Genomic DNA, 112,071 nt, shown 5'->3' on the forward strand with positions numbered 1-112,071 from the left:
TTAAACTCCACGCAATTACACAACGTTCAACGATATTTGTTTGTAACGAATTTAACTAAAATATTATAATTTGTTTGAAACTAATTGATTCAACGATATCAAGTTTTCCTCATTGAGTTTTTTTTTTATTTTATATTTACCGCCGACAACTATAATGAGGCAAGATTTGATTTCTACATGTAAATATTTATTTGTTTGGTAAAAGTATGAATTTACTTGATATAATTTAGCATATATTGATATCGGTATATACCAAAAATTACGGTATATACCATATTTTCGATATATAACTAAAATTACGGTATATACCGTATTTTCGGTATACCTCAATATATGAAAATTCATACCGTTACCGTACCGAAATAAATCGGTAAGGTATCATACCTTACCGAAAATTGCGGTATACCAAAAATCCGGTATTTTCAGTATTTTTTCGATACGATAAGGACGGTGAAAGTAACTTCTTTTTCTAAGTTGTCGTGTTCACGGTGCGCACAGAAGGAAATAAACAGGTTCCCTTGGTCCATCAAATACACTAGATCACGCGGTCTAGGAACTTGTTGGTCGTAGGAAGTCCCGGTCGTCGGACACACAGAGCACTCTTTCAAAAATCCTCAACCACTTTACTAAACCTAGTATAGGGAAGTAGGGATCGATCCCACAGAGAAGGATGCGTAATAATCACGTTCAAGGATTTGGACTCGTTTTTGGGGTTGGCTGCTGCCACGCATTTTTTTTGGGTTGAGGAAAAGAAAAATAAACTTAACTTGGGAATTTTAAAACCACTACGCTAGCAGCTAGACCTAGACGAAGCAACAAAGAAACTATGCAAGGAAAATTAACCGAACAATCACTAGATCTAAGAAAACTACTCTAATTACCTAGACCTAGGAAACAAACTGACTGTGGGACCATGACTGAAAAAGCAGAGTACGGACAAAAAGCTGGCAGAATTTTAAAACTGACTCGGGTACTAACTAACAGCGACATCATCTTCTTCAACCAAATTGCGTAAAAACTCATAAGAAAATCAACATGAACGAAATCAGGGCAGAGCAAACTAAATCTAAATCAAATTGATGCATAAAAACGAAGAACTAAACGGATCTACAGATGCTAGACGAAGTAAAACAGAAAACAAGCAGAAAACTCAAATCCATCCAACAATTTCCACTTTCTCACTTCGGATCCAACCTCAGACGCTAAATCCACTCCGGATCCAAGCGTCCGACACAAACTCCAACCAACAGAAACACTTCATCACTTCAGATTTCAACAACAACTTCCAATCAGTCAACAAACCACAGATCTATCACCAAACTCCCAGATCGAGTACCACAACATCAAAATAAAACAGAGATCGACATAAAACTTGTTAAAATTAATTCTCAGCAGCAAGATCTACGTAAATCAACTTGAAATATCACAAATAAACGCAAAACAACAGAAGCGAAAAGATAACAAGTAACATCAACAGCCAAGTCGACTCCCAAAAGTGAAGTTCGACCACAAAAGTGCAAAAATAACTGAAATTTAAAGAGATTGTATCTTCGCCCACACGCGGACGGTGTTGCACTCAAACTTTCTAAAGAAATGAACCCTTTCGTGACCCAAACTACCCCAGATCTCCCATTCCCAAGTGTGTGTTATGTGCGTGAGCTAAAAGAGAGTGAAAAAAAAGTAATGATTTGTGCGTTGCATGCTCTTCTATTTATAGGCGTTGGAGTGGGGCCCATCGAGGTATAGATAGACTTTGTTGCCCTCAGCTACTGACTCCCTCCGTCACGCCTTCTTTTCCTTTGAATTCTGCTCACTTCACTTCATTCCTTTGCTAGACCGTTTCCTTCAGCATTCCCTCGATCTAGCGATTTTATCACACACCTGGCTTAGGAAACATGTTAGACCCAGCAAATTGTAACGCTTTTCACCAGATAACCGATGCATGAAATTAGCCTTATCAAACTGCTCACACTTAAACCATACTTGTCCTCAAGTATAAAGACAAGAAAAGAAAAAGAATAAGGCGAATTTCAAGCAAGGTTATCTCCTGACCGACTCCTAGACCTAGACACAATTAAAAACTTAAAAAGTTTAAGAAAAACATACAAACACATAAACACATATACATGAGCTAGCTTCAACTTTTAGGCATCCGTCCCCACAAGATTAAGGTCAATTCAATAGGTTACACTCCTTCAAATAGGCCATTTCCCTTCCTTTACCTAGCCAATCTGTCAGCTTGTCAAGATAGCCTTTTACTTACCCGATTGTTGGATTCACTCGATCACTCATTCCTCACCAGGGATGTTAGGATCGATTCTCTCTTAAGTTAATGCTACACCACTGAAGCGTCGGGTTATGAGAGTTCTTCCTTTTCCTGGGTCAGGCTATTTATGTTCTTACCCCTTAGGCAACTTCCCCCTGGACTTCGTCCAGCTTATTCCTCCTTATGTATATATTTTTATATTTTCTCCTCCTTTTGTATATATATTTTTTCTCTTTTTTTTTCTCTGGACTTCGTCCAGCTTATTCCTCCATTTCTCCTCTCTTCTGGACTTCGCCCAGCTTATACCTTCATAACCCAATTTCCCATTTTTTCTCCTTCACAAGTCTTTTCCCTAAGCATTCAGTGGTGACCCTTAAACATGTGTTAGCTCGAAGTCATTTAAGGCTTATAACTCACTATTATAGTAGGGCTTCACAACTAAGTAAGTAGAGGTGAGAGTACTAGAGCTCTAACGAGTGCAGTGCAGGTGCGGTATGATATCACGCGATCTAACAGGTTCAAAGGATTCGACTAGACTTCTAAGGCTAGAAAACCGTGGAACTATCAGAAAGGGGTCGTTGGATGCACTCTATTCCCTCAAAACCTCAACCCACTATACTACAACTAGTACATAGAAGTAAAGGATCGATCCCACGAGGATGAAGGTGCTACGAAACTGCATTTGAGGATGTTTTGGAAAAAAGGGTTTGGCTGCTGTCACGCAAATTATGCGTTGAGTACTAAAACTACTGGGTCTGAGAGACTTAAACTACTTTACTCTACCTACTGGGTCTAAGAAACAAGAACGTACGGAACATGCATGACTTTAAGAAATGAAATATTTGAGAATTAAAACAAAACAACTGGAGTTAAGTAACTAGGCAGACTTTCCTAATTTAGACAAACAAAGGAAAAACAAATAGTGGGGACCAATTTCCTTAAACGACCAGGGTCTGGAAAAGCAGCTGAAAAGCAGAAGTACATGCAGAAAAGTAAAAGGTCTTGCAGAAAGGTGCTAACATAAAGCAGATCCGATTCTAACTACCACCAAACATCATCTTCTTCAGGAATCAAATGAGTATAACAGAGAAAACAGAGCATTTAACATCATGAAAACAGAGTAAACTTCGGATCCAAACTAAAAACGAGAAATTAAAGTCGCGACTAACAGACCTACGCTACTGGACCTAAGAAATGGAGAAACAGAACGTAAATAGCCATGATCATGCAGAAACGTAAACAGAAACACCAGATCTGCCAAACTCCAACTCAAATCCAACATAACTCAACAAATCCAAACAACTCCATACAAAAATCCACAGCCTCCAGCAACTAATAAACAAATCTCAGCTCCGAATATTCCAACAATAATTCAACAACGCAAAATAAAAACAACCGAACAAGCTCGACCGAACAAAATCCAACAAAAGCAAAGGTAAACTTCCATAAATGCAGAGATAGGTTCAAATCCAGTAGATCCAAGTCAACAACTAAGAGTTACGAAACTAAAACGAACGAGTGCTTAAAACCGAAAACAAACTAAACAAAGCAAAATAAATATTGTTTCTTCGCCTTCACAAGGCGGTGTTACACAACAGCAAAATAACGACGATGAACCACCACGGTAGCCGGAATCACCCCATCTCCAAGTGCGCAGAAAGTGAAAATGAGAATTTTTAAAGTGTGGAACTAAGGAAATGGAACTAGAGCCTTCAAAAGTGAGCGAGGAGCCTCCTCTGTTCTTCAAGGTTTAGCTCTTTATATAGATGAGGCTCTGATCCCTAGGGCATCCCTCTGGTAATTTGACGCTTTTGCCCTTGAATAAGACTCTTAAAAAGGAATCTGCTCATCTATTCTTTTCCTGCCGCCAGCTTCTAATTCTCCCAGGTCCGGGCGACGACTTCTGATTTTCACTTCAATTCCATCTCTTTTGCATTTGCCTGGTCAGGTAACAGCAACTCCTGGGTCCGGCAGATTTACTACGCACCTGAACTTATATAACGCACATTAGCGCCCCAAATGCACAGATTTTTACCCTAAACCGATGCATGAAACGAGCCTTATCAAGAGGCATCCTCCATCGTTCTCGCTTCACTCAGATTAACTAGGCTTGTTACAAGAAAAAGCTTCTAAGTTGAAATGCCTCCTATTTTCAATTACTTTCACTAGGGGAATCATGCCGTATTATATTCACTGGCTCATGCGACAACACTTAGACCTACAGACTCTTAACATGCAGACAAAATAATGCATTGACTCCTCTCCCCCTCCCACTTCACTCAAGCTTGTCCCCAAGCCATCGTCGTGAAGGGGGAAACAGAGAGATCAATGCACAACAACAAAACAGGTTACAAAAATAGAAACTTCTCACACTTAGACCAAGCATTGGGCTAAGTGGGAGAAAACACAATAAAACAGAAAATACAGACTTCTCACACTTAGACCAAGCATTGGGCTAAGTGTGAGATAAGCACAATAAAACAGAAAATACAGACTTCTCACACTTAGACCACGCAATGGGCTAAGTGGGAGAAGACACAAACAATTATAAAACACACATAGGTATCAGAAATAATAAAAAAAAAACTAAAAAGAATGAAAATTAAAAGTTACTTGGTCATGGGATGGTGATTCACTTCTGGGGCTGGCTCCCTCGAGAGCCAGACTGGGGTGGGATTCCGGGTCGGGTCATTCTTACTTTCTTCTTTGCTGGCAGCTCCAGCTCTTCCTCCTCCTGTGCTGCTTGTTCGGGTACTGGCTTCATCACTATAGACTTTGATTTAGATGGGGCTGGAACTTGTTTGGGAATGGGCGGGGAGATCAACTGCTTGAGCGATTGCTGCGGTTGCCTGACGGAGGGACTGCTCTGAATGGGCTGCTTGACTTCACTGCTGGACCCAGGAGTTACCTTCGACTGGGTCAAGGGGAGCGTCTGCTGCAGCCACTTCAACATTTTCATCAAAAGCTCCACCGCTTCCGTTATTCGCTCATTTTGTTTGGCGCACTTCACCGCCAAATCTGCAATGTTGCCCCTCAGGGTTTTCACTTCCTCCCGATTCTCATTCAATTCATTCCTGATCCCACCAAGTTCCTTTATCATTTCCCTTCTCATTGACTGCATTTCCTTCTTCACATCCTGGACTTCCTTGCGTAGCTCTTCAATCTCTTCACTTGGCATGGCTTCCTCGGCTTCCTCAGGCTCTGCTTTCACCTTATCTCCCAAAAAGTAGAAGAGAGTCTTAGTGCCGTGAGTCTGCAACAACCCCTTGTTGAAAAAATAATCAACACTGAACACTTCTGGGGGTTCGCACATGACTACCAACGGAGCGGCCTTAGCAATCTTCATCTCTATGTTTCGTTGGAGGTAGGCGCCGATGAGGTGGCAGGTATACATTTGACGCGCAGGGTTGCTCGTCATTTGGTGGCATGCCTGAGCCAGCCAATAGCCGAGGTGCACCTTCACGCCTTTCGCCATGCACCATGTGAAGTAGAGGTCGGTAGTTGTGAGAGCTGAATTAGAGGTACCCATCAAGTTGTAACTGACAAACGTCTGAGCAAAGCGGAGAATTCGGTCTTCAATGTGGGAGGCTTTGGAGTAGCTGGATTTAAACGTTCCCGCCTTGGGGTGCGTGATCAGTTCCCATGTCGTTTGCACCTTGAAACTGGGTGTGTTATTCGGCACTCCAACCATCCTATCATTCCACGCCTCCTCTTCATCCTCGGCTTGGGTAAACAACCCCATCCGCAGAGACCATTCCCGAATACTCATCTCATACTCTTCATTAAAAAGCCTGAACGTTATAGAATCCGCGTCGAGATTAGTGGTGTTCTTCAAACGAAAGGTGAAGAAAAACTCCCTTGCTAGGTCCACGGGCACCCTCTCCTGGCTGTGCTGTAATAACCACTCAAATCTTATCGAATAGATACAAGCGCGGAATTCCTTGTCACATGCAATCATTTTAAGCTCCCTCGAGCTGTACTGCTTCCCAGATTTGGCCATCTTCCCAGCGCTACATCTTTCCTTGTACACTGCGATCCTCTTTTGGTCGTCGAACTGCCTCATCTCTTCTAACAACTCTTTAGTCAGCCAGACTTCCGGACGTCCTGGAATCGGCTCCTCTTCAGAGTCATAGATGGGTTCAGGGATGGGCTCATCTTGTTCCTCGACAGAGGGTTCCTCGGTTATAGGGGAAAGGGTCTCCTCGACCTCCTTGACGGAGGGAGCTTTCCTAGACCGGGTAGATGAGGTCGCCGCCGTCTTTCCTTTCCTTGGCCAGGCGGTGCTCCTCTGCCTCTGTAGCATTAGGAACTAAGTCATCGACTTCATCGAGGAGGCTCCTCCTGGTGCACCTCCTTTCTGCCCTCTCATCAATCTTAGGTTCATCTTCATCCTGGTCACCCACCAGGTCCACAATCAATTTCAGCCCTCCCTCGGGCTCCGGTACTCCAGTCGTGAGTAGATCTGCTTCTTCCAATAGCTTTTCCGGGGTTTCCCCTTCGCGTTCCACTATCGGGGTCGCCCCCTCAATATAGATGGGGTTCTCCCCCCAGACACCGCTTGGGGTTGCCCCCTCTTCCACGAACTCAGGGGTCGCACCCCTGAAATCAATTGGCGTCTCATCCCCAGTTTCCAAAGGGGTTTCCCCCTCAGCAACATTCTTCACAATAGGGGTTTCCCCCTCAATCACACTATCCACAATAGGGGTTACCCCCTCCACAACTTCATCTAAAACAGGGGTTTCCCCCTCACAAACTTCATTAGAAACAGGGGTTTCCCCCTCACAAACCTCCTTACCTTCAAAATTAGGGTTCTTATCTTCTTGCCTTTCTGTCTCCGCCATGGTTTCATCGTTCGTCGGTCCGTCACCCCCGGCCGTTCGTGTACTGCCTCCTCTTCCTCCGCCTCCTGTGAAGCGGTTTCTGCATGTTGAGATGTAGAATCTTGTTGCCTTTCATCACGAAGATTTGCAGGTTGTGCAGCCGAGTCTTCCGGAGTTGTCAGTGGTGGTGCGACCGGTGCAGACGTCATCAGGCTAGCGGCGAACAGGGCATACACTTCTTTTGCTTTTTCGACGCTCCCCAATTTCTGCGTCAATTCCGCCAACAAGGCTGGGTCGTACACCGTGCTTTGTGAACTTCCGGTACGTTGGGTTGAATCCATCAGTGCAGATCTGAAAATGAGAGAAAACTGGTCGAATTTGGTTAGGGTTTATTTTCTAGAGAGAGAGAGCAAAAGTAGAGAGAAGGGAGAGTAAATTTCAGATATCCGTCGATTTGGGATTATTGGAGAGAGAAAGAGACGACGGTTGTTTTTCTGATGAAAGGATGGTGCAGTTGCAGGCATGATGTAAGCGACCGTACAACTTCCATAATTATCGGCAGATTTGAAATTCAAATTTTTCTCTGTCCCTCCTTGACCTCTTCCTTCAAGTTTCCCTTGACTTCTTCCTTAAGATTCTCCTCCAGACGACTCCCTACACCATGACCCTACATAAAAAAAAATTGAAGGTTCCAGACTCCTAGGTCAAGGTTAGAGTATAAGAGTATTCCCGAGATTCCCTGGTTCAGTTCGTATTTTTCAAAATTGTTAACCTACTACTTGACCCAGGAATTCATCGGGAATATCTCCTCGTCCGTCTAGGCGATAGTAGGGAGTGCATGTAGTGGAACTTCGTCCACCACACACAATTCGGAATTATCCCTATAGATTTTCACTCTATGACCATTGACAAGGAAAGGAACAAAGTTCGGGGCACTTCCCTGGATCTCCACTGCTCCGTTTGCTCGGATGCCGACGATGGTATATGGGCCGATCCATTTAGAATTCAATTTTCCTGGCATTAGCTTGAGCCGGGACTGGAAAAGGAGCACCTTCTGTCCCACATGAAGTTCATTGACCCGGAGATTCTTATCATGCCATAACTTCGTTCTTTCTTTGTACCACATGGCAGACTCAAATGACTCCAGCCGAAGTTCCTCCAATTCTTGCAATTGTAACTTCCTCTCATCTTCGCAAGCTATCGGCTTCATATTCAGTTCTTTCACTGCCCAGTACGCCTTGTGCTCAATACCAACAGGTAAGTGACACATCTTGCCAAACACAAGCCTGTAAGGCGACATTCCAATAGGCGTTTTAAAAGCAGTTCTGTAAGCCCACAATGCGTCACCGAGCCTCTTGCTCCAGTCCTTCCTTGACGGATTAACTGTTTTCTCCAATATCGCCTTGATCTCGCGATTAGAAATCTCTGCCTGGCCATTAGACTGGGGATGGTACGGAGTTGACACTCTATGGTGAACACCATATTTCTTCATCAAAGCCTCGATGGTGCGATTACAGAAATGAGTTCCTTGATCCGAGACGATGGCCCGAGGAACTCCATATCTCTTGAAAATATTAGCCTTCAAAAATTTTGCCACCTCCTTCGATTCGCATGTTGTGGTGACCTTAGCTTCTATCCACTTAGACACATAGTCCACTGCAACCAATATATATGTGTTCCCACAAGATGATGGGAACAGTCCCATAAAGCCCATTCCCCACACATCAAAAATTTCGCACACGATCACCGGAACCTGAGGCATCTCGTCCCTTATTGAAATTCCCCACGTCTGCTGGCACCTCTCGCAACATTGGCAGAAATCAAAGGCATCTCTATTTAGCGTCGGCCAATAAAAACCGCTGTCCAAGACTTTCCTCGCTGTCTTCCTTGGTCCAAAGTGGCCTCCACATGCTAAGGTGTGGCAATGAATTAACACATCTCTTTGTTCCCATTCGGGAATGCAGCGTCTAATCACTTGATCTGAGCACATTTTCCACAGGTAAGGATCATCCCAAAAGTAATATTTAGCTTCACTTCTAATCTTCATCCTCTGGGCCCGGGAAACTTCGTCTGAACCTGGCATCTCTCCCGTGACCAAGTAGTTGGCTAAATCAGCAAACCACGGCTCTACCTTTAGTGTGCGCTTCCCCTTATCCGATTCTCCTAGACCGGTTAAAGCCAAAACTTCTTCCCAATTAAGTGGTTTAGGAAATTTCTCCAGAAGGTACAAATGCTCCTCGGGGAAGGCATCGGGTATGGCCTCTTCTGTTTCCCCCTGATGTATTCTGCTCAAGTGATCGGCCACTCTATTCTCCGTTCCTTTCTTGTCTCTTACTTCCCAATCAAACTCCTGCAAGAGTAACACCCAACGGATCAATCTCGGCTTAGACTCTTTCTTAGCCAGCAAGTACTTAATCGCCGCGTGATCCGTGAAGACTATAACCCTCGACCCAAGGAGATAGGGTCGGAATTTTTCAAACGAGTATACGACAACCAACATTTCCTTCTCCGTGGTGTCATAATTCTTCTGAGTCTGGTTCAGCGTCTTGGAAGCATAGAAGATCACATAGCTTTTTCCATCAATTTTCTGTCCTAGGACAGCTCCCACAGCAAAATCACTCGCATCACACATTATCTCGAAAGGATGGTTCCAGTCTGGTGCCCTGATAATTGGTGTTGATACTAACCTGTCCTTAAGCAACTGGAACGCCCTTTCGCATCCTTCGTCAAAGACGAATTCCACATCATTATGTAACAACTGAGTGAGTAGTTGCGCGATTTTTGCAAAATCCTTGATAAACCTCCTATAGAACCCTGCATGACCTAGGAAGCCTCTCACCTCTTTTTGATTCGTAGGGTATGGTAATTTTGATATCACATCCACCTTTGTTTTGTCTACTTGAATACCTCTCTCAGAAACCACGTGGCCCAGGACAATGCCTTCAGTCACCATGAAATGGCATTTCTCGAAATTCAACACTAAATGTTTCTCTTGGCATCTCTGTAACACTAGATCAAGGCTGGCTAAACAAGTATCAAATGAGTTCCCATATACGGTGAAATCGTCCATGAATATCTCAATGTATACTTCCAACAGATCTGAGAAAATGCTCATCATACACCGTTGGAAAGTTCCAGGTGCATTGCACAATCCAAACGGCATTCTTCGGTATGCATAGGTACCAAAGGGGCACGTGAATGTGGTTTTCCCTTGGTCCTCTGGATTAACGTATATTTGGAAATAACCGTTGTATCCGTCAAGGAAACAAAAGTACTGTTTGCCAGCCAGTCTTTCTAGCATCTGATCAATAAAAGGTAGGGGAAAATGATCCTTCTTTGTGGCCTCGTTCAACTTCTTGTAGTCGATGCACATCCTCCACCCTGTCACTAATCTGGTGGGTACCAGCTCATTTTTTTCATTCTTAACAACCTGTATTCCAGATTTTTTTGGTACCATATGTACAGGACTGACCCACTCGCTGTCGGGAATGGAGTAAATAATCCCTAGAGCAAGCAATTTTAACACCTCCTTTAGGACCTCCTCTCGCATGTTCGGGTTCAGTTTCCGTTGTGCATCTCGATGAGCCTTCGCACCTTCTTCCAAACGAATGTGGTGCATACAAAGATCCGGACTTATTCCCACCAAATCTGAGAGAGTCCATCCTATTGCTTTCTTGTTTCTTTTTATGACTTCCAATAACTCCTTCTCTTGCTCCTTGGTCAGGTTGCTGTTGACTATTACCGGAAATGTCTCATCCTCCTCCAAGTAAGCGTACTTGAGGCCTGGTGGAAGTGTCTTCAGCTCCTTTTTTGTTCCATTCGTCTCCTGGGGTAAGGGATTTTTGTCCGCAATTTCTGGTAATGCCTCCTCCCAGACCCAGGAGATTTTTCTAGATTAGCCACGTGAGCTAATCCCTTAGATTTAGCTGACTCGGGACTTCTGCAGAATTCCATAATGGCCTCCGTGAGTTCTTCATCTGTCAATTCTGCTGTGTTCATTGCCGCACACCATCCTACAACATCTCTGTCAATCGAATGACTCAGCTCCGAGTTGTCGATTTGTTCCTGTATCAATTCCGTCTCAAGATACTCTTGGACCAAGGGGTTAATAACATCAATAGCATAGAGATTCTCAACATCTAAAGGCCTTTTCATCCCCTCATCTATGCTAAAGGTATACTTCTCCCCGTTATAGTCCAAGCAAATTGTTCCATCAAAGACATCGATAATGGTCTTAGCGGTACGCAAAAATGGTCTCCCTAAAAGTACCCCACTGGACTCAGCAGACTCATTATCATTCATCTTGATCACATAAAAATCAGCAGGATATAGGAAATCATGCACTTTGACTATAACATTTTCCAACACTCCTTCAGGGCAGATGCAAGTTCTATCTGCTAACTGGATCACCACCTTGGTAGCAATCATCCTCACTCCAGTCAATTTCTTATAAATCGAAAGCGGTAAAACATTTATGGACGCCCCTAGATCACACATAGCATGCTCGACCTTGATATCCCCTAGAGAGATGGGTAATGTGAACATACCTGGGTCGGTGCATTTTGAGGGCATCCTTCTCTTTTGTATCACGGCAGACACATTCTCCCCGATCACAATCTTCCCATCTGGCTTGGTCTTCCCTGCAATGAACTCTTTGATGAACTTGCTGAAGGCAGGCATTTTTAAGGCTTGCAAGAATGGCAGGTTGATCTCCAACTTGCTAAAAATCTTCATGAGATCCTCTGTATCATCCTTTTTCTTCTTCGCTTCCCCGCGATATGGAAATGGTTTGGGTCGCTTTATTGCATTGGTGGAAGTCCCAGCCTGGTTTTCTTCAACTCCCCTGTTTCCTTCCTTGCTCACTTCTTCAGGTTCTGGGTCTAGGAAGAATGGGTCTCTTGGTCGAGGTAGGGATCCCCCTAAATCTCCCTTTTGGAGGTCTTCCTGAACAAGGATTTCCCTGGGTCTAGCGCCTTCCTCTTGATGCAGCTGACTCTGTTTTCCTTCACTAGCCTGCATAGGCACTTCCTCCTCAATTTCCAACATCGGCCCTTCATAACCCCGCTCAGATCTCAAGGTGATTTGACTAATGTTTGCTCGGTCTGGCGGTTTGACGGTGGCAAGGAGTTTCCCTCCATTTCCTCGCATCTCATTCAAGGAGACTGCAATCTGGGACAGTTGCTTTGCCATCATATCCATGGCGGCTTTATGTTCAGACTGAGCATCTTGTAACTTGTGCACCATGTCATTGTTGGAGTGTAGGTTACTCTGCATGAACTGCTGTGAATTCACTAGATCATGGACCATGTCATCCAAACTCCTCTGTGGTCTGGAGTTGAATTGACCAGAATTCGGTCCTTGACCTTGATTCTGACGATAGTTACCTTGATGACTGTTGTATTGGTTGTTAGATCCTTGATTTCCCTGATGGTTGTTGTACTGGCTACCAGACCCTTGATTCCCTTGATGATTTGGTTGGGAATTCTGGTAGTTCCCTTGGTTATTCCTCTGATGAGGTGGCACATAGGGGCTCCCTGGATTGTTATGATTCCTATTTCCCCAATTAGTATGGTCCTGATTCCTGTACCCCAGCTGCAATTGCCCCTCTTGACCTTTTCCTGACCAGTTGGACTGCCTCTCCGGAGGGTGTACATAATTCGTGAGCTGAAGTGGGGGTGGCTGGCCTTGATCATGGTCGGTCCACCTAAAGTTTGGGTGAGTCCTCCATGGGGCATCCCTCTGTCTTCCTTGGTTCCAACTTCCATCGGGATTCCAACTTCCCATCGAATGTGCTTGAGCTTGGCACTCTCCTTCTCAGGGCTGGCTGTAATACGGTTGCAGTTGCCTTTCCTCTTGACCAGGGGGTTTCTCAATCTCCACTGGAGCATGCGGATTGTATTTCTCAATTGCATTCAGCAAGGCTTTTTCCAGTTTATCGATCCTATCTTCCACCTTCTTGTCTTCCTGTTCCATTACTGCATTGGTTGATCCTCTCCTCAATATACTTCGTGGGTTATCATAGGCCTTCTTCACCTCGATCAGCCTTCCCAAAGTTTCCCGAGCTTCACTTGCTTTATTCTTTGTAAAATTTCCCCCGCTCGAGGAGTTCATCAAGTCCTTTGATTCAAGGTTTGCACCTTCGTAGAACAGATAATAAGTCTCCGCTTCTATCATCCTGTGGTTCGGACAAGCATCCAGCAACCCCTTAAAATGGGACCAATAAGAACTCAGAGACTCATCGTATTCCTGCTTGCACTCCTGCTCCTTCTTCAAGGCATTCGTCTTGTTGGACGGAAAAAAGTAATCCAAAAACTCTAGTTTAAAGTCCTTCCACGTGTTGATCGAGTCCGGTGAGAGCCTTAGCAGCCAAGTGTTCGCTTCCCCTTTGAGAGCAAACGGGATTGCTCGAAGACGGTAATCCTCCTCTGTTGCCTCGTTGGGTCGCTTTTGAATGCTGCATAGTTTACTGAACTCGTTCAAAAATTCATAGGGGCATTCGTTCCTCCGTCCAGAGAAAGTGGGTAAAACTCCGAGTACATTCGTTTTGATATCGATCGCCCTCCTTCGTGGGTTCGAGACTATAGCATGAGCGCGTTCACCGTCGAGATGTGCGGTGAGCGACCCTATTTCCGGATCGGGATCTAGCAGATGAGCCATATTCGGGTCCTCCTCCTCCTCGGTCTCGGAATGCTCTGTTTCTGTTGACGACCCGGGGTTCTCCTCTGTCGACGAATTCCACTCCTTATCACTTTCTGACTCGAACGGGAATGAATCCTCCGTCCTCAATCCTGATCTGGTGGTGATGGTAGATGTAGATTCCATGACTCGCCACTTGTATTGGCCACTCCCAGACCCAGATGAGCTTGCCCAACTTCCAGAATGGAAGCCTGCTTTCATAAACTGTCAAGGAGAAAGAAAATAACAGAAATTAAAATATTTACACCAAATCCTTAAACGCAATAACAATAAACGCCATCCATCCCCGGCAACGGCGCCATTTGAAAGTAACTTCTTTTTCTAAGCTGTCGTGCTCACGGTGCGCACAGAAGGAAATAAACAGGTTCCCTTGGTCCAGCAAATACCTAGATCACGTGGTCTAGGAACTTGTTGGTCGTAGGAAGTCCCGGTCGTCGGACACACAGAGCACTCTTTCAAAAATCCTCAACCTCTTTACTAAACCTAGTATAGGGAAGTAGGGATCGATCCCACAGAGAAGGATGCGTAATAATCACGTTTAAGGATTTGGACTTGTTTTTGGGGTTAGCTGCTGCCACGCATTTTTTTTGGGTTGAGGAAAAGAAAAATAAACTTAACTTGGGAATTTTAAAACCACTACGCTAGCAGCTAGACCTAGACGAAGCAACAAAGAAACTATGCAAGGAAAATTAACCGAACAATCACTAGATCTAAGAAAACTACTCTAATTACCTAGACCTAGGAAACAAACTGACTGTGGGACCATGACTGAAAAAGCAGAGTACGGACAAAAAGCTGGCAGAATTTTAAAACTGACTCGGGTACTAACTAACAGCGACATCATCTTCTTCAACCAAATTGCGTAAAAACTCATAAGAAAATCAACATGAACGAAATCAGGGCAGAGCAAACTAAATCTAAATCAAATTGATGCATAAAAACGAAGAACTAAACGGATCTACAGATGCTAGACGAAGTAAAACAGAAAACAAGCAGAAAACTCAAATCCATCCAACAATTTCCACTTTCTCACTTCGGATCCAACCTCAGACGCTAAATCCACTCCGGATCCAAGCGTCCGACACAAACTCCAACCAACAGAAACACTTCATCACTTCAGATTTCAACAACAACTTCCAATCAGTCAACAAACCACAGATCTATCACCAAACTCCCAGATCGAGTACCACAACATCAAAATAAAACAGAGATCGACATAAAACTTGTTAAAATTAATTCTCAGCAGCAAGATCTACGTAAATCAACTTGAAATATCACAAATAAACGCAAAACAACAGAAGCGAAAAGATAACAAGTAACATCAACAGCCAAGTCGACTCCCAAAAGTGAAGTTCGACCACAAAAGTGCAAAAATAACTGAAATTTAAAGAGATTGTATCTTCGCCCACACGCGGACGGTGTTGCACTCAAACTTTCTAAAGAAATGAACCCTTTCGTGACCCAAACTACCCCAGATCTCCCATTCCCAAGTGTGTGTTATGTGCGTGAGCTAAAAGAGAGTGAAAAAAAAGTAATGATTTGTGCGTTGCATGCTCTTCTATTTATAGGCGTTGGAGTGGGGCCCATCGAGGTATAGATAGACTTTGTTGCCCTCAGCTACTGACTCCCTCCGTCACGCCTTCTTTTCCTTTGAATTCTGCTCACTTCACTTCATTCCTTTGCTAGACCGTTTCCTTCAGCATTCCCTCGATCTAGCGATTTTATCACACACCTGGCTTAGGAAACATGTTAGACCCAGCAAATTGTAACGCTTTTCACCAGATAACCGATGCATGAAATTAGCCTTATCAGACGGTATTTCGGCATTTTTACCCAGCCCTAGTCCCAACTAAGTTGAGTCATATTCCTTTTTTGACTAAAAACAAAATATTCAAACACTCTTAGTTTATTTCATCACTTACTTTACTCTCTATTTATCTTTTCTACTTTATCATATCTCCTACTTTTCAACAATATTTCTTAATTTTTATATCCGAAAGTTTTGTCTCAATTTAGTTGGGAGTTGAGACGGAGGGAATAGTAAGTATAATTTAAATGGCACAAGATTATGACGAGGTGCCATCATTAAAAACTTGTTATAATTATATAGAGTATTATCTATTTTTGTCTAGTGCTATGAATGTAAACCAAAATATTTCTTCACGAGATGAATATATATACTAGCTACTTTTCAGAGTTGGTCGCAATTAATAGTCTAGTTTGTATTAATTTCGTCAAACTTAAAATTGCAAGTAATTCATACATCCAAATCCAACTACATTGCCTCCATAGAAATTATGCAAACATTTGAATTAGAATAATGACAATTGTGTAGTAAACTAGTAAACCAAATGAATATTATAGCTAAATCCAAGAATACAAGAAGACTATATCTGATAGACAGATTTATTCAAATACAAACATATAAGCAAAGACAACACTTTGGTGATCAAGCCATGAAGGGGCAGCCTGCGGAGGCAGTCCCCGAAGGCTTGTCCTTGATGAGGCCCGCGAGCAGCTCGCCCCGGTCATGGAAGAACTCAACCTTCACCACCTTGGATTCTTCATTCAACTGTTTGCAAATTGTAATAAAAATTTTAGACATCACAACAACACAAAAATAAAAGTATAGACAAAATAATAAGATGAGTCATAACCTCATATAAGCCTATTCCAAAGATCTCAATCAACTCCCCAGTTGGAGGGGAGTCTTTGTAAGAGCCCTCCATGTAACCCCAATGCCTATACTTGAATGCAATCTGAGGCGGCCCCGAGTAAACCTGGAGGATTTCAAGGGCGAATCCCCGGGGGAAAACTTCCTTGAATGCCGTCTGGGATGAGTCATATGTCTCCTCATCGGGGTCGTAGAACCTCAACTTTGGTGGCAGTGACGTCTGAAGGAACACATTGTAGCTTCCCCCAATCTTACCTATATCCTCCAACTTGAAAAACTTCTTCCCTGCAATTTACCATCATTATTGTACCACACAACTTTGGAACATCATTTCTCACTAGCAAAAATCAGTTTTGAGAAAACAGATATGATGTGATCATCTACTCAAAACGTTGAATAATTCTACTAAGAAGTAAACAACCAACCATGCACCACAAAAATTGCACAAAACCAATTTTCTAGCATGAAGAAAAAAAGAAAAATGTATGTACCATTGATGCCAAGGACAAAACTTTTGGCATCAACCGTCTTGTATTCATCTGGATTGGCCTTATGCACCAACTCCATTTCCCAAGTCTTCACAAGATTTTGAACATACTCCTCCAAAGATCCAGCTGGCCATACCTGACAAATGAAGATATTAAGTCAATCTTGAATGCAAGAAAAAATAGTGCTATATATATATACATACCTTGGTCCTGCCTTCTTCGAAGAGCTTGTCGACGATGGTGTAATCGGGAGGTCCAGCGTTCCACTGAGTGGTCTTGAGCTCCTCTGGGGTCAAGTAGGATCGGTATTTGTTGCCACCTGCTTCTGAAGTTGCCATGTTTTGATGTGATCAGATATGTTTTGGTGAAGGGATGCAAAAGGGAAGCATGGCTATTATATAGTAGTAGTATGGAAGAATCATTTCATCGTTGGATGAACTTGGAAAATTCAAGTTCAATCCAATTGGAGGAGTCAATTCCAAATTATGTCTATTCATCGCACGGCTCTTGAAAGATTTTGCCGCCACCAATACCATGATGTCATTTCTTCAGATAAAGCAATTGTTTCTGCCAAAATTATTACTACTAGTAGTTATCAAAAGTATTTCAGTTTCCACTATCTTTCCATCACATGTGTTAAATATGCATGTAGCAAAATAAGACATTACTAGTACTCCTATTTTTATAAACGGAGTGATTGTAGGTCAATAAAAATAGTAATATCACTAAGATTCCCAATCCATCTACTATTTATAAATGTTAATTTTATAATGGTTGTTCACCTAACAACACAAGTCTAAATTTTCAAGCAAGAGAGTTTTTTTTTTTTTTTTTAATTATTAACATTGATAAGTTTCAACTTTCAAGTTATTGCTATGCATATTATTGGTTTTAATGTCCGTTTCTTTAAAACTTAGTATTAGTTAAATTGGATTAAAATTTTGATTAACTTGAGTGAATAAGTATAAGTTAATATATAAAATACTTTATTTTTATGGAAACAAGTATCACCCATTCTCTTTTATTTAAACTTATTTTATACTGTAAAATAATTTTATAAATTCATAAAAATATCATTGTATGAAATCTGAAATCATAAATATATAAAATAAAAAGTAATTATTAAAAAATATAAAATTAAACAAAGAAAAAAAAAATAACACATATCGAATGTGAAACAATATTATTATTTCAAGTTCTAAACTCATATAACCAAAAAGTTTATAAACTAAAAATTGCACACAAATCACGTATCATTTAAATCACTTTTAGATCTATACTACAAAAGATCAATTACGAACACATATCAATAAAAATAATGTATAAATATATATTAGAAGATAGCCAAATCGATCAAAATCATCAAAAAAAAATACAGCAAAATAGCATGAAATATACAACCGATATGCATGCATTTAGCCAGGAAAAAAAAAACTAGTTGCATACCCTAATAGTATTCCCGCATCGCCTACTTCCCTTGTAGCTGCTACCGCCCATACCACGTCCAGGAAATACAAATGAATAAGATCTGTCACCAACCTAATATTCATATAGAGCGCTACATGAAAAAAATTATACATTCAACACTTCACAATAGTACACGAAGAAAAGGAAAAAAGATCACATAATTAAGCTCGACACTTCAAAACATAAATCACTTCCACCATAAAGACATGCAAAGAGAACAACATAAACAACACGAAGAAGAATTTGAAAAGGTCGTGTTCATGCACGGCCGCAACAAAGAGGGCCACCCCGTCTGCTACAAAGTACGAAATTATTTGTTCTTTCTCTAGCATCTCTAGTACTCAAAACTATATTTGGGAGACATATTTAAGAGTTAGAAAACCAATTAGATTTTATTTTCAAGTCTTGTTTTTCTTTGATTATATGTTATTGTGCAATATTACCACTAACTATACCACTAATCCACTAGCTATGGAAATTAAATAACCAACTAACAAAAGCCATATTTCGGAGAGGCGGCTTAAGTTTGTGGGGTAAGCATTAGTAATACAATTTCTTAATAAGATGACAATTACACATATTATAATTAGGAATATTAAATATTTCAAATTGATTACAAATTAAATCGCGACAGTTTCATTTTATTGAAGGCATAACAAATTAATCCATATATTGGCTTTTCATATCTATACGTCTATTCCTATAATTCGCAAATTATATATTTTTAATTTATTTAATATCTATTTTAAATGGCCATTTCCCTAAATACTCTTAAAATTTCTCTTATTTTCCTAAATACTCCCAAAATTCCTCTTTTATATATTGTATTTTTATATATTGTATAGATGTATTGAATTTTCAAAGTCGACGTTATACTCCCAAATTCTATTTGTATATTGTATTTTTATATATTGTATTTTTATATATTGTATAGATGTATTGAATTTTCAAAGTCGACGTTATACTCCCAAATTCTATTTGTACATATTACCTATTACCAAATAGTACAATTTTCAAAAATGCTTTCTTTTTTTTCTAACTTAATTACTCCTAGCTAGTAGAGATCGATGTGAATAGTGTCAGTCTATAGAATATATTTCTATAAAATTTTAATGATAGGTTGGACCTAAATAAGATGTAGATTAATCGAGTGTGTGCGAACTGATCAATCCTTTTATACATAAACATATACATTTGATATCATGATATCCGGGTCAGCTACATATTTTAAAGAGTGAATTACATTAAAATGTCTGAATTTTCCAATTTGAATAAAAATAGTCCACGTATTTTTAAAATATCATGAATAGTCTAAGAACTTAAGGGGTAATCGGTACTTTTTCACTCTTTGGCCTATTTTTCCATTGAAAATGCCACTAAAGGCATGAAGAGCAGTTTTAAACTTTCATAAAATTGGGATACTGGATATTGGGTATAAAAATAAAAAAATTTATCTCTCTCTACTTCTCAGTATTGAGTAAGACTATTTCACGTCAAATCCTCTTTCTATCTCATTTTCTAACAATTATAAAAAGTAAAAAATATTAAAATAAAAAGTATTACTCCCTCTAATACAAGAAAGTTGAGTCACTTCTCTACATTATTCTCTCTTTTATTTTACAATATATCCACTTTAACTGTTTATTATGATTTTCTTCAAAACGTGTGCGAAAAATAAGAGACTAAATTTTCGAAGGACGGAAGGAGTACTATGAAATTCTTAAATATAGTATATTAATTAGTATAAAAAATAAAATTATAGTAGTAAATTTATTTATGAAAATGACTTAGTATCTAAAATTTTTGATTGTGATTCTATTATTTTTTAATATTAAAAGTTATAAATTTATTATTTAGAGTGAACTACAAAAATGGTCCCTGGACTATGGGTTTATCTCGCCCATAGTCCCTGGACTTTAAAAATATCGTAAGTAGTCCCTGGACTAAGGGTTTATCTCGAAATTGGTCATTTTGGCTTTTTTCGGTACGAAAATACCCTTTGATATTATTTTGAGGGGTTTGGGCAATTTGGTCTTTTTACACTTTTAACATTTTAAATCTGATATTATTTTAGTTATGTACTAACTTTGATATTATTTCAAAATTATCATTCTTCTTCCATTTTGTTATCCTTCACTGAATTTGTTTTTTTTTATTTCAATATTAGATTTAATTTTATAAAATTAAATTTAATATTTAGATTTTTAAATATTAATAAAATTTTTTAATGAAAACTATTAATTCATGGACACTATAAATATTGATTAAAACTATTAATTTTTGTTATTTAATATAATATTCAATTGAATTGTCGTACCAAAAAAAAGCCAAAAGGACCAATTTCGAGATAAACCCTTAGTCCAGGGACTACTGTTGATATTTTTAAAGTCCAGGGATTATGGGCGAGATAAACCCATAGTCCAGGGACCATTTTTGTAGTCCACTCTATTATTTAAATGACTTGTAACTAAACGAGATAGTTAAAAATAAAATACATATACTCAATCTTAATTTTAAAAAAATAATCATATAAAAATAATAAAGAAAGTAAACAAAAGTGAAAGAGAGAGAAAGATGATTGTTTTTCAATTAAATTTATAATTTTAATTATATTTAAGAATTTTATAGTACTTTTTATTTTAATTTTTACTTTCTAAAATTTTCACAGAAAGAGAAAGAAATAGAATTTGACATAAACTGATCGAAAAAGTAAAGTGAAAAATAATATTATTTCAGGTGTTCAAACTATAGAAAAATGTCTTACTCAACATTAGAGATAGAGAAAACATCATTCCTAGTATCCAGTAATTCAATTTTATTAAAGTCCAAAAATGTCAACTCTGTCTTGGGAGCATTTTCGGTGAAAAATCCCATTAATTCAAACTATCCACAATATTTCAGAATATCGTAGATTATTTTTATTCAAACTTAATAATTAAACTATTATTTATATAGTTCACACTATATTTTAAATTGTGACATCCATACTCAAAGATTATTCAAAATCTGTCACCCTAATAAGAAAAACATTCTAAGTCGATAACAGTTAGTTGGCTGAAGAATCACATTGCAAATTTTCAATCTCGAAGTCACTATCCTAAACATTACGCACCCAACTATTCAATCCTATCTTTAATTGGACTAGATGATTATTTTAAGATTATTGGATGAATTAATTCAACATATGTGAACTCAATTTCAAGTTTTTAACCAATTGGAGTAGTATTTTATTTCAAAAGATAGATTCATGTATTTTAATCCCCATTGACCAAGCCGAAAATATCATTCAATAAAAGATGATTAATCGTAGAGTAACAACTAGCTTAGATTGTTGGACCTATGAGTATTCATCTTAACAAAGCCCAAAGCCCAAAGCCCTAAGTAACAAATAGTAAGAAAAATAAATACAACTACAATCAAAATATTTTTTTAAAATAGCCTTTAATCACATTATGATCTTATAGAATTTGGAATTAAATTAATTCAGGATAAGAAAACTTTTGCATCTTTTTCGTACTATTATTTTTCTTATTATATCCCTTACAATTATGAATTGACCAAATTATATCATTTAATATACTTATAAAATATACAAATACATATATACTGAAAAAGAGAAAAGTAAGAAAATAATACATTAGATAATTAAATACTTACAATATGAGAGACTTCATCCTTTTCAGTTACTATTTCAATTATATACTCCCTCCATCCCGCTTTAGGAGTCCCGGTTGAGTCGGGCACATGTTTTAAGAAAAAAGTGTTTGAGTGTCAAATAAATAAATATTGTAGTGGATGAGTATACAATAAATAAATGTTATAGTGGATGTTGGAACCCACTTTTAACACTTTTTTATTAGTTAGTAGTGGATGTTGGGATCCACTTTTAACACTTTATAGGCATTTTTTATTAATTTATCTCAACCGTGACTCCAAAAGCAGGACGCCCAAAATTGATCAACCGGGACTCCTAAAGCGGGACGGAGGGAGTATTTTTTATTATGATTGCTCAATTAATGAAAAAAACAAAAAAAATAGAAATCAAAATAAAAACTTAAGGATTTTTCCAAACTTTCAAAATTGGGTAAAATCTCTTTTTCAAGTTCAAAGGAATCACAATTTGATCAAACATATATTTTTATAATTTGCAATACTATTATTTAAATATTCATATAGATGATAATAGAACTAATCTGACAAAATATCACATTTAAGAATATTAAAATCTTTTGATTTGTCATTTCAAAAAAATATAAAAAGTAATATAGGGAAATGATCAATTGCTAACTCATCTCTTAATTGTTAACTACAACTAATTTTACACCATAAGATTTTAGAAATCTTATGGTCTACAATATGTGTAATTTTGTTTTTTATTTTTTAATATTAAAAAGATAATAGCAACCGCCAAATTTAGGGTTTAGAAATCCAAATCAATGCAGTGTATGAAATACATCAACATAATAACAAAATTTCATATTGACATTTACAAGCATAAGATTTGACATATTATGTAAGATGTATTGACATAAATCTGTTCGTTAAATATATGAAAAACCAAAAAAACAATTTTTTTCAAATTTTGACATCGGAACATATGTATGTAGTATATCGTTAGAATCCTTATAAAATTATCTTTAATTTGATATATATTATATGAATTTAAAATTTTAGGATTTCTTTTAAAAGTTAGTTATAACTAACTTGACATTAATATCCTATTGACTTTTATTGGAATTAATCTTAGTCTTATTGATGTTATTTTTTTTATCGTATGACATTTCGTAATTAATAATCTAGACCTTTAATTTAAATATCTAATGACTATTATTGAATTGTAGTTAGCAATTAAGCATTGAGTTAGCACTATAACACTCACCAAGCACTATATATGTCAATTTTTAATCGATTTCAATTTCAGGATAGGAGAAGAATAAGTGAATAACATTGCAAATTAACATCCAATTACACATTTTCATTCAAATTAACATCCAATTACACATTCTCTATTTTACGGGACTAGAATAATTTGAAGTTTTTACACCAGTTCCATTTTTAATCAAAAATAGATACGCAAATCAATTGAGATATCCAACTGCGACTTTACCAATTAACAATCCGAAAACACAATTTAATAATAGCTCATAAAATAAGTATTTCTACGAATGAATAACCAAAACAGCCAGAAAATAAAATACTAGTATAATAAAATTACATTTTTAAAAAGGCCTCAGAATTGCAGAATATCATCACGGGAAATCTCAGTCCCGAAAGATGGTGTTCTTTGAAATCTGATTTCATCACAGGCAATCAATAAATCAAATTTAATAAAAATGAAAAAGAATGTTTTTCTCATGGCCAGTCCCAAGAGGTAATGGCGGCAACCCGCTCCACAAGGCGACAGGATATGACAACGCTCAGCTCCGGAAATCTCCGGCGAGGCCAGAGATCTCGACAGAGCCAAAGCTTGATGTAGCGACGAATTATACTGAGTTATACGAACATGGAGAATTATTCGCCCCAATTTTCAATAAAACGTCGCAAAATCAAATTCGAATTAAACGCAAACCGATTGGAGAAGAAGGAACCATCAGAGACCAAAATTAATCCACAGAAGCTTTGAGCTGATGTACGGTCCGCATCATGGTTTGAACTTCCTTTTAAAAGAAGATCGCATCATTTGGCTCCAAATCACTAATAAAACACGAAATAGATCTGAAAACTAATTTGAAATGAAAATAGAGGAACGAATTTATGACTCAGAAATTGTATGGGTTGAGAAATTATCATCACTAGATCAGAGTGGTGCATGACATTCTCGAAATTTCAATCACGGTCGAATGGAAAAACAAAAGGCTGTAATCAAAACGATTTCTACATTTCTACATGGTGGGAGAAGAGGGGAATTATGAGATATAAATAGTTGTAGAAGAAACCCTAAATGTATAGTTGATCCACTTAATGTTGGGCCTTTTGGGCCCATGGTTTTGTTGTGACATTTCACGTTATGATTATTCAAAATCATAATTTTAGTTAATTTATATGTTTAATATTAAGTGAATTGAATTATAATTTAAATAAAATTTGTAATTATCTTAAGACTATTTTTCCGATGATTATATGGTGATTAGTTAATGAAACGACACTCATGTGACATTGATGTGAAATACTTCCTCCGTCCCCAAAAAATATGAACTGCAGTACAATAGCATGTTATCGGTGGCTAGTGTGTATAAGTATATGTGAACACATATGTGGGAGAGTGTGGATAAGACGTGGGCATTAGCTATAGTTATAGAGGGTCACAACTCACAAGGAATAGGATAGTTCATAACTTCATATGGTTGGTATTACGAGAATAACTAATGTAGAGAGGTTTCGAAAGTATTGTTCAAATGATGTTTGCATGGCTTGTGGGGATGTTCACAACACTTGAATCGCATTCTTAATTATGGGGTTCTTAAATGTTATTAAAGTGTGATAATCTATTGTCCTTTGTTATTAAAGTGTGATAATCTATTGTCCTTCAAGGTTGTTTGAGAATTTGACCTGCTATGATGATGGTTGTGTAAGAATTTTTACAATCACTTTGACATATGGTTGTTTGAGACTTTAACCAAACTATGACATACAATTGTTTGAGAATGTTTACAATTATTTTGACATTTGGTTGTTTGAGAATTGAGAATCAGACTAGTTATAATATTGTTGGTAAATTATCTTGGAGCACTATTTTTCAGTATTGTTTGTTGGAGGTTACGGAAAAACATGAATCAATTGATTTTTAATGGAGAACATGTGTATGCGTGTAGCATATACTTGCGCAATGTAGAGTTTGGGAAATAGTGGCCCTCGCAAATGAACAGGGCGGACGCAAAAAAATGTTATTGTAGGGGCTATATATTCTAAATTTTGTACTTTCTCCATACCCCAATAATTGTCCACTTTGGTTCCGACACTGGTTTTAAGTTAATTGAAAAAGTTAATGGAATATGAGTACTACTTTTATATATTAGTTTTATAATAAAATGTGAGTAGAGGGAGTTAGTAGAATGTGGGGCCTACTCACTTTTCCTGTATTTGTTGTTTTGGCGGCGGTTTTTGTACTTCATTTTACACAAAAATATCAACAAAATCATAATGTTATATACTACAATAATAATTAAAAAAAGATTAGTAGACGACATGCTGATTGTAGACCATGATGCCAGCAAGATTGATGAGCTGAAGAAAGAACTAAGCGAGTCTTTTGCGATGAAAGACTTGGGCGCGACTAATCAAATCCTTGGAACGAAGATCTCCAGGGATAGAAAGAGCAAGAAGCTCTGTTATCTCAAAAACAATATGTTGAGAGAGTTCTTGAAAGATTCAGTATGAGCAAGTCGAAGCCAGTCACCACTCCACTTGTGGATCATATGAAGCTCAGCTCTGCGCAATGCCCAACAAGTGAGACAAAAAAGGAAGAGTTGCGGAAGGTATCATATGCTTCTACAGTGGGCAGTCTAATGTATGCTATGATATGCACAAACCAGATATAGCTCACGCAGTTGGTGTGGTTAGTAGACTTCTCTCTAACCGGGGAAAAGAGCATTGGACTACAGTGAAATGGATATTTCGGTACCTGCGAGGTACTTCTAGACTTTGTCTGAAGTTTAGCGACAGTCATATCCTACTAGATGGATATACGGATGCAGACATGGCTGGTGACGTAGATTCCAGGAAGTCCACGTCCGGATTCCTGATAAGACTTGCAAGGGGAGCTATCTCGTGGCAATCGAAACTTCAAAAATGTGTGGCATTATCCACCATGGAGGCAGAGTACATAGCTATGACAGAAGCTTGTAAAGATCTGTTGTGGTTGAAGAAGTTTTTGCGAGAGTTGAACTTGAAGCAAGAGAAGTATGTGCTTTACTGCGACAGTCAAAGCGCAATTCACTTGAGTAAGAATTCGAGTTTTCACTCAAGAACGAAGCATATTGATGTGAGGTATCATTGGATACGAGAAGCACTTGACGGAAATCTCTTGTAGCTGGAGAAGGTGCACACCGATGAGAACGGTGCCGATATGCTTACCAAGTCCTTACCCCGAGATAAGCTTGAAATCTGCAGGCAAGAAGCAGATCTCGTTGAATCCCCACATGAGATGGAGGGAGAGAATTGTTGAGTATTTCCACCCCTTATGGAGACCACCATCTTTGACCATAAAAGATTGGTGAAGACTGATACGCTCAGATTTTGCATTGTTTTAAGGCCATTATTTGGTTCATTTTTTATGTCAAAGTCACTCTACATGTCCATTAATTGCATATTTTATACATTTTGGTATTTTGACGTGTTTTGTGAGAAATGTGCATATTTGAGCCGAAAAAAGTAGTCAAAACGCAAAGTCTGGAAATCTGGAGTTCAGACGGCGACCGGCGACCGCCGGCGCCCGACGTCCAGTGAAGTGTAGCGGCCCGCCTCGGAAATTTATGCTTGGAAAAGAGTCTCGTCCGGCGACTGCCGGAAGATGTGCGGCGGCCCGCCGTGAAAGACGGCAAATCCGATTTGACCTAGATTCTGCTCCAAGATTTACCATATTTTGAAGATCTTTTCCTTCTATGATGAGGAATGACTTTCCCCTATAAATAGGACCTCAAGCTTCATCAAAAGAGAGCTTCTTTTTGCAACATAAATTCCCAGAGATTAAAAGCTAGAGTACGTCATTGTGCAGGAAGTTGAAGAAGGATTCCAAGAGCATCAAGAACGACAAGGATTCAACCTACGGGTTTTATTTACTTTAGTTTTATGTTCCAATTGTTTTCCCTTCAATCTATGTGTTTAGCTTAATCCATTATGTGTAACTAAACTCATAGGATTCTAGGGATGTGTTAGTAACGACTTTGGTTATACAATTCCAGTTTTTTTATTTAATATCCGTTTTGTTTTTACTTTGTTTCTTCCCTAAGTTAATCTTTATGCTTCATGATTGAGTGACACAATCGTGAATGATTTAATATAACTTGTTTTATAACTGTGAGAGAGTTCTAGCGAGTTATGTCCACTTAGTAGACGCTACAGTTAGCTTCCTTTAAAACGACACTGTTAATTGAGAGTGAGGACTTTTCAAGGGTCTTAGGAGCTTCTTGGAGTTACGTGTTAGGAAGCTAGGTGACTCGTTCTATCAAAGTAATAACTGTGCTGGGGTATTGTAGTTTGGAATTTGTATAACCATAACTGTGAACGCACATTCCTGGAATTCTCCTTATCTCTATCGTTTATCTCTGTGTTCTATCTGCATCTAGTTGTTATTTCCTTTTCAATTGTTTTCAGTTCTATCTGCATCTTGTAATTGAGTTTTAGTAAAAGATAGATACTTTGTGTTTGTTTTCCCTGTGTTCAATACCCGCTACTGACCTTTAGCTATACTATTCCTACTCCGTATACTTGCAGGTATTTATAGTGCTAAAAAATAATGCATCAAAGACATTGCAATGGTTTGTAAATGGCAGTATTTACACATAAGTCCACAAATGGTATCCTCCTTCAACAATTGCGGCTATAGGGACAACTATAGTGGCAGTTGTAGGAGAAGAAAATTGCAGCTCAATTGCTCTATAAATAGAGCTCACTTCTATCGGTGAAGAGTGTGCAAGAGTTGCAAATCACAGCAACTAGTGAGAGAGAGAGGAGAGAGTTTTGGTGAATGCATTTTGGGAGAAGAAAAAGTGAGGAAATTGTAGCTCATTCCTCTTGTGTATTTCAAGTTATTCAACTTGAGATTTATGTTTCCCCTATAAAGTGTAGGGAGAATTTTATAAGCCTACTATATACATAGTGGAAGATTTAGACTTCAGTCTCGTGGTTTCTCTCGATTTGGGTTTTCCACGTAAAATTCTCGTTTCATGTTTTTATTTTGCACCAAATTTATTTTCTTGATTTGGTCCCATTATTTAATCTAGCAAGAGGAAAAAGAATTATCCTGGTTTCGTTGTGCAAGTATCAATTTATTTTTTATACTCTTTGATAATTATCGTCACTTTTCTCAACATATATTCCATTTGTCTAACAATATAAGTCTTACTTTATTTCACTGCATATTTTGAGAAACGTATGTTGAAAAAATTAAAGTTAAATAAGGTTTATATTGACAAATGAGATTAAAATGGCAAAATGAGACATTCTTCATTTTTAAATTAGAAAAATTAAAATGGCAAAATGAAAGTATTTTTAAATTTGAGGAATAGCTAGCTAGCTCCTCAAAAGAACTTGAGGAATATACATCGGTTTGCTGTCATGTTTTTTATTCTTGCTTGTTTGTTTTATTTCTTCGTTCGAAACAAAATTGGCTAAATATTGAACAACAGAAGCAGTTATTTTTATAAATTACAAATTAACTATCATGAAATAAAAAGAAAAAGGTTCATGGATTCTTTTCATCGTGTGATATTGGCGTGGCAGTCTCTAAATGGGCTTCCTCCAAAACCTGTTGGGATTTAAGATGGGCCTCTCTATTTCTACCCCACAAAAAACAGTAAAGCCCAATCACTAGTAATCCACAGCCCAGTACACTGCAATGCATATAAAAATATTTTAAAATAAAAATATAAATCAAAATGAAAATATGTACTCTTATTCGTGATAATTTTCGCCAGACAATTAATTAATTTTATAATGAAATGACCTATATGAATTTCTCTTTCAAAAATAGAATGGAATATTTTATTTTAGACACTTCAAAGTACTAGCAAAAATGGATAATTTTATCGTCATAAAATAAGACTACTAATCATAGTAGAAGAGTTTCGTTATGAAAAGTGCACGAACCTTCCCCAGTGAAGAGTTTCGTTAAGGAAAAAAGCAGAGAAGACGGCCGCAATGATGAGCGCCAACGGGCCGAAAATGGCGGTAAAAACGGGCCCTTTCTTCTCTATGACCCAAGCTTGCAACCAATAACTCATCCCCGTCACTATCACACCCTACAAAAGTTCACATTCAATCAATCAATCGAAGATCGATGATATCACAAGAGATGAAGAACAACGTACACAATAGGCGACGGATAAAAGATTGATATCCCAGCGAAGCTTCCACGACGATCCGCGCCTCTCTACGGCGGCAGCGTACACCGTTGCCGAGAGGCAGCTGAGGCCGCACTGGAGAATGGTGAGCCTTAATTTGCCAGGATATTGTGTGAGGAGTGGGGCCTGCATAGTGATCCACATGGCGTAGAAGAGTTGGCCGGCGATGGCGAGGAGAGCGCCCTTGATCCATTCGTGTTTTGAGTGAGGCTTTTCGTCGAACGAGTGGTGGGCGTTTGAGGAAGCGTGGTAGACAGAGGGGCCTTTGTAGAAGGTGAATGAAATGGCTCCGGAAAGCCCAATTATGGTTCCGATTACCTTGGCTACTCCATGCCATTTTCTTATGTCTAGGCTTTCAATCCTATAATTTTTTTGGAGGGAAAAAATTTGAATAATGGAGTATTAATAAATAATGCAACATAATTGGATTTGGGAGTAGTAATATTAATACTCCTAGGTAGTGTTCGTTTTCTAGATAAAATAATACTAATATATAATCTAGAATTGAATTGTGAGATTATTTTAGTCATAGGAGTTAGCTATGACTAATTATTTCATTATTATCTATCTAGAATTGAGTTGGGAGACTAAATCTTATGAACCAAACACATTATTAATTTAATTTTGGGATATAATTTTGCAAACCGAACATAGAACTATTATATAAAAGTAGATGTGATAAATGTACATAATTGTACGTACATAATTGAACTTTTTTTAACATTTTACATTGAAAATCAATTTATAAATATTAGTGGATTTAAAATAAATTTCATACTAATCATTTTGCTACACTTCGAAAAAAATTTAAAATTTTAACTTAAATATTGTATTTTTAAGAAAATTTTTATTTTTTACTAAATATTGTATAATTAATTCAAGTGAAGCTCGAAATCATATTACAATTTGACAAAAAAAATTCTATATCACTTCTTTCTTATTGTTATATATAATACAGTTAATTTTAATTAAATTCAATTAAATTTTTAAAAATTTAAAGATATTATGTAAATGTAGAACTTATGTACATTTATCTTTTCTCTTCATGTTTTATTTATTTTTGACATATTTTTCACTTTATTAAAATTGGCACCAAGTTAAATCATGATTTAGTAAGGAGTGTAAAAAATTATTTATGAAACACAATAAAACAAGAGATCCCAATCAATTAAAGAGTAGGTCCATGAGTCTTGCAGTGTAATTTCTTTATTATACTAATATTCAATGGATATAAAAGATCAGAGAAACAGACAAATCAAAATTAGTTGTAGTGGAAGAAGTGTTTTCTTTTGATTCTTTGATACACTATTGCTTAATACTAGTATTACTTGGGTGAGCTTTAGAATTGAGACAATAGTTATTTATTCTAATTAATTAATCAATTAATTTTGGTTTAATGATTTACATTTTTATTTTTTAGAAATTGTTTAATGATTTACCTTAAACAAACGGCCATGGTAAAGACCAATGCAGGAACAATGCTGAAAATTGCCGTACCAAATGTTGCTGAAATATACTTCAATCCTGCTAAATTCAGATTGAAACTCAAGGCCAACCTGCAATTATATTTCTCTTTTAGAAATATTTTATCCCAATAGAAACATGTACAATAATTTCAATCATACTAATAGATATATATACCCATATGAAGAGACAAAGAAAATCTTGCATAACCCAGTCCATGTAAGTGGAGGAGACCCCTTGCTGCATATCAAATAAATTGTCATTGCAACAATAAAACAAGAAATTGAGGTCACACAAATAGATATTGGTTAAAGTCAAGCGTTTCATTTTTGTCACGAGATTTTATGCAGTGTTTTTTATATGTTATCAGGAGAGTGCTAGAGTCAGTAGCGAAGACAGAAGTTTTACGACAGAGGGCCCATATGTTAATAATTATAGGATTTTTTCGATGTTCATAATGTTAGAAGCTCGATTATTTGATATTTTTAATTTTACTTAAGTATAATGGATGAAGACGATTTTTATGATGTTTAAATGTTACCATAGAATATATCAACGAAAATATAAATTATAGTAATTAATAGAATACAATAATTATTATTTTTTATTTATTATGAGTATAATGATGGAAGAAAATAATTATGAAATAATAAAGAATTAAAATTAGCATCATTAGTGGTGTAAATAAAAAAAATAAAAATTATATTTCAAAAAATATAAAGCAAAGAAAAATAAAATATACACCTGCATAAACAGAAAAAGAATAAAAAATAGTTACATAAATAAAAAGAAGAGAAAAAAAAACTGTATAAAAAATTGTACAAATACAAAGTAGAAAAAATAAAATAGAAAAACCGTCACCTAGGAGAATCGAACTCGAGAGATTTAGACAGGAGATGCAGTTTCCAGCCAACTGGGCCACCAATTTCACATTTAAAAATCTTTTACATAGACAATATATAGTTAAGTGCATGATTGATGGGGGACCATGGCCCTCCCCGGTCCCAACGTGGCTTCGCCACTGAATAAAGTATGAGCGAAAAAAAGTATACAAACTATAATTTACAAGATTTTATGTAATGTTTTTTATAAGTTAACATGAGAGTGAATGAAGTATGAGAGGGAAAAAAAGTGCACGGACTATAATTTACGAGAAATTGACCTGGCGAAGAAGAAGGCGAAGGGGAGTAGGGCGAAAAAGGCGAAGGCTTGTCGATAGGCGACGAAGACGGAAGGCTTCATCCCAGAAGACATGGCTGCCTTAGATAACACCATCATTCCTGCATAGCTGCACTGCAATACTATCACTGCAATGTATGCTTTCTGCTTCTCCATTTTTTGTTGATATAAAGTACAATACAATCATTACAAAATGTGAAGAATATAAAGTACTACAACCAATCAATTTTATTTACAATGTGCATTAAATGATCGATTGCAGTAGTTATTCTTGTGTCATGTTGGGCTGATCTCCTTTATTTGAAGTCAACTATTGAAACTCAATGTAGCTACCCCTGCTTCTACTCCTAGATATATTTCAACTATTTTGGCTATCACTGTTAAAAGGTTTGAGAATAGGTAAGATAAATTCTAAGAACTTACTTCCTCCGTCCCTTAAAATTTGGCACCATTTAACCTGGCACGGGTTTTAAGAAATGTAATAGAAAGTGGGTTGAAAAAGTTGGTGGCATGTGAGTCGTACTTTTATATATTAGCTTTAAAATAAAATGTGAGTGGGAATAAGTTAGTGAAATGTGAGGTCTACTACCAAAAATGGTAAAAGTGAAAGGTGACAAATTTTTAGGGACGGACGAAAAAGGAAATAGGTGACAAATTTTCAGGGACTGAGGGAGTATAAGAAATCTCCAACTATCCAACTATTTACAGTTTTACACTAAATTCAAACTCATTTTAGTGTAAATATTACATTAAATATTTATTTTTTCTGACCATTTACATTACACTCAAAATTAAAAAAATATTCTTCATATTATTCTTTTTTTGCTTATAAAACTTGAAAAACTTTTAGGTTATAGTATTATGCTTTTTTAACTCATAAAATTTTAAAAAAACTTTAGGATTTAGGTTTAGTGTAAAACTAAAGATAAGCCGTTTTTCTAAAAATCAAAAATAAAATTAGGTTTAGAATACTATTGGAGCTAATTAACTATCCAATTTTAAGTTTTATTACTCTTGAGATAGTCTGGGGTTCAGTAAAATGTGACAATTTTAGGATGGCAAAAGAATCACATTACATTCTAAAAAAAAAAAGAAAAAAAAAACATTACAAATTAATGTCCAATAACACGTTCTCTTCGAGACTAGATTAATATCTTAGTATTATTAAAATATGAGATTAACCGATGAATTAAATAAATATTTATAAATGATGTGAATACGGATATTTACAATCATAGAATACAACGATATCGAGGGCCATGGATTGATTGGGGTCCGAGAAGAGGGTGGAGACATGACAAGGAGCCAAGTCAAATTCGGAGGTCTGATTCAAACTGGAATTTCACTATGAAGATAAAGTTAATATGCTCTCATCAGACCACCATTGTTTTCATCGTCGAAAGAGCTTCGCGTGAGTATCTCGCATGCCTCAATCCAAGCCCGGGTGAGGAAGTTATGATCGTTTTAACAAAGTCGTGCAATGCAGAAAAAAAACACGCGGGCGGGTGTTTTGCCAACCCGAAAACACCCGTTCGGGCGTTTTTGCCGAGAGATCAATTTTTGTCTAGAAACTTCGCGCAGGCGGGTGAAATGAGCCGTGGGAAACACCCGGTCGGGTGTTTTGTCCGGAATGTGACTTTTTTACCAAGACTTGTTTTATTTTGCTCCTTTTTAACTCCTAGTATAAATACTCTTGCTAGGGTTCATTTCAAGCAGCTTTGAATGATATTGTAAGAACAAAGACTCAAATTTGAGCACCACCTTCATCTTTGAAGGTTTATCAAAATCCCTTGTGGTTGCATTCAAATCTATTGTCGGGCTTAGGTTGAATGTTAAGGTATGCTTGCTAGTTCTTGTGTTGCTAGTTGGTGGAGCCATTAGATTTTTGTTTGTGAAAGTAGCCATTGGGTTTTCTTTCTTGAGCTTGAATCTAAATCATAACACTTATCATCTTCTTTTCCTTCCACATCTCTTTTCTCATTGTTATATTTCTTGTTTAGATTGTTGCGTATCTTTGCAAGAACAAATCCGGGCACATATGTTTCTTGAATACACAAGATTCACATTAATAAATACTCATTAATTTGGAGTATTTACTTTTTAAAAAAAAGTCTACACTTATCATTTAATGACTATTGTCTTGATTATAACATTCTCTTAAATTTCCTATAAATGTGGTCAACTAACACAATTTATAGTTTAATTTATTTTCTTCCTATAAGGTAAAACTTTCAACTCACTAAGTGAGGAAGTAATATCATTTAATTTAAAGGATAGGTTGGCTCTATAGACCATTAACTAGTTAAATACTCTAAAACACCTTTATGTGTATCATTTAATTTAAAGGATAGGTTAGCTCTATAGACCATTAACCAGTTAAATACTCTAAAACACCTTTATGTGTAACGTTCACAAAATTCATTATCAACTTTATACTATTGTCTTTGTTATATGTACCTTTCTTTTCCCACCAACCAAGATCTACTCATCTCATCTGATACGAAATATATATAAAATAATTATGCAATTAAACCATTATGAGATGGCGAAGCCTGGACTTAGTATATTTGTGTAAACTGTAAAGTGATAATATGACAGATTTTCTCATACTTAACGAGAAGCTAATCTTAGTGTTTTATGACTTGCCAAAAAATTAAATTATTATGCATAAGGAATTAAGTGTTGGATGAGACGCTGAGAGGGACGATTGATTGTTAAATGGCGATTGAGGATGACTCATATCTTTATGTGCACATATGATTGTGATAGTACTCAATTGGGCGATGACATCCTCTTCATAACAAAAAGTATGAAGTTGGTACTTATAGTAAAACAATTTATTTGTAAACGGTTGTTAATTCGAAGGGTGCATGACTAAGTTTTTCTCCCATTGTTTTCATGTCAATTTGACTAGGTTTTTCAAAACTATACTCCCTCCGTCTCAGTTAAGATGTCCCCTTTCATTTTTTGGCACATATTTTGAAAAAATCAAAATAAATAGTTAAAGTAGATAGAAAGTAAAGTAAGAGAGAGAATAATATAGAAGAGACTATTTATTCTCTATCTCTTACTTTACCCTTTCCACACTTTAACTATTTATTACTCTATCTGTCTCATTACATATGAAACGTTTGTTTTTTGACACATGTTTTGAAAAAATAATACTTCCTTTGTCCCTCTGTAGTAGAGGCATTTTTTTTCGGCACGAGATTTAAGAAAAATTGATTTAAATGAGTTAAGTAAAAGAAGAATAAAGTAGAAAGGAAAAAGGTAGAGAGACGAAGAGAATGTAAAGTACTTTTTGCCAAAAAATGAAATGACTCAGCTATAGTGGGACAATCCAAAAAGGAATACGAATCAGTTACAGAGGGACAGAGGGAGTAATAAATAGTTAAAGTGGAGAAAAAATAAAGTAAAAAAGAGAATAATATAAAGGGGACTCTCCTCTACATTATTCTCTGTCTTACTTTATTTTTTCACCACTTTAGTTTTTTATTATAATTTTTCAAAACAAGTGCGCAAAAGCAAACGTTGCATATTTAATGGGACAGAGGAGTATGATTTTTTCGAAACGCATGCAGAAAACGAAGTGAGTCATCTTAAATGAGACTGAGGAAGTAATACAGGAAAGCAACCTATTCTATAATTATGTAGTTACTTGTTTTAGTTATTACTTATTCCATAATTGCTTACTTTGTAAACGATTGTTAGTTCAAAGGACACATGAATTACTTATCTACCCTAAACCCTTAAATACCATACTTTACAAAAATTATAAACTTCATATTCAATTAGTTATTTATAATTTATAATAGTAAAATCCCTCTCTATCCTATATATATTACTCACACTTTTCATTTTAGATTGTTCATTTGGGATTATTTTTTTAGGGTAATTAAATTAGTATTTTAATTATGATAGAGAGATTATTTAATAATGGAATACTTATTAACTCTAATCCATCAATTCAATACCCTAAATTTTACTTAAAATATAAAATAATGCAAGTAGTTTGGAACGAGTTAAAATAGAAAATTGTGAATAATATGAAAAAGTAACTTTCCTAATTCTACCATTAAATATGAAATCGTTCCATCATTAATTAATATATTACTCCTATTAATTTAAATAATATACTATCAATGATTACATATCTAGAGGATTGATATGCTTAGCGCTCCTAGTGAGCGTCAGCTTAAGCGACTACCGCATAATTGCCTTTTTTTTTTTTTTTTTTATTAATTTCTCTCTCCTCTTATCTACATACACGCTCTTCTTCAAACTTCTACTCTAAGGGCATGACTGGTAGAGGGTAAAAACCCATAAAAGGTAGGAAAATGCACTGTGCGACTTCCTTCTACAATGTTTGGTAGCTCTTAAAATTTTCAGACGACCCGGTACAAAAGTGGCGGATCTCCTAGGAATTGAGATTAGTTTCAGAGGTTGAGGCATTTCATTATCAGGGAAAATTTGTGGTATAAGTTTTTCTTTGTTTCTCTGAAAAATTGAAAGCAAGTTTTATACCTAATTTGCCCTCTTTCCTTCTCCAACTACAAGCACAGATCGACATCTCTTCGACCTAAAAACACACATTGCTGGTGGCGATTTCAACCTTCCGATACAGGTAAGTCGGTAGTCTTAACGGCGAAATTATCACCCAAATTTCCATAACCTGAATTTTTGTGTTATCAACTGGTACCCCCTGATTCTCTTCTCATCTCTTGATTCAAAAGAGTTTAGTGAGCTGGAGCGCCTTGATTTCGGCTTATGCTCGGATGGGCTTGTGTGACGACACCTTCTCTGTGTTTCTAAGGTTGGAGAGCTCGAACATGGTGAAGCCTAGTGTAGTGAGTTGGACTGCAGTGACAGGCAGATTTGCTTCTAGTGAGGGGCGAGAGGAGGCGGCTTTGGAGCTCTTTCGACATATGCAGAGTGCTCGAGTTCGGCCTCACTCTTTGACAGTTGCTAGTGTGCTCTCATCTTGTGGTGAATTATCAGCTCTTTTTCTTGGTAGAGAGATTCATAGCCACATGATTAGATTGTGTATGGCTGAAGATTCATAGCCATTGTGCAGAGGAGAAAGGACGACGGAGGGCAAGGGAGTCATTTCTCTTGAAAAAGGAAGGCCATATATGGCATCACAATGTTTAATTTTAGTATCCAGTATAATGACTTAGGGCTACCAAACAATGAATTAAGCCAAAAACGATAGCTACCAAACGCCATTAAAAACAAGATTAACTATCTAAAATTGTTGTAAATCAGTTATCTGGGAAATTGATAAAAGCCCCAGATTGCTACCAATCATGCCCTAAAATTCTGCCTTAAGAGCACTCTCAATGCTCTCCCTAAAAACTCCCTTATTTCTCCCTAACTCCTGCCACATCAGCGCCACATCAGCACCAAAATTTATCCCCAGTTTTTAGCCAACTTTTAGCCAACTGCTCCAATGGTTTCTCCCTTATTTCTCCCTAACTCAACATTTCATTTTTACATCATTACTAATTTAATTGTTTTATTTTTGTATATAATAAAGCTAGCTAATTTATAAGACAAGACAAATAATAGTAATAAAGTTCGTTGTATTAAACATGAGTAAAAAATTACAACGACGAAAATTAAAAAAAAAATAGGGGGGAAATTATTTTAAATTAATTATTAAATTTTAAATTTATAGGGGGGGAAATAAAAAAAAAAAAAAACTATTTTTATCGCCGGATTATCGCCCACAGTGGTCGGCGATAATCCGGCGATAATCCGGCGAATTTTCGGGATTCGGCGTTAATTCTACCGAATTAACGCCGGATTATCGCCGATTCCTCCCCAGCCGGATTTAACGCCGAGTGCATTGGGAGTGCTCTAATATTTACCTCTCTGCAAAAATTAAAAATCTCTCTACTTCTCTACCACAATATCTTCTTCACAATTCTTTCATCACACTACACCAAAATTGAAACATTTAGGAGTTTTTTTTACCGCCAGTGAACAGGATGATAGGGCTGAAGAAAAAAAAGGAAAAGAGCTCCAATTCAATTGCTTTTACGCCAATTGGGAGACACAATTTACTGGGGATATTTATCTCATTGACCAATTTTCTTCTTTCTTTCCCAATTATAAAAGAACGGTGGTGATGGTCTTCTTTCTCTCTCTTGATTTTTCTCGATCTCTCTCATTCTCGGTGATAATCATTGATTGCAACCCGCAACCACTTTCAAATTCCCCAACTTTGTTGAACCCGTGCGTAACTCAGTCATTGACCATCACTGCCTAGAAATTGATGCGGCTACCTACACCTCAACCAGTCCACCCATCACGCCACTTCCAGTGCCTGGAAATTGATGTAGCTAGAGCTTAAGATTTTATGCATTTACTCAAAGGTGGATTGACTATTTGACTCTGTATTTGGTTTGAAGTTAGTGTGTCAGTACGTGAGATTTGTGAGTAGACATATATTTTTTCAATGTTGATAACGAATTTGAATATTTTATACTACTGTTGTATATTTCGGTTGTTGAACAATTCATATTTGTATTGAATAATCATGTGAATTGAGATTGTTAGGATCTGAGTTTTGATAATTCTTGATACTCAACTATTTGAGACAACGCTAAAGTAAAAGCTTGCACTTATTTAGTTAAAAATTCTCTTATTCTTGCTTCCTTCGGCCTAATTCTATCTTGAATTTAGGTTTTGGCTGATCTTGTGAGTGGAGGAGGTGATCCTAGGGAGTGTATTTTCTCTTACGTCCATGCTAAAAAAACAACTCTAGCCGTAGTATTTCCACACAGCAGATAGCCGCTGCAGAAAAATAAAACTTTGGCGAGTAGAAAATTCTGGAAGAGAAGTAGAAAGATTTTTTAATTTTTGCAGAGGTAAATGTTCAGGCAAAATATTAGGAGATAAGAAGCTTGAAGAATGTTAATTTAGGTAAGAGGAGAAAGAAATTAATAAGGGCACATTAGCCATTTTAAGAAATATATGAAACTATGTCAAGACTGTCTTATTTATCAAAGCAACATGATGAAAATCTTGTATTGATATTATTTTACCTTAAGCATGAAAACACTATCTCAAATTAACTACAATTTTATTATATTATATATCCAGGGGTGTGATCAATTTCTAACTTTTGCTAACTCTGTTAACTGATCAACGCATTGCATTAAAAATATCAATATATTATTATTTTGTTGACATTTCATTATATTGTGCTGATATTATGTGTTGATATTTTAATGTTATCGTGTTGACATTTTTAATACACTGCATTGATGAGTTAACAGAGTTAGCAATTTAAAAAGTTAGCAATATAATGCACCCCTCCTCGTATATACTCCATGTAATATGTGATAATGATTAAAATTTTAAACCATACTTGTGTAGTAGATGAAACCGTGCATGATTGCGTTCTTATGCAAACACAATTAAAATTTATTAGTACTTTATTATAATGATGTTCTTAATTTGATGCAATTATAATTTGATTTTTAAGAGTAAACTGATAGATGAAGAGCTAAGTTTAATGTAACTAGGTGACAGAACTTTTAACCACATCCTGAGTACACATTATTGCACGAAGAGTATGTGGCCGACTATTGTTGTCCTAAAAATGATTTAGAAATGAGTAATTGTTAATTTAAAAAATTTAAACTATACACCATTTGGGAATTTAATTTAATCATACTAATAGAGATGAGATTTTATAATGATAAGGTGTCTTAAAGTTCAAACTATTTAGTTGGGAATTTAATTTAATCATTTTAATTGAGATAGATTTTTTTATAGAAGGCGGTGATATTGATATTTTTATATGCATCTATATAGTCTCTCAAACAATAGTAGTATTCGATATTTTTAGTCTATAGGTTTTTGTGGGTTAATTTGTCGGATCCCTAATCCCAGTACATAGAAACCCTCTTTCACTCGCCCCGCCACCGCCGCCTTATCACCGCCGATAGTAGCGCCGCCCCTCACGCGCTCCCGGCTCACTGCCGCGGTAAGTCTCTATTTACGGTTTTATCAGTTAAGTGTAGATATTTCAGATTATTTAGAAGAGCTCGAATTCGCTGGTTGGCTTTATAGTTTTGCGGGTATTATTTGAAACACATTCACTTCAAGATTTCTTTTAGTTTATGTTATTGCTGTTGATTTCTTATTCCTTCGTTAATTTTGTTTGATTCCGAGTAATATTGCGCAATCTAGGGTTTGTGAAATTGCCGATTTTGTATTTATAGTTTGGTAAGTATGTTATTTGCTGTGTGGTTGGGATGTTTGGTTTGTGACGAGTTATTGATTGAAGGTTTTATTGTTGTTGTTGTGATATAGGGAACCTTGTTAACTGTGCAAGATGGCTCATCCAGGTGGTGGTGCCGAAGCCCATGCACGGTTCAAGCAGTATGAGTACAGAGCAAACTCAAGTCTTGTCCTTACGACGGACTCTCGACCTCGTGACACCCATGAGCCAACTGGAGAGCCAGAGTCATTATGGGGTAAGATTGACCCTAAATCCTTTGGTGACCGAGCGTACAGAGATAAACCTCCTGAGCTGGAGGAGAAGCTTAAGAAATCTAAGAAGAAGAAGGAGCGGGAGCCTACACTTGATGCTGCTCCTCCGAGGAGCAAAAAGAGGCGTCTTCAGGAGGAGAGTGTCCTCAATTCCTCGGACGAAGGTGTTTACCAGCCCAAGACGAAGGAAACAAGAGCTGCCTATGAAGCCATGCTCAGTGTTATTCAGCAACAATTGGGTGGACAGCCCCTGAACATTGTCAGTGGTGCTGCTGATGAGATTTTGGCTGTTCTCAAGAATGAGACCTTCAAGAATCCTGAAAAGAAAAAGGAGATTGAGAAGTTGTTGAACCCCATACCTAACTCTACTTTCGACGATCTAGTTTCCCTTGGGAAACGTATTACTGATTACCATGATGGTGGCGATGCTGGTGATACTGCCGTTAATGGAGATGATGGCCTTGACGACGATGTTGGTGTTGCTGTTGAATTTGAGGAGAATGAAGAGGAGCAGGAGGAGAGTGATCTGGATATGGTACCCGAGGATGAAGAGGAGGACGATGATGTAACTGAAGTAGATGGTTCTGGGGCCATGCAGATGGGTGGGATTGATGATGATGAGGAACATGAAGCTATGGAGGGAATGGCATTGAATGTGCAGGATATTGATGCATATTGGCTTCAGAGGAAGATCTCACAGGCTTATGACCAAAATATTGATCCGCAACAGAGTCAAAAACTAGCTGAAGAGGTTCTTAAAATCCTTGCTGAAGGTGATGATAGGGAAGTTGAGACCAAGCTGGTGGTGCATCTACAATTTGATAAGTTTAAACTTATCAAATTTCTATTGTGTAACCGGTTGAAAGTAGTGTGGTGCACCCGCCTTGCAAGGGCTGAAGACCAAGAGAAGAGAAAGGAGATTGAAGAAGAAATGATAGCTTTAGGGCCAGATCATGCTGCCATCCTGGAGCAGTTGCATGCCACTAGAGCGACTGCCAAGGAGAGGCAAAAGAACGTGGAGAAAAGCATTAGGGTGGAGGCTCGCCGACTCAAGGATGAAACTGGTGGAGACGGTGGGCGTGAGCGTCAGGATCTGGTTGACAGAGATGCCGATGGTGGTTGGTTGAAGGGGCAGCGACAACTTCTTGACCTTGACGACCTCGTCTTCCAACAAGGTGGCCTGCTGATGGCCAACAAAAAATGTGAGCTCCCAGTGGGTTCTTTTAGAAATCATAAGAAAGGCTACGAAGAAGTTCATGTGCCAGCTTTGAAGCCCAAGCCATTGGCTGATAATGAAAAGCTTGTGAAGATATCCGATCTGCCCGACTGGGCGCAACCTGCCTTCCGTGGTATGAGCCAGTTGAACCGGGTCCAGAGTAAGGTTTATGATTCTGCACTATTCTCACCAGAAAATATCTTGTTATGTGCTCCTACTGGGGCTGGGAAAACAAATGTTGCTATGCTTACCATACTTCAGCAAATTGGTCTGAATAGGAATAGTGATGGGTCTATTAATCATAGCAATTATAAGATTGTGTATGTTGCACCTATGAAGGCTCTGGTGGCCGAGGTTGTAGGCAACCTTTCTAATCGCCTGGAACCATATGGTGTCAAAGTTAGAGAACTGAGTGGAGATCAGTCACTGACTCGTCAGCAAATTGAGGAAACTCAGATCATAGTGACGACCCCTGAGAAGTGGGATATTATTACTAGGAAATCGGGTGATCGCACTTACACACAGCTTGTAAAACTCTTGATTATTGATGAGATCCACCTTCTTCATGATAATAGAGGTCCTGTGCTTGAAAGTATAATTGCAAGAACTGTTCGTCAAATTGAAACTACCAAAGAGCACATTCGGCTTGTTGGGTTATCTGCTACACTTCCAAATTATGAAGATGTTGCAATATTTTTACGAGTTAAACTAGACAAGGGGCTGTTCCACTTTGATAATAGCTATCGGCCTGTTCCTTTGGCTCAGCAGTATGTCGGGATTACAGTTAAGAAACCACTGCAAAGATTTCAATTGATGAATGATGTTTGCTATGAGAAGGTGATCAATGTCGCTGGAAAGCATCAGGTGTTAATCTTTGTGCACTCGAGGAAAGAGACAACGAAAACTGCTCGCGCAATTCGTGACACTGCCCTTGCTAATGATACTCTGAGTAAATTCTTGAAGGAGGATAGTGCAAGTCGAGAAATTCTCCAGTCTCATACAGAGCTAGTTAAGAGCAGTGATCTTAAGGACCTATTACCTTATGGGTTTGCGATCCATAATGCTGGGATGGTTAGAGCTGATCGCCAAATTGTTGAAGAGCTTTTTGCAGATGGGCATGTCCAGGTCCTGGTCTCCACTGCAACTCTAGCTTGGGGTGTTAATTTGCCTGCTCATACTGTTATTATCAAAGGTACCCAAATCTACAATCCTGAAAAAGGAGCATGGACTGAGTTGAGTCCTCTAGATGTCATGCAGATGCTTGGCCGTGCTGGAAGGCCTCAATATGACACTTATGGTGAAGGAATCATTATAACTGGGCATAGTGAGTTGCAATATTATCTATCATTGATGAATCAACAGCTACCTATTGAAAGCCAGTTTATTTCAAAATTGGCTGATCAGTTGAATGCAGAAATTGTCCTTGGTAGCGTACAGAATGCTAGAGAAGCATGCAAATGGCTCTCATACACTTACCTTTTTGTTCGAATGGTGCGTAATCCTACGCTATATGGTTTGGCAGCTGATGTTCTGAACACAGATGAAACCTTGGAGGAAAGGAGAGCTGATCTGGTAAGCTTTAACATACTCTTTGCTTATCTCTAATATTTTGTTTTGCAATATTTATTGTATGCCCATTTATTTTGAACTTAACAGAAAACTAAAATGCAGATTGCTCCTTTTGTAGAGAGGATAGGATATGATATGATATCCTTGTTTTGCCTTTTCTGATTGCTCCTTTTTTTGGGTGGTAGACAGGAGGTTGAGGCCTTGTACTTTTGTTTCTTTAATTTGAGTTGTAGCAGTTGACAAAGATACTTATCTTAGGAGGTGATGAGTATGAGGTTATAATACTATGTTAGCAAATCAGTCATTTGAATTTGATGACAGTGTAATCATAATTGGGTCCAATAATATGAATGAGGCATACTTCACTTGCCAATTGGTTGTGGTTTTGGTGTTATTTACAGCCCAGCGTCCCTCCACCGTGGACCAAAGAATAAAAATATAGTGTTACCTTGTTGAATTCTGCATGGTTCATTATGATTTACCTCAATAACATTCAGTAGAGGGTTATTTGGTCTGTTGAACTTTTAAGGATGGCTTTTTGAACTGTTTATAATGTTTCCCCCTTTTCAGATTCATTCAGCTGCAACGGTACTGGACAAGAATAATCTGGTGAAGTATGACAGAAAAAGTGGATACTTCCAGGTCACTGACTTGGGTCGCATAGCTAGTTATTACTATATAACCCACGGGACAATTTCAACGTACAATGAGCATTTGAAGCCCACGATGGGTGATATTGAGCTTTGTCGTCTGTTCTCCCTCAGTGAAGAGTTCAAGTATGTCTCTGTGAGACAAGATGAGAAGATGGAGCTGGTCAAGCTTTTAGACCGTGTCCCAATACCAATCAAAGAGAGTCTTGAGGAACCTAGTGCCAAAATTAATGTTCTTCTTCAAGCTTATATTTCCCAGTTGAAGCTTGAAGGACTATCATTGACATCTGATATGGTTTATATCACTCAGGTATACCTCTTTTCATTCTTTACATTTCGTGTGTTTTAAACATGGATGATCATCTTGTGCTTCTGTCAACAACTAGTTCTAACTAACTTTTGATTGCTTTGCAGAGTGCTGGACGTCTGATGCGAGCCCTATTTGAGATAGTTGTGAAAAGGGGATGGGCACAATTGGCAGAGAAGGCCCTAAAGCTGTGTAAAATGATAGGCAAGAGAATGTGGAGCGTGCAGACACCACTTCGTCAGTTCCATGGTATTCCAAACGAAATCTTGATGAAGTTGGAAAAGAAAGATTTGTCCTGGGAAAGGTACTATGATCTTTCTTCGCAGGAGATCGGAGAACTTATCCGTTTCCCTAAAATGGGAAGAACACTTCATAGATGCATTCATCAGTTCCCAAAACTGAACCTGGTTGCACATGTTCAGCCCATTACTCGCTCTATTTTGAAGGTTGAACTAACAATTACACCGGATTTTCAGTGGGATGACAAGATCCATGGCTATGTGGAGCCCTTTTGGATCATTATTGAGGATAATGATGGGGAGCATATTCTTCATCATGAATATTTTATGTTGAAGAAACAGTATATAGATGAGGATCACACACTTAGTTTCACTGTTCCTATACATGAACCACTACCTCCACAATATTTCATCAATGTCGTGTCTGATAGGTGGCTAGGGGCACAGACTGTTCTCCCGGTTTCTTTCAGACACCTCATTTTGCCAGAAAAATATCCTCCTCCAACTGAGTTGCTTGATTTGCAGCCCCTACCTGTTACAGCACTGAGGAATCCAGCTTATGAATCCCTCTATCACCAGTTCAAGCATTTCAATCCCGTCCAAACCCAGGTCTTCACTGTCTTGTATAACTCAGATGACAATGTGCTGGTTGCTGCACCAACTGGCAGTGGGAAGACCATATGTGCCGAGTTTGCTATTCTGAGAAATCATCAAAAGGGACCTGAAAGTACCATGCGGGCTGTCTATATCGCCCCTATTGAAGCTCTCGCAAAGGAAAGGTATCAGGATTGGAAGAAAAAATTTGGAGAGGGTCTTGGAATGAGGGTGGTTGAATTAACTGGGGAGACTGCAACAGACTTGAAACTTCTCGAGAAAGGTCAAATAATCATAAGCACTCCTGAGAAATGGGATGCTTTATCTCGACGGTGGAAACAAAGGAAGCATGTTCAGCAGGTTAGTGTGTTCATTGTTGATGAACTTCATTTGATTGGGGGTCAAGGTGGGCCAATCCTGGAGGTCATCGTCTCTAGGATGAGGTACATTGCTAGTCAGCTGGAGAACAAGATTCGCATTGTTGCCCTATCAAGTTCTCTTGCAAATGCCAAGGATTTGGGAGAATGGATTGGTGCTACATCCCATGGTCTTTTCAATTTCCCTCCAACTGTTAGGCCCGTACCTTTGGAAATTCACATCCAGGGTGTTGACATCACAAATTTTGAAGCAAGGATGCAAGCCATGACAAAACCTACCTATACAGCAATTGTGCAGCATGCTAAGAATGGGAAACCTGCCATTGTATTTGTTCCTACCAGGAAGCACGCCCGTATGACTGCAGTGGACTTGATGACATATTCAAGTGTGGATAGTGAACAAAAACCATTATTCTTATTACAGTCTTCAGAAGAGTTAGATCCTTTTGTTGCCAACATTAAGGAACCTATGTTGAAGGAGACTATTCAGTTTGGTGTGGGTTATTTGCATGAAGGCCTAAGCAGTACAGATCAGGATATAGTGAAGACATTGTTCGAGACAGGTTGCATCCAAGTCTGTGTGATGAGCAGTACAATGTGCTGGGGAGTCCCTCTGTCTGCTCATCTGGTGGTGGTTATGGGAACACAGTACTATGATGGCAGAGAAAATGCCCATAGTGATTATCCAGTCACTGATTTATTGCAGATGATGGGTCATGCCAGTCGACCGCTTGTAGATAATTCTGGAAAATGTGTCATCCTTTGTCATGCACCGCGCAAGGATTATTACAAGAAGTTCCTCTATGAAGCGTTCCCGGTTGAAAGCCATTTGCATCATTATCTACATGATAATCTAAACGCTGAGGTGGTGGTCGGGGTCATCCAAAACAAGCAGGATGCGGTGGACTACCTCACTTGGACATTTATCTACCGAAGGCTGACTCAGAACCCAAACTATTACAATCTCCAAGGTGTTAGTCACAGGCATCTCTCAGATCACCTGTCTGAGCTTGTGGAGAGCACCATCAGTGATCTAGAAGCGAGTAAATGTGTTGAAGTCGAGGATGACTTTTTACTGACTCCTGCAAATCTTGGCCTGATTGCTTCTTATTACTATATTAGTTACACAACAATTGAGCGCTTCAGCTCTTCTCTGACTTCTAAAACAAAGATGAAGGGCCTCTTGGAAATCCTGGCTTCAGCTTCGGAGTATGAGCAGCTTCCAATAAGACCTGGAGAAGAAGAGTTGGTAAGAAGGTTAATCCATCATCAGCGCTTCTCCTTTGAAAATCCCAAGTACACGGATCCAAATGTCAAAGCAAATGCTCTACTGCAAGCTCATTTCTCCAGGCAGACAATTGGAGGAGATTTGTCTACTGACCAGCAGGAGGTGCTTATCTATGCAAGCAGGCTTCTTCAGGCTATGGTTGATGTAATTTCAAGCAATGGGTGGCTCAGCCTGGCCCTCCTTGCCATGGAAGTAAGTCAGATGGTAACTCAGGGAATGTGGGAGCGTGATTCGATGCTTCTCCAACTTCCTTACTTCACCAAGGAATTGGCTAAGCGGTGCCAGGAAAATCCTGGGAAAAATATTGAGACAATCTTCGATCTGTTGGAAATGGAGGATGATGAAAGGCGGGAGCTATTGCAAATCTCTGATACACAACTGATGGACATTGCTCGGTTCTGTAATCGCTTCCCTAACATTGATCTGACCTATGATGTGCTGAACAGTGAGAACGCCACAAGTGGAGAGAAGGTTTATGTACAAGTCAACCTCGAACGAGATCTTGAAGGAAGAACTGAGGTCGGACCTGTTGATGCCCCCAGATATCCTAAAGCAAAAGAAGAGGGTTGGTGGTTGGTGGTTGGTGATACCAAAACTAATCAGTTGCTCGCTATCAAAAGGGTGACTTTCCAGAGGAAGTCCAGGGTGAAACTTGACTTTGATGCACCTGCCGAACCTGGAAAAAAGACATACACACTATATTTTATGTGTGATTCTTATCTAGGTTGTGATCAAGAGTATAACTTCACGGTGGATGTCAAGGAAGCAGGATCTCTTGAAGAAGATGAATAGATGATGGTTCCCCATCCTGTAAGCCCTCAATTCTGTACTAGTTTGTTTTATTTCTGTGTTTCATATAAACTTACAATCCTGTGAAAATCTCGTCTCTTAACTCGTACATCGACCAATCCTAGTCACGCTGCCTGCTTATAGGAAGTCAAAATCTGAGATCAGTTTCATATGTTTCTTAGCGATTATGCTAGTCATTAACAGAATATCAACCTCTCTTGATTCTTTTGTTATGCTCTGCAGACTTGGTTGTAGCGCATCGAACGTTTAGATGGTGATGGAACCACAGCAAGCTGTCGGAAGTCCCTGAAACTCAACTGAGTCTTACCTTCTGCACTTTTTTGTTTGTTTGAACTCGGATAAGCAAAACTTCTATGTATTATTCGGTTCTGCACTTGTTCTGTAACAACTACTAATCTGCTTTTGGCTTAGCTGCTGGAGATATATTATTGTAAACCAAGCTAGGGAATCAATATGCTACTGTTTTAGACTCTTTGTCTAGACATAGTCTCAATATCAGAAGAAATAGAGCAGTTTATTCAGACTCTTTATTCGTCTCCTTCCTCCTTTCGGTTGATAAAGTGCATATAACAATTGTCTTTAGGCTGCGTTCGGTAACACGGAATTGAGGCTGCGGAATTGGAATTGGAGCCTTCGATTCCAATTCTGCCGTTCGGCAATACAAAAATATGTAGAATTGGAATTGAATTATAATTCCACCAATTTCAATTCCATATTTTAAGAAAATAATTCGAAATCAATTCCACATGAAAGCGGGTTAGAATTGAAAAAAGGTGCGGATCCTTACCGGGTCAAAAGCTAAACAGGCCATATAAAAGGTAAAATATTTTGCGCTTTTCATTTTCCCCTTCTCTCTCTTCACGTGCCCTAACTTTCTCTCCACAAATGTGTAGCTTTCTTTTTGCAAATCTGTTGTGCGCTTCATCTCTACGATTATTTGATGGATAATCAGGTATGATCCAAACCTTTTACTATCAATGTGATCTGTTGTGTTACTGCTGTCAGTTTTCCTTTGCTCATCTTTTAATTCTTGCTTTATTTCTGATTTATTTGTTGTGTTTGTATTCTGTAGCTGAAGAGAGTTTATTTGAATGAAAAGAGTTCAACATTCTTTATGATTATGTATGTGAATTGCCAAAGGATTTGAATCTTCTTAACCCTATATCTTTGATCAAAAGTCCTCAGCCTCAAAATTAGTTTTTGGCGTTCTGTACTCTTTCAATCCTACAAATATATTTATTTATAAAAACATTAAAATCATCCAACTAAAAGTTTTCATAGTTTAAGCTTTGATACCATTGTTTTTCTTTTCAGCCCACCTCTGAATTTATCCCTTAACAAGGTATAACTAATCTATTTCTTTACTGTTCATCACTGATATATTATTATTTCAAGTTTAATTTCAACTAATTGTCAAATGGTGGTTAAACATAATATGCTACTCCAGTCCATTGCAAGTGAGCTATGATAGTCCCTTACATTTTTCGAGAGTAAAAGCAAAAGGCATTGTTGTTCTAAGTCAGTCTGAGCTTGAGATCATAGACATGTATTAAGGCCTAATTTTGTAGGATATGTTAAAGCTTTTTTTTGATGAACTTAAAATAAACTCGTGAGTGGGGGTAAATGGAGTTTGGAGACTGCCTACTTTCTTTAACAAGTAGGATCAAGTTGAAATGAATAACAAAATGGCTCATGTAATCTATATCTTACTTTGTATCTCTTGTCTCTTTAGTTATCTATTTAAATATTATATCTATGGTCTCTTTAGTTGTCTATTTATATGTATTTTAAAATTATGGGATTAAAAAAGTCTCATCACTTCAATGCTATGCTGGGATGTACTGTATAATTTTTTGGTGATTAGTTTGAGCCGCCAGCATGCACATTTTTTCAGCTACACTACAAAAGGGTAATAAACATAAAATGGTGCCATTTTTTGGTTGGACAGGAATGAGTAGGAATAGAGGGATATGGGGTGAAATGGTGAACAAATCCATACAAACACTATTCCCACCTTTGCTATAATTCTGAACTCACTTAAACTTAGCAATAATAAGAAGAGTGGTGGTGGCTGTGGCTCCCACATTGTGTTGCTAGTATGGATTTTCTAACCCACATATATTGAACTGAATATCTTTAGTGAACTGATTTATATAGATTAGGATTGCGAGATTTTTTTTTACATGATTTAGAGTAGAACAAATTTAGAAACTGAATTATCTATGAGGTAATGATATGGAATGAGATCATGATTGTCCGATACTAGTATTTGTTTTTATATGTGACGAATACACATTTCACCGATAGGATCACAATAACAGAGAATGAAGAAATTAGTTCGAATTTTAAAACCAAGATTTGCCTACAAATGGAGTTATTTGCTTGGGACACTAGCCTCATATAGATAGATGTTTACTGCTTAATTTCAAGTCTTTCATACCAAATTGGACCGTAGCTTTGTTTATGCACAACTTTACTCAAATTTGACATCTCTATGTTTTGATAATTAGTCACTTATTTGGACTAGTTGAATTTGATACACCATAATATGTGTGTTAAACTTAAAGTGCATGTCTAATAGTACTCATCATTTTTAATGTTGTTTTTCTAGTGGATGTCTTTGGAAAATTTTCAATCAGTTGCTGATCTTTGGTTTTGGTTTTGCAGAAGTATATACTACTCCTATATAGTAAGAGGAGATTCAAAAGTATCTGACCAAGTGATAAATATATGAAGATAGTGATATGGGCATGGACAAAAAGAACTCTGGTTTATTGGAGTGGAGACTCTAAAGATGGAGAAAGTTAGGACTATATTCATGTATAAGTAGATGGAGTATCTTTTATTTAAATTAGTATAGGTTGAGTAAAAATTAATTATCATTGCGTATTATTTTATTAATAGCATTTGTTTTTATGATATAATTGTAATTAATGGAAAATATTGAATTTTAGAGTATGAGAAAAAGAAAAAATGTGATAGTTATGAGTAATTATTTAAAAAATTGAATTTTCTAATTCAACTCCAAATCCTTTATTTTGAGTTATCAAACAAAGGATTTGGAATTAAAATGTCAATTCTATAATTATAACAAACAAAAGATTTGGAATTGAACTTCTAATTCAATTGCATAGAATTCCAATTCTAATTCAATTCTAATTTCGGGTACTGAACGGACCCTATAGTCTTTGAGGACAGAGAAAGTATTATAATTAAAATTTGTGTATTTTTACTTTGCATATTTAACCTCAATGCATATTTGGTCAAACCTGTAGTTTGTAGCCAACTAAATTAGTTTTATAAATTATACTGAGTTATGGAGCTATTAGTTGTGAGGCAATGTGTTGATTTTATTCTACTGAGTAATGAATTGATATTTAGTTACATAAATTTTAATTTTAGCAGTAGAATGTTTATACTAACGATTTTTAGACAAGTATATGATGTATATATTGACATAGTCAAATAGCATTCCAAAAATGAAGTTATATATAATGACATCTTTGTGTATTTAGTATAACTATTTATGGGGGAGTGATCAATTGCTAACTCATCATTTAATTGTTAACTACAACTAATTTAAGGCCATAAGATTTTAGAAAATGTGTGGTCTACAATTTGCCACGTGTAATTTTCGTTTTTATTAATTAAATCGAAAAAGATAAAAAAAAACTCCAAATTAGGATTTTGGATGAAAATGTCAATATAGTGTTCCGAAAATATCAACACAATGCTTTAAGAATGTTAACCCATTGCTTATATTGGCATTCTACTTGTACGAAAAAATTAAAAATTTTTGAATTTTTTTTCAATTTTTGACGTCGGAACATATGCATGTATGATATCGTTGGAATCCTTATGAAATTATCTTTAATTTGATATATGTTATATGAATTTAAAGTTTTGAGTTTTCTTTTAAAAGTTAGTTATAAATAAACATATATTTAATTGACATTAATACCCTTATTGATATTTTTTGGAATTAATCCTATGGTCTTATTGACGTTTTTCGTTGATCGTATTGACATTTAGTGATTAATGATCTAAGCCCTTAATTTGAATATCTAATGGCTATTATTTTAGTTGTAGTTATCAATTATGTTATGAGTTAGCAACATAACACTCCCCACTCTTCAGGGTATACTTAATTTTCTTAATTTTTAGTCCAATTCGTATTATAGAGTATTATAAAATTATTTGTTTTTATTACTATGTGCTTTGAATTCAAATAAATAGCATAACTCCATCTTAATCGAAGGGCGACGATGTCGTTTGGGGATAAACCATTCTTTTGATTTCTTCTCCAACATTCTGAACATACTATCTGGAGAAAACTACCCCTCCAAAATGAAAGCAATCACCCTAAACTGCCATCACTGCGCGCGATTGCGCTCTGCTGTTTCAATAATCCCCCCAGCTACGCGGTTTATTACTTCGTCCTTCCCGTTTAATCCTTCCCCACTTCGGAATATTCCTCAAATTCCCCTCGTTGCATTTGCAAAGAAGAAGAACTCTGGCTCGGAGCCAGTTTTGAGTCCTTCTATTACTGAAGAAGTATTTATGGATGACGACCTAGAAGACGACATTCTGCTTGATGGTATTTATTCATTCTTCGTTTTAATTAATACTAGTATAAGTGATAGTAACCCCTAACTTTTGGCAAAATTATTTCATTATGTAAATGTTATGTTGTGTTGAAAGAATTGCTTGTTACAGTGAATGTTGGAAGATTATGGATTATGGATTTAGAGGGTTTAGGTTGAAGAAAATAGAAATTGGTCTCGATTTTGTTTGTATTTGTGAAACTTATGGAATTAGAAAGAGTTTATATTTGTGTTATATCATATGCATTATTGATTTGACAAATGCTGTTTTCTCTGGCAATGATGCATTACATTATTTACTTCTACTCTTGATCGTGCAGATGAGTTGCTAGATGATGATGGTTATTTTGATGACGAGTATTTTGAAGAAGAGGCTGAACCAACGGTGGGTAACACTTGTTTTCGACTGTATTTCATGATTTATGCAGATGATAAAATCACATGCCTATGCAAACTTTTTTCTTCCTTTTATGGCAATATTCATTCACTGAAGAAGAAGATTTCACATTTTATATGGAGCTCAAACTACTTTTCCGTTTTCCTTTCACGTTGAAGGTAGGGGATGGAGCTGGAGGTGGTGGAATCTCACTTGCTGGAACAGAATGGGATAAAAAAGCCTTCAAAATTGCTGAAGAAGTCTGTCTTTCATTTGACGGGGAACTCGGTATATATGCATTTAGGACGCAGCTAAATGCCACTATTAAAGTTCGCATAGAGAGACTTACTAACAAGTAAGAAATTATTAATCATGTTACACATGTATACATGCATTATGCACCGCAGGTTAAAGTATGTTAATGTTCTCATTTTATTATAGAATGCCTTTTTTATTGCATTGTTCTGTTAAGCATATCAGGTTATGACTTATGACTAGAGTAATGTGCCTCAATCTTTCCCAGACAGGGCTTGTAAAACATATGGACTCTATGATTGAGATCTCTAGCCAGATTAATAGTGCTGAATGCTTTCAACATTGTGAAGTTAGGCTAATTAACTTTGCTCCTCAGAAAAATCTTTTTAGTTAATTGTACTTCTTGGCTTTAAACATCACCAAACATTTCTTGCATATCCCATCCTTTACTACCAACTAATCTTCTTAGCACAGTTCATTTTTTGTTCAATTAATCTGCATTGTGTTTTCTATTTATGTGATGAAAAACTAATGTTCATAAAATTCTTGAGGTTCATGTGTTCTCAGTTCATTCTTGTGTTTTATGTTATCTGTGCACGTGCCTATTTTTATGTCAATATTATTTAAGACCACTGTTCATCGAGGCATCATAAGTTGTCCTGATAAAAATTCACAGGTCTGGCTCTCCCAACATGACAGATATTGAAGATTTCACAACAGCATATAGAATGCGGCTTGATGAAGCCGAAGCTACTGGAGATATTCCTCAAAATATCTCTCTAGAGGTCATTTATCTCATCTTTTCGTTCTTTTTATCGCACATTATATAGATTTCTGATTGATCCTCAATTCCTCATTAAATGAGGCTTTCAAATAAATATATGAGTACATCTTTTTTTACTCGTTCCCTCTAGTCATATTGTGATATTTTACTCTTGTTAGTAGTTATCAAGATTTAGTAGCCAAATTTCTGATCATCTAGTTATGGTCTTCATTAGTATGCATAGTGGTTTAGAAGTTGTGAATCAATGAAAGGTGAAAGCTTGTATCATCCTATCGATACGATCAACAAACAACTTTTCTTTTTGACCTTATCAACAAAATCTAGAATAACTTACCTCTATCACTATCATGATCTTTTCTTTTCAGGTGTCTTCGCCGGGCGTTGAAAGGGTTGTCCGGGTCCCTCAAGATCTCGAACGGTTTAAGGATCGTAACTTATATGTGAAGTACATAGCAGAAGTGACAGATAGTGGTTTGTCACCGGAGGTTGATGGCGTCTTTAGGCTTATTTCTTACGATACAGAAACGAGCTGCTGCACATGGGGTTTAGCAGATGTAAGGGTGAATAGAGAAAAATCTGGGAAGGGAAGGCCACTTAGCAAAAAGCAGAAAGAGTGGAGATTGAACACTCCTTTGGATTCACTACGGTTAATTCGATTATTTTCTGATATGTAAAAAATCACTCCTTTGGATTCACAAATGTACTTGTATGAAAAGTTGCTTTTCGAGATGATTATCAAAGCCATGTTGAACGGCTGCCATAATTAAAACAGTCGTAGGGTAGCGAGATTCCTTGTCGAGTAGGTGCTGACCCGCACAAAAGGCGAATGATATGGGCACTGTCTCGGAGAGAGGTTTTAATAAGACTAGATAGATGGCGAGTTGGGGTAAGTTTTTGGGTTCTTTGAAATCTAAATTTGATGGCTTGGTACCGTGCAACCAACACATATCTTGAATTTTTCCATTTATTGTGTGTTACTACAAAATAATTATGGGATTTTTTGGGCTTCTACATGTCCATTATCCCTTCTTTTGTGATTTAATTGCTACCCAATTTAAGACAATTTCTTATTAAAAAAATGATACTCCGTATTAAATGTTAGTAGTAGAATGGAATACTTTTAAATGAACAGTCCTGATAGTGTTATAAAAACAAAATTTATAAGTATTATTTTTATTGAAAATTTTCTTTTACTTTTTTACACCTATAAATTTGGATTTGGAAAACATCTATATGGCAATATTAGTATAAGATTAATAGATAGCAGTATAATCATTTCAAATTTGGACGAGGTCAATTTATTGTTCTCAATTTTTACTGCATATTAGTCTATTAGGTAATAGCTCTTCACCTGAAAAGATAATAATTGTTATCCAGTTAAAAGAATGAATTTTTAATCCTAAGCTAAAAACAACCATGTAAGTATTTGAATTAAAATTAGTAATGTGTTAAGTAGGTTTTGCTTTTCTGCGTCTAAGACTAATTTATACCAGTATTTTGAAATTATCGCACTAAAAGATTAATCAAACTTATCTTTTCTTTTTTGGATTAATAATTGCTTTCTCAAAGTTTTTTTATATATACAATGGCTTCTTTTAGCGGCAGCACTCAATTGGCCTATTCTTTTGCTTTTTTCTGCATTCTAAGTAGTATAGTATATTTTTTAAGTAATTTGCTTAAACACTTTTTATTAAAATGTCTTACTCATTATAACAACTACGTAGCAGAAAGCTAAAGTATCCAATGATACTCTTTTTAAGCTTGCACAAATCTAATGACTTTTATTACCTTCTTTTAGTATTTTAACCAATTTGGTTTTGGTGGCAATTGATTTAAAATTTAAAATTTGAGATTTACAGTGACAAATCATAAAACTAATAAAGCTCGGTTCTTATTAATTTATGTGTAGGAGAATATAAATCGAATTAAAATCGTGTTGAATATTTGGCGATCACACATCTCTATTTCTCTTGTTTTATACTCATATGCTGTATTAATGTTTAGTGATTAAACTTGAAATAATTGCTAATTTGATATCGATTTTCTTACTTAGTTAGTAACAAAAGTTGCAGGAAATTATTCTTCAATTATCGTGCAAGTACAATTTTACACGTATATTTAATATATTTCCTTTGTCATTTTTAAGAATAATTTTCTATTGTACTACTTGGTATACTAGCTAGTAGGTGCAACTACTTTTTTCCTTCCAAGAAAAAAAAACAACAGGGATAAGAAAAACACAGAGAAAAATTGATGTTAATACTTTTGTCTAAACATTCGAATTAGTAGATCATATGGTCCTGTGCTACAGCCTACATGTGATCGTTACCAAGAAATGAATTAAACTTTCACTCAAAAAGCTAAAACTGAAAATACGTTGATAATAATGTGTTCATTTAACTTTACTATATTTTCTAGTATTTATAAAACTAGGCAGCAGCTACAGCTTTAGCTTTTATGTGCATGCGTGGACCTCACTATTCATGCCCAAGATTCATAATTCGAATAGTAGAATGTGTTGATTTCATATGTTTCTTGTATTTCAAGATGAATTTAAATATGTGGTAATTTTGTTTTATGCTATTCCTAGAATATCACAACCTGTTTGAATTACTACTAGAATATACTCCTAGTATTTAGATGTGAGTAATGAAGAAATCTATAGTGATGGTGAAGATGAATGATGGGAAAACTATTTCAGACTGTAGAGTGTAAACTTAGACAATGTCAATAATTAGCATTTTTTTCACTCTAATTATTTGTACTATATTTATTTATAATTATATAGTCAAATAAATTGAAGTTTGGTCAAATTCTAGTGTTTTTCATAATATTTAAAAACAACCTCTTAAATCATAGCTTTTGACATTTTTTGAATTGTTCCATGAATTTGAATTTGGAAAAAATTGAGCGACGTGGATGTCCGGAACGTATGACATGGATGCCTGGGGTGTATAACGTGGAATAAATAATTATTAAACGACGCCGTTCTACTCCAGATTTACGTCTTTTATACAAAATATGGCCGAGACAAAAGATATGCAAATTAAAAATTATTGAAAATAATTCGTATTGAAGATGTAAATATGGTTCTAGCCGTGCAAATTAGGGTGAGATTCCAGTTAATTAAAAATCATGTTAAAATATTTGGTTCTCGGTGATTAAAGTTAAACAAATGAGATAATTCAAGTTTCTGTTTGATATAGTATTAAGTTGTATTTATGTTTAAATTGTAACCAAACATAATTAACTTTATTGAATAATGATAACCTACTTTCTTTTTTATATAATCAAGATCTGTTATTAACACTAGAAATCATTTTATCTTATTTTATTTCTTCTCTCTTACTTTATTAAATAAAAAGTATATAAATAATTTAATTTTTTTTCTATAATTTACATGATAATTGGATTGATATGACTGTGGAAGATGCACGTGGGCTCTGTTTGGATATATCATAATTAAAAGAAACAAATTTTAGACGAAAAGAAGAAGATACCTTTCCTCTTACACTCTTTTTTGACTGGTCAGCTCTCATAATTATACACACCCATACACGCCCCCTATCTCTCTCTTTCATCGATTGCGTCTCTTTTCAAACGTATTTTATACGCAAATTTTGTATATTCATTTGAATTGGTTAGCCTGAGTTGCACTTTTTTTTTCAAATTAGTGTTTTAGTAATTTTGGTATGATGAATGAGTGATATAGCACGAAAGAGATTAATGTTTAAAATGGTATTATTTAACAATTATTACTAATATTAATCGTATATTACACAATTTGTCCTATAAAAAGAGTTGATTCTTTTTTGCATTTAAGTTCGTCTCATAAATTTAGTGTCATTTATCCTCGTATTGTCCCAAAAGTCTCTATTATTGTACTAATATCTTTGAGAAAAAAATTTACAACTTATTTGAAAATATGTGACACTTTTCTTTTTAATTTTACCTATAAAAAGTATCATATTTAAAAAAAAAGTTCTTTCAAATTAATGTAAATATCCATTTTCTTTCTAATAAAATAACATCATCTAGAATTCCATAATGTGAGTATAATTACAGTTATTATATTGGTTGTTTGACAGACATTGAGTGGATCCTTTTTCTCACACACAATACACAGTGGGTGAGTGAGGAAGCTGCTGTATTCCAACGTCCCACTGCCCTTGTGGCTCAGATCATTCAATTCCAGAATTCTGATTCAATGAGATAACAACAAAAAACCCATTACTCCTGGCAGCAGAAGCCCGTAATTAACTCACGCAACTATGCTTACACCTCTCTGTATCTATATATAGCCATTTTTACCCTCTGAAGAATTTCAGCTCTGCACTTTTGATGAAGACACCCCACCCCAGAATTCACGTGCCCTCTTTCCCAACATAACTCATTACTTATATAGCTCAAAGTTTGCATCTTTATGCAGAGGAAAGGCGGTTTCTTGATTTCATTTTCTGAGATGTGGTGGCTGGCAGCGGCTGTGGTGCTGGGGCTGGTGGCTGGGGGTGGTTATGCCTTCCCGGAGGAGGATCTGGTGGTCAAATTGCCAGGTCAGCCTCCGGTGAAGTTCAGGCAGTATGCAGGCTATGTCGACGTGGATGTCAAAAATGGGAGGAGTTTGTTTTACTATTTTGTGGAAGCTGCGGATGACCCTCATCACAAGCCCTTGACTTTATGGCTCAATGGAGGTACATTTTGCATTTATATCTCTTATTTTATAGTACTACATCTTTGCAATTCTCAAGATTGATATTTGTCATGTTTCCAGGACTCAATATTTTTTTAATTCCCTTATTTTCCACTTCTGTTTTATTGAAATTCTTGAGTTGACGATGATGAATTCAGTTCATGACAAATGGGAACTTTTGAAATTGCTGTCTTTCATTTATAGTGTGAGGAGTTTTTGTTGATGGACTGACTGTGCTTATTCTTGGCTATGAAGTATAAATCACTCACATTAAAGAACTTATTGCAGTGCACTCTGTGTGTGTGTGTTTGATTTTCACCACACAGTAAGTGTGTCTGGTTTTGTGTTCATTCTTGGTGAAAAACACACCAACTGCACTAGATGTAGGAAGAAGGTGTATGTGTGTGTTGTTTTTTGGCAAAAGTTGCGTCTAATGCAGTGGATCGGGTATTCAAGTGTCGTATCCAAAGGGCCATGAAAGATTCTCAAGAAATGCTGTTTTTTTGTTCTCTCTTAATTATATCTATGATCTTGGCCTTATTATGAAGGAATATGTTGGTTACAACTTTCCAAATTAATCACTTACTGAATCTTGGGCTTCTAAATAGAGATGTGAAGTACACTTAAAATTAAAGGAGGCATTAATTCAGTTTCTGAGTTTAGTATCTGTGTTGTTTGTGTTAAGGCCCGGGTTGCTCATCAATGGGAGGAGGTGCGTTCACGGAGTTAGGTCCTTTCTTTCCTAGAGGAGATGGCCGCAGCCTCCGTGTGAACTCAAAATCGTGGAACAAAGGTATGGCTGATTTAGCATTTTAAAAAATGACAAATTCAGTAGACTTTCTAAACTAAACCAACAAATTCTGCTTCTCGTGTTGTATAGCATCGAATCTTCTGTTTGTTGAGTCTCCAGCCGGTGTAGGGTGGTCGTATTCAAATACCAGCTCAGACTACAAGTGTGGCGATGCATCCACAGGTAGCAAGCTGCTTACTTCTCTCCCTACTTCAATCTGAATCATCTTCCTACCATTGAATCTTATGATAAACACTGCGTATTTATGATACTCAATCAATAAGAGTTGCACGAGAAGAGTAGGACGGATAACTTGAGCCAAATTTTATGTTCTATGGCAGCAATGGATATGCACATGTTTATGATGGGATGGTACACAAAGTTTCCTATGTTTCGAACCAGAGATTTATTTCTCACGGGTGAAAGTTATGCCGGTAAGAACTCTATCATACCAAAGGAAAATTCCATATAGAAGTGATGAATTAAGGTAGTATCAATTACTAGTATTTATTCAAGCTTATCTCTGGTTTGTTGGAATAGGGCATTACATCCCGCAGTTAGCTATTGCTCTTCTCGACCACAACGAGCATTCTAAAGACTTCAAGTTCAACATTAAGGGTGTTGCTGTAAGAAGATACACTTCTGTTGGATTTGCATTTTCAAAAATCTTGATAACATGTTAATCTGTTTTCTTTGGCCAGATTGGCAACCCTCTTCTAAGGCTTGATCGTGATGTTCCAGCAACGTACGAATTTTTCTGGTCGCACGGAATGATTTCAGATGAAGTTGGGCTTGCCATTATGAATGACTGTGAGTTCGATGATTATACATTTGCTAGTCCGCACAATGTGTCTAAATCCTGCAACGAGGCCATATCCGAGGCAGTTGAGATTGTTGGTGATTATATTAACAGTTATGATGTTATTCTGGATGTGTGCTATCCATCCATTGTAGAGCAAGAATTGCGACTCAAGAAACTGGTAAAATTTGAATCTTTTTTAAAAATCTATGCCTTAAACAACAAAACGAATAACACTATATGCTGTTGCAGGCTACCAAGATCAGTGTTGGAGTAGACGTCTGCATGACCTACGAGAGGCGCTTCTACTTCAACCTTCCCGAGGTTCAGAAGGCGCTACATGCAAATCGAACCAATCTACCGTATAGTTGGTCTATGTGCAGCAGGTAACTCTACCAATGTCTCCCTTTCTCTACCTTTGCTACACTGATATGCTGACTTTTTTCATTTCCTTAAACTATGCAGCCTTCTGAACTACAACGAGGTAGACGGTAACATTGACATTCTTCCTTTGCTAAAGAGGATCATTCGAAATCACATTCCAGTTTGGATTTTTAGGTAAAACTATTATTCCTCACCTCAACAAGAATGTGTATTTTCACACTCAAGAACTGACAAAAACTTTGCACATGATCCAATTTTTTCAGTGGGGATCAAGATTCGGTTGTGCCTTTACTTGGTTCACGTACATTAGTACGTGAGCTTGCTCATGATCTTGCGTTCAAGATCACAGTACCATATGGAGCATGGTTCCATAAAGGACAGGTGGGAGGTTGGATGACTGAGTATGGAAACTTGCTGACTTTCGCAACGGTTAGAGGTGCTGCTCATATGGTGCCTTATGCACAGCCATCAAGGGCTTTGCATCTCTTCAGCTCATTTGTTCGAGGCAGGCGCCTGCCAAACAACACGCGGCCTTCCATCGATGAATAAATATGCTGTTGATGATCATGATCAAAGTGAGTTTCATGATGTTGCTTTTTTTTTTTGGTGTGTTTTGAATTTGATTCATAGTTATTTATGTTGAGTTTGATTTCTCCCCAAGGCAAAAGGGCCATTTCTTAGTTGTTGTAAAACAAAGGAAAATCATAGTACTAGGAATGATGAATTGATGATGCATTCATTTTTTTGTGGAATGAATGGAAATTATCATTGCTTCGGTTGTTCATTGAAGATCAGTGTTGTAAAATTATGTTTTTTGTACCCATTAAAATTAATTTCTGATTAATATATTTGATCTTTTTCCTACACACGGAGTATATAATTCTTGAAGAATTTAGGAAAGGGAAACGGAATTTAACCCAATGCCAATGAGTGTTTATTTAAGTGAATAGAATTGCACACAACTCAACTAGAAAACAAATACTCTAATTTATTCGTAACAAGGAGATATTAGTCAACTTGCCAGATGTATATTAAAGCTGTACCAAAATAATGATGAATATTTAATACTAATAGATGTGATAGTTAAATAAGATTAGTTGATATTTGTTAATATGTCCTTATAAAGAATGTTCTAGTTGTTGAATATCTAATGGATAGTGAGAATGTGTCATTTAGGAATAAAATCTTTTTCTCTAAAAAAAAAAGGAATAAAATCTTAGTAGTACTCATTTTCTCTCTCATCAATAGTAGAAATTAATCTAACTTACATTTTCTAAAATACTAATTACTAGTATTATTATAAAGTTTGTTTTTAATTCGGGCAATGATTTAATTCGATCATAATTAGAGTGGAAAATATTTACGTAGTGTAGTCACTTTGGGATAACAATCTTTTAGGGACAGTAATATTCAAAATCATACTCCCTCCGTTCTATTTTAGGAGTCCCGATTTACTATTTTTAGGTGTCCCATTTTAGGAGTCTCGGTTGAAATATTCCATAAATGGTATTAGATCCCACATTCCACTAATATTTTTCCACTCACATTTTACTATAAAACTAATATAAAAAAGTATGACGAAGGGAGTCCTAAAGTGGGACGAAGGGAGTACCCGTGCCGAACACATTTTATTATAAAACTAACCTTTTTCCACTAACCTTTTTTACAAACTTTCCTTTACATTTTTTAATATCCGTGTCGAATTCAACCGGGACTCCTAAAGTGAGACGAAAAGAGTACTATACTTTCAAAATAACTATATTGTGAGCATTAATTGATAGCTAATCATTCGGAGATAATATTAGTAGAAAACTAAGTTAATCTTAAACAAAACGACAAAAGAAAAGTAAGTTACTTGGGGGTATTTTACATTTGCTTGGAGTTTTTGTCTTGAAAGATAGATTGTCATTTAAGGAATAATTTTGCATTAATTGAACTAATCAATGAAACTGTTTTAGATAAAATGGCGTCAATATGTCTTGAGTACATTGATTATCTGAAACGCCGTAGTTTTATCGAAATATCATAATACTCCACTACTTAAATTGATCACATTAGTTCTAATTTTATCCATATTAAAACAATTACTATAAAATACTTAATAAAAAGTTATGGTTTTTAATAATTTCAAAAGTTGAATCGGCAATAATAATGCTTTAAGGTAAAATTCAAGTCGAATATATTGAAGTTAATTAAATTAGAGAGCCATTAGCCAATCATAATAAGGGGCGTACCGTTGGGTGCATGTGGTTCAAAGCATCTGATTCTACACCTTTGTACAACCCACCACTTGTAATAGCGGTTGATAAAATCTAAGATCTTCTTCTTCATTCCGACTCCATTTATTAGCTCAGATTTCCATTTCACACCTACTGTCAATCAAATTACCTAATTACCCTCACCCATCACCATATTCTCCAGTCTTGCTTTCATTCCTCAGCTGGGATCCACATTTCACACTTGCAATCCCAGTTTCTGAAACTGTAAGAACTCTTACATGTTTTCTTGATTCTAGCTTATGTTTTGACTTGGGAGAGAGATAAAGTTGATTTCTTGATGATAAAAATTGAATCTTGCGTGCTACTCCTTGTGTTTTAGAGATGAGTGCCGTCATATATAGATTGTACTGGGATTTCTGTAGCTACTTGAGGCCAATGTTGAAAAGGGTTCTCAAATTCAGCAAGATGTTAGCTGGGAATTACAGCAAAAGCTCCATGTTTCAGTCTGTTACTGCCATTTTCATGTTTGGTTCCATTCTATGCTTCATTGTGGTGATGGGATCTAGCTATTTTTACATGTTTCCATCTTCTGAAACTGTAGTTGATACTGGTAGAAGTAGAGATGGTAATAATATTAGCAAGGAATGCAATGTGTTTGATGGGAAATGGGTGGTGGATGATAGTTATCCATTGTATAATGCATCAGATTGCCCTTTTGTAGAGCATGGTTTTGATTGTGTGGGTAATGGGAGGAAAGATAGGGATTATCTGAAGTGGAGGTGGAAGCCTAGGAACTGTGAGATTCCTAGATTTGATGTGGGTGCCGCGTTGAAGTATCTGCGCGGGAAGAGGGTGGTTTTCGTAGGGGATTCGCTGAGTAGGACTCAATGGGAGTCTATGGTGTGTATGCTGATGAGTGGTGTTGAGGATAAGAGGTTTGTGTATGAGGCCAATGGAAATGAGATCACAAAGCAGATTAGGCATTTGAGTGTCAGGTTTGAGACGTTTAGTCTCACTGTCGAGTTCTATCGCTCTGTGTTCCTAGTGCAGCCGGGCGCAGCGCCCAAGCACTCTCCGAAGAGAGTGAAGGCTGTGCTGAAACTGGACCAGATGGATGATATTAGCAGTGAATGGATTGATTCGGATATTCTCATTTTCAATTCGGGGCATTGGTGGACGCGTACAAAACTGTTTGAACTGTAAGTCTATTCGTGTCCCATTGCATTTCCTCTTGATTATTTCAGAACATATGCTCTTGATTCTGTAATTTGATGCCTGCTTTGTGAGTATGTTTTTGTTGTCATTTTGTCACATTAGTACCTCACTCGGTCATTTTGAATCAGCTCCTGCATTGCTTATGGCTTTCATCTGCTTAAGTAAATGTTGTAATTATCATCTTAATAATATACTAGTATGTGAATAAGTAGAGGATTAGTATGCTTCAATAGGTCTATCAAATTTTGCTGATGAGATGGACAAGTTAAGCTATTTACATTATCTAACAGTTTAAACTTAAACCGGTCCTTCATCCGACAACAGTTTGCTCACTGAAAGGTTATTGAAGCAACTAAATCCGAAGAATAAACGCTACATAAGCAGATTGCGTGTTGGTATCTGCCAGAAGATGCGACATAACTAATCATAAGTTTGTTTGGAAACTTTTAGGAAGGCTTCGAACCGAGATTAAAGGTTAAAACGGACTTTGAAGCATTTTTATGCTAGGTTTTGTATCTTTTAGTTAGTTATTTAAAAATTTATTATGAAGTACTTCTAATTTGCATTTTCAGACAGTGGCTGGTATTTTCAGAATGGTGGAAGGACGAAGTTCGGGATGCCAATAAGTAATGGCTTCAAGATCGCATTAGCCACTTGGAAATCTTGGGTAGAGAAGGCGGTGAACCCCAACAAGACTCGGGTTTTTTTCCGGACCTTTGAATCCTCTCATTGGAGGTTTGTCATAACATATCAATATATATACTGTATCTACGCGTATGCTATGTGCTCACTATCGATTTGCTGCTCTAATACGAACAGTAGCGGATCGCGTCAGAATTGCAAAGTAACAAGGCTGCCTACTTTCAAAGCTAAAGGGAAACAGAGGAGTTCAGTATCTGATGCAATAATCAAAACTATGAATAACGTGTCTGTCCCCGTAAAATTGCTGCACGTTACTCAGATGGGCGCCTCTCGGAGTGATGCACATGTGGGTTCATGGAGTGATAATCCATCCGTTCCTGACTGCAGCCATTGGTGCCTCCCTGGGTTGCCAGATGTGTGGAACGAGCTCCTCTTCTCGTTTCTCCTCTCGAAGTAAAGAAATCTATCACAACTTTCTAACACGTGAGTTCCTTTTCTTTTTGATTTTGGCCCCATCGACACTTGCTATCGAGTTCACTACATGTTATTCGTTTCCTTGTTTAGGACATAGTAACATGTTCCTTTATTTTTCTGACCTCAGGTTTTGTATAATACAGATTGCCTTTGTTTCTTGATTGTCTATATTTCAAGTTCTTGTAGTCATGTGTAGAATGTATAACACATAAAACTTTCATAATGTACAATATATATGTTGTGTATTTATATCGTTACATGGTAAGAGTCTGCTTGAGATTGTGATTCATTTGTTTTTTTTTGAAACATATATCTATTTTTATGTTCTTATTGTTTCAATTGATGAACCCTATTTGAATTCCATGGAATCGGAATTCTATGGAATTCACCGTGTGTTGTTGTGACTTGTGTGTATTGTCGTTTGTGCAATGTGGAATGGGTATTGTGTGTGTGCAATGTCTTGCGTTAGTGTGTGTGAAAGGGATGTCCGAATTTACAACTATTTGGAATTCCAAATATCTATTTTGACTATAGAATTCAAATTGTAGAATTGAATTCACTTCCAAACCCAAACATTTTTACGGCACCAATCATTAGATTTGGAATTGAGGCTTAAATTCCAACGTCTACTATGGTAGCAAATAGACCCTTTTAAGGAATTTCCTATTTTGTGGATCAACAATTGGAACATTGGAAGTGTGTTATCCACTTCTTGTTACACAATAAGACAAATCTTGAAATGGGAGGCAAGTTTTTGAATTCTTGAAAGCATTGTAATAAGCAATCATAATTCATTACATAATAGAAGCCAGAATTCATTCCTCATCACCATTCAAAGAACTTGATCTTCTCTCTTAGCTTTCTACAATGGCTGCCTACGAATATTTCCCCTCTCCCCCTTTCCCCTTTGTCCACCCTGTCGCTCCTCCACCACCGCCTCACGTCGTTCCTCCCCCACCTCACGTAGTTCCTCCTCCACCACCGCCTCATGTCGTTCCACCACCACCTCATGTCGTTCCGCCACCACCTCATGTTCATCCACCTCCGTTCCACCCCGTTGCACCACCCCCTCATGTTCCTCCACCATCTCCGGATAATGGTCCGACCGTGGTCATAGTGGTCTTCGCCTCGTTCGGATGTTTCTTCTTTGCTGCCTTCTGCTGCTTCGCGCTTTGGTGCTTTATCAAGAAGAGGAGAGAGAAGAAGACGGTGAATGAGACTGATATCGTACGTACCGATGAACATATACGGGTAAAAGAGGCCATAGTGCAAGGTCCGAATGGGCCGGAGCTCGTCGTCCTGTCTATTGAGGATGACAAGCATATTCAAGAAGAGATCATCAAGAATGAGAAGATGGAAATGAAGCAGTTGCACACAAATGCGAAATCTGGAGAAACTGAGGCTGGAAATTCTTCTACAATTTCTAGTACTCATCAAACTCGTAATCTTTTGTAACACAACCCCTGAAAGAATGTAATAAGATGTGGCTGCTGCTAAAATTTATGGCTGCAATATTAAAATTTGATGTGTAAAAAGTGGTTTTTAATTGTTATGCAATATAATAACTTATGTTTTAATTTTTAATCTACTAAGCATCATCTAAATAAATTCACTAGCCAGACAAACTATATATAGATACTGGATTACTTTCCACGAGAGTATGCATTTTTTGTTTGACACAAATTTTAATGCATAATTGATAAAGTAAGAGAGATATAGAAAGAAGTAATTAAAGTATTGTTAGTGGAAAATGGATTCCACCTTATTAATGAGAATTTTTTTTTCAAAATTAAAAAGTGCATACTTTTGTGGGACGGACAAAAAAGAACGGAAGAATTAACAATTTTTGCTGTTTGTTTCATTTGTGTTTTGTCTACCATTGAATGACGCATGTCGAGTCACGACTCGTTTGCCAGTCTGACACAAAGACTCTTCAGTAGAAGGTAGTGAAAGCCATATATTTCATGTCAAAATATAAAGTAAGCTCATATTTATATAAATTTAATAAATCTTAAAAAATTCTAAAATATAATAGTAGTTTGAAATTCCTACCGTGAGAGAAATAAGTACAGAACTCCACTTTATTTGTTCAAAATTAATCGAGATATTTCTATTCAACACAATATTTAGAAAATAGTGCTATGATATACTAACTAAGCGAGTTAACTTTAGAGAAAAAAATTACTACTGCTACTAGTAGATAATTGAAGCAAGGATAATGATTCATTCAACTTTGGCGCATCAGAATATATAAGTCGATTAATTTTGGATGAAAAGAATAATGATTTTTTTTTTCATCTGAGATTCCTATCTAGGTAAGACATGGAATCATTGGCCACAAATTTCCTCGAGAATCTATGGTTTTGTCCTCATTGTAATTTCATTTGCTATCGTGTCACAAAAGCATTTGTTGTGTCGTACTCCAGCTTAAACCATATTGTAGTGGGACAAATACACGAATTATTTGTATGGTTTATGAATGAAATGTATTGTATTTAGGCGTAACCAAACCGTTTGTTCCCTCATCGACACCCCATATGCTTCTTCCCACTCTCACCACATCGGATTTTCCCCATTTCAAGAAACAATTCACCTTTTCACTCCTACTCCCACTCCCACTCCCACTCCTTTGGGTAGCTCTGTTGCAGCTTCTTGCATTGGTAAGTTCAGGCTCACTTCATCACTTGTGTGTGTGTGTGTGTGTTTACTGATGTCTTAGACCCATCTGTAGAAATGCCAAGATGAAGGGTGACGGGTTCTTGAAGTTTAGAGAGAAGATTGATTTTTTTGTTTGCAACAATGAGAGTATATGTTAAGTATGAAAGTTTTGAGTGATCATAGTTGATTTTGGGTATACGACCGAGTGAATTGGAGTGGTATGTTTTCTCACTTTGAGTGGAGTCTGTGCATCTTCATTCTTCAGTGGTTGATGAGGTTGGTGGTGGTGCGTGATATATAGGCCGTCAGCTTTTGGGTTTCCGTTGCTTTGTTTGTGGTTTCTTTTTCTTGCCTTTGCTGATTCTTGGTTGTTTTGCTTTCTTGTTTTTTGGTCTAGAACTAGTTGTCTTTGTTGGTAGCTTTAGTGTCCGATCAAACACTTTTGGCTTGAACTTTTTCTTAATCGAAAAAAATATCTTCTTGAACTCATAAGCATTTTGCTATACTGGGGTAATATAGAATTCTTCCTTGGATATGTGAAAATCTTGGGATAATTCAAAGGTTTCCCCATTCAATTTTACTACAATATGATGTATAAAATGGATAACAGGGAGTACTACAATATGATATTACTCCTATGCCTCATTTTTACAGAAAATGCATTTTCTCCATCAATGACATCTTTCTTGATTTTGTTTCTGTGAAGAGGGGGATGTGATTTCCTCAACTATATGCTAACCATGGAGGATTTGCTATTGCTAAATTGTAAGTTAAAGCTGCCCATAAGATCTAATCCACGAAGCCTGGGGTTATTTCCACGTGCTCAACTACACTATCGAGGAGTCAGAAGCTATGAACTACACTTAAAGAAGAGTATCTTGTCAGGCCAATCCATCTGTGGCTCTAGGCTCGAACCAGTCTCTGCTGTAAGCTCAGACGGAGCACATTCCATAAGCCGGGTAGAAATCTATACATTTTTCGTCTTAGATATATCTGATTCTTTGCTTCCAATTCTTGCTGAAGTAATGATTGTGATGAACTTAGGAACCACTGCGTGTGAAGAAGCACAAGAACATTGAGGAATGGGACGCGGCCACAGCAAAATTCGCTGGAGCTGCAAATCTACCCTTTCTCTTACTGCAACTGCCTCAGATCATACTCAATTATCGGAATCTGATGGCAGGGAATAACTCCGCACTTTTGGCTGTTCCATGGCTGGTGAGAGATTCATAACGTTCCTTACTATTTTGAGCATAGATTCATCACTTTTGTTTGTAGGGTATGCTTACTGGATTGCTTGGGAATCTCTCTTTGCTCTCGTATTTTATCAAGAAGAAGGAAAGTGAAGCCGTGGCGATCCAGTTGCTAGGAGTCATATCCATATACGTGGTGATCTTGCAACTTGCTATAGCTGAAGCTATGCCTCTTCCTCATTTTGTGGCCACTTCGACTGTGACAGCATTCGGTGTGATTATAAATTCGATGAAACACTTCAATTTGCTTAACAATGGAATCTGGAAATCTTGGGAAGAGTTCATAACCATAGCAGGGCTATCGGCACTTCCACAAGTAAGGAAACTAGTTATGCTACAAATTTGGTCCTTTGTGTGGTCTTAACTATGTTATGGTGCAGGTCATGTGGTCTACTTTCGTCCCAATCGTTCCAAACACTGTATTCCCAGGCTGCATTGCCCTTTTCACTGCATTGCTCGTCGTTTCTATGGTATGCTTAGTCATAGCTCTACAGGATTTGAAGGTCTTCTAACCATCGTCTTACTTTTTAGGCGCGCATGGGGAAACTGTCGAAGAAAGGTGTAAACATTCTCGGATCAGTATCCGGTTGGACAGCCACTCTTCTCTTCATGTGGATGCCTGTTGCACAAATGGTTATATTTCATCTTCCAAGATGCATACATACATGACTTCAATCTAATTATTTTGTGACTGCTTTTTCAGTGGACAAATGTTCTGAATCCCGAAAACATGAAAGGTCTGTCAGCCGTGACAATGTTGCTGGCCATGATTGGCAATGGCCTGCTGATCCCACGAGCACTACTTACTCGGGATTTAATGTGGTATGTTTGTTACACTCGTTATCATCATCAACTGAGCCTCCGGGCGTGACTATAATCCTTCTGCAGGTTCACTGGTTCGACATGGGCGTGTATTTTCTACGGATGGGGTAACCTCGTGTGCTTGTACTGGTAAACTAGTCACACTATGCTATGTGGAAAGCAGTGTTTTTGTATGGTTGAAGTAATGAAATTTGGTGTTGTTTCAGCTTTAATAGTATTAGCTGGGAGTTGTTCTTGGTTTCAACTCTTGGGTTTCTTGGTTGGATAGGTGTGTGTTTTGTCTCATTTGATTTGTATATACATACCCACATATTATTGTCTTGATTTTTGTTGATGATTTAGTTTGTGTTTGGACAGGAATTACTTTGTGGAGAGATGCTAAAGTGCATGGACACCACTCATCCTTCACTTCTTTAAAGCTTCTCATTTTTGGACATTGATGTTTTAACAATGCTGATTAACATATCTACCAAATTATCTGTTTATAGCAAAGCGAATAAGGTAGAAGACACGTGTTGTTGTAAAATCTAGTTGAGTAGAGTGATTACTTACTAAAATAAATCGATAGTCTATTCGGTCTATTTTCTTGTTTTTGTAATAATTTTAGATAGAATGCTTACTTTGTTTTTTTTATGTTTATATTCTTGAGTTGTTGTTTTTTTATTCTAGCTACTCATCTGTTTCACTGTTTGAGTTGAGTTTTTTTTGTAATCACATCAAATCAAATGATGAAATTTGAAAAGCGCCTAAAAACTCGTCAAATATGTTGATTTGTCATGCAATTTAAAAACACTAAGTTAAAAAATCATGAAGTTTAGATATGTTCAAAATAATATTTCAAGAATGAAATAGTAATGAAATATTTTTTTATAGAAAATAAAATAAACAGAATAAAAAGAAATCTGTTCTATAATTATATTTGTACCACATATATGCTAAATCAAGAAAGACCTATGGCTCAGGTCAAATGACACTAGGGAATTATCTAATCCCTTTGATTTTAGAATCATATCACATCATATCATATCATATCATATCATAACATAAATAGAAAGTAATACTAGATCATCCTCAAAAAATCATGAGGACATTTAGCAAAATTTGCCGTGAAAAAGAAGTAGTGATAAAAACATTTGACAAAATATTCTCACGAATTTTTCAATTTTTAGCTATTGATTACGAGTTTTCAACTTAGTTATGGTTTTAGCAAATCAAGGCAATTTGTAAACTTGTTCAACAAGAATATATACAATTAGAATAAAACACAATAAATGCAAATCGACTAAAGTCATCCGATAAATTAACATTATTGTACAATTTCTCAAAATTTTACGAACATAGTAATATTCGCACAAATGTTGGCATTTGCTTGTAGCACAAGAATTTCTTTAAAAATAAAAGATTGTGATCTATAAGAATATGTGTAGTAGAAATACGATCAATATGGCAATTAAGATCAGAATTTACTTTAGGACCAACTTGTTTTCAAATTTATTCAATTTTTATGTCAATAGTTGTACACAAACTATGGACTAGATCACTTTATTTTCAAATTTTATATTCCAACAAAAAATTATATTTTCTGATAAATATAGAAAATAAAGTCTCTATCGATATTCTTATTCGCCCCAAGTTTGCAGAGGTTTGACTAATATGCTAAAACGTCAGTTACGAGTTTATTGTAAAACCATTGAAGCACAAAGGATTTATGGGCAAGTGGTATTACATTTGCATGGACCCCACCACTTCGTCAACTTTTTTTGAGGACAAACCATGTGATCAAATAAAAACGGCAAACTTAATTTATGTAAATGTTATCTATAGCAAAATATTTTTAATAGGAGAAGTTGTAAAGATTAGGAAGCTGCATGAGGCAAGTAGATACTAGTATACTACAAAAGAGGTTCTTGATAGTGGAGGAAGTATCTTAAGGTTTCTTTGTCACTTTTGGTAGTATTGTAAGTAATAAACAAAATTTTTATATACTTAGAAAAGTCATATAATAATGTCATGAGGGCCACGTCAAATCAATGAAATTAACAATAGACCCCACTTTAATTAAATTTAAAAAAATCAGAAGCTAAAACAAACGGCAAAAACCAGACCACTAACCCAACCAATCATATGAAACCAATACATGGATTCGTTTTAGCCTCTTGTATTCATTCTTTTATTTTCAAATATTTAATACTAATATTTAAATAAAGTGGGAAAGATTCATCCTCATTCGTCACACATGCTTAGTGTACTTGTATAAATAGCCGCCAACAGCAACCCAAAAACTCATCTTTCATTTCTACTTTACTAAGCAAAACTACTTCATTCAAGAAATATTAATCTGATATGGCTACTGTGGGTAAAGTCATCAAGTGTAAAGGTATGATCTTTAGTTTAGTTTGCTCTACTTTTGTTCTTCATCCATTGGAAAATAATGAAAAAGATCCGATCTTTGATTTTTTTAGTATCAAGTTTGTGTTTTTTGGATTCAAGAAGCTATAATGAAGTGAAGGGCCTTCGATTTATTCATTATTAACACTTGTTGTGTATGTGTGTGTGTGTGTTTGAAGCTGCTGTTGCATGGGAGGCTGGGAAGCCGCTGGTGATTGAGGAGGTGGAGGTGGCGCCGCCGCAGAAAATGGAGGTCCGGATTAAGATTCTCTACACCTCTCTCTGCCACACCGATGTCTACTTCTGGGAAGCCAAGGTAACTCAGATTCAACCACACTCGCTCTCTATCTATCTATCTATGTATCTCTCTCTCATGGTGTGGAATGATTTATTTCAGTCTCAAGATTCAGTCTTTCCTCGGATTCTGGGACATGAGGCAGCAGGGTATGTCCAATTCCTAATAAAGTTTTGATCTTGATGAATTCTTGAATTTTCTAGCAACTTTTTTAAAATGCTTAATTTGTGGTGTATGAATGTATGTGTGTACAGGGTTGTGGAGAGCGTGGGAGAGGGCGTGACGGAGGTGGCACCGGGCGATCACGTGCTCCCTGTGTTCACCGGAGAATGTGGAGACTGTGCTCACTGCAAATCCGCCGAGAGCAACATGTGCAGCCTTCTCCGAATCAATACCGAGAGGGCAGTCATGATCAATGATCAGAAATCAAGATTTTCCATCAATGGGAAACCTGTTTACCATTTCCTTGGCACATCCACATTCAGTGAGTACACCGTGCTCCACGTTGGGTGTTTGGCCAAGATCAACCCCCAAGCCCCTCTCGACAAAGTCTGTGTCCTCAGCTGTGGCATCTCCACAGGTGCGTGTTTGTGTGTGTTTTTGTTCAATTGGAGAATGTGAAATGAAAGTGATGTTGTATTTGTTGTTGATTTTTAGGGCTTGGTGCTACTTTGAATGTTGCAAAACCCTTCAAGGGCTCTTCTGTTGCTGTTTTTGGGCTTGGTGCAGTTGGACTTGGTGTATGTTTTCTCAGACACAATAACCTTGTTGCTTTCAAGCATGATCACAAGAGATTGGGGTGGTTTTTTACTTTTTTTTGTGTGATGTTTTTTAGGCTGCAGAAGGAGCAAGACTGGCTGGTGCTTCTAGAGTGATTGGTGTGGACTTGAATCCTGCTAGGTTTGAAGAAGGTGTGTAATTTAGCAATTAATTAATCAAATGCATTTGGTCAAAAAATGAAGTGATGTGTCTAATGTTAGTGTATGTTTATGCAGCTAAGAAGTTTGGTGTGACTGAGTTTGTGAACCCTAAAGACTACAACAAGCCAGTCCAAGAGGTTTTTTTTTTCTTTCAAATTAATTACCATGGCCTCTATTTTGATGTTAAATTTAGTTAGTATAGTATTTGATGTTTCAACTTTTTGTTTGTGTAGGTGATTGCTGAGATGACTGATGGAGGCGTGGACCGGAGTGTTGAGTGCACCGGAAACATCAATGCCATGATCTCAGCCTTTGAATGTGTCCATGATGTAAGTTATACATACATACATACATACACACATGTTTTGCAATTGATTTGTAGAATGACAATGTCGATGATGATGATGGTGACGATAGGGATGGGGAGTGGCGGTTCTTGTTGGAGTGCCTCACAAGGAGGCTGTGTTCAAGACTCATCCAGTGAACTTCTTGAATGAGAGGACTCTCAAGGGGACTTTCTTTGGGAACTACAAGCCTCGTTCCGATCTTCCATCTGTTGTGGAGATGTACATGAACAAGGTGAGTAATGATCTAGTCTTATTAGATATACTCCATATTGGATCATTGATTCATGAACAAATTGGTTGGTAATGGTGCAGGAGCTGGAAGTGGACAAGTTCATAACTCACACAGTGCCATTTGCAGAGATCAACAAGGCCTTTGAGCTGATGCTTAAAGGGGAGGGGCTTCGTTGTGTTATTCGAATGGAATGAGACAAGATGATGAGCATGATGATACAACTTCCCCTTGTTTAATTATTGTTGCCTTTGATTTTCAATGTTATTTTCTTCTATCTTGATGGTTGGTTGTATCGTCTGAATAATGATATGAAGTAATATTTCCAGATTAATCCACTTGTTTTTTGTCTATATATCTTCAAGTTTAAATAGAAAGACTCAAAAAGTTTCGATTTTTTATGAGTTTCAATAATTGAAATCATAGAATTAAATTTCAAAATTTGGGGCATGAAACAATATATTTTCTTTTTTAAGGCAGTTTTGGAAAAACACTGTACAATTGATAAAATAAAAGAAAAATAGAAAGAAAAAATGAATCAGATATTATTAATAGTATAAAATAAAGCCCACTCCATTAGAGAGAAAAATTACTATCATCTAATTTTAAGACATACAAAGATAGAGAAAAATTGATCTATTTTATTTGATAGGGGTAACAATTAGTCTCTATGCAAAAATACCAATATCTTTATAACAATAAGTTGGGACTAATCAATGCTACTACCTACTAGTATAACATTTCAAACAGAAAGAAATTATACAAAACTGAATTGGAACGGTACATCCAGATAGTACACAATTTTGTCTTTTATTTCTGGAATTTATTGTGTAAAGCAGATGTTCAAGTGGTAGCATATGACAATGTTGACGAAATGAAATGTGAGAATAATTGTACATAAAACTATTTATACAATTGAGCATTCAACTAAGAGAAATATAGTAGTACTCCACTAGACTAATAGACTATTAGTAAATCATAAATATACAGCAGCTTCAATTAGGTAAATGATTTTACAAGGCAAATGATTTTACAGCAAATTGAACTTGCCAGATTCTCTATTCTTCCTTGTGTAGTAGCGGTTTTTGCATTTCCTGCCCAACTCAGTAGAGGCTTCGATTTCAATGCAACACCTTGTTGCCATCTGCCAAAACATTGACCTCACATGATCACTGGCTTCAGCTTCGTCTTTCACGCTTGAACTAGTTTCGCCAAAGATACCATGTCTAAGATCTTGACGTCCAGTGTGTCGTCAACTTTGACTATTCCATCAGTGCCGTCAATACCAATAAGTTTCCCAGTCGCCCCACGGTGTGCGCCTCCCATGATCTTGATCTTGTCCAACTTCCTTGGTGGCACTACTTCAATTTCGCTGGGAAGGGCAGTCACCACATCACCATTACCGCTTGATCCAAGAGCTATCTTAGACGAGCCATCCTAGAAGATTAGAAAAACGGTACCATAAATAACAGTTATGAATATCATTATGTCCTCCATATGTCGACTATCATTTATTCCGGACATAATAAAATTTAATAATCCAAGGTAACTAATGAAAGAATGGACTACCGGAAGCACTTCTCTTATAACTCCTGGAGTAGTGTCATCACCAGGCCTCCGAACATTGACCAAAATATCAGGCAGGAACCAAGGCCCTTCACTATCTGCACCTGCAATAGAGCAGTCCCATAGATTGTAACAAGATATTAACACAATTGCAAAAACTTCATAAGCGCAAAAAGAAAAAAACAGTTGTGAATGAGAGATATAATAACAGACCTACGACAGGTGACATCATATCCAAGCCACCACTTCCAGGTGTCATCGGCTGCCCACCAGGTGTCCCAGGTAAATATGCAGAACTTGGAGTCATCGGAGGTTGCCCACCAGGAGTGGAGGGCAAGTATGGACTAGGAGCATTTGCTGAAAAACAAACACAATTTCAAGTCAAACCAAATTCCTACACTTGTGTCCCGGGTGTAATATGATGAGAAGAGTGCTGAATCACCATAAGCAGATCCGCTATCTCTCGGTGTGCCTGCCTCATTGTAATTGTTACTTGGGGTATTTGTCCAACCAGAACCAGGTGTGGGTGCTTCATATGCTCGTGAAGGAGGACTTCCTGGCTGATAATATTTAAGAAATTGTTACACAATGAGAAAGTACCAAGTGGACTTGTTAAAATGCACCAAGATATACCTGATATTGTGGACTTGTGCCCCAAGAACCAGGATTTCCATCTTCCCAATTGTCCCTGATATTCAATCATTGTAAATATAATTTCCTTAGAACAAACTCATTGTAAAGACTAAAGCATAAGCCCAAAACTTTCAATCACAGTTTATAGATTTTCAATAAGATGCATTACTAATTAACATCCTCTCTTATTTCTTGATGGGAGCAATAAAACTAGTTTCCTTCCACACTTCACGAACAAATACTTTAATATAGATGCATCTTCTTTCAGGAGAATACCTTGGTGGACTCATTGGTGTATAAGGATTCCATGCTCGGTCACGCATAGGTGTCCTCATACCATCATGGTAAGGAGTTACTGCACAAGAATTAAGGAACGATAGATATCAGCAGATAGCCACACTAAAATGCAATTAGGACCAAAAAAATGAACTATCATAAAACATACCACCAGAGTCCCTCATAGGAGTCATATACGGATGCAGAGGAGTGCGAGAAGGATGCATCGGGGTCTCACTTCCCATACCATATCTGGAAGTTTCCCTGGTGAAGAGAGTAAATCAAAGCTTAAAATCTAAGGACCTAAAAGATTTGAAGACCTACAAAATTCAAAGTTACCCACTCTTACCTGGATGGTGTAACATTGACATTATCCGAAATATGACTACGATCAACTGCAAAGGCCAAGGTTGCCATCAAACACTATGATGCAAAAGAAAAAGGAAATGAAAATGAAAAAAGGTTAGGAAAACCATTTCCCGAAAGGGGGACTTGCCTGCAACGACCTTCATCTGAGATTCTAATTCAATCCGAACAGTGGAACCTTTGACATCTTTAACACGTCCCTTGCAACCTTTATAATGGCCAAGACGAATTTTCACAGTGGCTCCAATTAAAGCATCATGGCCTCTTCCACCTCCTCTTCCTCCAACTGTTCAATCAAAATTATCAACTCATGAGAAGTGTGGAATAAACTTTATCACAAAACTGTGGCCAAAATAAATCAGTGAGCATCAAATGGAAAAGAACACATGAATGATGTGATATGTAGGCGACCACATTAATTTTATCAGCTTTGAACCTTAGAAGTACGGGTACCACAACCACGGGTGATAATCACACCACAGAAAGACCCACATAGACGAGTTCGATAGTCTTTTATGTATGCAAAATTACTTACAATTATTATGACCACCATAACCACCTCTAGGTGGTCTCATGGGAGAGGGAGGAACACGTGGTGGAGTTCTCAGATGCGAAAATTTTGATGTCAAGGAATTGCCCTGCATTAAAGGCATTGTCAATAGATGCAACCAAGCAAATGAGCAAATAGCATGTCAAATGGGTGCTTGATAACTGATAAGATCCATACATTCCTTTCACCATTCGCCCGTGATCCACCAACCATCATACAAGAGTCTGATTTTACGCAAATAAAACCAGCATGCTCAAGGTGATGCCGATCATAAATAAACAGAACTCCTTTGTAGATATGTTCAACTGGACCCTGTTTTCCCTGGATTGTGGCAAAATAGATATGGAGTAAGCAATTGGATAAGAAGGAACCAGGAGACAATAGTTTCCCAAATTTTAGACAGTCAAACATCGTCAAGTAACAACCACTAAAGTTGAAGACAACGCACCCTACACGGACCATCAAGAATTTTAACAACATCTTTCACAGACAGTGTATTCTTGTACCGATCTTTAGCAAAAATCTTCTTGTCAACCTTGTATTTAATCTCTCTTAACCTCGCGAGAGCAACATCAGGTCTCTCTGGAACACCCTTAAGAACCTGAATTGCAGCCGATAATAGTTAGGAACAATGAACTGATAGTTTTCACTAACTTCTTGTTTTGAGACACTCACCTGAAAGGCTTCACTCTCGACTCGTATAATTACACCAAAACTATTGTCACTGCACAAAATTAATTGTCAATGAGCAAAACCTAGAAGGAGAAATCTGAAAAGTTAAAAACTGCGAAAAAATAAATACGAAACTTACTCTAGCACCACAAGATCATGGAGCTCATAATCACCAATCTTAGTTACACCAGACGTTACTTCAGAGCTCTCCACAACATTGTCCGCAAAGACACGTATCTATGTAAAAACAAAACAGGAATGACATCGGCACATGATCAAACAAAAATAAACTTATAATAGAAAGCTAGCTGCATACAAGTTCCTTTGTTGTGTCTGAGACTAAATTCACCACATGACCTTCAACTGAGACAACCATACCAGTTGCACCCTCTGTAGCACCAGACACAACCTTTACATGATTTCCAGGTTCAAAGTACTTGCAAAGGTCTTTGTCGCTAATAGCAAGGGTTTTCTAGAAATCAACAGGTGAAACATGGTAAATTTCTTTGTAATAATTGCCATGATCCACATCCAGAGATGGAATTTAAGATATTGCATGAGTAAAAATATGTTAAATTTACTCACCGGAAGGCCCTTTTCATTTGGTTTAATATGAACAGTATCTTCCTCAACCTTCTCCACCCATCCTTTCAAGTTTCTAAGATCTCCCTTGACAACTATAACCCTATCACCCTTCATAAAATGACCTTTCTTTCTGTTTGCAAAGAGTGTAGACAAACTTGACATGTCCCCATCCCCAGTTTCACCAGGTTGCCTAAATTTTTCGAGTTCATCAAAGGTTGGTTGAACATTCTGAGTGCTGAGTGATTTTAACGAGACATTTTTATACAAGAAACCGTCCTTGAACATCATCCCTTCAATTTTTTCAAAATAATCACCAGTAGCTGGATCCCTTCTACGTTCAACTCGTATATGAAGCTCTCTGGAATTAAGAAGTTAAATGATATTACAGAAGTTTAAATAGAATTGAGGATGAAGTAAATAGAAGAAAGTAACTTAGCAGCTATACCTAGCTTCATCAATATTCATAAACCGTGCAGGGGGAGTAAATGCCTTCTTCTTGGGGACTTCCCTCCCTTCCTGAAAGCAGGCCAATATGTGCTTGTAAACAAAAACTCAAAATGATCATTTGTAAAAGTTACATGCTAATTTGATATTAATATTAATATCAAATCACCAACAATGTGTAAAGGTTTACAAGTTGCAAGAGGTACAAATACTCTCAGATATTTGATACATAACCGAGGAAGTTCTCTGATTTACAAAGAAAAACGGAATAAAGGAAAATCTTAGTCGATTACCATAGTCAGTCCCAGATTAAATCCATACAAATTACTCATACATACCAATTTGTTAGACAGGGCCTGCAAATCAACCCTAGGAATGACTTTCACAGTGGCTCTCTGCCGCACATTGTCCACATCAACAACCTTGCATTTAAGAAACCAAAGCAAAGTCTCACATATATGCTAAGAAACAAAAGAAAAAATGACATATAAAGAAAACAAAGGTTCCAATAACTATATATACCTTCGCAAGATCCCCTTTATAAGTACCGATCTTCAATCTGACCCAGGTATCCCTAGAAATATCAATTGCTTTGCTTTCAACTGACAGAACATCCGTCATCTCCTTGATTGGAACGAGCATTATTTTACCCGTAAATATATTGCGCATACCCTTAATAGCCTGTATTGGATCACGCAAAAAATCTCTCATTTATCACCCAAACTAGATCAGCTTAAACTATGTACAATCATAAAATGAAGACTTGTACAGCGATGACAGAAAGAGAAAGCAACTCAGCAGATATACCTCCTTCACATGAGCCTCTTTATCTGCCTCTATGTATATAAAATTTTTTAGGTGATCAAGTGCTACGGCAGATCTGATTTGCAATTCAGGTCCTCTATCAATGCACTTCTGCATAAGGCAAACAGCCACCTCCCTTTCACGGCCAATCTGCAAAGCACAATAGGTAAATCAAATTAGACAATAAAGAACTCAGATTATCCATTTACACTTCTTTTCTACTAAATCCAGATATAACGGGGCCTCCCATTATCATACCGCACATTTCACCATCCATAATTTGGGATCCCTAACAGAAGGCAGTAGAGCTTGTTGTTCTACATCCGTTGCTTCCTCGTCATATTCAACATTAAGGCTCCGTGCATATCTTTCCTGAATTCTTCTCTCAATCTCCTCAACATCCTCTTGCTCATCCTCACGTGGAAGCAGCGGACGACGGTGCAATCTTCTATCATCCTCGTCAGGTATATCAGCTCCCGGATCAATGAAATCTGTATATGCAGGCAGATACCAAAACATAAAGATAAGTAAGCATGCTAAATGCTTCAGCAAGAAAATTGTAAGAAATAGTAGGATTTCAAATAAACTAGTAGGAAGTGATACCGAGCACAAGTCATCTTTATAAGACTTCCAATTCCAAGTCCAATTTACAAGTGTGATCTCTCAGCACAAAGTGGGAGGACAAATGCTCAGAGGAGCAAAACATAGAGGAAGTTGAGAGATTGTGATGGATACTAGATGCAACACATAGGATAGGACAAACTATATCCAGAAATAACCCAATAGTGTGATCAAATTCTCATTCATAGGAAGTTTTGATAAAGTGAAAAAAAAATTCTCCTCATTACTATATTCCGTTACTCACTTACTCTTCAGTAACAAAAAAAGACAAATAATCTAATATAGCACATAGCTTTATCAAATGCATTGTGCAAGACTAAACGCAACATATCATCATTTAAATCTGAGATCAAATGTCAATCTCATTGGGTTCTAACTACTTGAACATAAATTACCTAACCACTTTAATCCAGGAGCCTATGTTGTTTTATCTCCTAGTCTCCCAGGCAGAAATAACTGTACTTTCTCAATAATGCAACATGTGGTATGCATTCACAGATGTTCATAAATTTCTGATACAGAAGCCAAGAACCCAAAATAAAAACCCATATGCAAATACGAGGAGCTTTTGATGGGAAAGAACCTAAAAATCACAATAAGAAAGGCAAGAACACTAGCCAGGGGATCTACTGGTTTCGTGCAATAAAAGTAGATGCCCTAAATCTAGGAAGAAAAAATAGAAGCACAAATAGAAGTCCAACAATCAAGCAATTCAGCTGTAATTCTTCAAAGCATTCTGCATTCACAAAAACTGCATTCTGAAATCGTTTATACCAATATTTTATAGTGTTTGCAGCTATTAGATGACATCATGACAAGAAACTGGAAGGGCCAAAAATCAAACATTTCAGACTGTGGAGGCTGCATTTTTTCAATTGGTTTGTTCGACCATTCAAATCAAATCAAATCACCATTGCAGACTAGGTTGTATTTGAAACAAATAGTATACGACCTATCCTATCAAAGAATTGACCTACATATCCTAGTCTTAGTTCGTAAAATTGGGGATGGATAAAAACCCTATTTTTACTACTGCTCTTGGCCAAGCTGCATCATGCCATCTCTCCCTAGATTTCCAATGTCCAGGAACAATAGGCAAATTAACTGGATACCAAAATCGAAATCAACAATGAACCCAATTTCTACGCAAATAAATAAAAGGAAGAATCATACTAACCGTCATCCCCTTCCTCTTCCTCCTCTTCCTCATCCGAATCAACCTGCGCCTCCAAATCGAAAAAGTTTGAGGCCCCCTTATGGCGCTTCCCTCCCCCTCCTCCTCCTCTTCTTCTGGCACCGCCTCCACCGCCATAATCCTCATCGTCGTCGTCCTCCTCTTCGTCTTCGTCTTCGTCCGCTTCGTCGTAGATGAAATCCGATGTAGTCCTCTTCCGTTTGACCTTCCCCCCATCATCGTATCCGTCGGCCTCATCGTCCTCTTCGTCTACGCCGTCGTATTCGTCGTCTTCTTCGACGTCGTCCTCGTATTCGTCTCTGCGGCGCGACATCGCGATTGGCAATCAGAATTCTTCCCCAGCGATGATTGAGAGCTTGTGATTGAATTGAATTTGATTTGGGGAGAGTGTGGGTGTGAGATTATATGAGTTTTCGAGAGAGGTTGCTGGAGTGTGAGACACAAAAATAAAAAGCCCTAGAAACAGGCACGGCTTTGAATCGAGAGAAAATTCATGAACTTCGAGTTGATGACTACATAATCAAACTTTTACTTGGACTTCTTTCTTAATTTAATAGTAACAGTAATTTATTTTTGCTATAATAAAAATAATTCAAATAATGTACGTTACGATAACTTGAATTATGCGGAACCAAAAGTGCACAGAGTGGAGTATAATCGATTTTTGAAAAAAATACTCTTAAATTTCTATATAAATGTTTATTGATTAAGTTTTTCCTGTTTTAATAGTTGTTCGCTCCTCTCGCATGAAGAAAAAATAGTTCCCTTGTTGCTTCCCGCCAACCTTTCATCGGACGACCTTCATCTTTGTTTATCGTTGTGGTCATCCCCTATCTCAATCGCTTCATGCGTAGCCATCCCCACCTGCAAATTGCATTGTCGCTGCAAAATCCCGGTTGTGTCTCTCTTTGTATTGCAATTGACCATGATTCATCCAGGCGTCAAAACCCTAATTGTCTTGTTTATATTGCATTATTGCCTCTCGATTCGGATTTAACCTACACCACTGCCTCTTGATATGGATCCACCCTTGGTTACCCAACATCTTGAAGCCCTAGACCATGCTGCATACTCTTGGAAAAGAACTCCCACATAAATTTTCGATAGTAAAGGCATTAAAGAACCTTTCGTTGTTGTTAAAAAGAGGGGCATTAGGGTTTGATGCCTAGGTGACCCCTCCCTGCACAACACTAGGATTGGTATATAATTATGGTATTTTTGGTTAGTTTCCATTTACTAGTTTTTTTCATGTGTCATGCTAGAATCTTCTAAAATATCTATTATTTCCTACGTTCCATAAAATTAAGGATTTTTTTTTTTTAGTCTCATAAAAATAGCTCATTTTTATTTATGGAAAGTTTTCCCCAACTTATTACTCGTATATATCAATTTATTTACAATTTATACCACCAGAGTCCACCATTAAACACTAATAATAATGTGGGTCTGACTATTTTAGCTATTCTTCTCCTCTCCTCTCTTACTATTCTAATTACATATCAATTCATGTGTCGTCCCAAATATTCTTATTTTTATGGGACAGATAGTATTTTAGCCATTTTTTATGTAATTAATTTTTGTAAAAAAACTTGATTAGTTCAATTTGTCCAGTTTGTACTGCGTTGAGTAGCAAGTCATGTTTGATTGATAAATGATAACCGAATTCACCCAATTTAATCAAACATCAACAATAGCTGAAGAAACAACAAAGATCTAATAATTCATCCATAACCCAAAATTAATCAAATCCCAAAAATCACTCCATATTACCGTGCCAAAAAAATATAAAAATGTGATAACGAAATTCCCTTCAATCTATGTATCAAAAATCAAGAAATAGTAGGTGAAAAAAATATGCGAACTGTACTTGATGAAATTTGAGATAATGATACTTGGTGAATTTAGTTTCTCGTTCAAGAAGTTTGAGACATGGAGTATGTTTTAGAAAATATTCTGTTGTACACAACCTTTTAAAACGATTTCCATTTTTTTAATGGCCAAATAAATTTAAATTTTAAAGATTGTGTCATGGAGGACTTGAACCTAAGATTTTTTGGTCTCAGGCATTAACCTCTCTACCTCTTTTAATATTATGTTTGAGTTTATCACTCTAATTTGGAATTCATATTGAGGCTTTAGCAATGGACACCTTCCTACTACGATTTTATATCTCAACCAGAAGATCCACAATACTCAAATCAATATGTGTACAAGTGTTCATTTTCATCCTATCTTTGGGGTTTGTTCTCTTTAGGTTTGATCTTGGGAAATTTTTTAAGAAAAAAAAGCTACAAAACTTACATAATCTTGAATAAATTGTCGTGCAACTACCCTACTGGGAACATGCACCTTAATTCTAAGCCATACATCCGTTTGGTATTATTTCGTACTTAACTTAGGAAATTAATCATTGGGTAGTAAAATTAGCAATTGACAATGAAGCGCAGCTTTGGCAAGACAGTATATATTCCTCTAAGGCTCTAACTAATAGATCGGGGTTCATGTCATCATGGGATAGATGAAAAACCATTGTTGATCCTTTTTTTGTCTTTTTTCAAAAAAAGAGTTAAATTAGCAAATTTAATTATATTGAGTCTCTTGATTTAATTACCTGTTAGCTTACCTTGAAACTAAATTAAATCAAGAGATTTACCCACTTTATTATTAGATTAAAAATAACAGATTAATCAAATGGTTAGGGGATCTATCCCTATCTAGGTATGAAACAATTTAAATTTTAACTAAAAGATTTAATTAAATATGAAGATAGGTTGATTACATATGGAAACAAACCATTTCATGATTTAATTAAAAGCGTCCAAAATCCAAATGTATATTATTTCCACAACCTAAACTAAAATAATTTAATCAAAATTTATGAGCCTATAGCATTAATTGATTGGGCCAGCAAAAAAGACAAGGCCCACTATGTAATTATTACACCAAACATGGGCCAAGGAAAGAAAGAAGGTTCCGTCATCTCGCTCTCACTGCGAAAATTTAATCGAATTCCAAAGGCTTTAGTAGTATTTGAGTTTGGGTTTCACTGCTAAACTTAGCTCTGTCCAAGCCGCCTTTTCAGCGGGCTTGGCCGACGCCGGACCTAGTACACTTGCCAATTTAGCTAGGGGTGCGTAAACGGTTTTCGGTTATTCAGTTAACAGAGAAACGAACCGGAACCGGTCGGTTATCGATTAATAACTGATAATCGAAATTTGCGATTATCGGTTCGGTACCGGTTTTATATTTTGCTCAAAGTTTGTTATCTGTTATAACCCATAACCGAATTAAATTCAATTTTAATTTCAATTATATGTTTATTTATCACTAGAAGAAATTATAATTTACTTTTAATTGTCACAATGGAAGAAATTGTAATTTATATCTAAATTTTGTCAAATCTCGTATTGCAATGTCAAAAAAGTCCATTTTAATTTGTGTCACTATCAATTATAGTATTATACTTATAAATTTATATCTCAAAGTCAATAAATTGCTTAAACATTACTATTTAAAAAAAAGAATAACCCTTCACTTGTTATTGGAGAAAATTTTTTAAATTATAGATCATGTAAATTTTATGTCTAAAGTGCCTAAACAATTTATGTAATACTTGTAAATAGGAGTATAATAATAATAATAATAATAATAATAATAATAATAATAATAATAATAATAATAATAATAATAAAAAATAAATAAATAAATAAATAAAATAAATAAAAGAGTAGATGAAAAGTTAAAAGTTAAAACCATAAACAATTTTAATTTCAATTATATTTTAAGTAATAATAGAAGAACTTGTAATTTACTTTCAAACTTTGTCACAATAGAAGAAATTGTAATTTACTTCTAAATTTTGTCAAAGTCTCATATTGTAATGTCAAAAAAGTCTATTTTAATTTGTATTACTATCAGTTATACTTATAATATCTCAAAGCTTATAAAGTTTCTAAATATTAGTATTTTATAAATAAGATTCTCAAATTCAATAAAGTGGTTAAGCATTACTACTATTTTAAAAATAGGATAACCCTTCACTTATTATTGGAAAAAAAAAATTATATTTTAGATCATTTAAAGTTAAGTCTTTAAAGTGCCTAAACATTTTATGTATTACTTGTAAATAGAAATATAATAATAATAATAATAATAATAATAATAATAATAATAATAATAAGTAGATGAAAAGTTAAAAACCATAAACAATTCTCATTTCAATTCGGTTAGTTCGGTTATAACCGATAACCGACCGGTTCTAACCGAGTCGGTTAATTATGTAACCGAACTTGAGATCGGTTCGGTTCCGGTTAGTTTTTTTATGAAATTTTGAGGTTGGTTAACCGACAAGTCGGTTCGGTTATTAACCACCCATAAATTTAGCCATGGTCGTCATGTGCCGTGCGAATTTCAAGTCACCGTGGAAATTTCAAGTCATCTAACATAAACGTAGTGCAAATCCAATACACATAAATTATTCAATTATTATGGTTTAACCTTATATCGATGGTATGTCGGAATGATTTCTCAATTCGATTTGTAAGCACCATGCGAATTTCAAGTCACGTGAGAATGTTTTTTTTGCAAATTTCAAGTCTTTCTGTGAACGCTTTCTCTGTCCGTTTCGGCACCTTCAAAACATAATTATACAATAATAAATTAAATTATCACAATCATGTTCTACAACTCTATCTTCATGTTGTCAAGCTTGCTAAAACACACTCATTCATTCTTACTGTATGTCTTCTCTTGTGATTTAACATCAGGGTGTTATACATATTCTTCTAAAATTAATACTAATATATATTGTATCACTGCATAAGTTCCATAATAACTCAATTAAAGTTACTGCATTTCGCCCTGATTTCCCCACTTTCCCACGACTTCACTCAATCCGTCTCATCTGCACAGTTGCCTTGGTGAAATCATTGTGACCCTCCAGCCTAAGAATCCACCACCTCTCTTGTCATGTCATTGTCGTAGAGTTGGGCATCTGAGGCCAGCACGGGGAACCTGTCTTGATGTTCTCCATGATTTGATATTGTCGAAACCCCCCCTCCCAATCACCGGATCCAGAGAGATCCTAGCATCGCTGGCCCCGTTCTAAGGGCACATGCGCCTCAACTCTGGTAAAAACCGAGGATTGATCCAAAGGTCCGTGTGTAGCATGTGAGGTTTGTCCTTGATAAGTGTGTGGAAGTAGCTTTAATCATTTTCTCGTCGGGTTCAAACTGGCCAGTCTAACAGCTTGGGCAGTTTGAGTCTTCTTTGCCTTCTTCTTTTACTTTCTTCCATTTCATTTCATTATGCCCTCTTCCTTGCATGTTTTCATTTTCATGCCTTCATTGAGCAATTTTCGAACTTAATGATTCATTGCCTGCCAAAAAGCATCTTTTTCTTGAAAATATTCAACATATAGTGCAAAAAGTGATTAATTTCAAGTGACGAAAACTAGCCTATTAACCACTAAGTAACACAAGGTCTTGAGGTGAAAGACCCTTGGCTACAAATTTTGATATCAGAGTGTCGATTGAGTCGTCGACATCAGGCATATCACTGGCCAGGTTAAGGTTTGAAACCCTTCCGTCTCTTCTTCCGGTTTCAACTTCGTAAACTGGACCTCCAGTCTACACACACAAATGGTAGAATTAGTTTAATTTTGAATAGAAATGATAAATACGGAGTACTAGAGTTAATTAATTACCAAGGCAATGGCATCTGTGGCGGCCATGGAGACAATGGCGGTGCACGAAACAACGCCCGAACACTGGCTCTCGATCTCCAACTTCGCCTTCTCGATCGCCCCAAAACCACCGAGGCCTAGATGGCCGGCAACAAACCTCTCCAAATCAGCTCCGTTGTCAATAAGGATTGAGCCATCACAGCCCTGATCAATTAATGTCCAAATTTACTAATTAGTTAGCACAAACAAAAAAGATAAATAAATGAGAACGAAATTAGGATTAGATAAAATACCTCGACGAAACAGTCGTGGAAATGCAGACGAAGAAGAAGAGCGGGTGTGCGTGGACTAGTGAGAGTGGCTTCTCTCACCACAGATTGGACAATGGATTCTGCGTTGGGGCATGTGTAGGAATAGAATCCTACTTCTAGTGTTGCTACTTGGGAGAGAGAGATGCATAATACTAGCACACAAACGGAGTGGAGAGTGTTACTCATAGCTTTGACGATTGTGTTTGGGTTTGAAGATTTGTGTTGGCTTTGGATGGTGAGCACATGTCTTATATTGAGTAGTAGTAGTCCATGCAGAAATTTACCTTTATCGAAGGAGCTAAGTAATTTCTCATAAATTTCTTTCTCAATTATTACACTTCTATCTTTGTAATTCTAGATAATAAGGATTGAATATGATTTGAATTTAAAAAGAGTATGTTAGATTGTTGTACAAGAAGTTAGGCACAAGAGAACGATTGGAATCCGAAGGGGTTCCAGCTTAGGCCTCCATGCAGAAATAGACCTATTGGCTAGCGTTGAGATTAATGAACAAAGTTCCAATTAGTAACACTTTTACGTATATATGTATTTCCATAGCACCACTAATACTTTTTACTAGGTCAAATAAAATAAGATTATTCTTTGCGAATGAAGATGATTTTGGGATATTTGCGTGTAATGTCATCTCACACTATCCTTTTATAGTACTGAATCTTAGGCTACGTTTGGTAGCTATGTTTCACCTAGATAAGAGAGTAATCTGGGTTTATTTGTGTGTTTGGTAGTTATGTTACCAAACATAGTAGTCCGTGTTTTGTATCCGGCCCGCACAAAGCCCAACCAAAATCCTATGTTTTGATCATATTTGTAACTACCCAAAATCCTATGTTATTTATCATGGAAGCCTAGTTAATTTAGCAAAATACAATTATACCCATCAAAATGTCTAACCCTACACCAAAACTGATGCAGACACTGTTCTTCTTCACAAAAATAGCGATAGAGAGCTCTTCCTAAATTCTATCAATCTGCCTCCCTCCATTTCTTCCGGCGACTCGAAAGCTTCCGGCGACTACAAGCTCCCGACGGCAGGAATTTCTGAATCAAGGTTAGGACTATTTCAACAAGCTCCCGACTACAAGCTCCTAACGGCTGAAATACCTTGAATAGCCCCTCGAATCTCTTGGACTATTTCAACAACTCACTAATTTGTTAGTCTATTTCTCCAATCTGTAATTGTGTGACAAATTGAGATATATTGGACACATTGCAGCTACTGACTGCATTTTGTTTGCATATTTTTGTAAAACTTTGGGCATTTTGAGTTTGTTGAAGTTGAGTACCTCATGCTGAGGTGCTTACCATCTGATTCATCCACAAGTTTTACAGGGCATCAGTGCTTTGTGTGGTTCATGGGATAGATTTTTTCATGGTTGATTTTGCTTGAAAATGAATCAGAAGTTTTCATGGTTGATTTTGCTTGAAAATAAATCAGAAGTTGTGTTTCGCTTTGGCATTGAATACCTTCTAAATTTATAGTTGTTGAACTGTTTTCTGTATTGAGATCTTCTAATTATTTTCTGCACAATTTTGAAAACTGAGATCTGTTCATCGCCTTTAGTTCATCGCCTTTCTGCACAATTAAAATCATTAATTTTAATGAGGATAATTTTGGTAATCATAATTTTAATCATTGCTTGTGACTTATTGTACCAAACACTATAATAAGATAACTCACAATTATCTTAATCTATCAAACAACCAATATACGTAAATTAACTAATCAAAACTATGATAACTATCATAATGGTATTATGTCTAGTCGAAACATGACATAGCTACCAAACAAGCCCTAATTTAATGTTAGAACCTAATTTCATGATTAATTATGAAACAAATGGGTATAATCTATAAAGGAAAGCGAATCTCATTATTTTCGTATCTTATCAATTATTGTACACTTCAGTTGCCATTTTTTCGTTTCTTAGGAATTATTGTAACACTTTCATTTGGTGTTGGGACAATCACATGAAAGATCATCGCAATATCTTTTTATAATATGAAATGATATGAATGTTGTACCATACTCTTTAATTAGTTACTGGGGAAATAGAGTAATAAAGAGACAGAGGCCAAACGTCTAGTCGAATATATATCAACTTCAATTGACCAAAATATTATATTAAACTATTGAGTGAACACTGAAATGAAATGCCTATAAATATATGAGTAGTGATTTAGAGACATAATGTCTCTAAGCCATAATACACTTATGTATTTTTGTTATACATATAATTTAGATTGTGACTAATTTACCCTAACATTAAAGTATTAAATAGATATATACCTAATTAAGGAAAATTTAACCAAATTAATTATTCTTATCTAAATGCATATATGTTAATTGGAGATAAACTTAATCATGCAACTAGAGTAATGAATTTAAAATTTTTTCAATCAAAACCATTCTTGTCGTGTAAATTTTTAAAACAATTAATTAAAAATCAGTAATTTAGATTACCAGTATTAATTAACACACTACATAACTAAATTATTATATTTAATTGTAAAATAATTTGATTACTTAAATAGCATCATATGCTTTTTCAAATAGATTTTACGTTGTGCTATTCTTTCATAACTTATTTTTTTCCTTAAATTTTCTGAAACATTTTGTCAATGTAGTAACAATGAAATCATTCATTTAATAGTATATATGAAAAAAATATGTATCATGAATTAAGAAACTGAAATTTTGGATAAAAAATTAAAATTAAAATCAGAACTGTAAACTTAATGAATAATATATCCTATATTAAATTTTAATTTATAGCATGCTATAGTTATTTGAGCTAAGATAATGGTCCATACAGACATATTTTTAATATTAATTACATATTTTTAAAATATTAATTAGATGAGCTATGACTTATTAGTATGCAATTATTTATTGATCACTGTTAAACATAATCTTTCAAAAATTATAAATTAAAGAAATTATAAGTTTGTAAAATAAAGAATTAAACTTAAAATCATAAACACTAGACTCAATTAGCATTCGTACACCATGTATGAAATTTAATTTATTGCATGTTATAGTTAAATATTTTAATATATTTAAAATATGAAATAAATGATATAAGAACATATGATTTTGTCGAGATTCAACTGTAATGGTCCAAGATTTAAGAATTTAAAGAAATAAAATAAAAAAAATAAAAAATTAGAACTAGAGAATTCTTAAAATCAAAACCATATACTCACTTAATTAGTAGTATTAATATATAATATAGTATTATCAAATTTTAATATGTTGGGTGTTGTATTAAAGTGAGCTAAAAACTTTATTATTTTTTAAAGATTATTGTGAATAAAAAGTGATTAAAAGAATAAGTTTATCAATATTGAAGATTATAGTATTATAATTACAAAGTAATTATTTTTTGTCACATGTTATAGTAACTCTAAGTATTTACAGTTCAAAAATATTAGATAACTAATTATTTATATTTTATAGCGCTAATTATTTGTTAAAAATTATTTAAATTCACATTTATAAAGACTAATTCATTAAGAAGTCTGAAATTATTTGTTTGCTGATAAATCTTATTTTATTTGTAGACAAAATGTACACTAAATATATAAAGCTAATAAAATTAATATTTAAAATTTTAAAGAAATATCTTTAAGTAAATGCATTAAAATGGGCATATATAAAAAAAAGTTATACAATCATGTTTTAAACAATTAGATGATTGCAGCGTGTTATTAAATGCATGCATCATCTATGCATAATCAAAATTTATATCCTTAAATAGGTGTATTTAGTAAACAAATTAATGTAGGGGTAATAAAGTACATATATAAAATATAAATTTAATTAAAAATATAATATAATATATATTTACCATTTTAAGTATTATGGCTTGGAGACATTATGACTCCAAAATATTTTCCTAAATATATATACTTATATTCCCTTAGATCATGTTTGGTTGTCAGGATTCTGTCTGAGAAAGTAATCTGATTCCTTAAATTTTAAATTCATGTGTTTGTTTCAGTTTTTAATCAAACTGGGAAAGTAATCAGAATCCGAGAACAAGGAAAGTTAGGAGTACAACTTTTCAGGATTCTGAATCCTAACTTTTCTTAGGTATTCTTTTTCCCAGTTTTTGGATTGTTACATATTCAAGTAATATAGTATAGTTTATTATTATTATTATTATTATTATTATTATTATTATTATTATTTATTATTATTATTATTATTATTATTATTATTAATTACAATATTTTAAAAGTAATTTAAAATTATAAATCATACTTAATTTCACTATAATAAATAACTATAAATAAATTATCATAATTATAATTATATTTTATAATAATTCATAATAGTAATTAATAATTAAAATATAATTATATAATATAAATAATATAAATTATATAATAAATAATAATTATTATATTTCATAAGTTAATAATTAATCAACAAAGTCATAGTGCATTTATAAAATTTATTCAATTATAATATCCGTAAATATTATAATTATAGTATAATAATTATTATATTTTGTTATTATAATAAATGAGTATAATACTTCATGTAACTATAATTATAATTATATTAGCATATATTATGATGGATAATCCATATTTAAACTATCCATCATGATAATAAATATAATAATATAATTATTATTATTTATAATTAAAAAATTTATGATATTATTCTTTTTTTTAAATAAAATAATAATTATTATATTTTTAGTTTGGTGTTTTAATCAAACATAAATTTAAAATCTTGATATTGTCCAAACACAGGAAAGTAAAGTTACTAGGAATCATATTCTCGGAATTCATTTTTCCAGGAATCATTTTCCTTGCCAACTTTACTTTTCCGCCAACCAAACATCGCCTTAGTGTTATGCTACTTGAGTAGCATATTGTAATACCCCAAAACCCACCTTAGACGGAAAGTTATTTTCCAGTGCTATAAATCGCCGAAATTATAATTTTCGGCGAATAATTCAAAATAATTAACAATATATATTTTGATAATTCAATAAATCATGGAATAGAGAAATATAAGTCTTAAATATGTGTGAGAAAGGATATGTGAACAAAGAATTGAGTTTTAAAGAGTTTTAGTGAACAAAAGTCATCGATTAGAGTTTTTCGATGATTTATTCAGGAATAATTAGAAATATTCTTCAAGTAATAATTTATATGGAATCTAGAAGCTAAAGTAAGTATAATGTAAGCTTGAATTAAAAATGTATGGTATGTGAAGGAATTTTAGAAATCAAAGACAAGTTTTTGATAAATTGCACGTTTAATCGATTAAATTATGCTTTGATTCTAAATTATTACTAAACTAGAATTTAGTTGCAATAAGATGGCATCTATAAATCATAAATGTTGAATCGTATGATATGAAAATAAATTAGCACAAGAAAATGAATTTAGATAGGAAATTAAATAGAATAAATTAGTAGATAAATTTTTTAAAACTTCTAGAATCTTTCCACCTCACTATAACACTTGTCCAACACTTCTTCTTCCTCATTTTTTGATAGCTAAAGTCGTCTCCATAGAGGAGGAGAACGGTGGGTTCTCAAGCTCTTCCTCCCTCTCGATTTCTCATGGTATCGTCATTCTAATCGCGTAAACTCTAATAAATCAAGTAAGTTTTACCTATCCATACTATTTTTATAGCTTGAAAATTGATACATATATATTGTGTTATGATATCAGAAAAATTAGGCCTCTTGAAGTTGGAATGATTAAACCATTTAAATTTCGATATGTTGGTGTTTACGCGACCGTGGGCCTTCGTTCACTATGGTTTGATGTTTGAATTAGAAGTGGGATCACATGGTTATTGATGTGGATAAATATTGAACGTGTGGGTGGCTGAATTGGTGAATTTTGAGGTGAAATAGTTGGTTTTGGATTGAATTGGTTACATTATTTGATGAGTTTTTGAACGCTAGATCAAATCGAAATTGAAACGAATTGTGAGTTTCCTTTATAAATGAAATTCTGACTTCATAAGATCTTCTATTTGTGGATTTTTGTTGGTTAATTTGATAACGATTATGGAATTTATGTTGAAAATTAGGGATAACACGAATTTAACGGAATTTCCGACATCGAAAGGGATTTATCTTAAAAATACCAATATTAAGTTTATATACTTGTGTTATAATGGAGATAATTAGGAATGGATAATCATGGATTTTGAGAAATCTAGTTAATATGTCTATGGTATAAGTTATGTACCAGAATTTGTAACATCTTCATCTGGCGGTAAGGGACGTGATGCACTATTTATTAGCACTAAAATTTCTTGCAAGTATACAAGGTAGATCTAGTATAGCTAAAGGTCAGTACCGACTCAGGGAATAAGATTGCAACTGTCTATTATATACTAAGCGTCATGTACTATTTAGAGACATATGGTTTTTGGGTTTGAATTTATAAACTAGACATAAAGAAATAAATAAATAACAGAAAATATAAAAATAAATAAAATACAAAACAGGCTAAGGAATGCAGAATTTTAGGAACCACAATCAAAAGCTAAAATCCAAAAGACTTCCTTGAATTACGGTCTCTAGAGTTACTAAGCTATCACGTATGTAAAACTATATCTTCTCTCGAAGCATATAATTTGTAGATTGCTACCTAGAACCGAAGTGTCCTTCCTAGAACTAAGGCAACAACTCCTAAAAGCTCCTAAGATAATTTTGCTTCATTCAAAGGTTCAAATCTCTCGATTTTATTGGCAAAGACGTCAATTTCTCCTCTTTTAAATTAGACTACTCACTTCTCAGTTCTTGTAGTAAAATCCGCATGCATTCATAAGATGGGCAGTCAAACAAATGTATAAGCACAAGAGAAATCGAAATAACTACAAGAGCTAACAAGGAAAAACAATTGAATTAATAACTCAAAATCATAGCATATTACCAAAAATTCTACAAAAGATGTTTAATACTCATAGACAAGTAAAACAACAAAAAGTACTAGACATGAAGAAAAACAAAACAAAACACAAGGTTGAATTATGCGGTCTTCAGTCTTCTCTTGCCTGGATCTGCAGAGCTCCGCTCCAATGGAAGATGGAAGAACAATATGTGGAATATGAGATGGAAGAATTATAGGGATGGAGAGGATTGGAGACTCTGAGATGAATATTATGAATTAGGTTATGGGGTATATATAGGCTTGAAAATGATTTATAATTGGTAAAAACGTATCCTCCAAGTAAGAGAAAAGATGGTAATTTCGAATCCTACAATTAATAGGAGAGATTTGATATCACAAGGCAACAATTTCTTTTCTTTCTTCAATTTCCGCCAATTTCCGCCTAATTTTGACTGCACTGCGCAACGTTCGTAAAATGGTCATAACTTTCTCCACAGAACTCCGATTTAGATGTTCAAGGTACCCACGCGAAGCTCTTTCGAAGATGAAGAGAATGGTATGTATTAAGTACTGATTGGACTTCAAAATCGTTGGAAGATGGTCTCGAACAGAGGCTGTTGTACCTTGGCCTTTTTGCACCCTTTTTTCTATCTTTTTCTATCATTTATCAGCAAACACATCAAAATACCAAAATACATAATATATGCAATTTAAGAACATAATTTGCAAGATTGACACTGAAAACGAGCCAAATCTAGGCCTTAAAAACATGCAAATCCTGTATTTATCAATCCCCCAAACTTAAATATTTGTTTGTCCTCAAACAAAACAAGAGAAATATTAAATAAGAAACACGGATGTTAAGGACTAGACTTCATAGTTGCCTCAGTATTTATAACAGAAAAATAAAGAGTTCGACAAGAATACAAATCAAATCAAGCAAAGCTTATTAGTGCACTTTCATTACTAGCTCGTTGATCACCTTGAAGTACATGCGCTCACAAGTGTTTAGAAGCGTGTTTATCACTCACTCTCAAAGTGTATAAGGTGAAGAATATATGCTCTCAGATCATGCAACATGCAAAGTTTACCATAAGCTTGCTCAAAGTCTAATCCCTCCTCTACTTTATGTGATTAAAATAAAAAATCCGAAAGGTCTTTGTTTTAGGTTATAATGTAGGCTCTTTGGTAAGGTGAGGAAATATTTGGCTAAAAAGTGACTAAACCCAACATAGCAAAAGTGATCAGTTTCTACTACATCAAACTCAACACCCAACCAATAATTCAAATCTCAGTAAATTCTATTCGTCCAGATTTCTTCTCACTTCCCAAATTCCTTGATTTTTTTTTTCTTTTCATTCTTCCTCTCTTTTTTTTTCTTTCTCGATTTTTTCTTCTTTTCATTTTTTTTTATACATCCTTTTTTTTTATGCTCAACAAAATTTCAATTTCAAACCACATATGTCTATGCTACTTTCACATTTAAACACACTACTTTCTTTCTACCTTATCTCTCCAACTCTTTTCACAAGATATAAACTAACTTTCCCCAAGAGTGTAAAAATATTCCCCCTTTATTTAGCTTCCAAAGAAAAAGGCTTTAAAGACTCAAAGTGGCTAGCTAGGAAAAATATTTTGAGTAAGGTCAAAAATTTGTATATATAAAGTAGCTAAGAAGGATGGCCTAACGTCCTCTTTTATCATTTAAACACTATGTAGACTTAGGCAGACTGGGAGCAAGTTCTAGAAATAAGTACATGAATGCAGATAAATCACACAAGAAAGAAATTTATGGCTCAAGTCGCACAAGGTATAAGCATGATTCAAGGTAAACAAGCAATTCATTAATTGTGCACCTTTTAACAAAACTCTCAATTCAATGTATCAAGTCAACTCAAACAAAACATAATAGAACTTTTCATCATAGGCAACTCGGTCTGATGTCCCTAAACATGAGTTTTTCTAAGTTTTCTATGTTATGCTCATGACTATATTAACCTCGGGTTTTAAAAAAAAAACAAAGAACAAAACTAACAAAAGTAAGCAAAAACAACTAAACTCACGGTCCACCACTTCATCCCCCCAAACTTATTCAAAACTGCGTTAAGAATATGTTTGAAAAGTCGGTAGGGACGTGAGTAAACTAAGAAAACAAATTAAACTAAAACAAAATTAAATAAAAATGAAAAATAGATGATACCAATGTTGGGTTGCCTCCCAACAAACGCTTGGTTAACGTCTTTAGCTTGACGTTCTTTGAAGCTCACAGATTATCCCACATTTTTTTGGAAATTTTGTTTGGGTTGCCTTTTGTACTCGCAATGTAAGCATAGAATGAAGAAAATTGTAGTAGGATATAACAAGTAACTTTTGGCATTCCCCCAAACTTATATCAAATTAAGGCCTAGAATATGCAAATCAAATCATCTACCTTAACATGATCATTTTTCATCCCCCCAAATCTTCTCTATCCCTCAATTAATTGCAAGAATTTTCAACAATAAACTAAGATCAAACAAAACAATTAAGTTCTAAATATACACAATTCATGCAAGATAAAATAACCTCACAATGTTATGAACATGAACGATGTTTATCAACAACTAAGCCAAAGGGATATTCAAATTTCATCCACAAAGAGAATCTAATTCAAGCACACCAAACATCAGCAAATACAATTACTCGCGAATAAATCACAAGTAATATCATTCTCAATCAAACTTCTACCAAAATATATACCATTCAATGAAATGGTTAAAGGCCAATGCTCAGAAATTATAAGAAGAACGTACCTTGCGTTGGTTGACAGATGAGCACAAGAATCATTGACAAAAACCAAAGAATTTGAGTAGGCGATGTGAATTTGAAGAGTGAGTGTGTGCATTATGTGGAGAAAACAAAATATTATAAAGTTTGTTTACATAAGTTTTTTTTTTTTATACTTCAAAAGAAACAAACAAACAAACAAACGAAATGAAACAGACGGGGAACTTTTTTTTCCTTATAATTTTTTTTTAAAATGAAAAAGAAAAGAATGAAAGTATTAATAACAGAAGTATAAAAATGAAAATCTAAGCAAAAGAAAAGTCAAACTTAAACTACCTAAACTAGAAACAGAAGTATAAAAAACGAAACAGAAGAAACAGAAGTAGTTTTTTTCTTTTCTTTTTTCTTTTCAAAATAAAAATATAATTTAAACTAGAACTAGCTTCAGCTCTACGGAGAGAAACTTCAGCTCTACAACTCTACCGAGGAAAAACAAACTAAATTAGAAAATTAATAAAAAGAAGAGAGCAGTTAACTTGGGGGATTTTATATCTTACCCACGCTCTACGGAGCATATCAAATGTTGTAGCGGATAATTGCATCTTCCATACGAGCGTAGAATATTCCATTGTTGCGCTTCGTGCTCCTTGCAAAACAAATAAAAAAAAGAAAAATCAAAACAAAACTATACAAAATATTACACTCCAAATTAGTATTATCAACCGTTCTACAATATCAGCTTAAAGCAATAATATTCCCCGGCAACGGCGCCAAAAACTTGATGCACTATTTATTAGCACTAAAAATTTTTGCAAGTATACAAGGTAGATCTAGTATAGCTAAAGGTCAGTATCGGGATATCGAACTCAGGGAATAAGATTGCAACTGTCTATCATATACTAAGCGTCATTTACTATTTAGAGACATATGGTTTTTTGAGTTTGAATTTATAAACTAGACATAAAGAAATAAATAAATAACAGAAAATATAAAAATAAATAAAATACAAAACAGGCTAAGGAATGCAGAATTTTAGGAACCACAATCAACAGCTAAAATCCAAAAGACTTCCTTGAATTACGGTCTCTAGAGTTACTAAGCTATCACGTATGTAAAACTATATCTTCTCTCGAAGCATATAATTTGTAGATTGCTACCTAGAACCGAAGTGTCCTTCCTAGAACTAAGGCAACAACTCCTAAAAGCTCCTAAGATAATTTTGCTTCATTCAAAGGCTCAAATCTCTCGATTTTATTGGCAAAGATGTCAATTTCTCCTCTTTCAAATTAGACTACTCACTTCTCAGTTCTTGTAGTAAAATCCGCATGCATTCATAAGATGGTCAGTCAAACAAATGTATAAGCACAAGAGAAATCGAAATAACTACAAGAGCTAACAAGGAAAAACAATTGAATTAATAACTCAAAATCATAGCATATTACCAAAAATTCTACAAAAGATGTTTAATACTCATAGACAAGTAAAACAACAAAAAGTACTAGACATGAAGAAAAACAAAACAAAACACAAGGTTGAATGCGGTCTTCAGTCTTCTCTTGCCTGGATCTGCAGAGCTCCGCTCCAATGGAAGATGGAAGAATAATATGTGGAATATGAGATGGAAGAATTATAGGGATGGAGAGGATTGGAGGCTCTAAGATGAATATTATGAATTAGGTTATGGGGTATATATAGGCTTGAAAATGATTTATAATTGGTAAAAAAATATCCTCCAAGTAAGAGAAAAGATGGTAATTTCGAATCCTACAATTAATAGGAGAGATTTGATATCACAAGGCAACAATTTCTTTTCTTTCTTCAATTTCCGCCAATTTCCGCCTAATTTTGACTACACTGCGCAACGTTCGTAAAATGGTCATAACTTTCTCCACAGAACTCTGATTTAGATGTTCAAGGTATCCACGCGAAGCTCTTTCGAAGATGAAGAGAATGGTATGTATTAAGTACTGATTGGACTTCAAACTCGTTGGCAGATGGTCTCGAACAGAGGCTGTTGTACCTTGGCCTTTTTGCACCATTTTTTCTATCTTTTTCTATCATTTATCAACAAACACGTCAAAATACCAAAATATATAATATATGCAATTTAAGAACATAATTTGCAAGATTGACATTGAAAACGAGCCAAATCTAGGCCTTAAAAACATGCAAATCCCGTGTTTATCAGGACGTTACACATATTTTATTATATCTTCTTTTATATATGGGATATTGGCATCTAATTTCACGAAATTTTTAAAAAGTTGGATTTTTCTCACGAACTTTAAAATTGGCAAATAATATCACGAACTTTACCCTCAGTTTGTTTTTTCCCATGAATAAAAAAGTTCTTGTTATTTTAATAGATTAAAGAACATTTTTGGAGGGTATGCTTCAAGAAAAACTATCTTCAAAGATTGAAAAACTTGAAGCTCTCAAAATTGTTGTCGAGAAATTACGAAAACAAATCCGTATCATAATATTATTTGTGGGAATTTTTTTATTTTCGTGGGAAAAAAACAAACTGGGGGTAACGTTCGTGATATTATTTGTCAATTTTAAAGTTCGTGGGAAAAATTCAACTTTTTGAAAGTTTCGTGATATTAGATGCCAATATCCCTTTATATATTGATCTCATTTAGACTTTAATAAGTATCTCTCTTGTGTCCAAAATAAATAACTTAAGTAACGTTGAATGAATGAAGTAAGATTTATAAATATGAACTTAAAAAACTATCACAATAAAGCCAAATGTGATACGAGATATCTCTATGAATATTCCCTCTGCCCTATTATTTAGTTAGTTATTAATTTAACATATCTTTTCCATATTTTCTCATATATATCCCTATTATAAATAGGGCTATTGTTATTATCATTATTCAATTAGAAATACAATTATCCTATTTTATTTTTACGCATCTATTTCAATCCGGTATCAATCTTGGTTTGATCGACGGACAAAGCTTCCGTGACTAGCTCGTCTACCTTTTATCTCTCCGCCGTAGACCTCTCGTCGTTAAGGGATTGGGTTTAACACTAGTAGGCAGTAATACTCTTAATCATATGATTGAGAATCTTGTGATTAATACAATATTCCATCTTGATGTACGAGATAGAGAAATTGTACGAAGTCTGACGTATGGACTGTATTGGTTGAATGACACGTGCCGTGTCAGCACCTTACTCTTTCTAGAAACCCATCATTCTAAGTTTCTTCCCTATTTTAAAATTCCATTCCACCAATAAATTCAGTCACTCAACTGACATGCACCAGTATATCATCACTCGGAAACACAGCCACCAATATCGATATCGGTGGCGGCGGCAGCGGCAGCCCGATTCACGGCCAAGAAATCCAATAAACGGATAACGAATAAGTAATTATGATTGAATATGAATGCTGTGTAGTATTTCATAAGTAATTATTGGGGAAATTGAATAATACAGAGACTAGAAACCAAACTTAATTTTGTATTTTAGGAATTGAATTGACCTAAAAAGAAAAAATAGCGTAATGATGACGACGCATATTCAGTTTGGTATAAGCAAGTATGAGTTAAATTACAATGTCTGTTTAATTACAGTAAAAGATTATTTATTTCTTTACCTTTTTCTATTTATACTTAATTTGTCTCGTTAAATTAATGGCAAAAATCGAAATTATTATTGCCAACCTCCAGTATTCTGATAAGGCTGTTACCAACTATTATTTCATTTTACTCTACTTTTTTTTAGAAATTAGTATTGTTCCAATCCTACATTTCAACTTAATTATTTTAAGTTGATCTTTTACATTTATCACTTCGTTACAATTTTAACGTAATCATATACTGGTACTTAATACTTATGTACTAATTGATGCGTCGAAATAAATAGTAGTAATTAGAAAATGGTATGTTATAGGAGAAATATATTACTCCCTCCGTCCCACTTTAGCAGTCCCATTGACTTTTCTGCCATCTTTTTGTAAAAATGATAAAAAATAGTTATAGTGGAGAAATGGTAAAAAAGAGAGACAATAATGTAGATAAGACTCTTCTCTATATTATTCTCTCTCTTAATTTACCATTTTTTCCCTTTAACTATTTTTTATCATTTTTACAAAAAGATGGCAGAAAAGTCAATGGGACTGCTAAAGCGGGACGGAGGGAGTATAAAGTTTGATCAAATACTACCGTTTCCACAACTTTCAAATATAGCATGTGCATTGTAAATTAGGTTTTTTTTTTTTTTCCAATTATATCATATTGATTTGAATTTGGAAAAAAGTGATGTATGGTTTGAAATTTACCCATACCATTGCCTTAATTAGTTTTATGGTAAATATGCCTTTAGTTTCTCTATTGTACGTATTCGTTGCACTTTTTTCAGTCGTCTCCACGTCGATGTATTCATTTCCATCAGAAAAAAAAACAAATAAAAAGAAAGCCTATTTGATATGAGTACGTAATTGTTTTAATAGAAGTTAATGCATGGTCATGCGTTTCCTTCGGAGCAGCTGACCTCGTAGACTTTGATGACTCACACTACTCATCTTATGTGCTCGACTTCTGAAATAGATGTGGCTATTATATTACTCCTTGGATATATAATTGACAAATCAAGTTTGCTTACGATTTTCTACATATATTTCAATTATATACGGTTTTCCACGTGTATTGATATTTTTAAATGTGTATATTGATATACTCCATATAAATAGATATATTGACATTGGATGTTATCATATGTACTGTACCTCAGTAACATTATCCTCATTGAATTGAAGTATATAGATATTTTCACTTTTAACTGTCACTACAAAAAAACGCGCGTTTACCTAGCACCGAAGTGCTAGGAATAACCCCAAAGTGCTAGGAAAAATAGAGGTTTCCGAGCACATTTTCGAGCACATAGGGTGCTAGTAATTTGCTCGCTCGGAATTATTTCCGAGCGCCTCTCCGAGCAAAACTCAAATTTTTCCGAGCACTCGAAACGTGCTAGGAAACTTGGTCAACTCCTCTGCTCTTCCTAGCACCAGTGTGTGCTCGAAATAATGCTCTCCTAGCACCAATGTGTGCTCGGAATAATTCTCTTCCTAGCACCAGTGTGTGCTCGAATAATGCGTCTTAGAATCCTACCATAGTTTAGTGCTCGGAGTAATGTGATTCAAGAAACAAAACCTAGCACAATTTGGTGCTTGGAATACTGCATTTCAAAACTCCTAGCACAATTTGATGCTAGAATTGTACATTTCATTCATATTCACGAATTTCATTATTTTTTCATATTTTTTTTATTATTTCAGCTTCATTTTAATTGTTAATTCAATGAAATTAAAATGACATTAAACCAAAACTAGAAATAAAATAAACTAATTGAAAAGCCCAATGGATTACAAGAATTCAATTGTTTCACAAAGTTGATCAATTCAAAATGCAAGTCTAAATCTATATTTCACCAAAATTCTCAAAGTTGATCAATTCAAAATGCAAGTCTAAATCTATATTTAACCAATTTTTCACTGAACAAGCTCCTCATCTCTTCTTTCATCTGCTCTTTCATCTGCTCCTTCATCATTTCCATATTCATATCTTTCGCTTCCTTAATTTTTCTCTCTCTCTCATTCATCTCGGCATGCATTTTCTCCCGCTCTTCTTTAAGTCGTTCTTCAAGTCGTTGCTCGATCAGCTCGTCCATCTTGCTAGGATCGATGCCGGTCGAGCGTACAGATGCATATGCTGATGTAGCTGATGGGAAGTATAATTTTGTTGCACTTCCTGCCCCAGGAATCTGCTTTCTCTTCTTCACCTCCCCATGACGCTCCAAGAAAATGGCATCTAAATCCGGATTCTCAACCCCTTCGGCTCTTAATTCTTCTGCCCTTGTCCTAACATCATCCTTCCAACAAGCAAACACAAATTAGATACTACTATAAGCAGGTGAGCAAACAAACAGTTTCACAACAAACTGACAAGTTTCACTGCAAAACAGTTTCACAACAAACTGACAAGTTTCACAGCAAGTTCCACAAACATTCTGTACACTTATGTATAATGTTCAACAAGACAAGATAATTCAAGGATGCTACGCAAATGGTAATTCTACGGCATAACCAAGTCCAAGGTAATCTTCAGTATTCGTGTTTGCTACGCAGATGGTAATTCTACATCCTAACCAAGTCCAAGATCATCTTCAGTATTAGTGTTTGCTACGCAAATGGTAATTCTATGTCATAACAAGTCCAAGGTAATTTTCTGAGTCCTACATCATAACCAAATCTGAGGTTGTAGCGTCTAAAGGAATTAGTTACCGGAGAGCCTAATATAATCATAACCATATTGGATTGCTGAATTACCCACATTCAAGGCAGAATTCTATGTGTCATGAATAAGTCTTATGATTCTGGCATGAGAATCACACGATGAATAAGTCTTATGATTCTGCCATTTTCAAGGATGCTTTCCCTAAAGCTACTACTAAACAATAGGATAAATGTTAACTCAGAATACCTATTATCATGTAGTTCTAAGAAATTAATCCAAGTCAGAATGTACTGATTATATCTTTCCCTTTCTCTATCATATACTTTTACTCTTTACTCTTTGTAGCTTGATAATTGTGAGATCATACATCTTCTAATGCAGTGGGGTTTTGACGGTATGAACTAACCAAAACAATCCACCAAAAAGTTGGAAAAACAATGAGGAAAGCAGAACATTGCCATGGAATGGAGGCCATCTAAGGTTATTAATACCACTAGCATGCATATAAAAGGAAGAGAAGCTAAAACCTGCATTTATACACTAAGTAGGCTGGTTTCAAGCATATGCACATTACTGAATCATCTGATCTTTTACTGTCAAATTAGTCAAATTAAGATTAAACTTACACGAATCTGTGTTGCGCGTTCAGAAACCAGGCCTTGTGAATCTTTTGTTTTGAATGTGTGAGTCCTACCAAAGATATCTACAAATGGAGGCATTATCCCGTCATTTTCCTCTGTCTGCAAAACTTTAAAAAGGATTAAAAATATAATCAAAAAAGGAAAGAAATCAAACTAGAACAATATAAATTTTACCATTATTTCAACTGTCTCTTCAAATGGAATACAACCATTACAATGTGTTCCAAAGGCCTTCGCACGCCCTTGTCTACGATTTCTCGAGCACCTCTCAGAAACCTTAATATTCTCAGGAAGCTGCCAGGCATCGGTGTATGTCGTCCACTGGGCATCCGTGAAATAGGCCGGTTTCTTCATTGTCTTTCTTTTATAACCAATGTAATCACCGTACCTAGCTTTGCACTGACTGTGAAAAGCTTTCTTGCATTCCACTTGATCATAAGCTTCGCAGTTGGCATCTTTCTGCAAAATAATAAAGTATTAAATAATTTATGATAACTGAGTTATAAATATAAAATGCACAATTTGACCTCAAATTCTTTCCAATAATAGTTAATATATTCCTCCGAAAGCTTTGCCTGGCTGTATCCTCCCGGATCAACTATGTGCTTGAAAGCCTTATTGCATATGTTGGCTACTACACCAGTCGGACGCAATCTGTATATTAATATACAATTAGTAACTTAAAAAATAATATAATGAATGCATAAAATTAAATGAGCACGTACGTTCCATCCCTAAGTTGTACATATATCCGGCCTCTTGCGTCCCTCTTATATCCATCTTTTTTTGACTTTTTAGCATTTTTAGTGGCTGCATCTCTACCTTCTACTTCAACGTTAGCAGCGGTTGAATACTCCTCGTCACTATTCTCGTCCACCAACTCTAAAGAACCAAGTGGCCGTGAGTCATCGGAGTATGTAGTTGAGCGTCCCAATGATGACCCTCTCATTTCTACAATTATATAACTACCACAAACAAGGCAGAAAGGAGCATGTGATTAGTACTTTTCAGTAGGCATGAAGAAAGAAAAACAATATTGTAATATTGGAAAAGGAATTGACACATCAGACAATGCAGCAAAATCCCACCAAAAACACACAACCTCAATACCTCATGACATAGATCAAAAACCACAGCAATAACTACATTTCCACACGGAATCGACCAAATTCACAAAAAGCACATCAATAACTACAGTTTCACACAAGCTAATAAATGTAACATAGAAAAAATTCACAAAGACAGTAAAGTGATGTGTCAAGTGAAGCGACATTACATCAAGCTTCAAAAAAATCATGATGACAATGCAGAAAGGAGCATGTATCTCATTGTCTTTCAGAAGAAATAACTATGCTTTTTGACATTTATGTAAGTTATTAGACTTGTGCTTATATATATGAAGTGGGAAAATTAGTACATTAAGTCTAAGAGATTTCCAGAATACCAGTGAATAATCTGAAAACACCGGATTTCTTTGGCCCTGAAAACACCAGATTTCTTTGAGAGATGCAGTCCACGATCAATAATTATGGGCCTAGCTCTTTGTTGTCTGCAAACAAGACATAAAACTGAATTATATAAGGAGAAATGAACAGTCAAGGGAAATGATATCAGAAAATGAAACTCAGTTAGCTCTTTGGAATGGCAACGGTATGAACAGTAGAGCAATTTCATCACATAAAGCAAGAATCTGAAAAGTAAATATATCACAAAATCCCTCTAGAATATTATCACACAGACATCAAACAGACAAACACTGAGAAAGAGATCAAAGCAAAAACACTATGAATGCCATTATAATCCACAATATTATCACAAAATCCCTCTAGAATCCATAATGAAGAGCACACCAAATATGAAAATTGATTTTTTATCCTTTGCAGAAATCATATTTTAATTTTCAGCAGAAATTTTAAATCTCTGCAGAGACGGTATAGAATTTACTTAATTAGCATCCGTGTTTATATCCTTGAGAACTCACATTATGTGGAGCAGCAGAGAGATATGAGAGGCCAAGTTCTCCAAGGAAGAGATCTTTGTCGTCTCCAACTACTGTTCTAGCACAAGCAATGGCAACCCTCTCAGCAACAGCCCCAACTGCACCTCCACGCATTCCACCATATGCATTCTATGCGTCCAACCAGAATAGTTCAGTCAAGTGGGACAAAATCACAAAAATTAACTCAAAACAATCCACATTCATGAAAAGAAAACAAGCTAGAATGATGAATTTCAAGAAATTAGCTTACAGATAACCAACAAATTACTTACAGAAGCCAGGCTGCCTAATTTATTAGCTGAGAATTCCATATTACATGAGCTGGGCGATGATCATTTCTAAATTCTAAGTAACCATATCTAGCCCATAGTAGCTCTTAACTAGTCAATCACAATCGTGTTAAATACTAGCAACCATCTCGTTTAGCAGATGCGTTAATTACCCAGCCCTTTACTGATGAGGTTAGAAAAACTAATTTATCAGCAAAAATGATGGTAAAATTTACAAGATCAAGTAAATTCATTCCCTCTCCAAAAGCATCAGAGGAAAACTAAAACCTAATATGTACCTAACATTTCATCCGAATTACTAGTTTTTCCCCAATTTCCCAATTAACCTAGAATTTGGAGACCCGCAGAGATAAAGATACAGAAAATCCGAGAATCGATCAATAAACTATACCAATAGAGTATGTTCATTGCACGGAGGATTTGACACAAACTTAGCATCAAAATCAGAAAAAAATTCATGCAGAAGATGGCATCAATCAGCAGCAATAGCAAGTTTTGATTGCAGAAAGGTTCACCAGTGAAGATTCACTTATGTTTAACCAAAATGCATAACTCATGCATGAACTAGCTAGATCTGCAAAAATGAAGTACGCATGCAGCTCATTATCCATAAACAAACACATAAACACAATAAAACAACAAATCAACAACACAAATCTCCAAATTCAACCAAATCGCAGCAAGTAGCAGTACAGAATAAACGAAATCCGATGCGGTTTCTACTAGTTTCTCAGTGATGCAAAATCATTCAAATTGAACCTCGAGTCAATGCCAACGCAACAACCAACGCAGATTGATAGCCACAAACAGCGAGAAGACAGCGTAAATCCAACTGAAAGCGAGGGGGAGAGAGAGAGTACCAAATAATTACAAAGAGTGATGAGTCAATTGAAGCTACATTACAACAAGCTCGTGAATAAAATTGAACTCTATGCTTCAACATCAAAACTCTATGCTTTGAAAGGAATCGACCAAATAATTATAGTTTCACACACGGAATCGACCAAATTCACAAAAACCACAGCAATAATTACAGTTTAACATGGAATCGGCCAAATTCACTAACCTGCAGGTGTGAGAATGGAAGATGTGTGCGAGCGGTGAGGGAGAGCGGCGAGACCGGCGAGATCGGTGAGAGAGAGCGGCGAGACCGGCGAGATCGGTGAGAGAGAGCGGCGAGATCGGTGAGAGAGAGCGGCGAGATCACTGTAAGTGTGAAGTGTTTTGGTTTAGTAGCCCTAATTAATAAATGAGGATCACCATCTCATCCGCTAATTAAGCAATAATTTAGTCAAACAATAATTTAGTCAATAATTATCACATAATTTAGTCAATCATAATTTTAGTCAATAATTATTACCACATTTGGTTATAAATGAATTAATTATGACTAACGAGTTTGTAAATAACACTTAAGTCATTCTACACTTAAATCATTGTTTACCGTTTCATCAATGTCTTCATTTTCTTCCTCATCCTCATCTTCTTCGTCTCTGTCATCTTCATCTTCATCTTCTTCTTCATCTTCTTCTTGATCATTGTCGGCAATTTCTCTCAAAATTGAAATCATTGCACCACTGGGATCACATCGTGGAGGGTCTATGAGTTGAACATCATCAGAAATTTCATGAACTTCTACTTCATCTTGTTGAAAAGCAGCATCTTCATTTTTCTCTTTTGTGGTGGCATAACTAGCATAAAATTTCTTTGCTCGAACTTTGAATACTGCCCGCCAGTTCGCCTTGTCTCTTTTCTTGCTCGGAAAAGGTTCAAAATAAACTTGTGATGCTTGTTTGGCTAAGACGAAGGGATCGTATTTTGGGTACTCCTTCTGAATATCCACTTCAACAATTTTGTACTTTGGATGAACAATTGTACCACCGCGTGGAGCTGGAGCCGGATTATACCATACACAATTGAACAATACAACTTTCTTTATTGGTAATGCCCGATATTCCACTTCCACAATTTCTTTCAAAATGCCGTAGAAGTCATCCTCATCATAGCTGTAATTCGACCCTCTGATGCATACCCCACTATTGACTGTAGATTTACTCTTTCCATAGGAATCTGTGTGAAATTTATATCCATTGACAAAACAAACATTGTAACTTGTAACCTCAGTTAATGGTCCTTGCGACAGATAGTATAGATGACTATCACGAGGCAAGTTATTACGGCCCTGTTTGCCAAACACAATTAGTGAATAAGTATATTTTTCGACAAATAATGTACAAAGAAAAAATATAGAAAACTTACATATTCTTTGAACCATGATGCATAATGATCTTCTAATTGTTGCTCTATCTGAGGAGGTGTTATTCCCGTGCCACCCACGCAATTGTGCAATGAACATACTGTTTTATAAAAAAAACAATTGTTAAATAACATTTAGTTAGTTAAATAAATGAGTATTGAGGAAATCAAACTTACAGCTCGAATTCCTTTGCTTCCTGAGTATTAACTAATATGTAAGTTTGTGCCGCTTTGTATTCCACTTCTGACAAGAATCGTGTTCGTCCATTCCCAACACATCTTGTATCATATGTGAAAATTGGAAGCATATCTTTGGGGTGGATAGAACCTCCGCCATCATCATTACGAGGAACATCTCTACCTCGGCAACGGACATGTGACTCGAAGTAATAAGTGCAGAAATGTGATGCTTCCTCAGTCAAATAGGCATTACATATAGATGCTTCAACTGCAGCTTTGTTCTTGACATTTAACTTCAACTTGCGCATGTACCGCTCAAATGGATACATCCATCGAAAATGCACCGGACCTGCGATTAACGCCTCTTATGGTAAGTGGATTGGAAGATGCTCCATGGAGTCAAAGAAAGACGGGGGAAATATCATCTCAAGCTTGCACAAAGTAACTACAATCGACTCATTATACTTTGTCATATCAATTTCCCTTATCACCGTAGCCGTAAGATCTCTGAAGAAATTGCTCAACTCGGTCAAAGGTTCCCATACTCTGTGTGGAAGTAACTCACGGAGTCCGATTGGTAATAATCGTTGCATAAACACATGACAGTCGTGGCTTTTCATGCCGAACAACTTACGTTTCTTCATATCAATGCACCTTGATAGATTGGAAACATAACCATCCGGAAATTTCAAACTGTGTAGCCACTTGAGCAATAATTCCATACTTTCTTTGTCAAGCGTGTAATCAGCCTTATGATATTTTCCGCCACGTGGCCAAAGCTCGGGTCGTATACCAAGCAATTCCAAATCCCTTCTTGCATTAGCATTGTCTTTTGTCTTGCCTTCTACATTCATAATGGTATTGAAAATATTATCAAAAATATTCTTCTCTATGTGCATGACATCCAAATTGTGGCGAATCACATTTGTTTTCCAATACGGAAGATCCCAAAATATGCTTCGTTTATTCCACCCAAAAATCTTGCTCAACTCAGAGTTTATTTCCGCATCTTCATCAAATACTCTCTTGAATTCAAATTGTTCCAGATGATCAAGTATTTGTTCTCCATTTAAGAATGGAGGAGGACCAGAATGCTCGATTATGTTCTTTCTAAAGTTCTTTCTGTCTCTGCGGAATCGATGATTTCTGTTGAGAAACCTCCTGTGGCAATCAAACCAAGTGGTTTTCCGTCCATGCTTCAAGGAGAAAGCTTGCGAGTCCTCCATACAATATGGACACGCACGGTGTCCAGATGTGCTCCACCCTGACAACATTGAATACGCAGGGAAGTCACTGATAGTCCACATCAACGCTGCGCGTAGCTGAAAGTTCTGTTTTCTTGATATATCATATGCAGGGATTCCTTCTGTCCATAAATCGTTGAGCTCTGCGATCAGGGGTTGTAGAAACACATCAATATTCTGCTTGGGATTCTTCGGACCGGGCACAATCACTGTGAGAAACATGTATGGATCTTTCATGCACATCAATGGAGGCAAGTTGTATGGAGTTAAAATCACTGGCCATAATGAGTACTGTGAACCGGTCTGACCAAATGGTTGAAATCCATCAGTACTAAGTGCTAACCTGACATTTCTTGATTCAGAAGCAAAGAAAGGATGTATCTTGTCGAAGGTTTTCCAGGCTACAGAATCTGCCGGATGAGACATCACTCCTGGAGTCTGGATGTGCTCTGCATGCCATCGCATGGATTGAGCGGTAATTTCGGATGCATACAAACGCCTCAACCTTGGGCCTAAAGGGAAATAGTACATCCGTTTAAGTGGACTTGTGCCATTACCCTTAAATCTGGCTTGACCACAAACTTTTCATTCAGTTCGGTTCTCGTCTTCCCTCCAGTAGATCATGCACCCTCTCTTGCAACAATCTATCTTGAGAACCGGCATATCTAAGGTCTGCATTTGTTTCTTGCACTTATAAAAGCTACTAGGCATACGATTTGGTTTCGGCAAGCGTTCCTCCATAAATTGGCACAATTCGTCAATAGCTCGCTGAGACATTCGATGTTCAGACTTCATAGTCATCAGTCGAGCATTTGTTGACAACTCAGAATAATCACAACCCGCCCACAAATCAGCCTGAGACGCTTCTAATAAATTATAGAACTGCTGCGACTCGTTAGTGGGTGATTCCGGCATGTAAGCAGGCAGGACATATTGTTCGGAATGTTGCGCCTGGAAATGATGAGGCTCGTGACTGGCTGTCTGTCCCCACGCATTGTATACCATATGCTGGTATGGATCCGATGATGGATCGAAATGCATAGATTCAGCCGGTGTTGAACTGGACGACGCTTCTACATCGCAATGAAATCTCCAATCATAGTAATCTGGGGTAAACCCCCTTCTCACAAGGTGCTCTTTCACCGTATCAGGAAAAAAAAATTTGTTATTATCACATTTTGCACATGGACATCTAATTTTTGAACCATCCATTTTAGAGGGAAATGACACAGCAAAATTTATAAACGCATCTAACCCATCGATAAAATCACAATTGAATTCTCCGGTGGGATACTTTCGCTCATACATCCACTGTCGTCCCAAAATTTTATCCATTTCACTATCCTGTAGTATGAAATCAAAACAAATAAAATGATACTTTCAATAAATTAACAAAGAGTTTTAAAAAATATTAGCAAATAAAAATTATAATATTGATCATCAAAATATTACTTGAACAAAAATATTATTTCAAATTATTAAAATTCTCAAGTTTCTTGTCTAGAGAAGTTTGATATAGAATAGTTAGCTAATCTATCATTTTCATGGGTAAGTCCACTATATATTAGTCACTAAATTCAAAAATAAATTAAAGTAACCTATCCATTTTACTATCCCTATAGCATAAAATTAATATAAATTAAAACAGATATAATAATATTCTAATTATTTAACATGAAGTTAGAGAGAATAACTAAAAAATATAAATTATACCTTTAGATAAAAGATAACGAGGCGAGGTGGCAACGGGCAAAGAGACAACTTTGGTTTGAAGAAATAACAAGGTAAGATTGAAACAATGTAGGAAAAGATTGAAGAAATCGAGTTGGAGAGAAAATGGAAGAAGTTAAATGATAGGAGTTAGATCCAGATCTGTGTGGAAATAATATCCTAATTCCGAGCACCTTGCAAGTGCTAGAAAATATTCCGAGCACAATCAATTTGTGCTAGGAATGTTTCGAGCACAGTCATTGTGCTAGGAATGTTCCGAGCACAGTGATAGTGCTAGGCACTTTTTGCCGAGCATGGTCATTA

The 112,071-nt window shown here is 35.9% G+C and overlaps 13 protein-coding genes, 2 long non-coding RNA genes, 2 other non-coding genes and 1 pseudogene across 23 annotated transcripts; 9 read left to right on the forward strand and 9 right to left on the reverse strand.

Annotated features, from left to right (window-relative positions):
• Positions 1-16,042: 16,042 nt before the first annotated feature.
• On the reverse strand, positions 16,043-17,444 carry LOC148933187 (pathogen-related protein-like). Its single transcript, XM_089057809.1, has 4 exons — positions 17,148-17,444; positions 16,948-17,080; positions 16,440-16,741; positions 16,043-16,354 (listed from the first exon to the last, which is right to left on the reverse strand). The coding sequence occupies exons 1-4, from the start codon at positions 17,280-17,282 to the stop codon at positions 16,232-16,234; spliced, it is 693 nt and encodes a 230-aa protein (XP_088913935.1). The 5' UTR covers positions 17,283-17,444; the 3' UTR covers positions 16,043-16,231.
• Positions 17,445-23,636: 6,192 nt separating this feature from the next.
• LOC148933188 (small nucleolar RNA SNORD96 family) lies at positions 23,637-23,721 on the reverse strand. Its single transcript, XR_016134783.1, has one exon. It is a non-coding gene; the product is annotated as a small nucleolar RNA SNORD96 family (small nucleolar RNA).
• Positions 23,722-24,166: 445 nt separating this feature from the next.
• On the reverse strand, positions 24,167-24,250 carry LOC148933189 (small nucleolar RNA Z221/R21b). Its single transcript, XR_016134823.1, has one exon. It is a non-coding gene; the product is annotated as a small nucleolar RNA Z221/R21b (small nucleolar RNA).
• Positions 24,251-28,746: 4,496 nt separating this feature from the next.
• On the reverse strand, positions 28,747-32,279 carry LOC148933190 (WAT1-related protein At1g43650-like). Its single transcript, XM_089057813.1, has 6 exons — positions 32,098-32,279; positions 31,113-31,175; positions 30,911-31,027; positions 29,439-29,832; positions 29,218-29,369; positions 28,747-28,961 (listed from the first exon to the last, which is right to left on the reverse strand). Exons 1-6 carry the CDS (start codon positions 32,268-32,270, stop codon positions 28,814-28,816), a joined length of 1,047 nt encoding a protein of 348 aa, XP_088913939.1. The 5' UTR covers positions 32,271-32,279; the 3' UTR covers positions 28,747-28,813.
• Positions 32,280-36,376: 4,097 nt separating this feature from the next.
• LOC148933191 (uncharacterized) lies at positions 36,377-37,661 on the forward strand. Its single transcript, XR_016129683.1, has 3 exons — positions 36,377-36,589; positions 36,677-36,738; positions 36,848-37,661. It is a non-coding gene; the product is annotated as an uncharacterized LOC148933191 (long non-coding RNA).
• A 2,289-nt stretch (positions 37,662-39,950) lies between these two features.
• Positions 39,951-48,199, forward strand: LOC125221687 (DExH-box ATP-dependent RNA helicase DExH12-like). The gene is made up of 5 exons (XM_048123892.2): positions 39,951-40,110; positions 40,440-43,407; positions 43,975-44,364; positions 44,469-47,669; positions 47,892-48,199. The coding sequence occupies exons 2-4, from the start codon at positions 40,462-40,464 to the stop codon at positions 47,649-47,651; spliced, it is 6,519 nt and encodes a 2,172-aa protein (XP_047979849.1). The 5' UTR covers positions 39,951-40,110; positions 40,440-40,461; the 3' UTR covers positions 47,652-47,669; positions 47,892-48,199.
• Positions 48,200-51,928: 3,729 nt separating this feature from the next.
• On the forward strand, positions 51,929-54,428 carry LOC125219709 (uncharacterized). The gene is made up of 5 exons (XM_048121754.2): positions 51,929-52,266; positions 52,594-52,658; positions 52,829-53,004; positions 53,581-53,689; positions 54,054-54,428. The coding sequence occupies exons 1-5, from the start codon at positions 52,017-52,019 to the stop codon at positions 54,360-54,362; spliced, it is 909 nt and encodes a 302-aa protein (XP_047977711.2). The 5' UTR covers positions 51,929-52,016; the 3' UTR covers positions 54,363-54,428.
• Positions 54,429-57,773: 3,345 nt separating this feature from the next.
• Positions 57,774-61,121, forward strand: LOC125217748 (serine carboxypeptidase-like 42). Of its 2 annotated transcripts, XM_048119273.2 has the most exons (10): positions 57,774-57,940; positions 58,118-58,379; positions 59,064-59,171; positions 59,259-59,351; positions 59,510-59,602; positions 59,709-59,794; positions 59,870-60,148; positions 60,220-60,353; positions 60,433-60,525; positions 60,615-61,121. In XM_048119273.2, exons 2-10 carry the CDS (start codon positions 58,151-58,153, stop codon positions 60,898-60,900), a joined length of 1,401 nt encoding a protein of 466 aa, XP_047975230.1. In that variant the 5' UTR covers positions 57,774-57,940; positions 58,118-58,150; the 3' UTR covers positions 60,901-61,121. The 2 variants fall into 2 exon arrangements, with proteins under 2 accessions (XP_047975230.1, XP_047975229.1); XM_048119272.2 differs by having other exon boundaries at positions 57,774-58,379.
• Positions 61,122-62,661: 1,540 nt separating this feature from the next.
• LOC125224364 (protein trichome berefringence-like 7) lies at positions 62,662-65,158 on the forward strand. 2 transcript variants are annotated; one of them, XM_048127757.2, is made up of 4 exons: positions 62,662-62,834; positions 62,950-63,769; positions 64,362-64,520; positions 64,605-65,158. In XM_048127757.2, the coding sequence occupies exons 2-4, from the start codon at positions 62,952-62,954 to the stop codon at positions 64,882-64,884; spliced, it is 1,257 nt and encodes a 418-aa protein (XP_047983714.2). In that variant the 5' UTR covers positions 62,662-62,834; positions 62,950-62,951; the 3' UTR covers positions 64,885-65,158. The 2 variants fall into 2 exon arrangements, with proteins under 2 accessions (XP_047983714.2, XP_047983713.2); XM_048127756.2 differs by having other exon boundaries at positions 62,663-63,769.
• A 565-nt stretch (positions 65,159-65,723) lies between these two features.
• LOC125224417 (uncharacterized) lies at positions 65,724-66,413 on the forward strand. Its single transcript, XM_048127818.2, has one exon. The coding sequence runs from the start codon at positions 65,769-65,771 to the stop codon at positions 66,354-66,356; it is 588 nt and encodes a 195-aa protein (XP_047983775.1). The 5' UTR covers positions 65,724-65,768; the 3' UTR covers positions 66,357-66,413.
• A 934-nt stretch (positions 66,414-67,347) lies between these two features.
• On the forward strand, positions 67,348-70,302 carry LOC125219772 (maltose excess protein 1-like, chloroplastic). Of its 4 annotated transcripts, none has more exons than XM_089057684.1 (10): positions 67,348-67,561; positions 68,266-68,518; positions 68,604-68,777; positions 68,838-69,128; positions 69,193-69,282; positions 69,344-69,398; positions 69,516-69,634; positions 69,701-69,741; positions 69,841-69,902; positions 69,992-70,302. In XM_089057684.1, exons 2-10 carry the CDS (start codon positions 68,291-68,293, stop codon positions 70,072-70,074), a joined length of 1,143 nt encoding a protein of 380 aa, XP_088913810.1. In that variant the 5' UTR covers positions 67,348-67,561; positions 68,266-68,290; the 3' UTR covers positions 70,075-70,302. The 4 variants fall into 4 exon arrangements, 3 of the variants coding, with proteins under 3 accessions (XP_088913810.1, XP_047977788.2, XP_047977786.2); XM_048121831.2 differs by having other exon boundaries at positions 67,349-67,561; positions 69,344-69,445; XR_016129093.1 differs by having other exon boundaries at positions 67,350-67,561; positions 69,701-69,763; positions 69,992-70,069.
• Positions 70,303-71,854: 1,552 nt separating this feature from the next.
• On the forward strand, positions 71,855-74,147 carry LOC125222372 (alcohol dehydrogenase 3). The gene is made up of 10 exons (XM_048124928.2): positions 71,855-72,011; positions 72,202-72,338; positions 72,420-72,466; positions 72,572-72,897; positions 72,975-73,057; positions 73,153-73,228; positions 73,313-73,374; positions 73,471-73,566; positions 73,655-73,816; positions 73,897-74,147. Exons 1-10 carry the CDS (start codon positions 71,978-71,980, stop codon positions 74,008-74,010), a joined length of 1,137 nt encoding a protein of 378 aa, XP_047980885.1. The 5' UTR covers positions 71,855-71,977; the 3' UTR covers positions 74,011-74,147.
• A 457-nt stretch (positions 74,148-74,604) lies between these two features.
• On the reverse strand, positions 74,605-82,039 carry LOC125221002 (putative transcription elongation factor SPT5 homolog 1). 2 transcript variants are annotated; one of them, XM_048123123.2, is made up of 22 exons: positions 81,508-82,039; positions 79,968-80,200; positions 79,713-79,859; positions 79,428-79,586; positions 79,244-79,327; positions 78,907-78,977; positions 78,462-78,819; positions 78,193-78,348; positions 78,016-78,113; positions 77,880-77,928; positions 77,653-77,805; positions 77,382-77,525; positions 77,190-77,292; positions 76,785-76,940; positions 76,638-76,683; positions 76,458-76,552; positions 76,289-76,367; positions 76,013-76,067; positions 75,822-75,939; positions 75,593-75,736; positions 75,383-75,483; positions 74,605-75,250 (listed from the first exon to the last, which is right to left on the reverse strand). In XM_048123123.2, exons 1-22 carry the CDS (start codon positions 81,836-81,838, stop codon positions 75,005-75,007), a joined length of 3,126 nt encoding a protein of 1,041 aa, XP_047979080.2. In that variant the 5' UTR covers positions 81,839-82,039; the 3' UTR covers positions 74,605-75,004. The 2 variants fall into 2 exon arrangements, with proteins under 2 accessions (XP_047979080.2, XP_088913652.1); XM_089057526.1 differs by lacking the exon at positions 81,508-82,039 and adding an exon at positions 80,313-80,328.
• A 1,163-nt stretch (positions 82,040-83,202) lies between these two features.
• On the reverse strand, positions 83,203-87,705 carry LOC125221354 (peroxidase 43-like). Its single transcript, XM_089059434.1, has 5 exons — positions 87,502-87,705; positions 87,230-87,412; positions 86,989-87,152; positions 85,139-85,238; positions 83,203-83,238 (listed from the first exon to the last, which is right to left on the reverse strand). Exons 1-5 carry the CDS (start codon positions 87,703-87,705, stop codon positions 83,203-83,205), a joined length of 687 nt encoding a protein of 228 aa, XP_088915560.1.
• A 5,352-nt stretch (positions 87,706-93,057) lies between these two features.
• Positions 93,058-93,470, forward strand: LOC125217816 (uncharacterized). The gene is made up of 2 exons (XR_007175821.2): positions 93,058-93,166; positions 93,238-93,470. It is a non-coding gene; the product is annotated as an uncharacterized LOC125217816 (long non-coding RNA).
• A 9,089-nt stretch (positions 93,471-102,559) lies between these two features.
• Positions 102,560-105,017, reverse strand: LOC125209365 (uncharacterized). The gene is made up of 5 exons (XM_089059442.1): positions 104,794-105,017; positions 104,644-104,722; positions 104,243-104,527; positions 104,054-104,167; positions 102,560-103,062 (listed from the first exon to the last, which is right to left on the reverse strand). The coding sequence occupies exons 1-5, from the start codon at positions 105,015-105,017 to the stop codon at positions 102,646-102,648; spliced, it is 1,119 nt and encodes a 372-aa protein (XP_088915568.1). The 3' UTR covers positions 102,560-102,645.
• A 2,757-nt stretch (positions 105,018-107,774) lies between these two features.
• Positions 107,775-108,713, reverse strand: LOC148933192 (uncharacterized). Its single transcript, XM_089059450.1, has 2 exons — positions 108,630-108,713; positions 107,775-108,539 (listed from the first exon to the last, which is right to left on the reverse strand). The coding sequence occupies exons 1-2, from the start codon at positions 108,711-108,713 to the stop codon at positions 107,775-107,777; spliced, it is 849 nt and encodes a 282-aa protein (XP_088915576.1).
• Positions 108,714-108,786: 73 nt separating this feature from the next.
• Positions 108,787-111,249, reverse strand: LOC148933193 (uncharacterized; annotated as a pseudogene).
• Positions 111,250-112,071: the final 822 nt, after the last annotated feature.

Source organism: Salvia hispanica, chromosome 1, assembly GCF_029641045.1.
Source record: "Salvia hispanica isolate PSC_SH4W2 chromosome 1, Shi_PSC_v1, whole genome shotgun sequence".
NCBI classification, from domain to species: domain Eukaryota; kingdom Viridiplantae; phylum Streptophyta; class Magnoliopsida; order Lamiales; family Lamiaceae; genus Salvia; species Salvia hispanica.

What these genes read in the sequence shown, in the direction of transcription:
- LOC148933187 (XM_089057809.1), bottom strand. Translation starts at nt 17,282, where the DNA reads ATGGCAACTTCAGAAGCAGGTGGCAACAAATACCGATCCTACTTGACC. An exon ending in TTTTGTCCTTGGCATCAATG is followed by an intron (nt 16,742 to 16,947) that starts GTACATACATTT and finishes GGTAAATTGCAG; the next exon opens with GGAAGAAGTTTTTCAAGTTG. An exon ending in TTGGAATAGGCTTATATGAG is followed by an intron (nt 16,355 to 16,439) that starts GTTATGACTCAT and finishes ATTTGCAAACAG; the next exon opens with TTGAATGAAGAATCCAAGGT.
- LOC148933190 (XM_089057813.1), bottom strand. Translation starts at nt 32,270, where the DNA reads ATGGAGAAGCAGAAAGCATACATTGCAGTGATAGTATTGCAGTGCAGC. An exon ending in TTCGCCTTCTTCTTCGCCAG is followed by an intron (nt 31,176 to 32,097) that starts GTCAATTTCTCG and finishes TTTGATATGCAG; the next exon opens with CAAGGGGTCTCCTCCACTTA. An exon ending in GAAACTCTTCACTGGGGAAG is followed by an intron (nt 28,962 to 29,217) that starts GTTCGTGCACTT and finishes TATGCATTGCAG; the next exon opens with TGTACTGGGCTGTGGATTAC.
- LOC125221687 (XM_048123892.2), top strand. Translation starts at nt 40,462, where the DNA reads ATGGCTCATCCAGGTGGTGGTGCCGAAGCCCATGCACGGTTCAAGCAG. An exon ending in AGGAAAGGAGAGCTGATCTG is followed by an intron (nt 43,408 to 43,974) that starts GTAAGCTTTAAC and finishes CCCCCTTTTCAG; the next exon opens with ATTCATTCAGCTGCAACGGT. An exon ending in ATATGGTTTATATCACTCAG is followed by an intron (nt 44,365 to 44,468) that starts GTATACCTCTTT and finishes ATTGCTTTGCAG; the next exon opens with AGTGCTGGACGTCTGATGCG.
- LOC125219709 (XM_048121754.2), top strand. Translation starts at nt 52,017, where the DNA reads ATGAAAGCAATCACCCTAAACTGCCATCACTGCGCGCGATTGCGCTCT. An exon ending in AGACGACATTCTGCTTGATG is followed by an intron (nt 52,267 to 52,593) that starts GTATTTATTCAT and finishes TTGATCGTGCAG; the next exon opens with ATGAGTTGCTAGATGATGAT. An exon ending in AAGAAGAGGCTGAACCAACG is followed by an intron (nt 52,659 to 52,828) that starts GTGGGTAACACT and finishes TTCACGTTGAAG; the next exon opens with GTAGGGGATGGAGCTGGAGG.
- LOC125217748 (XM_048119272.2), top strand. Translation starts at nt 58,112, where the DNA reads ATGCAGAGGAAAGGCGGTTTCTTGATTTCATTTTCTGAGATGTGGTGG. An exon ending in CACGGGTGAAAGTTATGCCG is followed by an intron (nt 59,603 to 59,708) that starts GTAAGAACTCTA and finishes TTGTTGGAATAG; the next exon opens with GGCATTACATCCCGCAGTTA. An exon ending in AGTTGGTCTATGTGCAGCAG is followed by an intron (nt 60,354 to 60,432) that starts GTAACTCTACCA and finishes TAAACTATGCAG; the next exon opens with CCTTCTGAACTACAACGAGG.
- LOC125224364 (XM_048127757.2), top strand. Translation starts at nt 62,952, where the DNA reads ATGAGTGCCGTCATATATAGATTGTACTGGGATTTCTGTAGCTACTTG. An exon ending in CGTACAAAACTGTTTGAACT is followed by an intron (nt 63,770 to 64,361) that starts GTAAGTCTATTC and finishes ATTTTCAGACAG; the next exon opens with TGGCTGGTATTTTCAGAATG. An exon ending in TTTGAATCCTCTCATTGGAG is followed by an intron (nt 64,521 to 64,604) that starts GTTTGTCATAAC and finishes TAATACGAACAG; the next exon opens with TAGCGGATCGCGTCAGAATT.
- LOC125224417 (XM_048127818.2), top strand. Translation starts at nt 65,769, where the DNA reads ATGGCTGCCTACGAATATTTCCCCTCTCCCCCTTTCCCCTTTGTCCAC.
- LOC125219772 (XM_048121829.2), top strand. Translation starts at nt 68,291, where the DNA reads ATGCTAACCATGGAGGATTTGCTATTGCTAAATTGTAAGTTAAAGCTG. An exon ending in CATTGCTCGTCGTTTCTATG is followed by an intron (nt 69,283 to 69,343) that starts GTATGCTTAGTC and finishes CTTACTTTTTAG; the next exon opens with GCGCGCATGGGGAAACTGTC. An exon ending in GGATGCCTGTTGCACAAATG is followed by an intron (nt 69,446 to 69,515) that starts GTTATATTTCAT and finishes CTGCTTTTTCAG; the next exon opens with TGGACAAATGTTCTGAATCC.
- LOC125222372 (XM_048124928.2), top strand. Translation starts at nt 71,978, where the DNA reads ATGGCTACTGTGGGTAAAGTCATCAAGTGTAAAG. An exon ending in TAAAGTCATCAAGTGTAAAG is followed by an intron (nt 72,012 to 72,201) that starts GTATGATCTTTA and finishes GTGTGTTTGAAG; the next exon opens with CTGCTGTTGCATGGGAGGCT. An exon ending in TCTACTTCTGGGAAGCCAAG is followed by an intron (nt 72,339 to 72,419) that starts GTAACTCAGATT and finishes GATTTATTTCAG; the next exon opens with TCTCAAGATTCAGTCTTTCC.
- LOC125221002 (XM_048123123.2), bottom strand. Translation starts at nt 81,838, where the DNA reads ATGTCGCGCCGCAGAGACGAATACGAGGACGACGTCGAAGAAGACGAC. An exon ending in GGGCGAATGGTGAAAGGAAT is followed by an intron (nt 77,293 to 77,381) that starts GTATGGATCTTA and finishes CCTTTAATGCAG; the next exon opens with GGCAATTCCTTGACATCAAA. An exon ending in ACACCAATGAGTCCACCAAG is followed by an intron (nt 76,068 to 76,288) that starts GTATTCTCCTGA and finishes ATTGAATATCAG; the next exon opens with GGACAATTGGGAAGATGGAA.
- LOC125221354 (XM_089059434.1), bottom strand. Translation starts at nt 87,705, where the DNA reads ATGAGTAACACTCTCCACTCCGTTTGTGTGCTAGTATTATGCATCTCT. An exon ending in CCACAGATGCCATTGCCTTG is followed by an intron (nt 87,153 to 87,229) that starts GTAATTAATTAA and finishes TTGTGTGTGTAG; the next exon opens with ACTGGAGGTCCAGTTTACGA. An exon ending in TATTATACTCCTATTTACAA is followed by an intron (nt 83,239 to 85,138) that starts GTATTACATAAA and finishes ATGAATTATTAG; the next exon opens with ATCTTTGTTGTTTCTTCAGC.
- LOC125209365 (XM_089059442.1), bottom strand. Translation starts at nt 105,017, where the DNA reads ATGAGAGGGTCATCATTGGGACGCTCAACTACATACTCCGATGACTCA. An exon ending in GTACAACTTAGGGATGGAAC is followed by an intron (nt 104,723 to 104,793) that starts GTACGTGCTCAT and finishes ATTAATATACAG; the next exon opens with ATTGCGTCCGACTGGTGTAG. An exon ending in ATCCGGGAGGATACAGCCAG is followed by an intron (nt 104,528 to 104,643) that starts GCAAAGCTTTCG and finishes ATTATTTTGCAG; the next exon opens with AAAGATGCCAACTGCGAAGC.
- LOC148933192 (XM_089059450.1), bottom strand. Translation starts at nt 108,713, where the DNA reads ATGTTCATTGCACAATTGCGTGGGTGGCACGGGAATAACACCTCCTCA. An exon ending in GAAGATCATTATGCATCATG is followed by an intron (nt 108,540 to 108,629) that starts GTTCAAAGAATA and finishes TTTGGCAAACAG; the next exon opens with GGCCGTAATAACTTGCCTCG.